At 36.4% G+C, this 144,179-nt stretch overlaps 1 protein-coding gene and 1 long non-coding RNA gene across 4 annotated transcripts; one reads left to right on the plus strand and one right to left on the minus strand.

Annotated features, from left to right (window-relative positions):
- Nucleotides 1-2,204: 2,204 nt before the first annotated feature.
- On the minus strand, nt 2,205-68,680 carry OLFM3 (olfactomedin 3). Of its 3 annotated transcripts, none has more exons than XM_074832644.1 (6): nt 68,377-68,680; nt 20,917-21,063; nt 18,313-18,468; nt 14,228-14,447; nt 5,271-5,377; nt 2,205-3,557 (listed from the first exon to the last, which is right to left on the minus strand). In XM_074832644.1, exons 1-6 carry the CDS (start codon nt 68,443-68,445, stop codon nt 2,880-2,882), a joined length of 1,377 nt encoding a protein of 458 aa, XP_074688745.1. In that variant the 5' UTR covers nt 68,446-68,680; the 3' UTR covers nt 2,205-2,879. The 3 variants fall into 3 exon arrangements, with proteins under 3 accessions (XP_074688745.1, XP_074688744.1, XP_074688746.1); XM_074832643.1 differs by lacking the exon at nt 68,377-68,680 and adding an exon at nt 25,667-25,813; XM_074832645.1 differs by lacking the exon at nt 68,377-68,680 and adding an exon at nt 22,242-22,314.
- Nucleotides 68,681-74,506: 5,826 nt separating this feature from the next.
- Nucleotides 74,507-111,445, plus strand: LOC141926594 (uncharacterized). The gene is made up of 4 exons (XR_012624158.1): nt 74,507-74,630; nt 85,300-85,409; nt 108,659-108,716; nt 111,210-111,445. It is a non-coding gene; the product is annotated as an uncharacterized LOC141926594 (long non-coding RNA).
- Nucleotides 111,446-144,179: the final 32,734 nt, after the last annotated feature.

Genomic DNA, 144,179 nt, shown 5'->3' on the forward strand with positions numbered 1-144,179 from the left:
TCTGGAAAAGACAGGTGATCAACACTGATTAACAGAAAAAATGAATGCTCCTTAGTGGGAAGCAGTGCTACTTACTTGATAATGTCTCACCAGGTTTTGTTGCATTGATGCTGTGCAAGCTGTTATTTCATGTTTAAAGGTATTTGAATCCAACCCACTGTTACTAATTTAGAAGGGCAGGATTTAGCTAGGTATGACTTCTATGCTTTAGCACGGTAGCTTCATCGGTAAGACAAATCACCTCTCTTATCCACCCATCTCTAGCACCCTGTAGTAGTGTCTCTTTCTTTCCTTTGACTAATAGGAGTCTGTTACCCTTTAAATGTCTAACTAAATGGCATTGAAATCGGGTGAGATTAATCTTACTGTAAGAACTGTTATCAGCTTGTACTAATGTATGCATGCTAATTACACAGTATGAAATTCTTATAAAGAAATATGGTAGTAACAATTTTTTTCAGGTGAAGTGATCCTCATGTAATGACTATTAGTCTAGTTTATGATGATACAGTAGAAAGAAATTTAATTTCTCAATCTAATGACTAATGTTTTTAAGAATGCTGTATTGTGAAAATATTCTGTTTTGTTGAAGTTGCTCTGTGGGGGGGAAGGTTAGGGTTTGTTTTAGGGCTTTTGATAAAAATATGAATGTACTTAATTTTCATAAAACATTTCTATATGACACAAAATACCTTTTTTAACGAGTAGTCGTATACGCTTTCACGTGTCACAAAGGTTTCATTGTCAATACAGGAAAGCTGGTTACAGGAGTGAAGTGGTTTAATTTGTCTGTTTAGCTGAACTCGGTGTCTCCAAATTCTGTGTAACTGATTGTAAGGGATAACAGCTATCATTTCAGCCAGGCAGGAGTGGGGAAATGGAAGCAGGAGAGTAACTTTTCTCTGGTCATGTTGCAGTGTAATTTGTTGTTTTTTTCCCCTTTATCAGTTCTTGAAACCTAATTAGCTAAGTTTTCTGTTTTGCAACCAGTATGAAAAATAAGGCAATTTGTTGTTCAGATTCATGTGGGCTTATATGGTAAAGCAGACTTGTAAATGTATATAGACATATATATTATAATAATGAAAACATTCATGAGACTTAAGGTGGTCTCAGCTGGTATGTTGGAAGAATCAGCAATCAAATGTCTTCAAATTAGAAATGGCAAAATATCAGTGCATTTAATTTTTTTCTTGTTCTTAAATAGAAACATTTTCATAAATGTTCTTCCTTTTCTATGAACCTAATTTCAAAGGGTATAAAGAGGAAAAACTCAGATTTTGTGAGGAACAGAGCTTGCAAACAATTTTTCAGATACCTGTCTCTTTGCTTTATGATAGCCCAGCTTAATAAAGTCTTATACTAGTTGTTAATGTTACTTTCCATTTATGCCAAAATAAATAACACCTTATTCCTTTTTCCCAATAAAATATGCCTGCCCCCCCCCCCCCCCCCCCCAATTTCTAATGAGAGAGTGTAGCAAGCTACAGATTTCAGAAATATTTGTTTCTTAAAGGCATCAGTTTTGATGATAAGTATCAATACTACTGCTAGCAAAATGCAAACCTCTTTACAAGAGGTTGGCCTCAGTGTTGTGGCTGTTTTCTAGCAAGGGCAAGCAATATGGCAGCTACCAGGTGCTACACTGATCATTTTGGCTTCGAACTTTTTCCTTTGTATTTTCTCTCTGATTACTGTCATCCCAGAGAAGAGCTTTGTCAACAGATAAATGTTCTTCTATTATGAGTAAGAAGACAGGCAGATTAAGGAAAGCAACTTGACTTCTAACATTGCTCCTCACTTCCCCAGAACAGTGCAAATATGGGATGCGCTCACATACTTGGGCTGGAGGCATGGGCAGCTGCTGCTTTCAGATTCTCCCTTGTAAAGCCCAGATCAGGGAGTGAGCATAAACAAGGGAAATAAAATGGTGGAAAGGAAGAGAGTAGGAGAAAAAGAGACTGAAAGAGAGAGAACCCAGCAACATGAGATAAAAATTGGGCAGGGCAAATGATTGTAAAGATGGGACTGGTATGAGGCTTCAAAGCTGCAGATTTGCCAGTAAGCACCAATGGTGAATAAGAAGGGGTCTACCAAGCAAAGCTGAGAATAAGGATCACGCACCTGAGAAGCTATTGTTTTTTCTCAGAAATAACCACCTTCTCTCAGATTTTTACCACTTTCAATTGACCCATAGCCAGAACTGCAATTAAGCTTCAATATATTTTATAAAAAATAGTACTCAGTTTACTTTCACATAAGTGAAGAGATACAATTGCACAATGGTGGTTACAATGGTAGAAATACATACTGTCGATAAAATGTTTGCAAGATATTTAAAAACATACTGTACAGCACCACATCTGAAATTGGGTGATGGCAAAATGAATCATATTCCATGTCCAAGTAAATTAAATTCCTAAATCTTTCTTTTGGAATAAATAAAAAATACAATGTGCGATACGTGTCTGAAACTACCAAAATGTTTCCTGAAGTTGAGCAATAGATTAAAACCAAAAATGAGGTAAAAAAAGACATTCATGCATTTAAGCCACCATTAGTCTCTGACTCTAAAATAAGGCAGATCATAATCTTCTAAAAACTGTCTTTAGCCACTTAAATCCTCTTTAGTGCTTTTCAAGACAAGGTCTTGACAGACCTTGTAGAATCATGAGTTAAGATGCTTTTATTTCCAACAGGTCATTTTTGACAGGCTCAGCCATATTTGAAATGCATTATATGGTAGAAAATGTTGCTTTTCCTTAATGAAAAAAGAAATGTAAATTAAAAGGAATTGAAAGAGATGGATGCTTTTAGAGTTTATCACAAATGACACTGCTTTGAGGGAAGGAGGTGAAGGAAAGGGAAGGGAAAGAAAATTATGTGTCATCTTCAGTTTTAATGACATGGAAAAGGGTAACGTTAAACAGGACTTGATGTCCGTTATTCCAGGCATAGAGAGCTCTATCTCTTGCATTGTAGTCAAGCATGGATATGTGAAAATACTGATTATGGAAAGGAATGTCTGTATACTCGTAAGTGGAAGTTTTTGTGGAATAAGAATAGTAGACCTTGGCTCCTGTTAAGTGAGAGTTAGTAACATACAAGGTGCCACAGATCATGAAGGATTCTCCAGCACTTCTCTTTGGGTAGCCTGTGCTCCAGCTCTTCAGCACCTCCAGTGTATCCTGGTTTAGCTGGCTGATGACAATGTTGCCTGCATTCTGGTTGGTGGCATACACAGCCCATAGCCCAATTTCATCTGCCATCAGGTCAATATCAGAAAAGCCACCCCAGGTATAAGGGTAGACATTGTGAAAGCCAGCATACTCAAGGCTACGCTGTGCAAGCACCCGCCCAGTGTCAAAGCTGTATTTGATGATGATGTTGCTCTGATACTTGTTGAAATAGAGGGAGCCATTGTAGACAACGTGGTTGGTTCCTGCCCATTTGAATGGAAGGTTGTATGTCCTTGATTCAGCCCCACTGACAAAGTCTGCAATTGATTTATATTCACGGACAATTTTATTGTTAGTGTAACTATCCATGTACCAGACCTGGAAAGAAAACAAAGATTGGGAGTAAACACTTGGAACACAATCTGTGGTACATGATCATGATATGGCATGATGGATGCATTGCAGAAGAAGAAGGAAAAAAAGTTTTAGGTATGCAGCAGGCCGTCAAAGTATTGTCCACATTCCTGTTTACAAAAGCATGAGGAACTCTTGAATTTCTGAATCAAAACTTACCAACACAGGTGAACTCTCAAGACGACTGTTGCTAACTACAGTGTCTGCATTTTCAGAGAAATTTAATTTTGGATCATTCAGTGTTTGGGTCTCTGATATATGGGGCTTGCTTAAATATATTCCCAGAGACTAATAATCAAAGAGAGAGATGAGAAATGGCATGTGAGCTAAACTTGGATTTATGCTTAGAAATAAATTTGGTTGAATTTTTTTCAGCTGAACCTCTAATCAGTGAAAAATAGTCTATTCTTAGTAAACAAACCAAATACAATAGCAATGAAACCAGTAAAGTTTAGGAACCATTTTTTTCCCTTAAAACAAAAGAAAAGAAAATCAATACTTTTTCTTTAATGTTCTGTATGCCAACTTCCCCATTTTTCTTTCATGCATTTTGCCTTTTCTCCTTTTAGTTTGTCAGAGGATAGATCAAATCCTGACTAATAAAAGAACAGAATAATTTCTGGAGATATTTTCTGTGCCTGTTTCAAAACTGGCATTAACAAAATATCTGTATAAATGCCAGTTCAGCTCCTCATCTTCCTACTGGTCGAGATGCTGTGAGGGATATGATTTGTTTTAACTTGCTGGCACACAGGTAGCATTTGTGTTGCTTTAAGAGGGTGGCAGAGGGGGAACGTGGAGGCTGGCTGGGGAGGCGGCTGCAGGGTGTGTGGGGAGAGGGCACAGTGAGGAGCAGGTGCTGGTGGAGACAAGGGCCCATGGGGATGGTTCTGGAGCAGCCACTGGTGCTCTGAGGTGGCTGAGGAAACTTCCTCAGGACAAGATGGGGCTGAGCAGAGCTTGCTGTTCTCCTAAAGATAATCAGGATTCCCAGGGTCAGTGGTAAACCTACATAGACACAGCAGGCATGGGAGAGCTGCACACAAATCTTTAGTTATTACCATTTGTATGTTGTCTTATCTATTGCATTCTTTTTTCTGTATTCAAAAATTTAACCTTGTGGATCTCACAGAAATGAAACCTAGTGTTTTTACTTCAAAAGCCCTTTGATGGAGAGAGTACCTCCTCAAAGCTGTGGCCAGTTTGAGATCCTATTGCAGATCCAAATAATTATGTAACTTGGATCTGAGGTGGCAAATGGTCTGAATACAGCTTCTATGGGGCCTAATCCTGCAAATTTTTACTGTGCTGCATTATGGGTTATGCTCTTGGGTAAAAGTGTTGATGTTTGTGTTTTATTACTTGGGTTCTTAAAGATCCAAGCTCAATTAAATATGGTAGGTAGAAAAAAATTGTGTAGTTGGTTCAGATAGGTGTATGTCATCCCTGAAACAGTTGAAGGAAGCAGCACAAAGGTGCTTAGGTAACTTCTGTCTTTGGATATTTTTGCACCAACACTGTTGCTTTATCTCTGAAGATGTTTAACAGTGAAAATGATGGAAGTAGAAGAAACATGCTTGCAAGTGTAACCTCCTAGGGGGAAAATATCTTGTTGAAGATTAAAATAAACCAAGTAAAACTCCAGAAGGGCACAAAGTATTCAGTGCCTTAACATACTCGATTATTTTTCTCTGATGCTAATGGATCTGTCATCCAGGCTCCAAATCGGGTTCCGGATATCTTGACTGTAATGGGGCCTGTAATTTTCATCAATTTGCCACATGCTGAAATTAGAAAAACAAATGCATTAATGCAAATAATTACACAACTCTCCTTGACATCAGTCAGAGTACAAGACCAATTGCTCTAAACTAAATAGTGGCTCGAGGGGATTCAGGCTTATGTTGAAGATGGATTGTCATCTTCACCATATGAACTTTTCCATATTGAGCAGTAATATAAGTATGTAAAAATATACAAATAAAAATTTATTTGTCTATATTTTTGTTTTTATATATTTTAATGCACAGTTACATTTTCTGGGCATAAAGAAAAATACAACCTAGTAAAATATCATCTGAGTTAAAGTGAGTAACAGTTAATAATAAATGAAAAGAAGACATAACCCCCCTCACTTTTGCCTTCAGAAAGTTCAGTGCAAGGCTAGGATTGATGGATGTTTCAGTTTTCCATTGACCAGGGTAACAAAGAGGTTAAGGCAGACAGGAAAAAATGAGCTTGTACACAAAACGTATAGCTGTAAACAAATGCCTGTGTCTGACTGCCCTCTGGTTACACACATGTAGCTGTTCCAGTACTAGGGGTCTGTCTGAAGTTGAGAGCAAATATGAGAATTATTCAGCAACCTTGGCTGTATCAGTTAGCTTCTAATCCATTAGGCTGTCTCATATTAGACTGTCTGGGAGGAAATAATGAGAGTCGATATGATCTTGGGTGCTGACCTTCCTAACAATTCAAAAATCTATATTTTAGGGGACATTAATAACATAGCTATTAGCAACAAGCCCCTGGTGGAATTCATATATTTACCAAGAGGCTTACTATCACACAAAGGTTTGAGGTGAGCAGGTGAAGTAGCACATTTTTGAAGAAAATATGTTCCATAAGAATGTAAAAAGAAGTAACATATTTAATTCATTTTTTTAATTTAAAAATAAGTGTTTCTCCATGATACACGGTTTTGCTGTGTTGTATAGCCCTATCTATCCAGGAAATGTGGAAAACAAACTGCATCTGGTGTTGAGCATGTATTTATTCAGTTCAAAAGAGAAGGTCACATCAAGCCGGGATTTTCTGCTTTATGTAACTGGCAAGGAATGTATTGTGCAAGCCTATTTCAGTCAATTAGAAGGGGGTTAATGTTGTGGTGACAACTCAGAGGCTGCTCGCGGGGATTTTGTTCACAGCCAGGGAAGTGGGGTGTAATGAAAAGAAGATAATTGTGTACATGCTGAGACCTCAATGAGCAGGGTAGGCTGTGTCTGTTTTCTGGGTCAATTCAAAGACATTATTATTTACATATCTCAATCTATGTATCTTACAATGTTTTGAAGATATTTTGGAATTTCCCATTTTAAAGGATATTATAGGTTTTCTACAGTTGGTTATCATAGTACATAATTTTTTATTCTGGAATTTCTTGTATATAGGCTGCTAGTATTGTGTTCTACAGCAATGAACTGCTATTAGCTTGGAAATTAGAGGACTATATCCCATCAAGGTGAAGGCTTCTATTTATAGGTGGTATGTTAGTAAATAGTCTCAAAAATGGGCACAAGGTAAACTCAAACCTTCAGAGGGGTTTAATTTGGAATAAAATTATCAGAAACCCAATAATGAGTAGAACAAAATCAGGAAAAAATTAATTACTCCTGAATTTGTAGTTTTTAATTTGGAGTTTTAGAATTAAAATACAATGAATGTATGAGTTAAAAGGTATACTAATTGGTGCCTTTAAAATACAGTATTGAAACTAGTAGGAAAACGTAAGCAAAGAATTTGGAATTCTGAAACTGTTTTTTCTATTTAAAAAAATATCTAGGAAGCTAAATGTGGAATCAAAAATGAGCTGTGAAATTTCACTTCTGAACGGACAAAACTTAAAGAAGAACCCATGGCAGAGACGTGGGGGTGCTCACAGAACCCACCTTCTGCACAGGGCTGGGTGTTGGGGCAGGCATGGGAGTGTGCACAGCATGAGTTGAATTTGCAGAACCGTCTGCTGGCACGATGGCTTCTGCCGAGGCGAGGAGAGCCGCTGCCCCACCAGGTACCCTGAGCAGGCAGCGCTCAGCCAGTGGGGTCAGAGTACGGGGCAGCGGGCCGGGTCCCACAGCCAGGGCAGGTATGTGTGAACTCACGCGCCTTCTCAGTGGTGTGTGTGGTAGCGGATTGTGGGGAGCAGCATGGGCATGCATCAAGCTCGAGGCCCCACATCTCCAGCAGAAGAGGTGTAAAAGCAGGGAGTATGCTTGTAGCCCATGCCAGCTGTTGGGGGGGTGTGCGCACTAACTCCATGGCTGTTTGTGCATGTGGTGTGCTGTGTGTGACTGGAGCTTTTTGATTCTAGCTAGAGAAAGGTGTTCAGAAATTTGTAGGTTGATGAATGTTTCTTAAGTGTGTAGTACTGTGGTTCATCTCTTGTATTACTTGTATTGATCCCAAATGTATAGTTCACTGATTGCCAGTTAATTACATGTTGTTAATAATTAATAAACCTCTTCAGTCTTGATTTGGTTTAAACTATATGAACTGAGCCACTTTCCCATGACAGGAGTCAGATGCTTTTAGAGAATGATATTTCAAAATGTATTGAGATACAATGTGAAAAAAGAGATGACATTGTACTTCAGCCACTAAATGATCAGCAGTTTGAGACAGGGTATATTTATGTGATTAGATTTTTATTCCCAGATAGCATGTAGTGATCAAGAAAAGAAGACTTGTTAGGAGAGTTGCTATATAGCTGAGGGGCAGCTGACTGGAAAAGTGACAAAGCTTCTCTTTTCAGCATAACAAAACAGAGCATCTTGCAAGAGTCATGAGGATTTTTTTTTTCTCCTGCCCTGTAGTATGTCCCATCTTTTTTTTGTCCTTGTTTATTAAACAGAGACCCATAAATCTGCCTATTTGTGATGTAATTTGATGGAACTTGTATTTAAAACTGAGGAGTAATACTCAAGTAATTTTTCCACATACAGCAAGCCATTCCCACTGTAGTGATAATTCATATCCCATCAGCAGGTTTCTCTGTGAACCTCAGCAGTACCTGAGGTCTGTTGGGCTACTTGCTGACAGTGTGGGCAGTCAGAAGGAAACAGCAGAGCTGTCAGGGACCACCTCTGTCTTGTCATCACAGCCTCCTTATAGCTGGGAGAACCTTAGGCACAGGAACTTAATATATGAAGTCTCCACTAAAATTCTAGTCATATAAGTCTAGTTACCCTCATATTGCAGACAGCCTTTTTATAAAATTATTAACATGATTTTAAAAATGGGGAAATATTGTTTGCCCTTGCCTACCCTTACCCCAACTGCAGATTGTCTCAGAATCTCACTCTTCTGTTAATTTGAAAAATGTTTATGGCCAAGTACATGGGTGTCATCTCTCTTTTCTTTTGAGTAGTCAAAACTCAAACCTTTGCTTCCAGATACATGTGGACTGGAACCCCTTATCAGTAAGTCCTCTTAGTTCAGAAAGAACTGCTTGAAAGAACGGGACAAGGCCCCAAAGCAAGTCTTGGCTAAATGGTCAACTTGATAAATCAGCTCATGCTGTTCTGAACTGTTGCACAAGTAACTTTCATAGAAGTAAATTGTCCCAAGTATTCCACAAATCAACTGGCTTGCTAACTGAACCTGTTGTTGACTGATGCAGGGAAATGTGAGACTAGGAAAAAGTAATTGAGGCCAAATTGTCCTCCCCTTCTCATGGAAATCCCTCTGAAATTCAGATCACAAACCTTCTGTCAAATCTTCAGACAGCCCTCTAATGCAGTATTGCTTCCGATATTTGTTCAGAAGTTAAAAGAATCAAGTGAATGCAATTAAGAAAACAGTAAAAGTAATTCCTCCTTCTTCAAGAGAAAGGTATCGTTGTTTTGTCTAGTTCTGTCTGTTGGAGCCCTGCCTTCAAATGTGTCTACCCATACATTACAGCTGACCTATGAAAATTGGCAGAATTGGGATCGTTTATGTTTTGTTCATTATAAAGTAGCAAGTGTGCTGTCTGTGTTGAAGTATATATTGACTTACTCATACAATTACATAATTTATTCCAGATGAATATCACAGCATTTTGATGACGTTACTACAATGTGCAGTTTATCAATCTGTTTAACACTGAAATAATTAGCAATACTGACTTGATAAAGATAAATTCCCTTATAACTTCCCCAAGCCTGATCCTGCATTTGATACAGAAGTTAAATGAATGACAACTCTTGAAAGAGTAAAGCTCAATATAACGTTTAGCAGTTCACTGACAAAGCGAGGCGAGTTTTCTGTGTGGTTGTAAGCACTTCCAACTTTGCATTCAGTGCAAGAAATTTTCCTCACTCCTCCACCAGAATTGGAAACAGCTTCTTCTTGTCTGCTTAAGTGTAAAATGTGTTGATCTGATCCCAGCCTATATTCTTAGCTGCAGAATGAACCTTATCATTGTTTGTGTGGCTATATTAAAACTGATCTCGCATGCTGAGGTTTCTTGCTAGGGAATTGTGATACTAATATACTGAAAGGCAGGATCATTTACTTAACACTGTTGTGGCATGGCAAGTCTGGGAGTCTGAAATTAAAAAAATTCCACTTAGTTTCCAGTTGAGACTTTTCTTTAGCTCGTTTTGTATGTAGAGAAATAGAACATAGACAAATGTCATGTTGAAATAGGAAACACTTCTGGGCTATGAATTTTCCATAGCAGTGAGGGGGCTGAGAATTAAAACTGGCCTGTGCATTTTTATTAACATGGCCAACAACTCCATTTTTTTTCCTTTTCTTCTTTTTTTACTGGCAGAAGGGGGGGACATATGAGGATGTGGAAATAACTCTTGTGATGGTGGAAAAGGTTTTTTTACTGACTGAAAAGTTTTGGTTTATAGTAAACCTCTGCTCTTTAATTCCCTGATGGGAGAAGGACCAGATGCTAGTGAGAAGGTAGGTGAAATACATCCCCATACTAGCAAATGTCAGGAAGTTCAGGAACACTAAGAAAAAAGAGAAAAAGTGATATTTCTAGGCATTTTTTCCACCACTAAGAGGTTCATATGGGGTTACACAGAAAGAGTGGGATTTTTAGAAGCACTCAGTCTCTTTCCCTTTTCTTTGAAAGAAGCAGGCTGCCTACATTAGAAAATCCCAACCATAACTGATTGTAGTAATTGGAAAATCAAACCTCTGTTTATCCATCCTCAGTTGAACTGTACAAGGAACATAGCATCATGCAGAATCTGGATCTTTATGGCTTGATTCATCTCTTGTAACAGTTTTGTACTGTGGACTCCAGTGAGTCTGTGGTTTCCTGTATTTATTTATATTAAGGAAGAAGCTGACCATGAAGTAAAGTAACCATTAAAAAAGAAAGTAGATGTAGTACCCCTGTAGACTGGGAAAGTCTATGGGGCAGAACGCATCTGGAAAGCTGCTCCAGAGTGAGCAAATACCAGGAGAGAAGGTTGTGATAGACCAATTGGATGGGAGCTATTTTGAAGATAGCTAGGAATACGTTATTGATAGTCCCAGTCTCTGTGATGCAGATGAATATTGGTAGCTGCTATATATACCAAGTGAGTGTATGATTTATAGAAGGATTTGCAAGGGAAATAAAATCAAAACATTCTCTTGAATTGTTCATTAGCATCATTATTCTATTTATTGTAAGTAACAAACAGGGGAAAAATAAAGTATTTTTTCAGCGGTTACACAACTGACTTCCAAGTGTTTTACTACTTGCATTTTTCTGCTTATGGTCAAATTTGTTGTAACATTGTAATGTGAGGGAATGAAGAATTAGTTCTTACTTAATGGGTGTATGTCTGTTGTGCTGCATAATACAAATCCAGGAAGCAGTACAGCAATTGAGCTTGCTGAGAGGAAGCCTCTGGATTCTTCTGCATGTGTGCAATGACTTGCTGTGTAATCTTTGGGAAAGTAATCTATCCTCCTGGGCTGCTTGTTCCTTCATCTACAAAATGGGGATAACAGTATGTGTATCTATTGCACAGTTTTGTACTAAATGATATTTGTAAAGTTCTTAAAATCCCAAAGGGAGGGATGCTTTGGAAGTGCAAGTATCACTGTAATCAATAAAGTAATCTTATGCCTGCACTAATACCTCTTCTGCCACTGATGTAATAGCATTTTTTTGGATACATAGAATATTCTGCTTTTGAATTTCTAACCAAAAATGTTACTTTAAAATATTTAGATTCTACATTATATTCAGATGTAGCTATAAGTGAATCCAATGTGTATCTAATTATTTCTTCATACTACATAAGCAACATTTGACAGAGTATTGGCTTCTATGAATGCTACCTATATAACTTTTTTCAAATTTCATAAACACCTTATGACAAGAATAGGAGGGTCCTAAGCATACTGTGCAACCTGCATTCTCTTATAAATGCACCTGCCTTACATGATTGCCAGCAAAGGACCCATATGTGCATAAGTGTCTGTGAATTTGTGGTGTGTGCAATCATACGCACTCTGTTCCTACATGTTTAATCGCATGCACCCTTTTAAAGTTCTGTGGACAAATTTCTCAGCAGCTTCAGCCTGAATTTTCTCTTATTCCACAGAGAAGGAGCAAGTTTCAGTCATCACAATTGCTGTGGTAATCATTAAACCTTGGTGAAAGTAAGACAACTGCTTACTCTATGTTAATGAGTGTTGAAAGTGTTGCCAGTGCAGATGGAAGATCCCTTTTAAGTGGCCAGGACAATATAAATAATGCATTATATTGCTGAAGAACACCTGCTAGGGAGAAGAATGGAAAATAGCTATTACACACGCTGGTTAGATAATTATATTGTGAAATGCAACAAAATCTGTGAAGATTCAAGCCAGATTCTATGGCACATTGGGGCCAGTCTGCCTTCTGCTGCCATAGGCTTCTGGCTATCAGATTGGCATGGACAGTCACAGCTGGATCATCTCCAGCGTGGTGAATGTGGCTGGGGAGAAGATGTAGGCATTGCTGATTTGAAGACACGGTACCAGCTTTCAGGAGTTACTTACAGTAAGCCTAACTGAAGCTGTTTTTACTTTAAAAGGCACACAGGGGTAGGCCAGAAATACAGCTAGTCCATTAGTAGGTGAGCATAAAAGTCAATTAAGCATGTAAGAGCAGGGAGTAATGCCAATAAGGATGAATAAATCTGTATTAGAGCTTGAGAAGGCCAAACCCCTTTTAATAATGGATGTGCTTAATAATCTATTCCATACAAAACTTTTCTCTCTATTGTTAATATACATAACTTGAATAAGTTTTTTTTTACATTAGTACATCAAGAGAAATAGAACGTGTGGCAGGAATTCAGGATAGACAGGAGGGAAAATGTGGGTGAAAAATAGGGAAATAAACCCTGTGAATACACACAGTCATTCTGATGTATAAAATGTATCTTACACAGTAGTCACTTCACTAATCAATGTTTCAAAAATATGCTGTAAAAGCAAAGAAAAACAAGATACTCATTAAAGATAAGTTGATGATCTTCTAGTGTCTAATAAACTTACTGGAACGCTATCAGAAAATACTGTCTATTTATATGAATTTTCTTGCTTGCTGTGGTTTTGTAATGCAGCCATTTTCTCCTGCCTGCCTCCTGTCAATGCAATAACGTGCTATTATGTGTGTGTACTGAGGGGAAAATAGGATCATAAGAAATTTCTGTTTGAAGAAGTCTTTCATGTATTTTAGCCCATCATCACTGTGTTATTTCTAGTGTAAACTAAAGAAATGGAAAATAAATAATTTAAGAGGCTAACCTAACCTAGATTTTTCTCATTTCATTGCCTCACAAAAATAAAGAGGCACTGCTTATCAAGTTAATAACATACTTCATGTCATGTGTAACATTTAAAAGTAAACATCTCACACTTGATAACTGAGATACCAATCACAGGAGTGAAACTTGGAATTTCTAGTTTATTCGTGTTCAGTGGTAACTTACAAAGCACTTATTTCTCATAGAGGGGCCGGATTGTTTGGTGTAGCAATCCAGATTGCAATAGTGATCCATTCAGGAGTCTTCAGAATGCATGGGTAGGCTGCGGAGGGGGGACACTGCATTGTGATTGTAAAGCAGGTAGGTACTAATTATCCCTCTTTGGGTAATGAAAGTTAAGGCTGACACTTGATAATGATACTTTAGACTTTTAGTTTTGGTAGCTGATACTGAACTAGCACTGATTTTCAGAGATGCTCAACATTTGACTTTTTCTAACTAAAGCCAGCATGTGAGCAACCAAGATGGAGGCTGCCTGATGTAAATGTAGTGCAGTGCTCACAACGGATTGTTGCTGTGCTTCCTAGGAAAATCATGCTTTGTTCACTTAAATTAGGTGTAATGCTCAATTATGTTGTATTGCAAATTTAGAGTGACACATCTCTCAACGCTAATATTAGAGGTCTAAAGACTGTACAGTCTGAGTGGCCTCTCGGATGTCATAACAAGATGACAGGGTTGTGATGCGGACATCTCAAAACTGATTGTAGTCTACTTCCCACTGAATTTTTTTTCACAGTGACATCCCAAAGATGACCCAAATAGCAATGCCTATCTCAGCTTTTTTGAAAGAATATTTGTAGCTCTCCAGCCAGTTGTAATTCTCTTAGATTTTAACGTTGCTGTCTGTTATAATTTTCCATCTTAATTCCTTCTGTATACAGTAGGGCAGATCATTATATAAGATACACTGGTGCAAACTTAAAATGATATGACTGACCTTAGGTTGAATTACTCTTGACTTTTATTAGGGTAGCACAGATCAGAATATAATGCAGTCTTTCATCAAACAACAAAAAAAGAAAACTTCATCTTTCTATAGGGACACAACTAAAAATATACAGCTGAGGGACCAAATTTGCCACAAAATTGTTAACTTACTGAGCTTTTTCATGCAGTCTCGAAGCCTGGTTTCTAAACTAAGTACACGCTGGTGTAGTTCCTCATAGTCATAAGCACCAATTTCTTCCTGAATCCCAGTGAGGACAGTAGACAGATTCCTAATTTCCTCCTTGAACTGGGTGATTAATTTGGCATCGGTTTTGTATTGTTCCAGAACTGGGATCAGTGGCAGGAGCTCATCCATCTTTTCTTTCAACTCCTGTTAAAGGCAATCAGATGTGAGTTAGAGCAGTTTAACGGAGTTCAATCCCCTAATTCCCTTTAATGTAGTATTTATGCCTGATTATTAAAATGACTTAAAAATGATTATTGATTTTAGTTACAGATCTATTATTAGTGTATTGTGAAAGTCTTGGAAACCTCAGACTTAAGGGTAGTAAGCAACAGATAAAATGCATGAAAGGATAGTTTTTCTACTGGAAGTACACAATTACCTTCAAGTGATCTGAATCAAACCTGTTGAAGGTCTGACTTTCCATCCAGAGGATATAAACCCCTTCTAAGTGTGTCTTTCTTGAGAGAAGGTGATTGGGCCTGAACACAGTGATGTTCAAGGAGGTCATGCCTGTTTTACAGTACTGTAATAGTAGGTGAGCTGTTAATTTCTATTTCACTCCTTAGAAATACTGATTTCATTTTTTCCCAATGGCTGTTGAACAGGGTTTAGTTCTGTTCCAGCCACAGTGATATATACCTCTTTCTTCTGAAGTAAAAAATCCATGGTTCTTAACTGCACTTTATATTTCTCACCTTGCTGCATCACTAGGTGCCTTTGAACTTCCTCAGTTGACCTCTCTTCTGGATTATCACAAATTGTTTTTTTGTTGTGTGCAGTTGTTGTTATGTTGCCAATCCTATTCTTAAACATTGATTAAATAAAATAAGGCTCCACTTTGGAATCTCAGATTGTCCCTTTCTCAGACTTTTGCTGGGTCTCATACTTCGAGAATTTGTCTCAGTTTGTAACCTATATTGGCTGCTCATCTTTCATTTCTTAATTATTCTTTTAAATGCACTAACCATAGGGGCTTTATTAAATTTAAACTAATTGTTTGAGGTTATTTTTTGTTTAGTTATTATTCTGTAGAAAACCTCAAAGAATCCTTGCAGTCAAAAGGTTTTGCTTTATTGAAAAGCATATAGGGTTGTCCCTGAGGTATCATCTGTATACAGAGATTTGCATATCTTTTTGTAATTTGAGGAAACAGCAAGAGTTCCACAAGCAAATGCCAGAGAGGCATGAGGAGATGCAAGCCTGGACAAAACAAGGCAAAGAATGGAAATGACGATTTGTTAGGTACCAGCATTAGGTGGTAATAGAGATTGGGAACAGATGAGGATGCACAGGGAGAGGCTATTGAAGGGACTAAAAAATCAAGTCCTGAAGAATAGCTGGAGTAGTCAGCAGGGTAAAAGGGATAGCAAAAGAGAACTAAATGGAAGCCCAAGCACAAGAAAGAGGTGCAGAAGCACATGTGGTTGGAGGTTAGCACAGGTGTGTGAAGACACACGCGTACAATTTGTTGCATCACTCGTATTAGAGGATGCAATGAACAGGGTAGAACACTTCCAAAACATGATGATGCCAAATGCATTTTTGCTAAGGAGATGTGAAAGAAGCTGATAGGTACGGTCAGCAATTGAGCTGCTTGAAGATCTACCTCTGAATTTTTGCCTCTCATACATGTTCTAAGACAGCTTGAGAGTTCTGCAGTATCTCTTCATCTCCTAGCTAGTATATCCATATTGTTTTAACAATTGCTTTAATATTGGAATTATTTACTCAAAATAAAGACTTATATGTGTTATTAGGAAGTATATTTTGCACACAGGTCATCTTAATACCTAGAAAACTTCATTTTAAATTATATGCAGATATGTCATTATAAAGGAATTTGTGAGTATTGGGAGTTCTATTGGTTCTATTCTCAAGGGGTCTTCCAATTACATTATAGTAGAAGAATTATTGAAATGGGCAGAAAAAAGTGGAGAGTCTTTTTGTCTACAGTTAAAACTATTTTTGTTTGACTGTTTTTATTAAAAACTTAACTTGAGCCCACTTTATGCCTGTTAAAATGAACAGTTATTTTTTTCCTTGATGACAAGGAGAGTAGGCTTAAGTTTTTGTTACTTCATTTCAAAATTATGAACTGAGGCTTTGGTTCTGTGGGGCAGTGAACTGCCAAAAATCATGGGTAAACCATGATGGAAAAAAATGCAAAGCTTCAAAAACTCAGGAAGATAAAACGTGTTTAAGAGAATTAGTGAAGGTAACTTATTCCTGATTTATGCCAGATGAGGTATCATTTGAGCAAACTGCTGTAACTTTTTGTGGTGATCAGGTATCGTCTGACTGGCATAAATGCTGATTTGACTGAAGTATGACCATATGCTCAAGTGTGATCTGGATCACATTTGTTCTCTTTGGTTCTCATGAACATGGAACCACAGTGTTAGAATATCTCATTTCAGTAAATGATATAAATCTGGTTTTGGTATTTTCATGATAAAATAAATTTTATTGGTTTCTGCTGACACTTCTAGCTTGTTGCTATGATGAGTAGTACAAGAACTAATTTGTATTGCAACACGGATAGGTGGTAGACATATTTTGGCACTTTGTGCCAGCTGATATGAGGGGTTATGCTATATCCAGAATGAGTTTCTTTCTTTGTCTCAGGAAAGATAAAGCACTGAAATTTTAGTAGATAAAGCCAGCAGCATATTGTATCATGTTGACCTTTTAAATTACTCTGTAACTTGATTGGATGGAAATCTGTTTTATACTCCTGGCAAACTGTCAAACTAAAGTTAAGTGACTGGCCAATACAAATATCAAATATTTAGAAGGTTAGAGTACTGCAGAAATATGCGACCTTTGACATCGTGTATCAGACATTCAGATTTTGATATTTTGTTCCCATGGAAAACTATAATGAGAATACAGAACATATAATGGCATTATACAAATGTGGTGGTGTTCTAGCAATGAATGATGAAGGCAAAAAAGGTGGAGACATTTCTTACTACCTGAAAATAAGTGGAAGTATGTGCTCAAACTCTCACCTAAACTAAGAATGATGACATAAAGAATAAAGTTTGGTAGTCAGATCATTAGTGTACTTAATTCCTGATATTATTAAGACCCACTGGATATTCAGTGTCTCTGAAAAAGAAATTAGACCCCTTAGCTATGTAATTGTTTAGATATCTAACCTTAGCACCAATTACAACATTAAGTCCATTTTATGTGAACTTTCATAAACACTTTAAAAATATATATTTGGTTAACACAATGTAATCCTCAGAATGTATTTTCTACATCTTATTTTTCTGTCTTGCAGTCCTGAAATATCAATTTATCAGACTTGATATTTAAAGAACATAAATATGCTCCTGTAACATTTTATCCTTAAGAGTACTTCAGATAGCTTTTTCAGAATACACAATGCTATTTTGTAATCTCTGCAACCCTCCTTCCTCACAAAAAGATTGGCTTGTGTTTTTTATTGTCATTAAAATTCCTTGAAGGTCTTTTTTTAATCATACAAATGTGACTGGGAATGATTGCCCTCCTCCCCATCCCAAATTCAAAATAGCAAACCTTCAGACATGAAATTGGATCTTAATTGTACTGGATAAAAATTACAATAACCTGATTTATTACAGGCTTTATTCCCTTCAACTGCAGTAAATGTCAGGCAACAGTAAAAGTGCACAACTCTCTAGTTGTTTGCTATTAATTCCATTGGATCTCCCCATTTATCACTGGAACTTGAATGAATATAAATTTCTCAGTATGACATGCACATTGATACAGAAAAAACAGGAATCTGTTTATAGTGACATTTCTCTAATGACTTAATAATTAATAGTTACTCCCTATTACAATTAAATTGAACAGAGCAAAAGATTACAATCATAAAGGAAGATTTATTTATGATTTTCTTTTTAATGTTACTCTTGTATGAGCATTTCAAGCTGAGATTTTAGCAGTCCATGCATTGCTGCTTAGTACATTGCTTCCAGCAGGCTTTCAAAGTTATGGTTGAAATAGAACCTACTTGAAAATGCTTTGTCATTAATGTCTTCCGATCATCTTCAATTTGCCGAAACTTGGCCTTGAGCCCTTTCATTTGTGTTTCCATTTTTAAAACATACTGGAAATCCCTCTGAGTCCGTAGATTTAAAACTTCAATAGACTGGGACATATTCTGAACCTGTTAAAGAAGAACAGTCTCTAAATGCACTTTTTGTTACTTTACCTTTTTTCCTGGTTAGGTAGTTAAACATCAGGCAATAAAATGTGCTTATGTCAATGCTTTAGTTGTGAGTCATTTATACCACAGTACAGTTTTAAATTCCATAACTGCATGATAGTCCAAAAATTGGGGAACGGGGACAACAGAGGACTATCTGAAGCCATAAATGATTTGGACTAGGTTCTCTGAGGTAAAGAGAGAGAGATCCTTTCAGCACCATTATCAACGGGCTCAGCGGAGTCTACTTGGACACTTGCAGTAGACGCTGACTGTTCTTCAGGATGTGCTGTATAGCATGCGGGACAGGACTGAGATTTGGAGATGTTGGTTAGTATGAAGAGCATGACTTTCACTGCTAGTAGGCATTTATATAATAGTATAAGGAATTCATGAGATTATCCAGAGATAAGATGGGGTGTGCCATGATCAAATAGGTGTTTGCTCATGATTTTGTAAGTAGATATAAAATTAGAAATTCTATGCAATTGTCTCACTGTTAGAAAACTAAATTTTTTTACAGATGAGTAGTGAATGTTCAGGTAACTTTTGTAGACCAAGTGACTTTGTAGCTATAGCGGACACTTTTACCACAATGAGGCAAGAATAACTATCATCTAGAGTAAATTACATATATTTTTTAAAAGTATCTGTTATAAAAGCAATTCTTCTGCCAGTCGCACATTTTGCAAGTGCAGTTATTCTATTTCAGTAAGTGTTTTGTTTTCACAAAACATTAAAAAAGTAGACTGCTGTAAATGTATTAGGCACCATATTGAAGCTTTGGCTCAAGAGAAAAAAAAATAAATTCTAGCTTCCTAATAAAAGACAAACCCAGCAGTATTCCTGTTGTTTGCAAGAATATGGACTGTTTGAACTGATATTCACGTTTGAAACTAATATATTGTGACCTACAGAATGATGGATTCAGGAAATACTCTTAAAATACTCTTAAAAATCGTATACATCAGTTATTGCACAGTTGCCATTGGCAGTTCTTAGAAAGTATTTTTAATGAAAAAAAAAAATGTTTCTTTTTCCTTTGATTTCTAATTGTTGAAAGCAGACAGATTAAGTCCTTCAGGTCTTGGAAGAACTTTTGAGCGTGTCCATTTGGCAGAAGATGCATTCACATAAAGGCTCTAATTAAATGACTGTGCATGGACTTAGTGAAGTAATAATAATATGGCATTACATACCCATCATTACCACAGTTCTAATCATAAGAAAATAGCTTTCAGAGACTGATGATTTAGGTTCTTCTATGTGGCAGCTCAGAAACTATGTTGAGATCTTAACACCACTCCAGCCCCCACCCCAAAAGAAAGTAAGATTTTTTTACATTAATATTTTATTGTTTGGGAAATATGCTAAAGCAAAGACTCTGGGGACTGAAATCTTCCTCTGTTAAGTAAACAGACAGCATGAGGAAAGGTAGCTCCTCCTCTGTGTGCTGCTTCATCAATGTCCTCTCCCTGCATCTCATGCTATGGGCTCTGTCACAACCCGAAGCTAAGTCCCTGCTGAAGTTCATGGAAATTTAGGAAGGGAAAATCTGCAGGGATCTAGCACTATATTAGCACTGGAGTGATTTTTCTGTCGCTAGAAAAATACTGAAAATTGTATGCTAAAAAATGTATTTTTAAGTCTACGTTTTATGTTGCTTTCTGCTGCTGTTCAACCACCCTCTCAGGCCTCAGGTTCTGTACCACCAGCTGTGATACAATAACCTTGGTTACTTATACAGGGAATGCAGAACAATAGTTTGTGTTTTCATGGTTGCTGCATTTTTTTCATTGTTGATGTAAAATAATACTTCATTTGTTTTACCATATATGCAATAGTGGATAATACTGGAAATAAGAATTGGGTTGTTTGGGGAAAATTTGGACCACCAGAGAATGAATTAATAGTACTGAGGAAAGAGTAAATGAAAGAAAATTAGAACTGTTTCTCTTCTGTACATGTTGCTTTGCAGATGCTGTCATGTCTATATCTCTTTATTTGTTGATAAGAGACAAGGAATGACCTTCAGGAGTCTCATGACTGAAGCAGAAGCTGTAGTTTAAATCCCACAGCAACTAGCTAGTTTGAGGTTGGATTTGTAACAGTTTTTACATAGAAAAATCAGTCCCGTCTGTGTGTAAGAAAGAACTTTGGGAGGAGTGAACAAGAGAAGATGCAACTTCAGTTTGCTACATAAGTGGCTTGGGTTGGGAAAGGTGTGATGTAAGGAAAATAGACAAATAATGATCAGTGGTGAGAACACAGGTAGGGGATCTAACCTGAAGAAATATTTTTATTAAATAACTCATCAAGACTCCATTAAGTATTAAACTTAGAGGGAAAGGAGTGGATTTCCTTGGGAAGTTTAGTGATCAAAAGGAGGAATTTGTTGGGAAGACTTACCTTCTCTAGCAGTTGTCTCAGTTGCCTGCTTTTGGCATCTCTTGAACATAGGTTTTGTTCCGGTGCAACAACAGTGCAAATGCAACGGCCATCAGGATCCTGGGCTGAACTATAAACTTGCCACCCTTCCTTGGGGCTAATCTGAGTCTGTAATGACAAAATAATAAAAATAAAGGGAACTGAACTGATCTTTTTGTTGTTTGAAAAACCACTACCTCAGAAAATTTTATTTTTGCAGTATACGTTTGCAATTAGGTTCCTCCTAGTCAACACTTACTACTCTCTAATTAGATTGGTGGTTTCTCACAGTTTTGTCATATCTCACATATTTGTAATAGTTCTCTAGAAGCGTCCAGCACATATTGTTCCCAGGGTGGATGAGAACAGTTTTCTGCTCGTGACTGAACACAAACTAGTTGATTTAATCATTTGTAAAGGGATGTTACAGTTTTTCATCAGCAGAGAACAAACATGTCCTTTTAGCCTGAATGACTTTTACTTTAGAGTAATGGAAACAACAAAGACAGAACAGCTATAAAACCCTGAAGAGAGAGAGCACAGAGCATGGGACTCCCCCATTGGAACCTGGCTCAGCAGCACTTTGGGATGTGGATCAACAGGTTTGCTCCTAAAGATGTAGCATAAAGAAGACTGTTCTCTGTTGACTGCTACTGCACATACACCAAAGGGAAGAGGCGCTTGCTGCAGGGTCGTACTGAAAAGCGTCTGGTTAGTTTAGATGAACGGCGGTCATGGCAAGCATGACAGTGCAGTTAAGACACTGCACATGCTTCAGTGGGACAGAAGAATTCGGGAGTAAGCAAGAGTTCTTGTTTACAGTAACCATGATTGAGAAAGAAAAGCAAAAAATCACATTTGCTTGCAGAGGAGGCTAATACTGCACTGCATTTAAAGTTTGTGTGATACCTTGTGAGACTAGGTATCTGTTTAATGAGATGTATAGAAATACACACCATAAGAATGAGAGAAAGTGATATAATTAGATGAATGAAAAGATTCAGGTGATGGAATTAAAACTAGTGGACACATGAAGTCATTTTTTAACTTTCTTTTTAAACTGTAATTTAAAGTTAATATGCAATATTCTTTCCTAATAATATAGTATTGACTACTGAATTTCATAGTACAGATGCTAATGGATGCCATTGAAGTCATTTTGGTCTGAACACATTTGGAATCGATTACTAGTTATATTATAAAATTATACCTAGTGTCAGTACAGAGAGTGATTATTTAAACTGGCAAACTTTGATATTGATGCTTTACTGGCAGCTTAATGCAGAATAAGTTGCAGAGTTCCTCACCTGAAAAGAGGTACAATATCTTTGCAGACTGAGGCTAGAAAAAGACCCTTCGGAACGATGACTCTTCTGAAGAAGTCACTGAAGACAGCAGTGACCTACTGCAGTTAATTGAAAAATCAAAATGGTATTGTTCCCCTGTTTTGCAAGGAAAAACAAAGTGTCGTAATGTAGATGACTGTAAAAAGAGAACAGCTGAACTTGCCTTATGGTTTGCTAGAAAGGTGTATCCAGAGTTTGATGCTAAATTATACTGCCTCTATATGGTGTTCTCTTCACCTTAAGTTTTAGGGCAAAGAGAATCTAGTTTAAGACATGGAGAACACTAAAAACTAAACAAATTACGTATGCAGAGACAATTTAGATTGTTTTTGAGCAGCTACTAAAATTGTGAGCTGGAACAAGTGAAGCCTATCAAGGCTGATAACCCTTGCAAAGTGTAAGCTCTGTTCACTCCGGTAGTTTCTACGATTCTCTGTAGAACTTATGCCATGTTGTCATGCAAGAGCAAGGAAACTGAATTTTTCCTGAAGTTCAGGAACATGTTCAGGAATCTAGAGTTTGTGATTATAATCCCTTAGGATAGAAATACTTAATATAAGTTTATGAAAAATTGTGATATTTGAGCCTTACACCTGCTACATTTAGATTGGTAGCAACTGGTTTTACTGCATTCACGTAACTTTTCTACAGTGGAGAGTGTATGAGATACCAGGATCATGCACAGTCTGTAGTTAAAGCCATTATAATCCAGGCTGTGTTATCAAAGGTACTTAGATATTCTAGCGATGTCATGAGTGTCTCTCCTGGCTTTATCTATGGGAAAAAAAAACACCTTTATTGATTAACTTAGCAGATATTTTCTTATGGCATCTAACATATGGCTTGATTTTAAAAAGTAACTGCTCTTTGGGAAAATATTTCTCACAGTGAGAGACTGTCAGGCCCAATACAACTGCATGGTTATTGACTGCCTGTGCATAAATAAGCATTCTCATAGTACTCCTACAACTTAGGCTACAGTTCTTTGCAGTATTCTGTGGTTCCCTGTATTTGGGCCATTAGGGTTCCCTCATTAATTAGGATGGGTAATCACTGAGAAAAACAAGCAGGTGAGTATAGGTGCACTTTGCCTTTTTTTTTTTCTTCAGGTACTTTTTTAGTTTGACATTTAATCCCTACCTCAAGCAGAAGCTGCTGTGCCATGCAGGGAAAGAGCTAGAAGGCATCAAAACCTTACAGAAGCTACTGAATCTACTTTTCAAATGCAGGCTTACTGCTGACAGGCCTTAGTAAACAAACAAGAAAAGAAATAACAAGTGGAGTACAGCAACAATAATAAATTATGCTAGTTCTTGAATATTTGGGTAAAACAGGAGTCCCTACAAAGACCAATATTAACCATTGCCTTAGAAGGCTGCTGGGCTACAGACTCACCTCCAAAAGATTTATTTTTTCACTTGCACTTTTATATATTCTGATAAAACTGTTATAGTTATCTCCATCGATACTAGTGACAGGACAAATGGCAGTATGTATACTTAATATGGTTGCTTAAATATAAACAGTATTTTTCAGTTTGTCTTGCAATTTCAATCCTGGGACTGGAACAGATCTCAAAGAGGAGGCCCTCTCTCTGACCCCATCTCCTTGTACAATTCTTCCAGCTGAAGGGAGGAAATTGGGAGTTTTTGTTCTTTTTTTCCTGGTACAATATACACAATTTATGAGCTGTGTATGTGCTAGAAGAGAACTGCTGGAGAAGTGCATGTGCTGCACTGTGCACAGGACAAGCTGCCAGTGGATAACTCTTGATGGCAGTTAAAAACCAGTCAGTGATGACCTCAGTATTACAAAGCGCCTGAGGTATAAAGTCTCTCGGCCAACATCTAAAGCTTAGAGAAAGGTAGCAGATTTGTGGTGCTTGGTTTTATGCAGAAAGAACCCCATGTGATTGAAGTTTGGTGTTTTTGTTTTTTTTTTTTTTACTTGGCAGATGTTGCCAAGCTCCGATAATCAGGTTTGTGTGATTGTTTCCCCAGCTCTGCTGGCACTCCTGCTACCCCTCTTGAAACACAAAATATGCATACAACTCCAACTCAATGAGTGCAAAGAGCATTATTGAAATAATACTTTGGAGGTATTTGTATCAGCAGCCTTCTTTTGTAGCCACAGGAAGCTTGACAGTTTACACTACTTGGAATCTGAACATGTAAATATATATAAACACATATATGTGTATAAATAGATATATGTGTGTGTGTTATAATAACTAGTGTGCATCTCGTAGTTACTCAGTTGCAACTTTAAACTTGGATTTAAATGTGATAGGGAACTTTATTATTGTAATATCATATTGTTACAAAAACTAGCAATATATACTGTAGTTCAATGAGCACAAGTTACATTTAAGGAAAATAAAAGAGCTTTTCCTTGTCCCCTCACCTTGCTGCTCTAAAACACAACAGAATTGTTTAACATCATTTAATTAATTTTAAAGCAGTAATATTTAAAGTCTAAATGCAATGATTTTCTGCAGTAGTGTTTTTCCTCCATGCATATATTCAATTAATTAAATGTTGATTAGTAAATCCATCATTTTTAGTTGCAACTAAAAACTAAATTCTGAGTATAGTGAACTACTGTACAAATAGTTAAATTTACATAACATACTATTATGTAAACATCTGATTGCAGTTACACAAAAAGATACAGAGAAGAGTGTTTCACTAAACATTTAGGAAAATGTCCAATTAAAGTATTACTTTAAGTTTTAGGCTTCTCATGAGTAGTTAATTACAGCTTTTCTGTAGGTCTTCATTAACAGAGGCTGCTATATATGAGCATCAACGATACAGAGTGGTATTTGTGTCATTTGTATTATTCCCGTATCAGCCTTTCTAAAATTCGGGTACCCAACCTCTTAGTACCAATTTTATTTTGTTTCTAACAGCTATTTATTTCCTTAACTGTACTCCAGTAAAGGAAAATGGGAGAGAATCAGACCCCTTACATATTGTAGTAAATAGCTAATATGTAACATTATTCAGACAAAAAGAAACCCACTGCCAGATTTTTTTTTTTCTTAATAATGCAATACATTTTTCTGGAACAGTAAACATAGGAAAAAAGTCTAGACAAACGAAATTACATTGCTCTACTATTTTTAGCATTTCACACTCAAGATGAAGGCATTTGTTCTAATATTTAAGGATGCTATTTTAAAATCTTTCCTTTCATAATAAGACCGCAACATGCTCACCAATGTGCAGTTTTATGATGCCCAAAGAGAAGCATGCATTAAGTGATGACAGGAAGATCAGTAGCTTAAAAAGAGATTTACAAAGAGGCAGCAAACTAAAGCTTTTGCTGGCACTTAAACACTACTTCAGCATTAAGATGGCTTGCAACACATCACAGCTACTTACTAGAGTATCTGAAGTGGTTATTCTGGTGGTATTTAGTCCTACCAGAGATGGGAGAGTTTGGGACATCCAGTTAGAGATCATTGCCATGGTACTAAGAACAGCACCAAGCTTCAGCAGTGGAGGACTCATTGCTGTGGAGCTAATGAGTTTTCATAGTGACTGATTATCATCCCAGTGCAGGCTGGCAGTGAGAGGCGTGACTGCAGCACACAACATCCACAGCATGAAAGGAGATCAAGACACCCAGATTTAATCATCCATTAGAAACACTCATATCCTTATTTGCCCTCTGTCTTTCTGCTCTAACAAATACTTATGACTATCTTATGCTGACCACTAAATAAACAGTCCTTTCTATGCTAATAATTATTGCAGTTTCCAGTGGGAGATGGCATGGGTGAATTACCTCTTTATAGGTGCTAGAGACTCAATTAGCACTTAATTAGTTCAGCCCTTGCAGAGTAGTATGTGTTCCTGTCTGAAATGCAAAAGCCCAATCACAAACCCGGACACAAATAACCCCCCACTCCCCATCACTGCTTTGGTAGAAATATGCTGAGGTTTATTTCTAAATATGATCCTATACTTGTCCAAGTGGATGGGGAAGGGGGAGAACTGTCAGCCTGCTCGTGAAAACACCAGAAACCTCTCTGAACTTTCCTTGGTTTGTTGATCTCACATAAATTACAAACATCAATGACTTTATAATTTCCCCAGCCTGTTATTAAGATATTTGGTGTTCATAAAAGAACATTGAAGCAGTAAAGATTCACATTTCTCAGTGTTCTTGTTAGTTTACAAGTTTTTATACTGAGAGTTATTGCATTACATCTAGGCCTGGCAAACTAAGTGTGTCTTCATTGCCGTTTGGATGGGAACAGAAGACAAATTGTGGGTTGCTCATGTAGCATTTTGAGGCTTCTTTCGGCTCTAATCTGCTGTTAAATCTACTGTTCTCTAGTGCTGTAGAATGATCTCCAGGTTCAGTAGCAATTTATCTTTTTCATAAATTTAGCAAGTATAGGGAAAAAAAACCCCACCAGAAAAAAAGAGTATAGCAATCATTGTGCTGTTGAGGTAGTTTTACTTTTTGATTTTAAAAAGAAAAAATGCTGAGCAAGGATTTCTAACAGCAATTATTTTAGAGAGTACTTGCTTAAAAGTTTTCAGGGATAGACTACTATATTTTTCCCAGAGGCAGTTATGGACTTTGTTTCTGAATTTGCTTCCAAAAGACTGTATTTTTCTTAAGGAATTTTAGCTGTTTGCATGAAGGAAACCTGTAGTGAAACTGAAGGGATGTATTTATAGGACGGTGTGATCATGAATGCATTCAATAAAGTGACTAAACCCCTGAAAACAGTTTTTCAGATTCTCAGAGCTTGTACTCCAAGTTCAGGCTAGGCTTTTCTCTTCCAACATTCATTCAGAATTATTTCAATAAATCTCTTCAGTTTAATGAAAATAGAAAATTATTTTTTTTAAAAGAAATTGAAAAACACATTGAGAGCTATTATAATCTTATAAGGAGTCTTCCAGCAATAGAATACAGAGAAAAATTCTGTGTATCCAAGTATTAAATGTTTTCTGGGAGTTGCACAGTAAGATGAGCTGTGAAATGTTTCAAATACTCAAAAAAACCTAACTGACTGAAGACATGCATCTGGAAACAGTGAAAGAATATGAGTTTGCTTATATACAGCTTCTGCACAGAAAAATGAGCTTTTTGCTAGTTTCTCTGTTTGTATAGACATTGTAGTAAAAGACCTAAATATGAAAATAATAATCAATTAAATACTAAACATCTTGTAGTTTTATTTACCTGTAGCATGTTGAATGCACACATTTGTTTGCATGCGTTTTGACTTATTTCACATACTTTATCAAATTGATACCAAAACTCCTGGAACAAAATAACACGCAAGGGCTGTTTTCTCCAGAGAACTTGGATTGCTTTCAAAATATGAACTGGTAGTTGATGATACTGATGTCTGAATAAGAAAACATGATACTTTTTTTTGGGACTGAGAAAAAAAAAAATCCCAGTAAAAAAATGCTGCACTGGATCAGTCTCCTTGATCCATTTAGCTCCTTCCTCTAGCAATGGCCAGCAGTGGATGCTTAAAAAGATGAGTGTAAAAAGAGAACAAAAATATAACAATACTTTTCTTGGTGTAACCTTCCAGCAAACTGTGGTACTTATTAGACCTGAGGTTGTAACTTTGTGTTCAAGAGTCTTGCACAATGCTTGCTTCCATGAATTTCTCAAGTAATTTTTTAACTCATCTGTACTTTTAGGAGGCACAACATCCACTGGCATGGAGTTCCACAGTTTAATTATGTATTGTGTGAAAAACATACTTACTAGAAGTCATGATTAGATTGCAAATTTGAGAAATGCTGTGTTCAATCCAAATCTGCAATTTTCTGTTAAAAACCTTTTTTTTTGAAAATTATAACCTTAATCTGTTTCTAATGACCAGAATTGCTTTCAGCTACTTAATAGAAAAAAAACCTTCATCGATGCATTTGGATGCTGCAAATATAGTAATCAAGCCCATGAAACAACTCAGTTTTGTTAAATCTCGTAACACTGTTGGTACCTTTTGAGAGCCAGTGGTGACTCTACTTTCTTTTGTTCTATTGACTCCTTTAGAGTCAATAGCAGCATTAGGTTTCATAAATCAACTTTTGTAGTAGTGTCTGTGCTTACTCTCTGGGGTGTGTTCTAGGATCCTGACCTCCTGCTTGTCTGGAGTCAGCAACTACACTGGCTCCAGCCAGGCATCTGTGTTTCCTTACTTTCGCAAACCAGAGTGCAAAGATGGCTGGTATGTGCCACATTTCAGTCCGGTATGGGGATGTGCTGCTCGATCCAGAGCTTCACAAGCACTCCTGCATTTCACAGTTCTGTAATGGCAGCTGTTCTACTCAGCATATTTTCTGTATTTCAGAAGATAAATTTTATAAAAGCTTGGATTGTGTGATGGTGGCCATTAAGTGTATTGCCCTGTAGTGTCTTGAGACTGAGAGGTCAGTCGGGCATTACCTCAACATGATGAAGGGCATAGTGAGTGGAGGTGTTTGAGTCTTTGAAAGAGTTCGTGTTTCTGTGGAGATAGGCTTAAAGTTGTCTGCTAAGAGATGTGCATATTTGAACCATCCAGAATGACATCAAGAGTCAGGTTTTTGCTGAACTGTTGCACTTTATTGGCAATTTAACAATTCCCTGAGTAACTCCACTGATTACTTCCAGTATGGATTAGGTAACATTTAGCAATGTTGCATAATTTTCTACTTTTATTGGGTTCTTCTGAAGTACCTCAGCATCCTCTCTAGACCTAACACAAAAAAGATTGTCATTCACCAGTTTTATCACCTTTTTTGTTCCTGTCTTCTTTCAGAAGTTTAATAAGCACATTAATTCCCCCGGTTCCAAGACATTTCCTTAAAGTAATGATAGATTTTTTTTTTTTTTAAACCACATTGAGCTGCAGCTGTTAGTATTTTTGATTTTCTTGTATTAAACATTTTCTGTTCCACAAAAGAACATAATTGGTCCCCTCCTGATTGTTTTAACCTTGGACAAAGTACATTCAAAAGATAATAAAAGGCTTTTCTGAAGTCCAGATGAAAAATTACTGCTGATTATCCTTAATCCAGTGTATTGTTATCTCCTGCAAAGAACACTCTTTGGTTATTATGATTATTCCGAACAGATGACATGCTGCTTGGTTCTCGTGATAAGAGTATTCATTAACGTAGTTTAGAACTTTATTTTCTTCCAACTAGTTTACCTGCTGAAGAGAAAACCTGCTAATGTGTGATTCACAGTATTGCTGTTAGATACACCTTTAAAGAGCATAGCAGGAGATAATCATCTAGTACTCTTGGCTGGTTATATAATTTTAAATTACCATATAATGGGTATCTGTTTGGTATCCCCATGGTGCTTAGGTTAGATCCCCTGTAACTACACAAGGGCTTTAAAGCACATTTGCACTGCAGTCCAGTGATGGTGGCAGGTTGTAGAGGTATATGGAAATCTCCTAAGGCAGCCCTAGCCCAGGGACTAACAGTAATGTAGCTTACACTGGAAAGCTGCAAAACTGTTCTTCTAGGACTGTAAGTCAGTATGTGGCAGCTGTGTCCTGTATGTGTAATGCTAAACATGGGATTGTTTACATAGGCTACACCTTTCACCTAGACAGGGACATTACTTGTTCGGTGTAATAGTCAATATTCTGTGTATCTAATATTCCTCATTTCATGCAGCCATTTGTCAAATAGTTGCTTCAGAGTAGTACTGCTAGAGAAGACATATGTGGGAACGGAGACTGTCTCTGAAAAGGTTTCTTTCCTGAACAGTGGAAACACTCACTGGAACTATATTTTGTTTGTGTTCTCATCAGAACTGTAGAAATGTCCAAAAACCTCTTCTGTTAAGGAGTTAAAACTTTAAAATAATTTTAGCTGTATTTTGCCATAAATATTTGGGTAAATTAAAAAATGGCAAGCAAATAATAGAATTTTTTTGTGAGAAACACATCTGAAACCACATATACAAAGATCTTACCAGAAACCAGAGAATAACTGAAGAGTTATTCTCATCTCGTTAGGAAGTAGAAACAAAACCTTATGATCTGTATTTCATTTAAGCTCTGTGGTTTGCTTTTGTTTTTTTAGAAAGGTGCAATTTCAGATTTCTAGTCTACGATAACCTGTTATGAAGTAGTTTTCTGAACAAGAGCAACAGTAATTCTAGAATATGAACATTATTATTTATTACCCTGAAATTTCTACTGGTATGATAACTTCCTCTTTTTGTATCTAACTTCTCCTAACGTCAGTAAAAGCTAAAACATTTATACCGAATAACTACAGCTGCTGTAATTTGATTTTACGTAGAAGTATGCAAATCTGGAACAATTTCAGTGTTGCTAGCAGAGTTACTGTATACCAGTTCTGTAATATTCAATTATTATATTATAAATTATTAGAGGTATTAAAGTATTATTAAGGTATTGTATGAATGCCTTTACTGTTATTATATAAGTTGGAGGCTCTTCTAGTCTCTGATATTTACTTTCACTTTGAGATCCTGTTACATTTTGATATGGGTTAAGTAAAGTCTAATCTAAATGAGAATACAGCCCAATGTTACGTTATCACAACTGAGGTATGATAATCTCTGTACTATAAAAAGTAATTAACATCAGTATTAGGAATATCAACATAGCAAATGTCCTGAGATTCAGCAATATGTGAACACACACGTATAAATGCATGAAAAATGTCTAGTTAACTCCTGGCTTGAGGAAAAGAAACAGTGATTGTAAGAAAGAGGAAACGGTGAAGTTCAGCAGTCACTTACTTAACCCTGATGTCAGCTTATTTAATGTTTGTAAAAATATTTCTTACAATACAAAATCATGTTCATAGGTAAATGCTATAAAGGCTTTGCCTAAAACCTGGCATTTTATGAAGATAGAGATCCAAGTGATTGCATACTCATGGCTCAGCTGTCTTAAATAGCTTCCTTTGAAGCAGAGCAAAGTCAGGAATCTTAAATCTCAGTAAGTTTGTACTTTGACAGGTTAGGTTTAGAAAGTAAGCTCATGCATAAAAGTGAATCTTCCCTTGTTACAGTGTTCTATAGTGTAGAGTTCTTTTTCTTCATGTGATATACTCTAGGAGTGACTCAGTAGTACATTGGGTTAAAAAATGTGTGTCAGTACTTCAGTCATGTTCCTGAGCGTTGTTAGTTATTCACATAAGATTAATGCATGTATAAAGCAAAGTTCTTAGAATTTGAATAGCAGTTAACATTCACAGAGCTGCAGGTGGTCTGAGAAAGTACATCTTTGCCCTTTCAGTTCAATTCCAATTCTTTAAATATAGACACCCCAAGAAAAGTTGAGCTTCTTCATCTAACTCTATGTTTTTGTTAAACAAAAAACTCTGGCTTTGAAGTGTTACTTGTGAATAGTAATATCCAGGTTCTTTGTAAGAGCAGATTGAGAGGTTTGTGCCCTTTCTAGAGAATATCCTTTCACCAGCTCATCTGTGCATACACGGTGACATTCTTCAGTCAGGCATCTCCACTCATAGTAAAAGTATCGAGCAAGGAATTTTCAAAGTCTGTTGTCCATTACATGCTTCTCTACCATTGCTGTTGAGGTGACATTCTTTCTGAAGTGGTCTTAGCTATCTGCTTGTCCATTTTTCAGGCTTCAGGGAGCTTCTTTTGTATGAAGGAAGACATTGTTCTTAGCACTTTCACGGTTTTTTCCCACCTATTCTCTTCTGTTCTGCTGTTAGCAATTCCCAATTGTACAGAGTAACAAAGTAGTGTGTCTACAGTAGGCTTAGTTCACTATGAGAGTTGCCTGAAACTAGAAGCAGGCTGGGCAGTGTGCCTCAGGAAAGTCTGCAGTTACTTGAAACAGCTGGGAAAAAAAATGGGCAGAGAAGGACTAACTGAAATGAAAACAAAAACTTCTTCAGTTGATTTCCTGCCATTTTAATTTTCAGTAACATTTATATCGGATACTCAGTAAAACCTCATAGGCTTTTCCCTCAAAGGTGTGATATGATGATGGATCTAATGGGAGAAAAAGAGTTTAGTGAAATCAGCCTTTTCTGTTCTGTCCTTGTTATTTCTCTGGCTGATCAAGGTTATTCATGCTTACTCAAAAACTTATTTTCTAAAATATAAAGAGATATCTATTCAGTAGAGAACGACTAAAGATTGTGCAGAGTCCTTTTCCCTTCAACAGAGGTTGGGAATCTGCATGCTTTTGGAGCATCCTGGGATCCCTCCTCCTGCTATGAACATCCACAGAATGGCAGTGTGCAATGTTGGACGGTCCTGGCTCTGAAATTGGTTGGGCATCTGACAGTAGTGCGGTTTTAATGTTCTTTTGAAAACTGTAGGGATTGGATATAAGGATTTATGCATAATTCCTCCTGGAGTAATCCTCATGCTTAAGGTTTTTAACCATGTGCAATTTTGTCTTTTTTCCATCCTCAAAATCATATTATTCTGTTGAGGGTGGGTGAGGCAGGTGAGCTGGCTTTCATTGAGGATAAACTTAAAAAGAAACTTGTTCTTCTAAGATGTCCAGAAGCTGAAATTCACTATGAAGTTATATATAATCCTGGAGTAGAGCTTGAGCCATGAATATCAGTGAATTCTGTTTTAATTTAATACATTAAGTGGTTTCAGCTGGCTCTGACTGCAACTGGATGTCAGAAAACAGAAACCTAAGATACTTAGAACAGAAGTCCATTTAGACTCTGTGAAAATGGCCAGTATAACTGAAACTTTTTCTGGTTAATGTATACTTACAGCTTTTGGCAGTCAGTGGTTACAGACCCCTAAACTGGAGGTTGCCTGTGGACTGTCCCATATAATAGCTACAGGTAAATTTGTTCAGTCCCTTTTCAAAATATTCTTGGATCTTTGTGACTGAGAAAAAGACAGAAATGAAGAAAATAGGAAGGGTTTGTAAAATATAATTCCCTGTAAAGGGGCAATTTTGGCTTTGGGAAAAGACTAACGTGCTATGTCTGTACTTATAAATACAACAGGGTTGGGGCATGGGGTTGGACACTGGCCCACAGCAAACCATACTGTTTGTTGTTAAAACAGACCCTGATTACCTTTTCCTTTTATGCCTGGGTATGATTCAGTTAGATGGTTTGGACATGGATGCAGCATTTCAGGGGGGAAAAAGAATAGTTTTGGTGTGTGGAAAGGAGCCGTGCCTAGTGGTCCACAGAGCAGCTCATCTCCTTTTTATTTAGTAGCATGGCTGTATTCACATTTGGCTAAGTCCTGTCTTTGGAACTGAGAGCAAAGGAACCATCTACTCTTGTTTGATTTCTGCTGTATTCTGACAAACAGGTCTTTCTATGTTCTTTGTAAATGAACAGATTTGCATTACAGAAACATTTGGCTTTATCCTCCTTTTATTTCCTGATGCAGATAGTTGTCAAGACTTTATAAACTGACTAATAAAAAAGTGAAATAGGGAGGGTTGTCCTAATGGCTTACCCTGCATCCCACCATGTTTCATACATTCTTTTGGCAAGTCTCTTCTCACACTGTCATGTCATACTGATTCCCTCTGCTAACATATCCCTGTCATATCCTCTGTATGGATGAAATAGAGAAAATTCTTCAGAAGTCTAAATTAGTGCTTACTTGCAGTGGTCTGGCACCCCACAGGCTACAGTACATGTAGATACTAACCAAAAATTTATAGGTTCAACCAGCATGGCACTGATAATGGCATTTAAAGGCTGTCACATCTTTCTGTTAGGATCTTCTAACAACAGTGGCATTAACAACATCTCTCTTCTGAGATACAAAGATCTGTTTCAGGAGGCAGAAAGACTGAGAAAGAAAATTATGTGGCCTTTCAGAAAGCACTGCATGTGCTTCCTGCAAAATCCTCAAAAAGTGAGATTTTGTGAACATTTATCATTGCAAGCGAATCAATTTTTAATGTATACTGTTTCTTGAAGCCATTCTGGAAGGTCTGGTTTACTTTTAAATTGGGATGAAAGCATACAAGGAGTATATGTGAATATTGAGAAAATTCCACGGGTTGCTTTTGCTGCAAGACAGAGGTGTTAATCTGAATGCTATGGCCAAATTCCAGTCCAGTTAGCTATGTTCTGTCTAGCAAAATGCTTCCTGCAGTTTCAGTTGGATACTGTAATCTGTTCTAAATGCTGTATAGTGCTTTGAATACAATTAAATAGGTGACGTGTTTCACCTCAGAGATGGCTGCATTTCAGTAGTGGGCAAAATAGTCCATCTATATGGCACAAAGCATGATCTGAGATCAAAGACACTATAAAATACTTTAATGTTTAAATAAGGGTATAGAAAGCAAACACTTGTTATTTTGTAAGGCTGTAACAATCCTCAAAGTTTCTGATTTGAATAATGCTGAGAAGAACTAAAGATTTTTATCTGGGAATGAATCAAAATTATATTACTTGCAGAAAAATAATACAGAGTATGTCATAGACCTCATTGAAATTATGAAGTACTATTTTTCTAGCTGCCTTTTTTATTTCCTATTTTACAGAACAGAAATAAAAGTTTTAAAACATATTTCACTTTAAAGGATTCATTTGCTCATTTTTATGGATCTTGACCTTGCCCTTTACCCTGGTTTTTGTTTTGTTTTTTCCTTACTGAGATTATCAAAATAGGCGGGTGGCTGTGTGAGGTCCATCCTCGCCAGGGATGGGTGCTGCCCTCTGCAGAGCTGCTGAGGGCTGAAGGCTAATAGCAACTGAAGCTCTTAATGGATGAGGAATTTGGGTGTCAAATTTGAAGGTCCAAGGTTCTGTTCCCAGCCCCTAGTGAGCAAAAATAAAAATTTATTAAATTGGTGCTGTTGTCTGAATATAGTACTGTGAGAAATGCAGTTCTGTAATGCATAGCAGAGAGCAAAAGCAAATGTAAATATGAAAAAAACCACAAATGTGTCCCAGAGGTTGTGAAGATCAGTGCTCTTACCTCTCATGTGGTAACACTGGCTTGTACAAATAGATAAAAAAATAAATAAAATGTGGTTTAATCTTGGCTACCATTTTCCTGAAATGACAAAATGCCAGTTTTGTAAGCTTTGATATGGATGATTGAGATTTCTGCATATTGGTGAAAAGCAACATTGTAAAAGCTAGTTTGAATGTGAAAAGTTTACAATAACTTTGTAAAACTAGTAGGAGAAAGAAAAAGAAAGCTGCAGAGAGGAAGAGAGAGGGGAAAAAATGGAGCTGTAAGTACTCAGACATACTTAGTGCTGAGGTATTAGGGACTGCTGCCTCTTTGCTCCTAACTTGTTACTTGAATATAAAAGAAAGATACCTAGAAGACAGACAGTCCAAAGCACCTTTTTATATATTCAGTATTTATGCATGGGACAATGGCAGTCATGCTAGTGTGCCCATCCTCAGCATGGTTGTTCTGTCACCTCAGTATACTGCTTGCTGTGTGAGGGTTGATATCCTTCCCTGAGAATTAACAAAATCCTGAACTGGTTAATATTCTTACTATTGGAAGTTGCCTCCTTTTTGGGACAAATGAGGCTACTGTAGTTCATACAGCTTATGATTTTCCAGGATCCCAGGCTCAGCAAGTCTGTTGGACGCCCACAGCTATCCACATTGTTTTGAAAGAAGTAATTTGCATTCTGATTTTCCTTCCTCCATTTCTACTAGCAGTTTGACTTAGATGTGATTGACGTACCACTTTGCAGAGGTTTACTATTAGCACAATGCTCAGAAAAATCCATATATGCAATAGTTAGCAACTATTAGGAGAGGGCATGTTCTTTTGATTAGAAGAGAGTGGTGTACATTGACAGTTCCGCAAAACTAGGCACAGAAAAATGTGAGCCAATGCAAACACTGAGATAAATGTAGAATATTTCTTCAAACTTGCGCAAAATAAAAGATGAAGAGATAGTCTGAACAACTATGTTCATATTATACAACTATGTGGCTTGCATGGTGATACTTAAAGGTTAATCATTTCAATGTTTGTGATTCTTCACCCTGTAATGTGTTATCCTTTACGCCATTTTTCATGTGTCTCTAAAACAGGCGTTGAATCCTATTCTCTGAGTTAGAAAGCTGTGGTCTCGGACTAATAACGAGTGGCTTTTCAGTTATTACAGAACATGATTACAGCAGTTGAGGAGACGGTTGAAAATGGTTGGGCTTTGTGTTGCTTTGCAGTCATGCAGTGGAATGTCTGATACTACAGGCTATGGCAGTGAAAGAGAACAAAGCTTTTACAGCACAGTAAGCAGTTCTGACATCAAACTGATCAATGACTTATCCCACACAAAAGGCTCACATTTCAGCTTCCAAATGCAAAGTGTTCTAAAAAAATAATGGTACACATTACACTCATTCTTTTATAGTTGCATTTTATGACCAAAAGGAAACAAGGTCATACCCAATTTACAAGATGACTGGAATTTTGCCGTTTTGTGGGGTTTATTGAACTGACAACAGAGGAATATAAATGATGAAGACTCAGGCAATACCACATCAGAAGCCTTCTGTTTACTGATGCTCTCCATACAGCCTGTAACCTATATTTTTAAAATGTCTTTTCAGCAGTTTCACTCTAAGGCTATTTTTAATCATCTCCAGCACTTAATCACTGTTTGCAGTCATAATCCTCTGTTTACAATATTAAAATTAAAAACTATAGAGATGACTGTTATCTCACTGGAAAAAAAAATGAAATATGTGAGGAGCAGGCATCAATGAATAGCTTAGAAGCAAAGAATTCACTCCCAGAGAAAAAGGTTTCTGTCCACAAGAAGTTCAATGCAGGCATTTTTCTTTCTAGCTTGAAATAGGAGGAATTCACTAATTAAGAATCACAGTCAGTGAGTCTTTAAAGGACTGCTTAGCAATGTGATTGTGAAGAGTAGAATTCATTGGCAAAGCTGGTGAAGCTTTACATAAGCTTTTAGATCTCATTAATAAAAAAGGACTAAGATTTTGGTTAATGAAGGCATTTACATAACTTTTGAGATTTGATATTACTTTTACAGGGAGATTTAACTAACTCATTTGCAAATGACAGAGAAATTTAATAAAAGATTTTTACTAAATCTTGTAATTCGTTTCTGCAGCTTGGCTAACAGATGCAGAAAGTGAAGGAACTATTGGCACAAGGGCAAAAAATAACTTTGGACACAACTTGTGCTGGAGCTCCTGAAAAGTGTTTTCAGTCCAAAATGATCGTTTAAAAAATATGTACAAACTCATCAAGGATCACAAAACAAGAAAAGCAAATTCAATCCAAACTACTGTAAAGGTCATGAGGGTAAGACACAGCGCCCCCCCCCCCATCAAACAATACACAGCATTTTGAAAGCAAAGTCCTTATATTCTTCAGGTCTGTTGAAACCTGAATGTCTGCAGAGGAAAAGTTTTAATTCACTTCTGTGATATCACCATATCTTAAAACTAAGATGACTAAACTACAGCCAATTACACAGTTCACCTGAGATACTTATTCGGATTACATGAAATCTTAAATTCCAGACTATGTGGTATGCGCTTTTCAGTAATTCAACAGGAAAACCCCCCATTGATCATGTAACATAGTATAGAATATAGCGTTCAAGATCCAGATACATATATTCCTCTTCCACTCAAACCATTCATAGATCAGTCCTTTATACACTGAAAGTAACTGAGAATATTAATACCTTGGTTGTCAACAGAGAAAAGCTGTTGAAATTGTGTCGTCATTATTGCTGAAGCTAAAGGTGAAGTTCTGTAATCATGGGAAAGTATTTTGCTGTATGATTTCCGTGAACCATCGTTTAGTATTATGAGTCATAATAATGTCTTTCATAAACAAACAAAGCATTGTAATTTTGGTCTTCATAGTAAGCAGAAACACTAATTTTCACCTGGAAACCCAATATGCCCTTCTTAATAAAAACATCAGAGATGTGATGTGTGCTCTAGGTGACATATTGTTTAGAGGGGTGAAACTCTTTTTCAGCATCTTGATAGTAGGAGAGAGATAGGAAATGCTGTAAATAAGTAGAATTTACATTCTCAAATGTAGCTTAGGAGGAGAAAATTATCAACTATTTAATATTTCCAGGAAAATCCATGTGAAAAAAATCTGTCTGCTTTTCTCTCCTCTCAAAACATTAATCCATCTTGAGAACAATGGAGATAATGCCTCAGAACTGAACTATCTTTTTCAAAGATCTGGCTATACCATAACTGGAATTTTATTTCCTACCTTTTATCCTGAGCTGAGTAAAGCATATTAGAGTTGTATTTTTTGAATCATATTTGAGTCACTCAGTACTTCCAAAATATCCCATAAAGAAATGATTCAAGAACACAATTAATACATATCCCTTTCAGGCACTTCTAAATATAAGGAGGTTGATGATTGCTGGCGGGCTTAAAATATTTACTATTTGAAATATAATAAAATTATCATGGCTTTTCTTTCATTATTTGAAGCCTAATAAAGTTACCTGCAAGTTGCAGGCAAGGTGCTCTTCCTGTTAAGGGGTGTGACTTGCCATTCTGCTGCTTAAGAAGTGTAAGGCAGAAATAATTATGACTATATCATTCTTTACTGTATTTTACAGCCATCTGTCCCAAGCAAGCGAAAATTCTGTTCTGAGTTTTTGTCTTGCATTAGTGTGTTCCTAGCTAAGATTTAGATCTCCTGCTTTTAAAAAGCACCAAGTCATTAAACCATAAAAGCAAAAACTATTAACATGAAACTGGAAAAAAATGGATACAACTTAGGCAATGTGTCAAAGCTGGTGATGTTAAGGCAATTAAATAGCGATAAGTAAGCACTAAGGTCCATCACTGTTAGCCTTGGAAATCAGTTTTAAATTTATAAGTAGAATAAAATTATTTAAAATCTATGTAAAAAGAGACAGTTTGACAGAAATAGGAAGATGCTGAAGAAAATATTGCAGAGGTTGAAAGTGGGAAGCTGAGGAAACTGCATTTCACATACACTTCTTTTTAATTGATTTTTTGCATTTGATGGACTAGCAAATTATTGTTTATTTGTTTTCTTTTTAATATAACACATAGTCAATCTATCACAAATAAGGAGAAAAGTTATTCCAGATGGAACCCACCTCAGCCAGTGCTTAGGGAAAATATTTGTCTTTTTTTGGGCCAGATGGGATGCCATAGGGCTATTCGCAAGAATTAGATGTGGTTTTTTTCTTTAATGTAACATATAATGCAGAAAAAAAAAGGTGAAAATACATTCTCTAGCTTGAAAATATGGTTGCTGCAGGGAAAAGCCTGCTGTCTGTGTTCTTATTTCTCATAAGCTTTCTTGCAGTCAAAGGGGGTAAGTAAAGGGTCAAAGGAGCAAGGAAAGTAGAAATATTAATGCATGATTTCAGCAGTGCACAGTCAGTAATAACAAGAAAACCTGCCTAATGGATAGACAGTAACAGATAATTTTAAAGACATTGGCTTTGTCAATAGAAAGAAAACCCCCCAATAAACCAATAATTAGCTAGTTGCAGCTTCCCGCCTATGTTAGACTGTTTAGGAAACAGACTTCTGCAGATCTCTTAAATCTGATGCAAAGGATGACCACTTGAGGCTGAAGACTGTTAATAATACTTTTCTAAATTATCTCCATTGGGAGCTCTTTTTCTTTTACTACCACATGCACGTTTTAGAGATAATACAAGCTATTTCCTGAAGGGCACTTCAGCAAAACCCAGCTTGAATTTATACCAAGTTTTCCTGGAAGAATTTAAGTGGAGTTTTAAAACAAAGTGCTAAATTTTAGCTCTGGAGTAACTTAATTAAATGACAGTGAATTTGCAAATGGTTTTTGCTCATTATAGTCAAATAATCAAAATCAGTTTAAAGGCAAATCATAACTTGCACAAGAGGTATATCACAATTCTTTTGGTTTGGATAGATTACCTTTGCTCACATTGTTAAGCTCTGCTCTGGACTGTGAGATTTTTGATTCATCATTCAGTGAACTAAGGACGCAGAGGAGTTATTTAATGAGTTAAAGGGAAACTCAGTAGATAAAGTTAGTGACATGCACATTCTTTCATCTGCAGTATGATGAATTGAAAATATTCGGATGAATTTAAAATCTTAAACTTATCACTGGAGATTTTGTTAAATGACTTTGATACAAAAGGAAACATTTTGGAATGCTTCCTTTTAATAAATTGTTAATGTGTGAAAGAGACAAGTCCCTCAGTTGCAAATGACTTTTTGATCCACAAAAAGCTCGTCAGTCAAGTCACTTTACATAAATTCAATGGTTTATTATAACATGAATGGATATTTTGGGCTGAACAACAAATTCTTATTTCAAAGGGTTTAGAATAAATACAAACATAGACACTTTAATTCTTTTGAAAAATTGATAGAGACTTGAAATATACTTACTGTGTTGTTTAACAGGGTACTGGATATAGCCATACTCTAATAAAAGCAAAACAGCCTATGGGAATGATCTAGAGCCTGGGAAAGCAGACTACAAAAACACTTAACTGGGGACATTCAAGCAATCTTGTTTTATCCTGAAATCTAACTGAATGTTTTGCTGCTGGCAGTGTTTCATGTTTATTTATTGTTAAGATACAGGTCTGAGCTGTACAGAGGAAGCTGTTTGCAGTTCTTGTGCTTTTGATTCTTCATAACTCATGGTTATGGTTTCTTAATCAATATAAATTGCAAATTTTTCCCTTAGCAAACCATTTTCTCTAACTCTGTCAGTAGGTTTAATAAATTATATGACCTCTTCCTAAAAATTTTACACGGCTTATGTACATACATGGATGTAGAACACTCCTTTAACAAGTATTAGTTTTCTGTGCTCAAGTTTGCTTTCTGGGTTTAGAACAATTGATTTCAGAATCAGATTCCCAGATCTGGAACTCTTTTCAGAAGAACTCTGTAATCTCGCTCCAGATTTTCCATCTTTCCTTGCAGAGTCAAATACTTTCCTAGGAGTTGTAGCTTGAGGGTACCTGTATTAAGAGACTGACTGTAGACTTAGATTGTAGACCTAGTATGGACTTTCCTAGTAGTTCCTTGAGGGTGTGATTAATTGCCTATAAATAAATTTTGGACTGTGCAGTATGTTTAAAACAGCAAAACACAAACCAGTATCCTAAGCAGTGTTCCTTGATGACTTTAATTCCTGCTATGAATTCCCAGAGATATGGGAAATGTCATGGCTATCCTTTGAGCTGATTGGCAGTCCCAGAAACAAACAGAATATACTGGATTTGTAAATTTTTTTTTTCAAAATGTAACAAGATATCATATATAAATGAGCTCATTTGTGTGATGGTATCCTTTCTCAAGGCAGATTGTTAACTTGAAACATACAGGAAATTAAATGAAGGTAAAGGTAAGGCCCAGGCAAACTGCTTCAAGTGGTTTAAAATGACAATGGCTTGATCATGAGTACAGAAGAATGCGTGTCTGACTCCTGCAACCTTGAATGGAGTACTTCTCTCAGGCCTGAAATGTGGGATCATAGACAGTTCTACCCCGAACACATCAGAGCAAGGAGGCAGAGTGGAGGAGATAGGAAAAGACTGGTTTACATAGAAGATGAGAAACCAGCTTTTATCTCAGTTGCATTGTGCTCTAGTTATAAAGGTGGAAAGCTAAGGTTGAATGTAGAAAGGTTACAAATACTATCTAGATATAAACGCCATTTATTGTTTTCCTCTTTGCCCTTTGGGCCTTGGAGGAATTAGTGTTTAATTCAGAAGATACTGTTCCTGCGTTGCTGCAAATTTACATTGTCCTGGACTTGGCAAGGGTGCTAGAACCTAATGAAACCAGTATGGGAATGAAGGTTGGGAATCAGCAGGTGCAAGAGATTCACAACAGGAATGGTAAAATCTCTTGCTTTGACTCAAAAATGAGGTATTAGAAGTCAGATGCATTAAGGAGGGACCAAATGGAGTCTCTAGTGCAGCTTGTTTGGCAGTCTAACGAATGTGATTATGATAGCTTTTTAGTGGGGTGGAAATATCCAATTTCCCCAAAGACCAATCTGGCTTAGCAAATGCAGACTTCTTGACTTCATATTCTAATGCTTACTTCACAAGATGCCTCATTTCTCCTTATGTAATGAATTGGAAACAACATTGTTTCAGAGCACAAAATGCTAGTACTGCTCCATTAGACAAAACAATTCTCCAGGAACTTATCAAATAGAAAAAGAGAGAAAACTGGCTCTACAGTCTAGATGTGAAAATTTTCAAATTTTAAATATTCAGTATCTGTTGAGAAGATAATCAAACATATCACCCATCATTGAGACAATCTGGAGAAAATAGTGTTGCTGAGATGACCATACAGACCCTTTAAAAATGAAATAGAAACTGAAAGGGCTGAGAGTTGGGAATATCAGTACCTTGAAAAGAAAAGCACCCCTGAAGAAGAGTGTGGTTTATCAGATGTTGAAGGACACACGATAAATTCTATATTACTTAAAACCGTTACCAAAGGCATATGAACTGCAGTGTAGCTATAATACAGTATACTGTTTTATGCATTATGAATGTAACCATTAGGATAAAAGCCTTCCACCATTTTATACAGTTGTGTTACTGCACAAAGTCAGTCTTTAGTAATTACAAAGAATCTAAGGCAATTCACAATCTGTATTCATACTGTAATTTAAGCCTTCCGGATTGGGAAACAGTTGTCTGCAATCTGTTGTAAAAGAGGAAAAAAGCAAAAATACTACATAGGCTAATACAAGATTAAATGAGGAAGTAGGGAAGAAGAATTATACAAATAGAAATAACAGATAAAAGCAGAAGGACATGTATGCAGTAACAGAATTACTTGAAATTTAATGGATAATTCTGTCTCTCCTAGACTAGCGGCAATCAAAGCAAAGAAACAAGAGAGGCAGTGGGTGTTTGGGCTTGCAACAATCAGTCTGGAACATTATTATGGAAAGCTGAATGAAGTAACGTTATTTATTTGTTATTCTGTAGTGACCCTTTTTAATAAGATTTTCCTCAGCCTAGTATGTTGTTCCTACTAGGTAATATGATAACAATCTACCAAAAGAAAACTGCTTTAGCTGAAAATTGAGCTCTTTCACAGAGACAATGAAACAAGAGTAAGAACTAAGGCTGACATAATTCAAGAAACAGATGCTTTCTGGTTTCTGTTAGGATGCTTTGGGACTCTGTAGCTGCCCTGCACTGGCTGGGGAATCTCTGGGTTATATGACTCTCTTGCTCACTGTCTTCCTGAACCTCTGAGACAATCGTTGGCAACATAGGCTTCAGTCAGCTCTGATTTATGTTATGATGAGCAGGTTCTCCTGGCAAGACTGCAGTACTGCCAGTGGTTTATGATCATCTTAGTTCTTCTCCTCTGGTCTTTTACTGGATACATGTCAGCAGTTCCTGAAAAGCAAACCTGTAATCTTTAGGAAATTGCATCAGAAATGCCGGGCTCTGGTACTGAGACACAGTTTTAAAGGAAAAGGACTGGTATGTTACTGTTTCTTCTGAGTTTCTTATCAATAGTAAAGGAGTATGCACATATCACTAAAAAAATCTTGTATACAGTGGTGATTTTTGATGGTTTTTATTCCATGCATGAACAAATAGCATGACCCAAGTATGATTTAGTTTTACTGAAACACAAAGGAATGTACATATGAATAAAAATTCCTATGACTAGTACCCACTGAAACGTCTTTCATTCCAATCAACAACTGGAGAAAATTTCCTGCTACAAGTTGACTATTTAATCAATGAAATTATGAAAGGAAACATCTTATTTCAGCTTATGGAATCACTGATGCTATTTCAGCACTTATTTTTTCCTGCTCATGACACAGATTCATGGATATCCTGTAACTAAAGGAATAGGCGCAAGAATGTGAATATGGGTTCTGCCTCTGCTCTTGAAGTAATATATAAATTACTAGTTACTCATAGGAATTGAAAAAAACCACCTAGAATTGAGGAAACTGTACTGCAACTTTTTAAAGTTTTGTAAATATATTAATTTCTAAAAATGTGTCATCATTTCCACCAATTAGTACATTGGTACTTGCAATGTTAGATCAAATATCATTGACTTCAAAGATACTTAACTGTGTTTTAATGGGTTTCTTGAAATAGGAGCACTAAGGTAAACCTTTCCAGGCAAACGTGTCCTTTTCTGTGAAACAGAGGAAAGTCACTGCTTTGTACTATGTTTTTTAAAAAAATACAGTATAAGCTATCATCTTTTGTAATTGAGGCAACACTAACAAAGAAATGAATGAAGTGGAAGTGACTTAAAGTCTAAAGGGAACAAAAGTCATGCCTGTTATGTTCAGAATGACATTACTATGCATTACTATTGCCACACAATTTGCAACACTTTTCACAGCACTGACTGGATCACTTTGTTTCCTTTCTTTTCCATAGCACAGTATTTTAGATCTGCTCAATCCCATCTGCATATTCCATCAAACAGCCCAATGCACAGTTACGAGTGACGACAAATTCAGTAAGTGATTTTGAAGACTTTACAGCAAAAGGGAAGAGCTGTATGGCCTGAACTCTGTTAGTTTGAGACAAATTTGTTCATTTCCCATTTAAGAGTCTCATGACATCCTCTGTCAGCATAAAGCACTCAAAGGAAATTAATTTCAACTGTATTTCTAGGATGATGCAGGGCTGAGTGTTTATGATGCAAGTATGTTAAATCATTCAGTTTTGGAGGAATAGATTAAATTCTTTTTGAGCTTCTGTCTGTAGTTTATTTTCTATGATTCTGATAGTTCTGATGAAGGTAGGGAATGCAAGATTTGTTTCTGGGTGGAGGTACTTACTGGGAAGTACCAGAGAGACTTTTCCTCTTTTCAGATGAGATTGAAAGGGGGAAAAATCCCTCAAAATACTATTAAAGTGAGCTATGTTCTTAGAGGGCAGCAGAGTGACAGAAAGCAAGCTCTTCAGATACAGCTGACAAGAAACTAAGACACAAAAGTCAGAAACTATTGATTAGGCTGTGGTCCACTAAAACCGGTCAAACGGAACTGTGGTATCTTACTATAGATAAGCTAGCTGTGCCTCTTAGTTTCTCTTTAAATCGGTAGCTCATTTGATAAATTTTGAATCTTTTTGAAGACACTCGTTCATGTATATCTTTTCTTTGTGTTTGTATGTGAGCTCAGACTATGAACTGTGGAGATGGCATAATGAAGGTTAATGGAGCACTCAGGTTCATGTAACTCATATGAATTAGAAATAACTTACTAAAAGAGAGGAGACTCAACAAAATCAAATCTAAAAATCCTTCATGCAGAGTTCATAATAGACTAAATAACACTTTCAGACAGCTGCAATGTAATTTTGCCAAACTGAGATAAAATAAATGCCAAGGAAGTGTCAGAGTGAACAAAGGAAGGGTCCCTCCTGTGTCCCTTTACAATTATTTTTTCTACATTATTCCTTTAGTAAACAGTGATGGAATAAGAATAGAAAGAGCAAGAAACATTAAAAACCAAACTGAGCTCTGGACCACTCCCTCCCTCCTTCAGTTGATATATTCCTGAAATCTCTCATAATTTGAAGTCAAACACACAAACAGCATTCTCTCCCTTATTTTGGTAAACCTGGAAGCATCATGAACTCAGCATTATTTTGTGAAATCAGCTGTGTGACTGCTGAGGAAAACAAGGAAGAATGAGTCCTGTTCTTTTGTTCTTTCCAGAGAGAGCTATACAGAATTTCAGGGCAGGGAGGAATACAAAAATGGATATAGGCTTGCCTCTTCCCAAGATAATCTGCCACTGCAAAAAAGCCAGTGTGACAAGAATAGTAAATACTTTCTTATATTAATACCAATAACTAACATCTTTGGGAGGAAAGGGGGAAACAGTTCTTTCTTTGTGCTGTTCATGTAATAGTAAAACAATCTAATGCTCATTAAGAATTGTATCCCCAGGGCATAATTTGGAGGTAGATGACCTAAATAGTTTCCAAAGGCTTAATCTTATAAAGAGAGGAAGAATGGCCTTAGATCATCTGGAAATGAGCTGTACTTTACACACTATAGAAAAGCTTGAAGGGTTTGGAACACAATTTTCATTAAGGACAAGGGATCAATTTGTGTCACTTGGCAAATAATTCTACTGCACTTTCATCTTTTCAGGTTCAGTCAGTAGAGCAGACTAATTTTGCAGGGAGGGTTTCCTGATAGGCACTCTGTGGAAATCCCATGGAGGTGGAAACTGTCCCAGAATCAGCTGTCTCCCAAGTGCCATAGGAGCTCCTCAGAGGGACTCCACAAAACTACTTCATATGGATTACTTGAAGGTTATCCAAGCTCAGGTTCTTTGTTCAACCAAATTTTAATTCACAGAAAAACATTAAGTATTTAAGTCCAGAACAAATCTGACTGAATTCTTTTCCCTTTCATTGTCTTTCAAATTGCTCCTTAATTTCTCTTTGTTAATAATAATGATTTTAATTTAGACAGAGACTTCAAGCTAAGGATGTCATAGTATTTTAACATGGTCAGTCCAGCCCAGCAAAAAAGAGGAGTTCTGTACAGTTAAGTTCCTAAAACCCTGGAGTGACTGCAATAGAGGTAGAACTGAATGTAACGTCTATTGATTGTAGTTGAATGCGTCTGTGATGAAATCCAGCCCCTAAGCTACAGATTTGGTATAAAAAGTATATCCTATATATGATTTAAATATGCCTTCTGTATGACTCAGTAGCATGTCTATATGCTACTTCACAATTTATGGAGAATATATGTGCATGTGTGAGACAACATCACATAAATGCACTTTGTTTCTAGATTATGTACAATAAATACTAAACACTAGGTGACATTATCTCACCATTAAACATGGTAAAAGTAATCATATATTAATAATGTGAAGCAATTGTTATGTATAGTTAAATCCCTAAATTCTCATTCAGTTAGACAGGTTAAGGATTAAGGATTTTGCTCCATATTGTCTGTTCACCAAACATAATTACTTGGTTGCAAGTTGCGTGCTGTTACCTGTCACTGTACAGAAATAAAAGATACCATTCTGTTTTTCACACTCCGCTATTGCACTGTTCTCAAAATAGTCTCTGAAAATTGAGATGAAAAAAACCCAGACATGAATTCAAAACTACCGTATCTGTGTTTTGTAGATTTCCAGTCCTGGTGTTAACAAATAATGAAACAGCACCTGCGTGATAACTAATAGAAAAATGATGAGCAAGATCCTTACCAAGTATAAATGATGTTTAGCTCTATAGGCCTTTCTGTGTATGAAATGCAACTCTGAGCTTACCTTAAGGTGGTTGTGAGTAGGGACTCTGAGTATTAAATGTCAGCGTATTATGCATGTTTAGCTGTCTCCTTGAAAAGTACTGAGTACTGACTGTCTTGTTTATACCAGTTTAAGGGATGTCAGAATTCTGTTCTCTGGACATTGCTTTTGCTTATTGGTTCACCAGATAAATAGAATGAAAACACTCAGGGTGATCTATCCTTTCCAAAGCATAATTCTTCTATTTATTGTCTGGGAGAAAAAAAGTCTTTATATGTGCCTGGTCAACTCAGAGCAACCTGTAATAATGGACATACTTGTTGGAGTATGTTGATTTAGTTGAATATTAAGGTCTTACCAGAATACAATATTTATGCAGCAGTTTTGTTTAGCTAATGATGAATAGGGAGTAAATAGCAGCATGACTGACTTCGTTAAAAACCTTTCAAGCAGAGGAGAAAAGGCAGTTGAGAATTCCACTGCACATAAAGCAGTTAGATTTCTCTTTAGCACTAGAATGAGTCCAGCTCCTGACACAGCCTGACCTCTCAGAGAACCTCTGGTGACAGAAATTACTCTAAAAAATGTCTTGTTATTTCAGTTTAGGATTCCTTTTATGAGGAGGAGGTGGAAGGAGGAAAATGGGGGCAAGGGTGTTAAATAATGGTGGACAGATTCTGTCTCATCTCCCTAGCTTTTTAGTGCTGTGTGGGTGTCAGTCCCAGGCATAGCGAGTAATTACTGGTTTGGGGATGGCAGGATCACTCTAGCACTCAGTGACACCACAAAATTACAACAAACAATTTAGGGTCAGATCCTCAACTAGTAAAACTGCCTGTCTGACTTCTGACTGCTCAGGGGCTGCAGCATCTTTCAGTTAGAAGTAGAGACCAGACATAAGGTAATTTTATGCTATCCTCATGCACCATACACAACCTGAACGGCCAAAGCAAAAGGGCTTATCAGAAGGTTTAAAAGTTCTGGCATACTCAGTATAATTCTGTTTTGTTCTTTCATCTTGAGTCCATAGAATCATCCAAGCGATATGTTGCCTGCATTGATCTGCTATGGATGGCTCTTCCCCTTAAAATACAATCATTTTGTCTGGTATTAATGAAGAAATTCACTTTAATTCCCATTCTTGCTCTCCTGCAGCTCATATATGGGCTTTTACAGGTCTCAGCTTCAGAAGTTTTTTCCCCTTTCATGAATCTTTGGAAATGGCAGAGCAAAAATATCTAAGAAATCTAAACTTGGAGATACTTACAAAAAGGTTTTATTTTTTCTTTTGCAGGCAGTAAAAGAAAAAGAATACTGAAATAGGAAAATAAAATCATTATTTTCTCCAAGGACTTGATTTGGAGTGTGATTGTATTTTTCTGATAAAATGTCTTTATAACTCTGCAGACTGAATAAATAAAAACTGTAAGACAGACCTTTTAGGATCAGATGCCTCTCTGATGTTCTTTGGTCATAAGTCAATCCTTAGTCTTTGCCTCTGTTTCCCTGCTGTAGATACTGTTAGCAACTACATTGAGCAGAAACATTGGCCCAGGTGTCCTCATGCTTTTTAATTGTACCTCAGACTAAACTCCAACACATTCCTTTTCTAGCTATAGAGTAAGGAAATTTATTGCCTTGAGATTGTGCTATACAAATCCCTTGTGAACCCCATAATAACAGTCATCTTGTTTACTCTGTTTACTCTTTCTCATATGGAAGTTATCTGTTGTTTCTTCTGCCTACTGTATGATTTCCTCAAAAGAAAAAAATCTGGCCAGAAACAGAAAAGGATGGCTTAGCAGTTCCCAGGAACACAATGAAAGATTTACTTGAATAGTAGAGTTCAAAGCAAATCCATACACTAGATCCATTCATAATTATATATTCATAGTAGGCCTACAGAACAACATTTGTTTCCTGGATAGACAACAAAACATGGACATTACCTTGAGAAGTTTTACTAACATTTTTTATGTTACTAAAAGACTATTAGGTCTCATGAAGTTCTGGAAAGCAGCTTCTGGACTCATTGTAGCCTGTATCTGTTACCTATCAGAAAGACAACTGTTTTTGCTGGGTGGACTGTTTGCAGAAAATATCCCATGGTCTCGTTGTCTAACCACATGACTTCTATTCATGTGCATCCACCTATCTATCTATCTAGAGCCATCTTGCAAAGATCTATGTTTATAGTAGGAAACATAAGCAAATAAAACTGAAAAATTATTTTAGAATCCAAGCATGTAATTTCCCCCTTACCCTTTAAAATGCATTTATGTAATTGTGCTTATTATTTAAAGATATGAATATATGACTTTAAAATGTAGTAAATGATGTTGCATAAACTATAAAACTAGTAGGAAAGAGATTTTTTCTTTGTTGCAAACTACTTGAGACTTATGGCTAGCTAAAGAGTGATAAAACCTGGGAACAGCTGTATATCTCATTCTGTAGGATTCTGTTTCAAATATATAGTAGCTTATTCCTTGCTTTTTTGCTTTCTGACACATTTCTCAGATGTATGTTGAAGGAAAATCAATCATCTCTTCATCTTTTACTCTTCCCTGCCATTGAATAGTACTTAATATTCTTCTATAAGGCTTCAGTGACTGATCCCTTTCTTCTTTTTATCCTTGGGTCTGTACAATGACTCAGAGATCCTTTGCCTATTTTCTCTAATTTTTCATAATTATATGGAATTACTTTTTAGAAAGTACAACAGGAACATATATTTCTCCTCCCCAGTGATGAGTAAAACAGATACTGCTTTGTAAGCATTACTTAACTGTGGGTGGTTTTGTTATAAACAACAGTAGGGCTGAATCTGAGTATGAAGAACTGGGAAAAAAAATTGCAGCAGTGGAATGTGTTAGGCTGTATGATACTCTTCCGAGAAGTGCTGAGAGCCTCATTGCATAGTTAAAAATAGACTGCACTGTATACTCAATAATAAGGCTAAGCAGATAATTTGATCTAAACAATTTAACAAAATTAGCTTCCTATTTTACTAGAATCAGTCTACAGACAGTTTACTATTTTCAGCAACATTTATATAAATAGTCCCTGGTGTGTAGCTATTTTATGAATAATACACAAATCTGAATGCTAAAATTTGAGTTACTTTGGATTGATAAGCCATAAAATATATTGGTATTTCTTAAATAGGTAGGCAAAATTTGTTATCTGGTACAAATTATAAATTCATATTCAAAAAATTATTATAATATTCACCTAAAATTCTGCTCTGTTATCAATTTTGCTTGCTAGAAAAATAATACAAAAAATTTTTAACCTACATTTCTTTAAAAATTAGAATGACTATTCGTGGAACATTTTATTTCTGTTTCCTTTCTTATTTACCAAGGACAGTGCATTAGGACAGAAAAATACTGAATCATTTGATCTTTTTCATCCTCATTTTCTTCATAGGCATCTTGCACTGATGTGCTTCTCCAGTAGGAGATAATCTTTGATGGGCATAGGCCTGCTGACCTAGTCACAGGTATGGTAACATTCTAACTCACAGCTGACTGATGTTGCAAGTGAGAAATGAACCTAGCTTTGCTGATGTGGCCACTATTTGTTCTTTGGAGATATCTTGGTTTTGTCCTTGGTGGAAGGCAGAGGGAGGTATAGCTATAGGGCTTTCTTTAGGCAAACAGCAGTGTTATTTTTTAATGAAATATATCCCAGTCTCAATCTACTTTGGTACTGCTATCTTATTTTTAATATGCTCTTTTATTAATAGGTCAGTACCTTTATGAAAGATAAAATAGTCCTCAAGATATTATAATGTGGATTTTTTCTCAAATATTTCCATTTTCAGTGTTTCCAGGGTGTTCCCAGTAGAATTGCTTATTTTAATCTCACCTCATATCATTTGGGTTTCTTGTTATCTTCCCTTCCTAAGCCTATTTCTTCCACTTCTCAGAATACCTAGTACATTTTTCACAATGTGCCCGCTATTTAGCACATTCTGCTAAGTCCTTGTTACTGCCATCCTTCTTCCCATCACAAGCTATCACTGTATCACAGTCTGTTCATTTGAGATTGATTTTGTATTTTATCCTGTAAGGACAACATCTCATGCATTCAGCATTTATAATGTAGGCATTGTTTCAAACAGCACAATTCAAAAGAAACAATTTTTGTGCTATGTGACAACTTAAGTAGCAAAAAAAGTATTTGGATACATTTATCTGCTCAACTCTGATTTTCTAAGTTTGGGCTCTTGAGAGTGCTTGCAAGCTATTAGCTCTGGGTACAGGCTTAGGCTATAAGCCCACATAAGTCTAGTTATGAGCACCTAAACTCAGGGTCCCCTGTACCTTGGTTTCAGTGGGAGACAAACCCAAGGAGAGCTGCGAAGAAGTCCCAGTCCCCACTGACCCATACTGGACAATGAACAAGTCAAGCCCCCAGATGTACCCTAGCGTGTATCTACTGCTTAGTGTGGAGGCAGTCTTTGCCATCAAGAGATGTTTCACTTTTAGAAAACGGATTTTGTAAGGGAAATGTACCAAAAACTATACCTATCATGCTGGTTCTCCCTTCAGAATCAGTGGTGCAAAAAATTAATGAAAAGAAAGGCCCAGTGAAAATTATGTGCTTGCCTCTCAACAACAACAACAACAAAGAGTACAGGGCAGCAATACATTTATATATATGCAGTTCTTAACCCTGTATGGTTCCCTCTGTGCTACACCTAAGCTGCCTAGTTATGGGAATGTCCATATTGCAACTGTGTACATGACTACAATGGTTTGCTGGAAAGTTTTCCTGTGGCATGCCTCAAAGTAAACAGTGCAGGTGGTCTAGCGTGCAGCTTTGAATTAGATTTATAGGTCACTTTTAAAAGTCAGCAGTTGGCATAGCCTGTATCCACAGTTAGGCATTTAAGGGTTTACTCTGAAATTCCCATTACTTCCAGTGTTATCTCTGATCTTTCAGCCAGTTACTCTTCAAGGAAATTAATCTTCAAGTAGAGTCTTGTAATGAATAGACACCATGGCACTCACTTATGCTGTGGAATCAGCCTTGTCATTTTGTCAGGTAAGAATGTCCCCAGCATCAATGACTGTAGGTCAGAGCACACTGGTCCTAATGAAAACAGAAGTGCAAAGCCTTATTGACTGGAAATGGGGAGAATGTGCTCTGTTTGGCGTAAAGATGTCTCTAAGAGGATGTTGCCAATTTTAAAATGCTCTGAATTCAAAGAAGAGCTCAGCACAAAAAGCAGAGACTCTGAAGTAATACGCCTGATCTCCAAATGTGAATTGTCTGACTGAATAATTTTTCTTTTTTAAAAATTTAAAATAACTGAGTAGATTATTTAAGATATTTCTTCAGCTTGTGTTTAAATTGATGGTGGTAGGTTTGCTGATCAGTCAATGCTTTGTTCGAGCAGACTTGTATTAAAAAATGGCCTCCCCAAAACAACCAATATATAAAAAGGGGTACCTTTAGGCAGTGGTGTTCCTGCCCCCCCCCCCCCCCCCCCCCCCAATGCCTGTCATGAAGCATTTTAGTTAAACTGATACTAATTGGAGTAACTGTTCCAGAATTTGGATATATGCCTTTGGAAGAATAGCTGAAAGTCTTTTCACTCCAGTGAACAAGTTACTAGATCTGTCTGTTATGGACTTTTAAGTAAAATCAAACATATATGGTGCATGAACCACAATCATGTGAATTCTTGTAATCTTGGGATGTTTTCCTTAAGTTAACAGTGTATTTGGCTTGAAATGCACTTGTTTGTAGCTCACAGGAATTAGTTTCAATTGTTAGTAAGAATAATAATAGGAATAACAAAATTCAGCATATGAAGTGATGTGGAGTGGACTGGAGGAATCTGTCAAAACTTAGCAAAACTCTTCAGAATCTCTCAAAACGGAAAAATTTCAAAAAGGTTCCTGGAAAAAGAAGCCATCCTTTACAAAGACAACTGAATATACCAGAAGCAAATGCCTAGCAGTTAAGGGGATCTGTAAGGACCATGGCTAGTCAGAAAGCATTCCAAGACTGCAAACAAGAAGTGTGCAGGTACAGAATAACAATTAGCATTTTGGAGAGAAAAGAAAGGAGAAGCCTAAGGACTTTGGTATGAAATTAGCTAATAATTGTGTATTTTCCACAGAGAAAGCAAAAATATTAGAAAGATACCACATTTACTAGTTTCTTAAAAACTGCAAATGTTTAGGAAACTAATGATGACACGATACAGTAAGTCTTTAGAACTGTAATTGAAATTTATGACAATGGATAAGAAAAGATACTTTAACATGAAAAACATTGCCTAAGAGATTAGGTTCTGGAGGTAGGGGTCCAGAATAATTAGAAAGTGAAACAATAACATCACTCCTTCTTAAGCGTTAGAAGCTGTTAAACCAGGAAAATCACAAAATACAAATAGCATATGTCCAAGAGTACTAATGAGAAGAGGAAAGCAAGTGTTAGACAGTATCTAATTGCACCTGGTTCAGGAAAACTCCAAAGGAGAAAAAATTGCAACCTCGTTTCTATCTAACAGAAGAACTAGGTGGTTAGGGCTTATCAGGAATTTTTTTTTAATAGCTACCATCGCTATTACCATCTGTTTAGAAAGTGATTTGTGGAACCACATGAGAAAACACAAACTGGTCATGTCCCTTGTATGGAGACAGACTCAATGACTTAACCAGTCTTAACCTTATTTAATTTCTGTGGCATTTCTAAATGGGAGAGAGCTATAAGCAAGAGCAATTTATTCTATTCCTGACAGACACCAGTGAATGTAACATGAATGCCAGTAGCATCTGGGTAAACTTTTATTCTGTATGAACAGCAGCGGTGAACCTTAGCCATTAGTGTAGCTTTCTCATTTGACAGATCTAGAACTGGGCAAATTTGAGTACTAAAGCTACTGCCAGTATTGGATCAAAAGGCCTTTTCTTTCATTTTCTGAAAAAATTTGTAATTCAAGGCTCTCAGTATCACCTGGTGGCTTGTGCAGTGGCCTTATCAGAGACATCAGGGAAGCCATGTCAGTCTGTCTTAGGTGAGTGTTTTGAAATCTCCAGAGGAAAAAGAGTGTCTCTTCTCATTCAAGCCAGAGGAAACACAAATTAAGCCAACACACACCTTCCCTCTCCTTGTGCATCATATCCATCAGGGATAATTTCACTGTCTAGTCCAACAAGTAGAGGAATAGATCTGCCTTTACATCCCTCCACACACAGCCGATACTGAAGGAGTTGGAAGAGCAGATGAGTAACATTTGTATTCTTCCTCAGGTGCTGCCCTCTGGAGCTGGTAGCTCAGAGCGGGAGGAGGAAGAGTGGGAAAGCTACCGCTGACTGCAGTATAAATACAGGCATTTTGGGAAGAGAAATTGTTCTTCTCTGCCCACTCCAAAATTCCACAATCTAGTCCCTGGTGGCACTCACGAAAGCAAAGTTATCGCTTCGTGAAATACTTTCTAATGATGATTGTGCATTCAGCCAATACAGTTTTTCATTCTTGAGTCCTTGAGGTGGGAAAGAACACCTTAGAGAACAGAGTACTTAGTATTTAAAAAAGATAACCACCATGCTCTAAATAAATGGGACATTCTGAGAACACTGATTCAGTTAATACTTCCATTCAAAATTTTCTTCAAATGCATCCTCTTTTTCATTGAGAAAGAGAAGGAGAACAAGCATATACGTCCTCAGGCTAAAGTTGTATTTTGCTGCTTGTAACAAAGGACAGAAAATTGCTGCTATTGTGAGTATGATTTATTGTCCAGCAGTGTTTTACACCAAAGCAAACACAGTGGACATAATGGACGATGCTGCACTTCTGAAATAAATGTTTCCCATAGTGGACTTCTGACTGAAAGGCCCGATACAAATGCTCACCGTTTAATTTATAGAAAGGTTATAAACCCAAAATAAACCATCCACTTCTGTCCTTAGCCCTTAATCCTTCACACCCTCCAACAGCAATAATTTTGTAAGAAATTGTATTTAAAATAGAAGCTATATCTTTAAATCAATAAAAATAGATGTAGTGAATTAAACATGTTTCATAAATGAGCAGGAAATAAACATTAGAAATAATAAAGATAACTTGTCCCTGGAAATGAGAGATTATGAAAAAGATTGATTGGTGGCATAGACTGGATAATGTAAAACAAGATAGAGATCTTATTTTCCTTAAGTAAACATTTTAGCTTTTTCCAGAGAAAGGGTCAGCATTTTTGTCATTGCATTTTTTGATAATAAAATCACAAGCTTACAAAGAACCATAATCCATAGGCTAATAGTTAGCTTTTCTAAACAGCATTTGTGATGTTATTATTTCATGAGCATTTCTCTGTAAAAAGCCTCTTGTCTCTCCAAAACAACAATTTTATGTCTCAGATCATCACAATTAATAATAAATTTGTAACATTTCAGCAAAAATTTGATCTATGAAAATAATCATGGGGAGCAGGAACATAAACTACACTATTTTTAATTTTTTTTCTGGATGCTGAAATTTGCTTTAAAAGTAGATTTTCTAAAACTCTGAAGAACTTATGATAAAAAGATGCAGTAGGGATCTTTGCTTTTTGTAATTTCTAGTATTTCTGATTCAAATGCATTGGACCAGCACTAACCAAAATTACTTGCATATAAAATTATTTTGTAAGAGACACCAGAATGAATGTTCCAGCTGTGGTGCCAAGAAATATTGAAAAGCTCTTTAAATTGAAAGAAACTCTAAAGATCTCAGAGAATTCTGATAGCAACTTTCACTCTAGATAAGGACAACAGCAATCATTTAAGGCCACTAGGGTACAATATGTAAATCTGAGGCAAGTAATGGAAACTTTGGATACACTGATTTTACTCTACTGCTGCAGTGAAGATATAGTCACATTCACGGACTCGAACTTAATACGTACATGGTTGTATAAGAAAGCAAGTCCAGAGGACAAAAAAAGATCAGCAAAAGATGATGACTAGAGCACAGAAATTTGAACCCGTTGAATTGTGCTGCAGATTGCTGATCACAGCAAGTATGGAAGGGAAACAAGGTAGACATGTATTGCTATAGTATCTGCTAATACAGAAGTATTCCTTTTAGCAGTGTCTGCAGGACTAGTATAGCAGAAGGGCATTAAAAACTATTTTTATAAACTTATTAAAAAGGATTAGAATGCAAATCAGCTATTTAACTTTGTGACAGCTACCACTGATGGATTTTTTGATGTGGTAAGTGAACCTCTAATGTCACAGAATGTAGAAATATGTGGTGCATATGTAACTCCAGAAGTTTTATGTTCAAATTCAGTAGAGGGGTAAAGATACTGCCAATCTCACTATTTCTACACCTTCCTACCTTAGAGGAACTTCTCTTATTCGTTGCTTCTGGTTTCAGTATAGTTTTCTGGGCCAGGAGGGACTTCTGTGAGACTGGAAACTTTGTGTGACATAGTATGGAATATAGCTTCCAGTTTAGTCATGTGCGTTTCATCTGCATTTTTGCGTATCTAGTTTAATTGCATGTGTTACTAAAATATGTATTGTTGGGCCTGTTACATGGTAGTGTCCATATCATTTTCATATCAACATATTAATCACAATGAGAAAGAAAAGCAAGAACACTTGCAAAATTTTTGTTGGGGACCAAGGAGGTGTCTGGGAGTCAGTAAATTCCTGCCTGCTATGTGGTAGACAGAGGTGGAAGTAGGATTAGCCTTTAGGTTAAAGAGTCAGAGGGGAACTTGAGGCTTTGAAAACACAAAAATGCAGGAGACCATACTCTTTGCTTATGGCTAAAGCTGATCCTCATGGGAGATGGTTAAGACGTAATGTTTTTAATGTTTTGATAATTGTGCATGTATTCAGAGACAGGGTGGAAAACAGGCCAGAAGCAATCTTTGTATCTTGAGCTGCTTTTAGGATAACATTCAAACAGGACTGACTATTGCTGCAAGTCAGGGAACAAGCCTCTCCGTGAACCAGATGTCCTCCATGTGGACCAGGAATACACACAGGACAAAGATATGACTAATTCTCCCTATGTGATGTAATGTGTATCAAAAAATCCAATGTGTTTCTTTCAGGATACCTCAAAAAGGAGTAAGCAGAATAAGCAGTGGACACTAAAGAGTTGCTGAAAAATGTATTAGAGCACTGGGAGAGTAGTAGTACTAGAACAAATTTATTTAGAAAGGGGACAGACTGAGAAGTATAAGAATAATAAATTATTTACAGAAAATAAATTTGCTTATTCTACTGAATTTACTTGTAGTGCAAATGGGCAAGGATATTATATCCTATGTCTAAAAAAGGAGAGCTTTATACCAATAAATAATTATTTCTCAAATATAAAAAATAATACAAAACTACTGTCATTGCGTAGAATTCAGTTTAACTAAGAGTCATGGCTGTCAGTTAACCAAGAGTTGTTGTGGACAAAGTAGTAAGAAAGATGGGTCACAGTATATTGCACAACCTACATCTCCCATAGGAAAAAAATGCCCCGGAGATACACCAGTATCTCACTAACAAAAGAATTAAATTTTCCAATAATTCTAAATTAACCAATTCAAGAACTTCACTAAAGTCTATGCTTGTGGCCCTTAGTTGCTGTTGAAACATTTGAGAAATGTAAATTCAGTCTTAATGGCTTTAGGAAAACTGTGATGTGGAAAAATCAGTATCTCCTTTTCCAATAAAAAAAGATAAGAAAACAAATAATACGATTATGTTATCACAATCTCTCAATTGAAAACTATTATTCATGATAACATTGCCCTGGGAAGATAAGTAGAAAATTACTTGGACGTAAATCATCATTGTACAAATATACCAGTGTTTCTTTTTGCCATAGAGTTTTATAAAGTTCAGTATTTACTGAAATTTTCTTTAGGACCTGATGAAAACAAACTCCAAAACAAAATTGTATGAGCTCACAATTACTCTTTGTATACACTGGGTAAATCTATTTCTCCTCTGCGAATGGACTTTAATCATACCCAACTGAGCCTGATTGAAAAACAGGAACAGAAACAAAGAAACCACTAGATATCTCAGATTACCTGAGCTATAAAGCAGAGGATGTCACATACTGAGCCTTTTGACATGGTATCCTACAGCATCCTTGTTGGATGTTGCTGGAGAGTTATGAACTGCATGGATGGATTACAAGGCAGGCAGAAAAAGTGTTTGGACTGGTCAAGGGTAGTGGTTTGAAGTCCAACTTGCATCTGGTAGTGAGAGGCATTGCTGTTTAACATCTTCAGGATGATGGAGCAGAATGACATGACGCCAAATTAGTGGAAATTGCCAAAGGTCAGAGCTGCTGTTCAGAGGGGCTCTGAAATGCTGGAGGTGTGGACTAAAAGACCTCCAAAGGGCTCTGATTGCACTGATGATAAAGTTTCATGACCTGTTTTGTATAAAACAGCTTCAGACTATTAAGGAGTTCATGAAAAGGTTTTTGTCATCTATTTAAGGATGCATTAGCCATAAATGAGCAACTACCAAGTATTATTTTAATTTGGTATTGACTGACTGAAAGGTTAATATCATTCCCTGTGGTTTGTCCTCAGGAAAACAAGTTTTATTAAATTACATTTCACTACGATTTTTTTTTTTTTTGTTGTACTTATTTTTAAAAAATTTAATCTTTATATATGCATGCCTTGAAATAATCACCTGGAGGGGTAACTCCAAAAGAGTTATTCAAGGTTCGAATTTTGGCAGATTTTACTGTACTGTTGTCATGAAGACATCCTGACTGGGGAGTCAGAGCCATAGAATAGATCCTGGGAACGCACTGAGACAGATAGTGGGGGAAGTTTGCACAGCCCTTTACTCCTCTTAGTGAATTAATTCCTGAAAATATATTAAGTAACTGCTGTTCAAGATAAATCAGTTCTCAGAATAGAAATTATGTCCAGGCTGAATAAAGTGAATATTATGTAACTGAGACTTTGAACAAGGCTTTTTGTGTACCTGAAAAATAGCTACTGATTTAAAAATCACTGTGTATTAGAAAGGCTAACTCAAAAGAAAATAATCTGTTGAATGATGCTGATCCCATAGGAAATGTAATTTTACCTTGAAGCAAACAATGACAATTTTGAACATTCTTTGAAGCATATATTTTAAAATAATTCCTTGGCTAAGTTGAGGTGTTAGAAGTAACTTTCAGGCTTAAATTTGCTTTTCAGAAACCTTTTCTCTGAATAAGATATTTCCAAAAAGCTTTCAATTCATTGTCAGTCTGAGAAAAATATGTGCAGGGCACATTATAAATAATTTAGGAGGTCACAGCTCTCCAGGAAAACTCAAGAACTTAGCAATTCTGATTTTGTTAACCAGTATTTTCTCATTCATTTCTACAGTAATTTTATTGATGGAATAATTTGAATATTACTTAATATCTGTGGTTTTTCTTATTCAGTATAGTTGTGGACTTTTGTGATGTCTGAGCTTATCTGACTTTTTTGTAATAAAATACCAGACATAATCGGTGGTTGATTTCTGCAAATATTAATTGGTTACTAAATATTCAAAGTTCCCTACTTTATGCTTAGAAAAAGTGTATTTGTTGTAACATGGTCATTTGCTACTCTGCCTGACATGTAACTCTATTCTTTAAGCAAGTGCCCAGAAATACATGTGATGACAGCAAATAATATTGATCTGAGATCTCATTATAAATTCAAACCTGTCACACACTTGCTTTGAGTACTGAGAGTGCACCTATCTACAGCTGTACCTAAATGTTTCATACCATCATCTATTCTATGTACTGTTCGTACAGTGCAGTAGCTCAATGCTACGACTACACTGTTTTCTATGCATTTTCTTGGAAAAGTCTCAACACCGTGTATTGAAAATGCTCAGAATCTTATTATAAGGTAAAATTGTTGGAATAATATATAAGAGATTATACAAAATAAATAGAAAAAAATTGCAGTAGGGAGGCTGAGACTGAACAATCCTGTTTAATATGAGCAAGTGTGTGACAGGTTTGTGTTTATAATGAGATCTCAGATCAATAATATTTGCTGTCTCCACAGGTATTACTATATTCTAAATGTACTGAAGTTCATATTTCTGTGAATCCAGTTTTAAAACTGAAGTCCAAACTCAAATAACATCTACAATTTCATATATGGAAAATTGTTTAAGTGCTTAGTTACCTCTTTGAAAGCGATACACTGAAACACATTTTAAAGTATTTTCCTAAAGGAGTGGCTCTAAAAAAGGAGATCCATGAAAATCTCTATAAAACTCTGGTTTTTAGTAACATGCACCAATAATTTAAGAATACTATTATTCACAGTGTTGTGATTGGCACTTAATAAGAGAGTTTTGTGAAGCTGCAGTCCTCTGAACTGAGTCTTTTCCAACTGTTCCGACTCCCCCCTTATAGGTAACTTTACGGTTTCAGGAGGATGTAAACACTATTTCCCAAAACCACAGGAGTGAAGAGGCTGCTTGCTTTCAGAATTTGCTGAAGCAGCTGTTATACTGACTGATGCATGCTTTTCAGTGAAGTAAGTAAATAGAAATATTAAATCTGCATTCACAGTTACAAGGATTTGTTTGGTTAGAAGGCAGTGCAGCAGACATGACTTTTTGAGGGGAATGCAGGATGAAAAAATCACATTTGTGTTATCTGGGGCTGCTGTAGGTTAGTTATTCAAGTGATTTAAAAGTCTGTGGAAGGCTCAGAAGGGGTCAGAATATTAAAATTAATTTTTCTTGAGGAAAAAAGTTTTAAATAAATAGGAGTGCATATTTTGTGAATAATTATATAATATGTTTTTCTTTCTTGTGAAGAGGCATAGATACAGAAGCAGCTGGGTAAGACTTTACAAAATTCCATATCTATAGGCTTGGTATTTCCTACTCAACCTACTTTTGCCTATAACTCAAGTTCCACTTCATGATTGTTTACTGACTTATGAAAAATATGTCTTGGTGTCTCTTTCAGATAGAAATATGAATTCTCCAATTCCAAACAAAAACAAGTCTAGGCTTTAAATCCTTTAATAACAGGAATATAACAACGACAATAGTAATGTTTTTGAAATAGTTTCAAGTGTTCTGATAAATTATGTTGCTGATAGAAGTTCAGTTACCTTTAAGACTGAAGCTACTAACAGAAAAATTTGAAGCTGCAGTCCATGCTTACAGTGAGGTCAGTCACTGATTCTTGAAGTAATGCTGTGACATAGGAGTTATGTCCAAGATCTGTCTCCTTTTTTTTCAGATACATTTCTTGACACTGTGCTGTGCACATTAAGAACTAATCTCAGAATTGTCTTTGCTTGAGTTTCACTATCACCCACACATTGTAATATGAATCTTAAATTCATGAACAGAGACAAATTCTCCCCTAACTGAACTACTCATGTTTGATTCCTGCATCTTGAAAAGAGGGTAGCTCCAGCGAAAGGCATCAAGTGGCCATCAGTGGTGGATGGGTGTCCTTCAGATAGCTAGATAATAATGTGCCATAATCAGAATTGTTAAAGTTGCAACTTTTTGTCCATTTCTAAATTAGAGTTCTATGCAGCCTTCACTACAAAACAGCCACTTTTACACTTCTGTTTCACTTATATTCTTACTTCTTGGATAACATGCACTGTCCTTTCCAGTTAATATGAAATGTGTTCCAGTGCAAATATGATAAACAAAAGAATTGGTGGTAAAGATAACTTAGTAATGAAGTAAGAGGAATTGTGTCCTCTAGAAAATGAATTTCTTTCTAGCATTAGGAAAATGTCCCAGCTGACTGAATAAAGGAATGGTTAAGATCTTTATCACCTGCTTTTTCTTTTTTGCAAACTCAACAAAAACATCATTAATGCCAGCACAAAGTACACGAAGATTGATGTTGTGTACTTTGAGAGTTCTTAAGAGATCTCCCTGTGAATGCATTAAGATAATTTCCTCTTAGGAAAAGTGAGTAAAAATACTGAAGGGGGACAGATTTGGAGCTGGGTCTTTTTTGGTGTGTGTATGTGAAAGAACTCCTTTTTGAAAAATGAGGTCAGATCAGGTGAATAGTAAATTGTTCTGTTCTGCAGGTACACCAGGTGCACACTTATTAGCTGACCACACAGGAAGTTGTGCACACTGTATCCTTATATTAAATGAGTACAATTTAAGCTCTTAGATCTTCTTTCAGAATTCTTGAAATACATAAAAATGTTTAACTTCTGAATGTTTTTCTGTAGACTGTTCAAAGTATTTTTAAGAGTGATATGTACTGCCACTGCATTTCTGTTTTTTACCGGCTTGGAGGACTAAGAATTCTGCTGGCTAAGTTTTTAGGTGGAATGATTAACATGTATAGAAACGTGCTTGTGTCATGCATCTTGGTCTAAAAACATGTGAATAGTAGATCTGGTCTGGAATTCTGAGGTATGCTCTTCCTCTCTGGTTTTATCCCACTTAGGCTTAAATGCAAGAATTTCTGAATTTTTCAGTTCATTCTATAAGAGAAGTTTTCCACTTGTTCCTGAATGCTCCCTCATGAAAAGAATTCTGTATTCAAAGCCCAGCACACAAAATCCTCACTTTCTCTAGGTTTCATCTCAGACAAGAAATCCACTATCTTGTGGAGTGAAGCAGGAGGATAGATTGCTGTCCTTGTGAAAGATAGTATTTGAGAGGGCTCCTCCCAGACTGCTGCTGCAGAGATTTACACCAGGCTTTTGAATTTTACCTGGCTTTCAGTGAAGATCCACTAAGAATGCCTAAGTGATGCCCTGAAGCATTTTTGTCATACCACAGTATTGAAAAAGGGGATTTCAGTGCCTAAAATAGACTGGACCCTCTCTGAGGACTACCTTTTCATTTCTTAATAGGCCCCTTATGAACTTCATGGATTTGAACTGAAAATTTATAATTGTGTTAAATCTGTAGCTAACTAGAAACACTGTTTTTAGAGCTTCAGCTGGATGTTGTTTTAATAGCTGTTATACTGCATTTCCTGTTCCTGAGAGTCACCTTCTCTGCTTCAGCTTTGCCTTCTTTGCATGTTTTGTGAATTGTTCCTTCTTTATTGGCTTATGACTTGACCAAATATAGAAGAAAGGTGGAAGCCTGGTTACCTGAAGGGAATATGCATCTAATGGGAAAATAATTTCCTGTGAGAAAAGAATTACTTAACATATGTAAACACATGTCTGTCTATACATATACTTAAATTGTTTTTGAGATTATATATAATGTATATAATCAGCATATGATTGCATTCAAAGAAGTAGCAGTCATATTAATAGTGAACAACAGAGGAATTTGTTTTTAGCTAGAGGAAGCTCTTCACATATCATCAACAGTTTTAAAAAGCCCTTAAAGACCATGTGATGTCTGATAGCACCAGAAGAGTTAAGTCACACAAATGTCACTCATGTGCATGTTTTTTAATAGTCTCTTCTAAGATCTTAATATGATGTAGTGAATACCTTTCTGTGATTTTATATGACATGGTGGATGTGTGTCATTAAGTGTGGATGAATAGGAAATGTATGAAGCATCTTTTTTTCCAGGGATGAAAGTTTAGAAAGCATTGTATTGACCATTGCAGGAAGAACCCATAGTGTTAACAACAGTCTTTAGTCTTTACCCGTTGACTGAAGTTACTAGAGTGAGAGTAGCATAACTGGAATGACACCTGGGAGAGGGCCCAGGATATATTGATAGCAATAGGATGTTCTTCAGTGGCTATTGAATCATGTTATTCAGAAATGGGAGAGCAGACACCAAGCGACAGTTGACCACATTCAGCAATTAGTGATTTAGAGCATTCTTAAATCACGTAGGGTAAATAATTATATACAATTTTCATATTGACTAACTACTAACACTGTATGAAACAGGGTAAATTAATTTCCAAGTAGCTAATGAGATTTCCATTTAATTTTGCAGTCCACTGTAATACTATGAGTCATATTTCCAACAAAAATAGTGTATTGTGGTAACCCTTGTTTGTACATAGTATTCTTGTTATAAAATCTCACAGTAGGGATGAATTAATTTGTACTGCAAAACAACATTAAAGCAGTGCATTCTTCCTACTGACAAGTTCTTGAACTCTGTGAAAAAGAAAGATTTTAGTGGCTAGTTGTGTAGTGTGATTATGTGTAAAAATTGTAGATTTTTAAAACCTAGAAACACAGCCATTCCAAAGATGCAAAGTTTAATTAAGCATTCAAAATAGATGACTAGTTTCCAATTTGCTTTTATTTTTTAATGTTAATATTCCCAAACATCCTGATATCCCAAGCAATGAATACAGGTAACAGTTGCTTTCTGTAACTGTCCTTAATGGTATTATACTTAGCTTCTGTTTGGGATTGTACTTGGCAGCCATCTTCTGAAACATTTTTCTGTGAAATTCAAATAATTGAAACCCAACAGATGTAGGACATACTGCCATTATAAAAGTTAAAGTCATAAAGTTCATTCAATGCATTGAAAAATGAACATCTTTTTCAGATCTACTTAAATTTTCAAAATTAAACTTAAAAAATGCCATCTAGACTTTGAAACCTGCTGAGCTTGATTTCTATGTGGAGCAGTATTGCATCACTATAAAATGCTTCCTTGGTTGTACTACTGTGGTTATCAAATGATGGCCAGCAAAAGCAACCCATATAAAAGAAGTCCACTTTACATACTATGAAGGTCATTACAGAAAACTCCAGGCTTGTAGAAAAGCAGCACAGAGATGCCATCTAGCAGTAACTCTTAGAAATTTCCTAATATTTAATAGTTGCTTCTTTCAAGATACTGCACTTAAGCATAAGAGAAAGGAAAGCTTTTATATTCCAAGTCCTTTCCCTCAGCTTCCTGCTGAGTATCTAGCCACCCTGCTGGAAATAAAACTTTACTGAAATATTTATTGTATTTTCCTATGTAAATACAGAGAAAATTAGAATCAAATTAAATGATATAACATTTAATAAGTCTGTTAAAATTGATATTCTGTAATTAGCACTGAAAGTGTTTAAAATTAGTCAATACTGAGCTGTCTTCCATTTGTTAAAGAAGAATTTCCAGAGCTGGTCAATAGTCTATATCATGTTTAACAGAAAAAAAACCCAAACAAGACAACAAAACAAAAACATGGGCAATAATTTACCATGGTTGAAATAAAATCTTAATGTTCCAGAGATTCAAGAATAAACTATATGTATTTTTTTGTTATATATTTTACCATAAGATGGCGATACTTAAACACTTTACTCTCAATAAATAACCTAGTAAGTTTAGCATAAAAGCCCTGTCATAATAAGAATGCCTGTGGACAGCAGTCTTGAGTCAGTGATGGCCTGGTACTAAATCAAAGCTTTTTTTCCCAGGCATTATTTAAAAGTAGCTGATCAGTAAAATAAGTTATTAAATATTACTTATGTAGGACATGAACAGGAATGTATGATGTATACGTTGAAATGTCTGATGTGATTTATTTTCATAAGCTGAATAGTTTGTGAGTGCCAAGGCCACAGAAAAAGTTGTCTGTCTAGTCATGAGCATATTGCACAATTCTTTTTGTAAAAGGAAGAATTTAACATCCCCTTGTTTCCTACATTTAATTTCACATGATGTATTTGCTTCCTAATCTGCAGGGCAGAAAATTATTATTCCATTTCAATTTAACATAAAGCAAGATAAATAAGTGAGCACTACTTCAATTTCTAAAGTGGGATTTCAGTTACAACTTGTACTTATTTGCTAAAAAAACCTGTAAACATTTTTACATATATAATTTTTCACAGAAATATGAAATCTGTTGTTCATAGTCAACAACACTAAATGATTATCTTTCATGTGGCATCTTTTTTATGCTTAATGTGGTGTAGCATCTTAACCAAGGATCTGACTAACCATTTGATCTCATGCTTTTATTTCTGAAAACCCAATTTGGCTCTGATAAACACCAGACTTTGATTAAGGGCTCTTATTTTCACATAATCTTTTGAGCTTTCTGGCTCATGACCCCTTCACAAAGTTAAAAGAGCCTGTAATGAACATTTTAATATCCCTGAAAATGTCACACAGAGTGATGAATAAAAGGGCATTTTTATGCCCTCTGCACAGTATGCCACAGCAAAAAGGGCTAGAAGCAAAGTTTGAAAAGTTAATTTATGCCATTTCATTCCAGTGGCTTATGCTGCTTTTCAGTGGTGGATGGTGACAGACATGTAAGATGGAGCACTTCTTCCCACTGTTATTTTGGGGCATATCTCTGACAACTGAACTAAAAGAATAATTCTGACAGCTGAAGCTCGTTTGCCTCATTAAGTGGTTTTACTCTTCTGTGGCTAGACAGTGATACAAATTTTGCTTTTCCTGCTCTCAGTCTCTTTAAGTGTCTTAACTTTAATAGATCTCGCAAAGTGTAACAGAAGATAGAAAAAAAAAAAGAAAAATGAGTGTGTGGAAACCTGTATTATAATGTGACCATGTGTTGCTGTTCACACAGATGTGGGACTCCTGTGTGTTGCCTGATGAGTCTCTTTACAGACTAGCAATAGCTGATACTTTCAAATAGCTCCTATTTAATAACATTGATATAATTAATTATTTGGCTAATTTCTTAATTCTATATCACCTCCTGCTTTTTTGTCACTGTATCTTACTTATTAAAATGTGGTCAGAATACTGCAGCCATAAATCACATTTCCACTGAATTGCTTTTTAAGTTCCATCTATATTTTTTAAAGAGGAACATCCCTTCCATATTGTTGGAAATTCTGTACGTATTTGTATACGATTAATTTATGTGACTTATGCCTTTATTTTAAAGGGAAAAACCTGCCAGAAGACATGTGCATTGCCTCATATACTTGACTGGTACCTACACGGTATCATTAAAATGACATTCACCAACATGCAACATGAACTGTGGCAACACACTATGGACTACTGCCGGCAGTAGACTGCAATGCCATAAGAACGTTTTCTCTCTCATTACTTTTTTGTAATGCTCACAGTTACAAGATTGCATGTCAGAAGAAGACAAATGAGACAAGTTCTATGTCTGTAAGATGCAGCGCTACAGACATCTGCAGGCCTAGAGGGTTTCAGTCATTATTGCTGAAGTGCAATTCTGATTTTTTTAATGATTTAATTTAAAATCACATTCACAAGCCAGGTTGCGTGGCTAAAACATATTGTTTGCTTTTATCATTATTGCAATCTCAGATGTGATCTTTCGGTGACCTGAACGCATCTGAAGATAACGAAACTCTGCAGCAGCCTGGAGTGTGGCTCCAGTACTAAAATCAGCGTCTTCACGTGACGCCTCCGGTTCCACTCTAAACAAATTTATTTCCCGTCGGAGGCTGTCGATGCCCGCTCCCAGCTGCCTCCCCTGAACTGGTGCAGCCACCGAGCGCTGGTATAAATCCCTCCGTGCCCCGAGCCGGGTAAGCCGCCGTTGCCGCCGGCCGGCCCGAGCCGCGGGGGAGCCCCGCTGCCCTGCCCTGCCCCAGGCTGCCCCCCCTCCCCACCTCTTCTCCGCGCAGCTGACGGAACTTCTGCGTTGGGTGGTGGCGGGGAGATACGCGTGGTGCCCGGGCCCCGCAGCCCCTCTCTCGCACCGTGGCACCCGCGCTCCCCCGCGGCGCGCCCCGGGGCCGGGCGCAGCCGCTCCCAACACCAACTCTCCCGCCTGGCCCACCGGACGCCCAAGGACGCGCGGCCGCCCCCCCTGCGGAGCCAGACGCGGGCAGAGCCGCACCGCCCGCCACCGCGGCCGCCGTGTGCGGGCCGGCACCGCCTGCCTCCCCGTGCTCCGCCGCGGCGGGGCCGGCGGAACCCGCCCGTCCGCGGGGGCTCCCGGGGCGCGGCGCCCGGCCGGCTCCTACCTTGGACGGATCGAGGCCGGCCAGCAAGGACAGCAGCAGGAGGTTGAGGATGTTGGCGGGCGCCCTCATCCTGATGCCGGGGCTGCCTCTCCGCGCCGCCCCCCCCCGGTCATTCACTCCGCTCCCGCTGCAGCGACCGCGCCGGCAGCCGCGCTGTCTGCCCGCCCGCCGGAGCCCGAGTGGAGGAGGCGGCAGCGGCAGCCGCCCGGGGGACGCTCATTCCGCGGGCAGCCTCGGCGCGGGGAGGGCAGGCGAGGACGGCGCTGCCCGTGCTGCCGGAGCGGCTCCGCGGCCCCGTCCCACCCCCGCCCCTCCCCTCCGCCCCCGGCCAGCCCACCGCAAAAGTTTGGGCTCGGGGGACGGCGGCGCGAGCGCGGCTGGACGGGCGCGGGGAGCGGGCGGCGGATGTGACATCACCGCCGCCGGGAGGGAGCCGCGGGCCGCTAGCGCGGGGCGGGCGGGGAGGCGGTGGCGGCCAAGCCGAGCTGCGTCCGAATTTTGCGTTCTTCCCCCCCGGCGGCGGCTGGCGGGGGCTCGTCCCTGCGGGGCGGGGGGCGCTGCTCCCCCGCGGGCTGCAGGCGGCTGGGCGCGCCTCTGCTGGGGCAGCCCCTGGCCCCACGGCACTGGGGAAGGGGCAAGGGCGGGCGGCTGTGGGAGCCGCGCGTGCCAGGGCGGGGAGAGCGGTTTCGTCTGGGGAATCCCGCCCTTTCGCTCCCCCACCTGGAAGGTTAAATCAGGGCTTGGCTGAGCCCTGATGAGGGGAAAGTCACCTCTGCTCTCCAGCTGGGCCACGGGCCAGTAAGGAACGGTCCGCGTCTCCTTCCTTGGCCGGTGAGCTGTGGTGGGAGCGCCTGTGTAGGTGAAGGTTGGTGGAGGTGACTGGTTGAAGAGTCCTTTGGGATCCCTCCCAGGGACGTGTTGTACCACGCAATCCGGAGTTTCCTTTTCTCTGCTTCAACCGGTTTATTTGTAGTGAGACGACGCTGGTTTGCCAGCCATGGCTCTGGGTGGGCCCCTCCCTGCCTGTGTGGCAGCTCCTGGTCACTTCCACAGCTACATGTGAGGAAGGACAGGCAGGGCTGTCACAGGATCATCTAGGTTGGAAAAGACTTTGAAGATCACCTAGTCCAACAATGGCATGTGGCTTCCTCAGGGTTGCATGTTCAGCACAGCTGAACATGGCCCAAATGTAAATCACACTTATAACAGCACCATCCTGTTAGTGAGGGCGAAGTGTGTTAAAGTTTCAATTATTTTCCCTTACAAGATTCAAGGTCATGATCTATGGTCAGGGTAACCTTAGTTATGAGATTGTAACAAAGATTATTATAAATTAGTTTTTCAGCTTTACATGGCAAAAATATATTAGTTTTACAGTTCACATTATTTTGGGTCTTGATTAAATTCTCTGGGGTCTACATCATGGACTTTTTCAGCAGCTAGAACAGAAAGATCAGTGCTGTTGTGGATTTTTAGGTGCTATGTAATCTTAACAAAGGAAAAAATAGGATAAAAATATCCTTAAAGAAGCAAAACTTCAGTATAAAAAAAATATAGTCCAAGCTTGGGAGGGTGTTTTGCTTGAGTGTCTATTAAGATGAGTATGGACAGGACATGGATTTCCAACTCACTTTCTTCAAGCCTATGAGACTGTTGTCTTTTATCTTCAAGAGTTAAGACCACCACTGAAAGACAAATGAAGCAGAAACTGCTCTGTCCGTACATTATTCAAAAAGATTGCATATCCTAGGCATAATGTTCCCAGATCAAAAATGCCCATTTTTCCTATGGTGATTTATTATATTTTTGAGTTCTGATGTTCTTCGAGGATTAAAATAACCAGATTTTCTTTTGTGAATGAATCAAAATTTATGTTTTATGGTAAGATGACCGCCAGAACCCCCTTTTTGGTCAGTAGTACCTTTTGCAAAGATGCAGTCTTTCATTTCCATGGAAGGTAGATCTACAAAGTGTAGTTCCTTATGACAAGAAGAGGAAATTACAGAATTTGTGAATGATCTTCCATTGACATTCCAGGGTCTACAATGGAAAGAGAATCCCCTCTGATACTGACTCTATTGAATTTCCTTCTACAAAGAAAATATTAAAAGATACAGAAAGGAGACTAGGTAGAAAAGATGTAAAAGGTCTATTTTGTATGAAATAATGATAAAGAATATAAAAAGGGACAGCTGCATATATTAATATAGATTCAATAATAAGTACCAAAGTACTGAAAATCCAAGCTTCTCCAAAGGACAGAGTTAATGGTGTTTTCAAAAGAAACAATTTCTTATGATAAAAGAACATAGATTCTAAAGTCTCAAAGGCAGGTATGAAGGTATTTAGATCTTTTTCTAGAGTACCTCAGTGACTAGTTCTCTTATTTTCCCTATCTTTATTTTCCCCACACTTTTCTCCCCTTCCCCCTTTTTCAGTCTATCAGATAAAATTGGCAAAATGTATGAACTATTAAATTAATCATAAAATGCAAACTTTTTGAAGAGCTTCAGTGACGCAGTATGTTTGTCCACTTCCTGATGCTGCTTGGAATATATGTCTTTGAAATCAGTGAAATGCTGGAGTACAAGTTAAAAATAAAACAAATGGTTCCCTAGGCCCCTGAAAAATGTGAGACTTTAGATCTGAACTCCTCAGATAATTTTACATGTTACAAACTAACAATTTGATACATGAGAAGGAACTAAAATGTGTTTCAAAAGGACAGCATAAGGTAACCTGGTTCTATTCCACTTGATTTTAGCAATCCATTAAGAAGAAAAAGAAAATATGTAGTAGATTGCTTCTCTACCCTCTAGCAACCTGACAAGTCATTTTTTTTGGTCAGAATAGACTGTCTAGAGAGTGGTGAGAATCACTAGCAATTAGTATCTGAAATAATCGAGTTTGTTAAAATGTATCTGAAAAATTAAACAAAATTCAAGTCCGTATGAGAAGTTTTTACTTCTGCTGTATGCTCCAAAGTGGGAAGGGAATAACTGATTCTGAAGATTTCTCTCCAACAAGTCTTTTAATCATCCTTAAAACCTACGAAATTCTATGTTAATTAAATTTCTTCTTGAACTCTTTGTATGGAGATGGCTGCAGTCAGGGTAAAATACTCAGTTGTGAGATAGAGGAAAAGAGATATCAAAAGCTTTCCTGCAGGCATCAATGACAGTGTATTAGCAAAATGGAGGCACGCTGGATACAGCTTGTCTAGATACTGAAGAACATTCTCAGTGTGTGGCTAAAGTTATAACAACTTCTTTTTCTCACCATATTGCAAAGTGTAGTGCTAGCAGTTGGAATAAGACAGATACTTGTTCACTTGGGTACGCTGGAAACTGAAGTTGATAAATTGGGTGTAGGTACTGAATTACATATAAATAAGTTCCAAGTTCTGCAGTCTGAGTTTGACAGCTTGAAAATACTGACGGGAGTTATGATAAAAGGCAACATACATAGGCATTTGTAGAAAGACACTCTCTATTTATTGCGGGTCGCATCTGAATACTGTATTAATTGCAGTGCTATCAAATATTTTTTCTAGACAAGAATTTTTTTTTCATGAAATCGGTCTTACATTGAATATTTCATGGGTGTTGAATTTTTCACCCAGTTGGGAAGGTGGTCTAGATTTGGAATTTTAGGCATTTTCCATATTTATTATAAGAATAAGAAGTTCAGGGAATTGGGAAGAGGGGTTGAATACTGACCCTTGTTGACTTTAATGGAGCTGAAATGTCCTTGGAGAGCATAAATGTGTCTTTCATTATAGAAGAGATTTTGGTACTTCACTGAGACTAAAGAGAGAAAAAGATAAAACCAAAATTAAGCTATCAATGATACAGAAGCTAAACTTTTATGATAGATGTTATATTTGATTACATTTGTAAGGAATGTGAGAGAAACAGATTGCTTGAAACGTTGTTAAATCAAGTGAATAGAAGAATCAGTAAAATACTAATTCATTTAATTTGGCCAGTGAAGAATATGTTGATGTTAAATAAAATACAGAGATATGCAGATATGGGACAAAATTCAGGACTACTGTAAATAATTAAATTTGCTTATATTTGGATAGATTTTGCCATCTGATTGAAATATACTTTATAGTTATCAGTCACGTAAGGAGAGTTGTCTTTTTTGGAATCTGCCAATACTACAACCTCACTTCCTAATCCACGTTGCTATATTAGTTAGTTACAATATTGAAATGAGGTTTTAGAAACATGTTTTATCAGTGTAACTGTCCTAGTGATGATTAATTTACTAAAGAGAATGCTACAATTAGGTCAACACAGTAGTTTTTGAAATCCTACTAATACCTGAAAAATGTATTTTGCTTTTCTGTACATTATGAAAATTGAAAGGTGACTAAGGAACTGTTGAAAATAAATCCAGCAGTTTATGTTTTTCTTGCCCCCTGCTCTCTTAAAGTGAATCTTCTAAAAGAATTTTTGTTACTCGGTGTTTTTTTAGGAACTTTTCTGTGAAAATTACATTCCTTTGTATATATTTCTGTAAAGAGTGCACTGAAAATAGTTAAAATTTAAGTTTTTGAAGAACTGTAATACTAATGTTATTCCCAGTGAGCTTACTGTCAACGCCAGTGTGAAGTGTACTGTAGGTGAAGGCAGCTGTGCATCAGTATAATGGTTACTGGCTTCTGCGAAGTATACAAAGTTGCAAGTGACAGATATACAGAAATATTTAGGTACTGGATGAGGTGGACAGGTTGAATAGGGAACCAATGAGTTAAGCACCTCTCTCAGATCTCCAATTCTTTCTCTAAAATTGATCCATATTTAGATTTTACTTTTGTTGAACTTTAATTGGTAAAGAAACACCATATGGCTATAGTCTTTTCAGATTTACAAATCAGTTATACTTAAGTTACTGTATAAATAGAAATGAAAGCATGTAATTAAAGATTTCATCAGTTTGAAATGTAGGAATGGCATTCTCCGTGAAAGTGACAGCGTATATGAAGAATGCTTATCTACCAAAATTACTTTTCTTAGAAGGTTATGGAACTCTGCTCACAAGCTTTCTGGTATTTCCCCCTTATAATATGGACAAGTACAATACAACATACCCCATCAGAGTGGCCTTTAAGTGTGTTATTGGTTATGTGTGACTTTTGTAGTTTTGAATATTGGAAAGTTTAAGGATTAAGATCCTCTCTTAAAAGATCACAAGGACAGTAAGTGTATTCTTGTTCTCAAAATTGCACGATCACATAGAATAAGTGAAACTTGCAGAACTAACTTTGAAATATGTTTTATTTCACAATTCTAGTGCAGATAGTAAAATCTAGTCAGTTTAATAGAAATTTGGTTTGGCTGACAGATTTTGAAAACAAGGTACAATTACTCAATGTGAATAGGAATAATATAACTTTTAAACAGTAAAATATTCATTTGGCATAATTTAAAATTTGATATTGCCTCTTAAAATAGATAATTTGCAGCCTGTCAAGTCACAGTTAAAATTAAAAAAACTTTAAATTTTAAGTTAAAAAGTTAAAAAAAAAACCCTAAAAGATCAGAAAATTATTTCCCCAGCTAAGTCTTAGGAATTTGTAGAATGTTTTAATATTAAATATTTCTTCTAATTTAGAACATAATGTACTTTGCCAATACACACTGCAAAAGTAACAAAGACAGAGCAGTATGCTCTATGATGACACATTTATGAATTTATTTTGATAGTAATTTTACTTCTCTAAAAGTTTATATGCAAGCAAAAATAGTTTGTCCTATATAGCATATATATGGATATTTATTGACCAGAGTGTCACGGTAAAGAGGCTGCTTGCAATAATCCTGTGTAACAACATGTTTGTGGGAATTGAAAGGACCCAAGTATCCTCAGCTGTTGATCATTAGAGAGTTCACCGGGGCTCAGCATCCTGCAGGTCTGGCTCTCAAAATAGTAAAAGTATTAACAAGGAATCACTACTAAAAGTTCAATTGCAATACTAGTCTTTGTCATAATCACTTAAGGGTGCAAGTACTTAGAAGAAAGATTAGATCATGATTCTAAATTATGGTGCAAACATTCTGATGGATTCTATGTTCTGTTCTATTTTAAGATTGTGAATGTTACCTCCATACCTGATATTTTCCCCAAATGAAGAATCAGTGTATTTAGTATCTCACATCTGTCTTCTGTGCAGAAATTTCTGCTGGAATGGAGAAAGAAAAGTTTGCGTAAGAACTTGCCATAAAGACGAGTGAGCTTAAGAGGTGGGTGTTTTCTGTAATACAGTAGTTCATTGCTTTGATTTTTAATCAGTTTCAGTTTTTAAAAGAACCTAGTTGTATGGTGCTATTTGTGGTACTATTGCAATATTTGTGGTTATGTCCCGTGTAGTCAAGAAGAACGCTTGTTATGGCTGATGACATAAACTGTTATGATAATTTTTTGTTAGTTGACATGTCTGATATTTTAATTCCAGCTGGATGCTAGAATATAACTGATCTGAAAAAAAGAAATCATCTAAACTGATGTTTACTGGCATTCCCCTGGTGCTTCTGTAGGATTAGATTTTGAATACTGATGTAGGATCATGGCTGTGAAAAGTATGTGTCAGTATTCTCTCTGAGATCAGTTTAAGTAGGGAGACAGCTTTCTAAAAGACAAATGTTAGTAAGAGAAATATTTTAAAAAGGTATTTCAGTTTACTTCACACATTTGTTAGGTTCTAAAGTAAGTCTTTCTAAAAAGTAAGTTGGTGTGTCTCCTGGCAGTTATCAAATAGTATCTGCTCTTGTTAATCTGTGGAGGAGGTTATCCAGGTTATACACTAGTTGTCACGAGTGAAGAAACTTCCAAACTAGCTCCGTCCCAAGTCTCGAAGCAGTATAGGTGTGCTCACTAAGGGTTGCACTGGGTAGACTTAACAGGTCAGCAAATTTTGAATTCCACAATGTAGTGTCATTTGTCTTCTATTTTCTCATTACAGTATTAAATTTAGGAGACTGTAATTTGCATGTGGGACATATTATCCCTTTTTTATCATATTCCATTTGTCCAGTGTTACCCCAAATGCTTGAGAGTTGGCTTCTGTTTTGAATTTACTCCTATCCTGTTGCACAGCAGCAACAGGACAGATGAAATTATTCCATTCATTCCAATTCCACTCATTCATAGCTTTGGCTATGATACTTGGTCAAAGTAAACACGGTATTTTTTCTTTAAAGAAAATTTTAAAATATTTTCTTTAGTTTTTTGTAGGATATCAGCCCATTTGTAAATTCTAGAGGGAATAACTGGATTAAATAATCCATAATAAATAACCATGATAAAACTCCACTTGGAAGCAAAAGATCTTGTTTTCCCTCATACTGTGGTTTACATCCCAGTAATTTTGTTGGTCTTTTGGACAGCTATCCTTCATTTACAACTAGTGTATCTGAAAAGTGAATCATACCTACCATATCTGATATTCAGGAGGTGTAAAAGCTGTAAATACCACGTTTCAAGACATAAGGAACCCCCTCTTCACCATTAGGACAGTCAAACAGTGAAACAGATTGCCCAGAAAGGTAGTACAGTCTGTATCCTTGGAGGTTTTCTAGACCAGATTTAATAAAACTCTGAGTATTCAACTCTGACTTCACAGCTGATCCTGCTTTGAGCAGCCATTTGGACTGGAGACCTCCTGAGGTCTTTTCCAGCCTGAATGATCCTGTGATCCTGTATCAGTGTGAACAGTGGTGATCTGCACAACTGGCTTGCCTCTTCTGCTGTGTGCTGGACTTCGAGCCACCTCTCTTATCACTCAACATATCAGAAAAAATAGGTGCTGTATTTCCCGTTTGTATATATCTTCGGACCAATATGATGTATATTATATAGTTTTGTGTGTATATATACATACATTTTTTATGTATATATATCATTTTAGACCATTTTGATGTATATTTTTATTTACAGGAACAGTAGTGTCCCAATAATCAATTTTCTAATTTGACGTGGTTTTATTGAAAAATCAAAAATAAAAAAAAATATATGGAGCTTTGGTATGTCTTTGCTTTCTTTCAGAAGATAGCTGTAGTCTTTGTAAGAATGGTATCAAGCTTTCTCATAATTTTTTTTTTTTTTTTAAATTGACTCTTCTGTGCTGGCCCCTGACCATTGTTTTGCAAGAACTTCAGCTTATACTTTATTGCCACTTTTTTTTTTATCTCAAGTCAGAGGAGAGCTCTTTAAATCAGGGTAACACTGGGTCTTGACAGTGGGGTACATAAACTATGAACTCCCTTGCTCACATCTGCACTGCATGAGTGTTCACAGGAATCTCATGATCTTTTGGAATATACCCTAGCTCCAGCTGTTAGGCAGTGGACTCAAAACCAAAGCTTTAATGAATTCTCTGAGATGGTCTTTTTCATTTTAAACCTGTGGATCAAGGAAACGTAGGATACTACCAGTTCTCTTACAGAACAGTCTCTATTTGACTTGTGAAATAAGCTATGAATGAGGGGTTTGGTAACATATTTCTTGGAAGGCTCTACACAGCTTTTCTTTCAGAGAGAGTAGTACAAATCCCTTGCTGTCATATTCAGCAGATGACAACATGCATGTTAACTGGCTGGGTATCTGCTCAAATCTTTAAGCTGCTATGCCATATTGACTAGCAAAGTAATTAATTTGTCAGTGTCTTTAAGGTCAATCACAGTGGAAGCTTTCAGTGTGTTAATGTAAAAAATCATCATTACCCTGAGGGGGCACTGTCACAGCAGGTAGGAATTAGTTGTGGAATTATATCGCTTTCCTCCTAGAATACAACTGTGTTGGAAGAAGGAAAAAGTATAAAACCAGTAGAGTGCAGTTCAGCACCCTGGTGTTTAAAACATTAAAGCACAGATTTAACATTTCCACACATGCACATCTGAGTGGTACCAGGATCAGGGCCTGGGAATTAGGTCATGACAGATCATGCAAAAAAATATAAAGTGCCATGACCAAGCAAATGTTTACGTGTGACTTTTCAATAGCAATACTCATGTCTTCTGAATTTGACTGATTTTTTGTATAAGACCAGATCAAGTGTGGTGTAGATGCCATGTTATCAAACCCCTGAATATGAGCAATGAAGGCATATAATAACTGTCTAAGACAATGTCAGGTAGAAAAATCCCCCGATTTTCCAATCTACACAGGAGATTGCAAGGATGGTGTTTTCTGTTGTTAGTGTTCTTATCAGACTTGCAGAAGCAGGAATAATGGGGTACGGAAAACAAAATCTAGAATGTTATTTAGAATGTTTCAATTATCTTTTTTTCCCCCATTTTTAAGTGATTTTCTGGTCTCAGAGAAAAAGGTATTTGTTTACATCTTGATTTATATTAGTTCTAGACTTTTCTACACTTGTATAAAGTCATGTCTGTCTCATACTAAGTTCCTACTTAGGTTTAGCTTGCCTTGTCTTTCTATTGACAACTGGCTTTCTCCAGAAGATTAAGGAGTTTGATGGTAAATACAAGCCTACTACTGTAGGGGTCTCTCAGAATGTAGGAGGAACTGTGTAAGGTAATAGGCTGTAAGATCCCCATTCTAAACATTAAATATCTGTGAAGAGTACGATGTTCCTTAAGCCCAATTTAACATGTTAGACAAGAAAGGTGTCAGGTGAGTGACTGATTTACTGAAGAGCTTCATTTTACTGAGATTAAATTTTGAATTATGCACCCACTTTGTGTTCGCTTGCTCTTCATCCCTAAACTTTTTTTCGGTAGGATGGAAATAGAAGATTGATGTTTCAGGAGAAAATATGACCCCAAAATTACTCTTATTCTTGTTTTGAGGCATGGTTGCTTCTTGCAATATTCATGAAGAAGTATGTAGACAATGATGGTGAAGTCCTGATGAACAGAATATAAACTGATTTTGTAAGTTTGTGGCTGTGTATGTGTGTATAACTTTAATATTCTCTCCTTTGTAAATCATACTGTATCCTACTTCCATATTTGCAATTGGTACTGAAAATGCAACTTTAAAATGGAAGACATAATGATATTTTTGTAATCCATGAATTTTGATCTGCCAGTGACCTCATAAGTGAAGAAAAGGCAGTTGAGAGCACTATGAAAATACCTGGTGTACTGGATTGCTGCTATCACTATGTGATAAATATTGACATTTGCAAGAGAACAAATGGAAACTTTTTGAATTTCTGTTTCATGGAGAATTGAGATTTTTGACATTTGTTTCATTCTGAATTGGTCAAAATTTATGCAAGACATATTTCTGAGAATTTTTGAAGATCTTTAATGAATAGCTTTTGTGGAATTTGTATTATTAGGCACCTCCTTTTAATTCCTTAATTTTCCAGTGAAGCCTGTCATTTTAATAATGCTTCTCAGATAAAGTTCTGTGTGAAAAGATGAAGAATAGCTGAAATATTTTTTCTCTGTAATGATTAAAAACCCAGCTATTATATCATGCTATGTTTTTAAATAGTGACCTGGGAAGGAATATTATATAAAAAAAATAATTTGAGGCTAATTTGGCAGTATGAGTACAAGTAACAGTGTGCACTGTATTTTAAAATTATGTATAAATGGTTTGAGAAATATGTATGTTGAACTTGAAGCAGCTACTATTGATTGAAATTTGTCAGAATTACTCTTTTTTTCTAGAGTTAGGATTATTTTAAAAAAATATTTCCATCTTAAAAGATTTTAATGAAAGTTTTCAGTGGATTAATTACTTTGTGTGTCAGCAGAATATTTTTAAATTTTTATGTTGTTAATCTGGCTTGTTAGGTTGTGGTACATTTTGATTCTTGTATAAATAATTTTGATTGCTCATTTCAGTCAGGTTGTGACATAATTTAAAAATTTTATTTAAAAGTTCTGTTGTGACATTTTTAACTCTCAATACAAAATCAAAAAGTACCCTCCAAACTCTAAGTAAAACTTGTTTATAAAATGGAAATTATTACTGTAAAAAAAAAAAGTTAACTAATTTGTTTCAGTATGCATTTTAAAATGCATGTGATTTTTCCCTAATTTTCAACCAACTCTAAAAGATAAGCACACCGAGTTTGGAATTCACTGGATCAAAAAGTGGGATAACACTGTAGTACCTTATACCACTTAGAACCACAGCAGGATTGTAAGAACTACTGCATTTCAAATAATGATACAATTTTGTTTTGGAATTTTCTCTCAGTATTACAAAAAAGAAATAGGGTTTGGTTTTGCTTTTTTTTTTTTTTTTTTTTAGTAGAGACAACCATTTTTGTCATGAACTGCCTACATCTTCGTGTTGGCAGTCACCTGCATCTTGCAGATTTTTATGTTAGGTGTGTATGCAGAAGATATTTGCAACTATAATGTACTTTCCCACTTGGTCACTCTTGATTCCAATTTGGCAGTGCAGTGGCTCAAGTAATTTGCTCATTGATTCACATCTCTCCTTATCTAGCAGACAATCTAATGCTTAGGTTGGCTCTAGCAGATGTACGGGCCATTTAAATAAACAGCAGGAGAATTTTTTCAGCCATATATTTGTGAATACTGCTATCGAGCAATACATATATTGTTAGTTTTTATTTTATTATTATTTTTTATTCTGAAGCTTTATTTGTTGTCTTACTGAAATATTTGATAGTTTAACAGAGTCAGTATAACATGGGACTGTTTTACATCATACATTTTTGTAATGGAGAAAAAACTAGAACTTTTCAAAGGGCTGTGCATAACCTTCAGCTAGGTTTTGAAATCAACAATGATGCTTTGTGAGTGTATCTTATTACACTAAGGCTCTTGGGATGTTGTACTGGTGATATGTATCTGTGCACACATTGAATAGACATGCATTAAATACTATTTTTTACTGGTTAATATCTAGAGTTAAGCCCAGAATTAGATATTGCTCTTGGCTAGTGCTTTTAGTGTGATCGTTTGTTTGGCTCCAAACCTGTTGGAAATTACTTATATTTTAATTTCCTGGAGAAGACACCCAAGCCAGAGTGTATGGTATTTCTAAAGTTATGTCAAACAGCTGAAATCTAACCAAAATTTTTCAAAGTGAGTATTTAAAGATCAAGAATTAATAACATAGATAATGACAAATTTTCAGTGATGGATTTTAAACAAGAGGAATGTAGGAATGGAAGGGTCATCGAATCCTGGCCCCAGTATTGCATGTGACTCTTTTGCAAGACAGTTAAGCTGCATCCTGAAACTGGCTGGAGAATTTATAAAGGTAGATGTCCTAGAGCTTCATAGCTGATCTGTGAAGCCGATCTTTGATATGACCTGAGTGGATATTTGAAACATTCCAGGCAAATGACCAGGAGGGTGCATGTGGAGGTGGAAAGCATTTTTCACAGCAGAAAAAGAACTGTAAGTCACAGTGGAGGTGGAAAGCATTTCTTACAGCAGAAAGAGTACTGTAAGTCACAGTGGCTAAGTAGATCAGATCGAATGGTGTAAAAAATGAGCACTGCAAATTTTCAAAGGGCTAACTCTGCTTCTGGTGTTTGTTTTGCAGCCCTACAATGTCATTTCTGATGACTTCATATTCCCCACACTGTTAGGGAAGCATTGCTAATCATTTATTAAATGATTTGAATATAGATATGCAGAATTTCAAATCTGTTAGTCCCAAGAGGAGAGAAAAACAAACCGACCCACATGTGATGAACCATACATCAGGGATGAGAGCATTCTACAATTCACGTTTTAAGCCCAGGTGATAGACACATTCAAAAGCTCAGTGTCAAGGCGTCTGGCATCCTCTTTTTTGATACCTTCTGGATATACTAGTTATAATTGAAGTCTTCAACCTGAATCCACAGAGAGCCTGATGTTACTGCGAGACTCTTATGATAGGGCCTCTACTCTCTTGCCATCCTCCAGCAAAACCACCACAGTCAGAAAGGGATCACACTGTGTTTCCATTCTGTGTCTCATATGGTAGAGGCTTCCCTTCTACACCTATCCTTTGAGAACATAACTCCTGTAGTATAGGATGTATTTTCCCAACTAATTGATTTCTGCTGTTAATATGGAGTGTGAGTTCAGGTGGATCTTCTGTAAAAGTCAAGAGCAAACTATTATGATATATTTGACAGGATTTAGGTAATACAATGCACAAATCGGTGTTCCTGTTCTTTCTACAAGTATATTAGTTTCTTAATTGATTAAAGAAGACTGGAGAGAAAGGAAAGCTTTATTCACATAATAACTTGTATTTTTCTTTTATTTGTGTTTAAAGGCAAACATTTGCTTTCTCACGTTTGGATTTGTTACAAAATAAATGCCAGTGTAAAACCACAGCTCAGAATATTAATGTAACATTAGCAGAATAATGTGAAGGAAGAAAAACAATTACCTGTAGACCAGGAAGTCTAAAAATCTTTTCACAGGCAGACTTTAAACTGAATTAGTTTTGGCTAATTCATTCAGCCAAGAAAACCAACAGTTTGGACCACTGTAAGTTTTCAATATGATTCCATTATAGCTGTCACTCAGCTGTGCTGAGATGCTTACAGTCAAATTATAGGTTATTGGCACTGTCTAGGGCCATAGTACTGAATATTTTGCATATAAATCCATTGCAGTGGAAATTGTTTACCTTATAGAAATGGCCAAAACTGTTCAAATTATTATAGTCAGTTTTTGTGCATAGACATTTCATACTTTAATGCAGTTAGACATAGTATGAAAAAGAAGGAAAATTTCTGATTTGGCAGAACTGAGAGATTAACCAGAAAGAGAATGATAAAAGCTTATAAATCTATAATGGCTTACAAATTCTGTATGTGAATTAGTTATCTGGAAAGTTACTGAAGTCCTTACTGTGTTAACAAAATATTTGCTGTGGGCATCTATTTGTTTAATTTAATAACTGGATGCTAGAAATCACAGAAAAGACATACAATGGCTCCAGACAAACTTCTGACAGGGGCTGGGACAAAGCCCTGAATCGTTAGTTGAGAAGATGCTGTTTCCATCTGCCAAGGAACATGCATAGGACTTCTGTTGGCAAGATATGAGGCTTAAGATCAACAAAATGGTAAATACTTGAAAATAATGGTCCAAAAAAAAAAAAAAAAGATGCTTTTTAGAGAACTGCTTTGACAGTAACCGACTGACAAGAGATGAACTATGTTGGAAAGTCTTTGAGTTGACTAGCTTGTTTTGTTTGGTCTTGTTTCCTACAGGGTGAAAAAAAGCAGTCACGTTGTTTATTCCTTCCTTCATCTTTCCATTATTTTTTTGAAATTAGATGTTGGCAAATTTCAACCAATTTAAGAGAGGGATAGATGTGTCAAAGAAATTAATTTCATACTGGCTTTGGGGAAGAAAGTATTAGTGGTGGTACAGAGGACAGACCTACATTAACACTGTCCTCAGAGAAAGGATGTTATGTTTTACTGTTCTGTTTGACTAGCTAGCTAGGTGATCAGCATACGTTTACTTCTGAACCAGTCATGGCCAAAGGAATCTCTTACACATCTGATACTGAGAAGTCCTTGGACAAGATGAGCGTACTTTGAAAGAGAAGGGTTCTTAATCTCTTATTATGCTGTCTGCAGATACGAAAATCTTTAGTTGGAGTTGATGACATCAGTTTGATGGTTCCTTGTTAAATAGTCCAATTTCTGTGTACAAATGCTTGGGAAAAGTGTATTTGGAATTTATCAGTTTTCAAATAGGTAGATGCCTATATGTATACTATGTAGGTCTGTGACAAAATATATTAGAATATAGTACTAATCTGAATTACCTTATAGGCCTGTAGCTATCATTTGTGTTCAAATGCTTTTGAGTTATGCTTCAAATAGAAGAGTAACATTACCTTTGAAACAGCAGCCTGACCGGGCTAGCAGATGGATATTGTTCCCTTACTCTGTTAGATTCTATAGGAATGTGGTTAGCTATGTTCAAAATGTAATTCTACAATGAATTGTCTTCACCTAAATGAAATTAACACATTTTGCAAATTTTGATTGTTTGAAAACAGTGAACTAGAAGCTCTTGATTTTATTATTCATCCTTCTAAACTGAGAGAATGTTTTGCCTAAATAGATTTAGAAAATTAATTCTTCAAAATACATTTACATTACACTAAATATTAAAAACTACCTCTTTTAATTAATGCTCTACAGAAATATTGCTAAGTGTTTTAACAGTTTCCCTTTTTCCAAAGTATTAAATGGTAGCTTTTAAAAACATGGATTTTAACATGACTTGCGTCTCCCATTCTGTGAGACTGACTGAAACAAGAACATCAAAGCAGGATCAAAGGCACTCATATAAGATAAAAATCAGATATAAGCAGTAGGTGCTTTCTTAAGAACCTTTTCATAAGACAACAAAGATTTGTAAAGATGGCACAGCTATCCAAGCTAGTAAAAGAAGATATTACAAGCACTTATGTAAAATTTTGCTATTTGTATTTCAGAGCTTCAGACTGTAGTCTTCAGAATAATATACAGTTGCATTGAAAAGTTGCATATGAAACTGTTTATATGATTTTGGTTTTGTATGTATAGAACTTATGTACACACAGGGAAGACTAAATGGAACATTTTTCATGTTTTTGCTAAACAGTTTTCAGTCTTCATGAGGAAAAATGGTGTTTGTTTGATAAGTAAGAAAACATCACTTAGAAGGAAATCTTTCCTATTGGTCCTGATATTTTCTGACCTGGTCAGTTACAGATTATTTTAAAAGTTTGGAGTGGTAGCTTAGAAAATGTTTACACAGCAGATATTTATTAATAATACACATAGCAGTGGAAGGGGAATGAAGGTAAGAGAAGAGGACGGACTGTGAACAGAGGTATAAAAAGAGGGAAAGTGACTAAAACAAAAATGTTGAGTGACAAAACAATACAGAAAACAAAACAAATCAAAACAAAATGAATTTTCTTAACTTCTCATTACATGCTTAGGCTAAAAAGCCCCAACCTTAAGCACATCCTAAAAACACATGCCTTACTAAATTTGTATTATTTTGAATTATGTTATACATTTTGAGTTTCAACCAACCAAAGCTGAAAATGCAAGAGTACTCCCATAGCATTGTGTTTATAATATTTCCAGTCAACCCTTAATCAGCAAGGACTTGCTGTATTGTCATATAACCCTGTTGCACAGCCTTTTTTAGTTCTTTTTTACAGTTCTTTTTTTTACAGATAAGGCATTTAATAATTACAGATGGTGAGCTGACTTGAAATTTAGAAATCTTTTGATAGTTACCCGTCATTAATTTTCAGTATGCTGTTCCCAAGAGTCTTGTTTTGCTTGTATGCAGACACCTATTGCTGACATTTAATTCACTGTCATTCAGTGTAAATGACATATATAACGTATAAATGGCTGCAAGCTCTATCTAAGTAACACAGCCTTAGAAAAGTGCAATGTCACTTTCAGGCAGAAGAAACAACCTCTTAGGATATGATTGTTGCTCTTTTCTTTTCCTCTTTTCTCTGCATAATCTATGATGATCTTAAAAGTTAGTTTAATTGTTCAGATGATGATTAAGTATCCCTTATACTGGAAAATATTCCAGTGTTGATGTTTTTGTTGCCTTTGTTATATCTCAGCATCTGAGTCATAGTGAGAATTGAACAAAGACCATCTCTTAGGGTACAAATGCTGTTTGAGAAGATTTCTCAAAGAAGCAGTTATTCTGCACAAAAGTTTACCTGCTGTATTGCTATCATGAAGTAGCATCAGAAAATATGTATGAGCTAAACTTGATGGAACCTCAGGTGGCGCAAAGAATGAGTACAACTAGCTGGAATTTACCCATGTATACTTTGGCAATGCAGAATTTACTCAAGTCTTACTTTTTACCTGTTGTGCCAAGCTGATGATTTTACCTCTCCATTTTTAATTGTGTGTATAAGACCCAGTGCAGTTTTGTCTTCTGGTTTCTCTCTTAGGCTCAGACTAACAGCTATCAAGCCAGTATTTTGGGAACATTGAGACTGAGTCTGTTTATAAGAACCTGGGGATAGTTTTTGCCGGTTAAAAGCAGTGGAGTGCACAGATCGTGAGTATCATTTTGTTTCTTCTATTCATTTCAGAGAAGTAATTGCTGGAAAAATGTTTATTTTCTATGAGCCCTGTGATAAGCTGCCCATATCATGTCCAGTCACAATTTATATCTGAGTGAAGTCAGGTGCAATCTAGTTGATGTAGCAGGTGTGCTCTCTCCAGCCTTCTTCTGATTTTATATGTTGTTGTTGGTATGGTACTCCTTCAGATCACAGTGGTCTAGATCATTGCAAATTAAAGAAGAGATTAGATGAAAGCTCCTTATTTGTATTTGCTCTGCTCTCTAAGCGTGGCATATGGTCTTGTGCAGTCTAGGGGTAATTTCTGTGCCAGATTAAATACCCTAAATACAGAAAGCATACGAAAACTAAGCAAAAAGAAGCATCACAAGCAAAATGGAGAGTTAAGCACAAAAGGTATCCATAAGCTTAAGCATATAGCATTAGGGTCTTTGTGTTAGCAGATGTGTGAAAATCCATATAATTTTTCACTGTCTTGCAGATGTTTATTGGCCCTACGGGAGCCAGGCTTTAGCTCATGAATCACTTGCAACTCTGAAACAGTTCATATTTTTTACCTGTTCCAACTGTGTTGTATATGAATCACTTCAGGGCTATGGTAGTATGGGATCTGCTAAGTAATATGAATTCCTATGGGGAAAAAATGGGTCAGAAGAAGTGGTGAATCCAATGTCACTTGGTTGTATTAGACACAGCTGTAGATCCTGCCTATTCTTGCCCTGTGTATTCTTGTGGGAGGATGTCAGGGTTCTTTGGAAGTTGTCATATCTTGCTTGGGAACCAGTCCCAGGGGCTCTTATACTTTCAGACATAGGAATATTTTTGCATGCACCTGTAGGAAGAATAATATAACAGTCATTGATGTAAGGGGTAGATAAGGACATTTCTCTGCCTTATTTTTTTCTGAGTTTGCAGGATTTGGCAGTGTGGGGAAGCAGAATAACATTGATGTCATAGGCAGTAAGTTTTTGCACAGAAGATGGAGACTGTACAAAACCACTCTAGTTTGAGATCTATCCCACACTAAGATTGTAGCTTCCACCCTTCCTCCTTTTGATTTAGTATATGTCTGGGTTTTTTGTCAGCTTCAAATGTGTTATCCTCTCTGGGGAATGGGAAGCTTTTCCCCTCATGTCCAGTTAAGTGCAGGTTGGCAACTTCCAAGCACTATCTTGTCTGGTGAGAAGATACTTCAGAATGCTACAGTACATCAGGTAACAGATGGCTGACAGTTTGGTCAGAAAGGATCTCGAGCCTTAATAAGCCACTACAGCACAATGGCATTAAAGAACATGATAAGTACAGTCAGTATGCTGAGGAAGGAATTGGGTAGAAAGTTGCAAGGGGAGGGGCTGTGCAGTCTCAGCAGTGGGTAAAGGGACGGATGAGAATTCTCTAACCAAGGGAAACAATCAAGTAGTAAACCATGATCTGTGCTGTATGAGGCAGTGCTGGGTAGTTCTCTGATGAATTAATAATGTTTCTGCTTAGCTAAATCATATCCCTTGCATGTTGTCCTTTTTTCCTCATGTCTGGTTAACAATTTAACCCCAACTACCCTTTTTTTAAATTAGTGCTCACTGAAGATAGAAATAGCTCAGGTATGTAAATAGCCATTGAATTAATTTTGATATTTGAGGTTTGGAAGAATAATTCAGAAGCTCCATCAAACATTTCAGACACAGAAGTACCACAGTGAAGACATATACCAAAATGCAATAGACATTGTGTCTTTATAATTTAACAAGAACACAGTTTTATCTTTATTGTTATTTTGTCTAGTCTTGAGTGTATATGAAAGCAGGAGTACGGGAATATCCAGGAATTTATTTCTCCTAAACTTAAATATTGCAAACAATTATTTAGTACTCTAAGTGGACATGGTAGTATAGTTAAGTCAATACATAGACCTTCAGGTCTGAAGACATGCGCTGAAGTACATACAGTTCAGTTCACCACTAGAGTATGTTGGATAAGCTAGGACTTTATACACATTCAATTATTTAGCTGAGAGATCCATGTTTTAGTATTATGTATGACAGTACCTGATAAACCTGATCCTGCACTATGCACATTAGCTTTTTAAGATTAAGCAGAAAATGATCATTTAAATTGTAGTGTCATTCTGATGCTTAATGGAACAAATATTTCCACCATTTTTTGTAAGCATGTGCAATACACTAAATCTCAGTCTTGCAGCTAAGAAAAAGTGAGAACAATGATTAAAGGACTGTGCATGTATTTCACTGAAAGCATTTACATGTGTAAATCTGATGAGGGATGTTTTATTACAATGAAAAAAAAATCTATAATCTAGTTAAAGATTAAAGCAGAAAAACACTAAAATGGGATGTAAAAGTGTTTCCTGTCTGAAAACAGGAAAAGTGGGTGCTAACTAAGAAAATTCAATATCTTTCATCAATAATTTCATTATTGGTGTTCTTTAGTTTCATTCACATTTGTAAAACTTCATTGAAAATCTTACAAATCAACTCAGAATCAAAATCTCATTGTTTGGATGAACCTGAAAATGCTTATCTAGTATTCTCATTAGTTTGACAGTAACCCTCCAGAAGTACAAGCAGACTAGGAATCCTGTCCAATGTCTAATTGCTATGCATTCAGAATGATGGTGGGGGTTTGGAGAGAGTGAGAAAGAAAACAACTTATTATTATGTGAAAACAATAACCTGAAAATAAGATATGCCTGGTTTTGTATTTGTTGACTGCTCATCTTAACAGCTCCATAACCACAAAGGAAATAGCTTTCATTTAAGGCACTATAGAGAGAGTACTATCTGAAGAAGGCTTATTGCTTACTATCCTTCATGAAAAGATGCAGCTTTTAATGAAATATGCATAAAAGTCATTTTAGATATGTGACCTACATAATCATACCCATCCTGAGAAGCTAGGGTAGAAAATTATTCTATTCAGAATAATTAAACTCCCCCTTTGTATTATTTCTCATTAATTCAATATTCTTCTAAAAAATAAAGCTCCCACAACAGTTTTAGTAATCAGCCTTTCAGTGTTATAAGCTATTTTTATGCTAGTATTGTTCTGTAAGACAAGGCTCCTTGATCAATTGCCAGGTAACTGTTTCAGTCTTTTCCCAACACCCTGCTAATCCAGCACATTAACTTATTTTTAATCGAGTAACTTCATTATTCAGAAAATCCCCTTTGTCATACTTCTGTAAACATTAACAGTATTTTATACAAACAGCTACGTAAATATAATCATGTTGCTCCCTTCATCCCCATCTCTCTTCTTGTGCAGAAAAAAAAAGTTCCCAAGCAAAGAAGGAACATACTGGAAAAATTAAAGAAAATTAAATTAAAAAATTAAATTATTATCATTAAAATTATTCCCCAAAGTTAATTGGAAGTCCAGATATAAGAGAGCTCTAAGATAAATTTTTGAGAAGCTTAAAAATTATTTCAGTATACTTTTATGAAAAAAATTACACAGTTGTTCTGCTTGTCTGCAAGGAAATGTTACATCTGAAGCATATCATAAGTACACATACAATGAGAATGTAAAAATAATGACTAAACAGAAGTGATTCAGGTAGTAAAGTTTTCAAGTTGAAATAAGGAAGAGATTACAGTTACAGTTTGCTTTAAAGCAATATGTTTTATGTTACCCAAAATTATGGAATCATCAAAATTAACGTTCATGCATTCTTAGTTACCTAGTTACCGTGTACCAACTGCTTCCTTTTCAACTGAAAGAATGGCTTTTGAGTTCAGGTGCTCTTCCCTCAACACTTAATTATTCCAGCAACAGTCACAACAATGCCTCTCCTAAAAGAAAAAAAAAAAAAAGTAATTAAATGGTATCTCTGAAAGGATCAAAAGGCACTGAGGGTGGGAGGTGGTGTGATTAACACCCTAGCTGCCTTTTCTACAGGATATTGTTGGTTCTCATAATGAATCTGAAATGTTTGACATTCATGACAGACTGAAGAAAGAAACCACAAAGAAATCTTTGATTGCCCTCTGTAGTGAAAACTTTATATTTTATGAGTCCTTGTAAGAATCCTCTCACAATAACAATATTCTTCCTTTTGCCAAGGGTCAGAAAAAGGCACTCACATCATCTGACATATATCTTCAAAGTGCGTTCCCTTGGTCAAAACTTAGACATCAGTAACTTGCAGCACATTCAATGATCTAGGTGTAAAAGATAGCCAAGCTGCCACTATAGTTGATTTTTAGCTATACATGCCCATGTTCATTTTCTACCGAACAGTAGCTCACATAGTAGACCTCATAGCACTGTTTTTGGCTTTCTGTTCATGACTTCAAGCAGACCAGCTATACAGCAGCGGATCATTCAGAAAAAACCCTACTGATGGGAAGAGGAGCCTGCACAGGACTTTAGCAAACAATATGGTGTAACATGACTTTAAGGAATCCAGACATCTTCATGGTTGATCTAGAGCCTCTAATAGTGGGTAATCAGAAGTTGGCCTGTATTAAAGGCAAACTTGTGGAGATCAGCATAAGGAATAACAATCTGTGCTGATCTGATTTTTTTTTTTTTTTGTGTAGTCCTCTATGGGAGCCTTTTTGATTGGATAAATATCTGCATGAACTTTGGAGGCTAGCCTGTTAAACTGTGTACCTAATTTAAGTATGTAAAATTAGGCAGTGCAGCTGTCCCCCCTTCCCTAAGTATCCATTGACCAAATACACCATTAAATGCTGAGATCTCATATGAATTAATGTCTATTTTTTCTAGTAGTGTTAAGTACCTTTTTACTTTTGATTCATGAACTTTTATTTAATTCCTGTGAAAATTTACCTGGTATACAGTGTGAGTAATTCCTGACTAAAGTCTTGATCGTCTCTAGTCAAATATTCATTTATTTTGAATCATTCTTGCAGAAGAAACTCAGTTCCCAATATATGGTTGCTACACTGAATGCAGTTACAAAAAGGATTTAAATAATGAAGCTGTGTTATTTCTGTTTTTTTTTTTTTTTTTTTAATCATTTAGTATTCCTTTTTTAATTTAAAACTGATTCATCATTTCTGTGTTTCAACATTAGGGTTTTGTTCCCACAGGACCACGCTGTGTGCTTGCTAGCTAAGCTCTCTGCCTAATGTCCGCAAGCGCATATTAAGGTGTTGAAAGTGCTTTTTATGTTTGTTGGTTAGAGTGATCACAATTATGCCTCAGAGGTCAACTGAAGGGTGCCAAGAAGCAAATAGCAGCCTGCACATTGATTTAAGTAGATGGAAGTGTTGAAAACCATTTACTCTATAAATATTATGTTGCAGAATCTGAGTGCAATACAGTTCTTCAGCTTGGTTGCCATGTGATAGTTCAAGTTGAAATTCACCCATGATGAAAATACTACTGATCTGTCTGAGACTGTCTGCTACTATATACCAATACTGTGCTGCTGATACCACTGCTGCTACTACTATATACTAATAGTTCTGATACTGACTACTGGCCAGGCAGGCATTTCTAAAATTCTACCTGCTAACAAAAATTACCGTGCTTCCATTTACTTCTGTCATTGGTAGTATTTGACATTTCTGATGCACTGTGTTGTAGAGTCTTTAACACTTCTTTAAAGCTGTGCTAATTCAGTCTTACATGGAAGAACCCATACCATATCAAAATATATATATATATATGTCTGTTGCACATTTTTTGCTTCCCAATTCTTCTTTTGTGCAGACTTATAACACTTTCTTCATAAGGGATGTTTGCATAGAGTTGTGTGTAGGGGTAGATGGAGGTAGAAAATTTCTCCTTTGGGAAATTGCCTTAATATCTTCCTGTGATAAATGTGTGGTGGGTTGGGTTTTTTTCAGTTTGTTTTGTTTAGGGCGGCTTGTAAAATGAAATACATAGTCCTTTGTATATTTTTTTCTCTGCAGGCAGTTAATTGATGCAAAACAGGTTCTATCTCTCTAACTGCATATCTAACCCCACTAATTCATAACAATTAAAGACATGAAAAGCAACAAAGCATTTGATTCATTACCTGTTATGACCCATACAGAAATGCATAATTCGTTAGATTTTTATTTCTACAGTTTAATAGATTACAAAAAGATTCCCAGTCCCTCCAGAAGTATGGTATCATGCATATTAGTGTGCCTGATTTTCTCTTCCAGGAAAGTTTTGTGTTTCTTGTTATTCAGTGTCCTGAATCATCGTTTCTGTTGGCAGTGTCTCTTTGAATATATTATTTTTTAAAAATTTTAATGTATCATGGGAAATGATGGCGTTTAGAAGTGCTTTGGAGAGGTATATCTTTGTGTATCAGAGATGGATCTGAAGAAATCCTTTTATGGAGTGGCTGGTAGTGTTTATCATGAGGAAGAAGCACTGTGTAATATGAATGATTTGTGCAGACATACCCCAGAAATGACATTAAAAGAAGACTAAGACTGCAACTGTTCAGTATTCAGAAGTTGGGAAATGTCAGTATTGCTACCTGACCAACGAAAGTGGCATAACCTGAACTATACGATTGTATAATATACCTGCCCATTATGCTCCTTTACCCAGCTGCAGATCGCGTTCCTTGTTCAAGGTACAAGATGGACAGTACTCACTGAGCATCTATGTAATATTTTCTCTAATATTTCTGGAATCTCTTTCCCCCCAAATACATACATGCACACTACTTAAATGTGGCATTTTTTAATTAGTAATTTATTTATGAGCTTCTAAATGATGTTCATAACTAAAAAATGAGTGCTTTAAGAAGTACGTATATTTCCACAATTTGCTTACAGAGTAGGGTAGCACTGTTAACTTCATTTTTGTAGAAATACAAAGAGAGAATACAGAAATTTGAAAGTAAAAAATTTGCTACTCACTGTAGGTGCCTAATTTGAATGTCTAGAGTCTTATTTTTCAGACTTATTATATGATTGCTTAGTATTGCTTAAAGCATAACTCCCATTAATTTCAGTTGCAGCTGTGGGAATTCGGCACTTCTGCAGATCTCAAGACAGGACATTTAGATATCCAGAATATACAAAGTATGCAATTATTAGCCACGTGACAGTCTGTTTTAAGTGACTTGCACATTCTCAGGTATGAGCTCTATCCACAGGTGTAATTCATTGTTCCAGAATGACAGTCATCCCCTAGATTTATTCTCCTTCTTTGACTGCTGCCAAAGTTGTGTCCGTTCCTGATCTCAGACTTCTTGGCTAACCACATTTCTTCCACTTGCTAGTGCCTGAGTTCTAGTTTTATTTCAGCTCCAGGTTCCCCATCTGCTCTGGTTTCCTATCCCACCATCTCCCTGGATCCTTGTCAAGTCATTTACAATGGCAGCTTGTATAGCTGCAAAGCCAGGCCTAAGGCCAGGGCTGTTTGCTTGAGGAGCGTTTTCTGTACTAGCTCTGGAGCAACTCAGCTGTTAGAGAAAAGAAGGTCCATTCCCAGCTTACACAAGACTGAGGCACTATGTGCTTTACAGTGACCTCCACAAGATGCAGACCACCATGCAGCTTATTTGCCTGGAGGAACAATGTTGTGGGGTTCAGGAATACCTGAAGTCACCCTAGGCAATTCCTATATATACTGTAGTGTATAAAGTCTGTTGGTCATCCCTGCATTTCTCAGACCATGCCCCTGCTCTATCTCTTTGCCTTATTTGGCTTGTCCAAGTATTTCCAAGTTTCTGTCGCTGGCAGTTCCCAGTCACAGCAACTGACTGTTGTGTCCATGCTTCAGTGTCTTCCTTCTCATTTGGCCTCTGATATACCAGACTTCTGAACTACAATATACAGAGAACAGTTGTCTCTGAACTTGAAAAATTATTAGGTAAGTGCTAAGAATGTTCTTTTTATTAAATGCTGTTCTGTTCCTCTTGTTTTGATTTTTTTTACTTCTGTGTTTCTCATGATTTCATTGTGAACTTAATTCTGTGTTGATTTTTTAATTAGTTTGTGTATGCAATACATCTATAATTTAAATATTGACTACTGGTCATCTCAACTGGGAAAGCTTTCTGGGGTGCAGATTGTTTCAAATTCCTGCTTTTCTCCCATCATCATTTACAATTATTAAAATAATTTTTGAACTTTGAAAGGAAGAAATAAAATAGATGTAACATGGATAAAACTGTAGAAGATGGATGGAATAAAACCATGCATCACTTTTTTTATTGTATTCAGTTGTTTCTTTGTACTTAATAGGAACATGGAACTAGAAGTCAACATGTTTGAAGGGAGTGCTCAAAATTATAGACATAGGCACGGTTTGAGGATGAGTTTAAAAAGACTTGAAGGATACTTATGCTGTGTGCTCTGAACCAACTCCCTGTAACAACCCCAGTACTGTAGTAAAGATCAAAGATTGTCACTGTAGTGTGCTACAGGAAGAGAATGTGGATACTAAATGAGCCTTGTAGGTGTCTCAAAATAAAGTCAATTAATTAAAAAGCTGCTAGATATACTCACACTTCACTGTGTGTAGGATGGTGAGGAAAAATTGCTAAGCTGATGTGGAGAGGAAACCCAAATACCTTTGACTCTGAAGTTGGCAACTAGTGTGCAAATGATGCTCCTGAAGGATGTTAATGAAAGCAGGAACAGGGCACCCTGTTTGCCTCCCTAGAAGAACTAGTTTTGTCTCCCTAGAGGACTAGTGCCAACATTCCATGGCTCCTTGTTATAATTTATAAATTTTCTGCTTTTCTAGCAAATTGAGGTGTTGTACTGACATTAATCCAGAGCTTTCAAGTTTTATGTGTTACTAAAGGAGGGTTGGAATTCATAGAAAGTAAAGTTTATGAAGAAGGTGAAAGGCTAAATTTGGAGTTGTCCTTGTATTTGAAAATCCAGGAGTGATTGCCATTAGCTAGTTGTTAAGATTTTGAATCCTTCTGCTTGATGAAGCAATTATTCCTTCCCTCGTGTGCCTTTTTGAAGAACATACAGTAGAGTTTTACATATAGCAAGACTATAGTTTGCTTTATTGTTAATTGGACTAGAGCCAACTCTGAATACAGATTTTTCTACATACACTCTTGCTACCATCTATAAAATAGAAGAAAATTAGATTATGGGAAAGTGCACTTTTGGACTGGCCCTTTTTAGAGACAGAAGCCATGTGATAAATTCTCATCTCCATACCTCTTTTCTCTCACATACACTTCTTTTGATGTACACACATGCTCCTGCTGCTTTTAACAGAGGAATCAGACTTGCCTAGTCCTACATGAGACTGTCTTTTTTGCAGACACTAGAACTGTGTTAGTCCCTTTGGTACAGGGCATGGTGGTTTATACAGCTGATTATTCATCATGAACCCCAAATTATTTCAAAGTCATTGCTTTCCAGAACAAGTAGTTACTCTCATCACCTGGCATTTATTCTGTGATTTCTAGATGTAGGACCTTTTGTTTGTGATGCAGATGATTTCATATTGATTATCCTGTGTCTTTGTTATTTACAGTATTCCTAATGATTGTGTCATCATCCAACTTTCCCAGTGATGATTTTTGCATTTCATTTTGGATCTGAGATATATATTTTAAAGTGTGCTGCTCCAAATATGGCATAATATGCCAGTTCAGACCCAGGGTGAACAGATGCTTGGCACGCCCCTTCATTTTGATAGTTCTGACTGTGGTTTCCTGAGAGCTTTTGCCCAGATTTGAAAGTTCTATATTGCCACCATTTCCCAGCCTTTATTATAAGGATGTCATTTTAACCACTCAATATTTGAAGGCCCCATGGTATTTTGAAGATGTACTTTCTTCCACTCTTATCCTTCAACTTTGTTGAGGAATGAAGGAGTTGAATGAGCTTGGGATGAATAGTACAGCATTGAAAGTTGTGCTGGAATAGAATAGATACATTTAACCACTCTTAGTTTCTCATATGATTCCAAAGAAATTATTTCTGGAAGCTAATATTACTACTCATTGAATGGTTATTAGTTAGGATGTTCAGGCAGAATCAGAGATTTTACTTACGTTAGTGACTTTTCATTATTCATAGAAGAGAAAAGTCTCCTACAACTTATGTCCTGTAGTTGTGTGAGCAGTTGAGAGCATAGTCAATCTTTTTCCCTTTCCATTGCCTACCATTTTTCTTTCTGGTTCAGCTCCTCTGACATTGCTGAACAAGCACTGCAGCTGTGGTAAATTTGAGAGAAGGGAATACCTGGTAAAGACAAGGTCATTTGCTCTAAAATCTGTTTGGAAGAAACAGTCTTCAGTCTGATAAGAGATAAAACTGCTTTATTAGAGTTGTTTAATCTTCCACAACCTAGTTCAAATCTAATTAGGGGACTGTTGAAATTTACTTTTCATGTGGTATCATCAGGAGGAAAGGACAAGTGAAAAAGCTTCTTAGCACCCTTCCAATAACATAAAATATGGCTCACAAATTAAATATTTTTGTAGCTATGAAAACAGAAAAGGAACAGCTTGGTTACAAATTTCAAGACTAGACTAAAAGTACGAGCTTTGAGATAGTTACATTTTGTAGCTGTATTCTGTGTACTGAAATGTTAATTTTTGTTATCCAGCAATGTAAGAAATATTATTCTATTCTTTCTAGGTCTTTTAAAGAAAGTTTTTGAAGTAATAGGTCTGTCTTTATAGGGGAATTGTTTTTTCTCTCTTCAAACATTGTTTTTGATATCTACTTCACCCTAGCATTCTACCATATCATTTGGAAGCTGATCACAGGGCTCCAAGCAATGTGTCTGCATATATTTAAATTCAACAGCTATCAGCTTAAATTATTGTGTGTAAAAGTTTTATTTATTATAACATAAAACCATTCTTTACCTCTTCTCTTCCCTGTCTCTTCTTCTCGTCTCCTGCCTTCTTTCGTCTTTCGTTAGCAAAGACTGAAAATCTTTGGTACTCAAAGGTTCTTTTACATTTCCTCTATTTCCATTCTAAATGCATTCCATTTGCTTATGAAATTGATTTTAGATAAAAAAAGAAAAAAGAGAAAAATTCCCTTCCAATTATGTTTAGATGTTTATAGTAGTGCAGTAGTGGTTTTCTTCATCAGTCACAGAAGCTTTATAAAGCTTTAGTATTGTAATTCCTTATGTATTTATGAATGTAATAATGTTAATTTGAAGCTGTCTCTTCCATTTGCAAAACAGTTTTTCACTGTAAACATTTGTTTCATTTTCTTCTGTGCACAGGTTTTAAAAAGCTTGTAAAGTATCATTTATAGATGAAGTTCACTCTCTTGCATTGGAGCTATATATCCCCTAAATAAGCAGGCCTAAATTTAGCAGGACAAAAATAGTTTCACACCAAAGGGGCTAAACCTATACTAAAAGAACAGGGGAGCTGATAATCAGCTGTTGAAGCTGCGTGATGAGTGTTTTGAGGTTTTAGGTTACGATTCTATGTCTGGTGGATATACTTACCCTAGTCACTAGTTTGGTCCTTGACTCTCCTCTTTGTTTTCTGAGTCTAGAATGATATGAGTATTTGACAGCAAGCTCAGTGAGGAAGGAGGAAAAGTCTCCAGACCGCAGTTTTCTGCTGTTGACATTGGAGTGAAGGCTGGGGAAACCATTAGGCTCAGAGTATGATAGTGGCCAGATTATGCTCACTAGACTCCCCGTTTTGCTTAAACGCCTGTGTGCTTCTGAGGACACTGACTTCTGGCTTCCTGAAGCTCTTCACTTTCTTGACAGTCTGGCAGTTATGCAGTTTTCATGCTAGGTATAAAGCCATTTGCTAATTTACTAAACCAATTAAAGATGCTTCAGAATCCAAAATGTTATGCCTTAGAAGGAGGTAATTTACTAAGTGACCACGAAACTACATGTGTATATATATATGTCTTTGAAATAATTTGTACTACCTCCACCTTCTACTATTAGCTATAGGGAGTATTGAAAATAGCTACTTGGTAAGGATTTTAATAAAAACCTTATGTAACTCCATATTTTGCATAACAAAAGATCATAACAGCTGAGAATAGAAATATGGGCTGTTATCATAAGTAAATACTCCATGATGAATATTTAATATATCTCTTCAATCTAAATGTAAGTACATTTTGTTGTTTATTTCATTTATTCTTCCTTTGTCTGATTTTCACCTGGATGGCTCTATTTTAAACAGGTACAATAAAGAAATTAGTAATAACTGAATGTTACCTTGGCTCAGCTATAAAACAGTGCCAAAAGGTAATCAAATGTTAATGTAGGTCAACATCATCCCACTAGTCAGCACTGACATACAGCACTGGATATTTTTATGTGTTCAAGGTCATCATCAACTTCTTCCTATTAACATTGTTCACAGGAATCAGCGAGGCACTGACTTTGCTCCTTGTATTTGTAGCAAGATTTTTCTTTTGATACCACACACAGACCAAGAGCTTTCTGAGCTGGAGTATCATTTCAGTTAAATATGTGTTTTACCATTTGCAATCTCAATAAAACCACTTCATAATATAGCTCCTCCTCAGAGGTATTTTTTTTTTTTTAAAGCATCTTGATAATTATTATTTTCTCAGAGAGTGTTTGGGAAATAGAAGGTAGCAAAGTGTCACACAAAATAGCAAAGTTGTCCAGGAGTGCATGCATTTATTGATAAAATCTGTCTCACCATAAGTGATGATTCCCTTATGGTATTCAATACACAAAATAATTTTAACACTCCACTGTACTAAGGAATTATCTAATTCTACATTTTTAAGGAACACCTTGAACAAATTTTAGTTTATAATTAATAAAACAAAAAATGCAGACCAGTTAAATGAATCAAAAGTCTTGCATTCTTACCCCTGAACTTTGAATTAAACCACAAGCACTGAAAATATCTGTAACATCAAACATAAAGGATCACACTGAATTACTTCTGAAGAGTCAGTTTCCTGTGATTTCTTTGTGAAGAAAAAAAGTGCCATTTGGTATTTTTAGATTCTTGTGTTTGAACATTCTGATTGATCCTAAATGTGCCACTAAATAGCATATGGCAAAGTAAACAAATCCTAGATTGCTAGAAGAGATATTAAAAAAAAAAAAAAGTGGTTAAAACATCATCATTTTATTGTATTTATTATTGAAATATGAAATGCAGAGCACATGCACATAAAACCACTTGAAAAGACAGCTTGTCATCTTTCTGGATATATTTGAGAAAATAGCACATTTCAATGAAATGCCATGGAAGATTAACAAATTAATTATTTATAAACTGACCTCCTACATCCTTGGGCTCTCAGTGCTATCTCACTCTCTCTCAATGCCACTCTGATACAATTTTAATTGGAACCACAGCTCCTTATGCCTGTTTGGGTTTTTTTGTTTTACTGCTGCTGTCTTGCATGGGGAGAACTACCTTTAAAAGTAGGAAACATGCGTTCTCTTTAACAGTTTTTCCTCTGCTTCAAATAGGAAACCTAATTCTAAAGGAATATAGAATGCAGAAACTGCTGAACTCCGTATTGACATTGGGATTAAACAGAGTACCTTTGCAGATTTATCAAAAATAAAACAACAGCATTCTGTAAACAACATTGATTGAGTACATTGCATGCAAGAGACATTTTAGAGAAGAGCAGGTACAAGAAATAAATACCATCCGTTCAACTAGTCCGCTAGCAATATAAAGCTTTTTTGCATTTTTTTCTTCAGTGTTTTGGGGGCCATTTAAAAATGAATCAAGTGATGTAGCAACTCCCTACACCTAGAAGAGAAAAGCATCAGTAAGCAAAGCTCTACTTTTTCTCTACTGAAGTTCTCTCTTGCCTTTGTTTTTTCATTAATTTATTTTATTAATTTATTCTCTCTGCTTCTGATGACTCAGTATCCATAACATTGTCATTAAAATATCATTTGCACAGAAGGGTAAACTGTATCATGATCAAATACAGACTGCACAGGAAATGGATAAGCAATAGTGCAAACTTTTTAAAGCCATATGTCCTTAAACTCTTTGCTAATTTGTATGTTCTTCCTTCACTATACTGGAGGTATCCAGAGGCCATGCTTGTCAGAACACTGTGTTGAGCCATAGATAGCCATACCATGTAGCCTAAGACAGGACTATTAAGTCATCTTGCCCTTTCTCTTTTTTGCTACCACTGTAGCAAATTGAGTGATTGCTGTAGAAAGGATTATGCCTGTTGTACACTGAAGGAATGTGCTCATGAAATGCAGAGGCAGGTGTCACAGTGGGGAGGGACAATACTTGCTATTATTTCCAGAGTTCTACAGCAAATGTGTACTGGTGGTGTAGCACAGAACAGGTCTGGGCTCTAACTTGTTTCTCCAAGGAAACTCCTCTATGTTGCCACAGTTGCACATACATTCTCCTTTTCCCTCGTGGTAAATGCTTTATTAGAAGATCAGCAGCAAAGTAAGCTGGTGTAGGGCAGCAGATATCCTATATCCTGCAGGCTTAGCCTGACCTTTAGAGATTAAATTAACACACTTATATCAGTAATAATCTTTTTCCTCTTTTTAAATTCCTTGGAACTGCCTGGTAAAAAAAATCTGTTCCCACAATGTTATCGATACTTTTCTGAAACAAGACAGACTACCATGTAAAATTCCTACTTTATGCCAAGCTATAAGGCAATACCTGTGGGGAATAACAGCACAAATGCTTGAATGTTGTGAGTCCAGTGCTTTAAACTCTACATTTTAGGGAGGAGGTTTGAAGGGAGATAGAGGTGCCCTGGACTGTGATAGAGAAATGCCTGAGGAAGGAGATAAGGTTGTTTAATGGGAAAGGGGTGTGCTTTCCAGAAAAACCCCTCTGGGCACAGACCCTGATGGGATGCACCATACTGTGACTTTGGGCTGTGTGTAGAGTCCCAAAGCAGAAGAGACACTGCTGCACTCTATTATAGATTCAGTTGATGCCAATATTGCAGGTAGAAGATCAGAACTCAGTAAAGGTGTCTTACTGACAGCTTGAGACCTGACAGAACTGATAAAAAACATCAGTATTTTCCTTCTAAATTCTAGAAATGCAGACTTGTAAACTTTGATGAGATAAAAATTTATTTCAAAGCCTGCAACTTCAATATTTTCACAGTTTATTTTGCAGCAATGTTTTTCTCATCTGCTCAGCTGCAAGTGAATGTAAGTATATGCAAGTTAGAGAATAAGAGAGTGAGAGCTTCAAAACAGAACTAGACAAGACTGATGTTTAGTAAGGAGACATATTGCCAGTGGTTAGTTCTTAAACATTATTAATCATTATCACCACTTCAAAGCAGTCAATTCTTATTAACAAGCTTATCCTAAATTAATGGTAGTACCACAGAACTGTGTAGTTAGTGCTGATCGATATGGTCCTTGTTCTTAGTCGCTGTGGTTGAGATGATCAGGCTATAGAGCTCTTTGCTGAGGGAAGATGGAACCACTGTGGGTAAAGCCATTCTTCCCTATTTTTCCTCTCATACTGTTGGTGTTTCTATATGCCTTGCCCGTTTTGTTGTTATGTATTACACTAAGCTGTGTTACAAGATGCTTATACACAATGACAGTGTATGTTAATTTAGAATACCTGTGCCTGAATTCAAGAAAAACAAATATTGTATCCTGTTTAATATTATTTCTACTTTATGGGTGCAACAGGCTTCTGCTCTTGCTATTATTTTCATAGCTAGCAAATGTAGTCCATGAGAAAATTTTTATTTTCCCACAGTCTAAGCTTTTCTAATGTAAAAATTTTAGGTACTTGCTCTTTAAAAAATGGTACATACTCAGCTCATGTCATGCTCTTCTGGGAAGAGCAGAGATTGCCAAAGGATTCCCTGTAACAGTTAGGGGGACACCTCATGGGAGGTCTACATGGATTCCCTGGGTTCAAGCAAAGGAAGAGCTTCACTCTTGAAGGAAAAAAACATTTCCCCTTCTTTCTACCCACTGTCAAGCAGAGGCTGTTTAGGTGAGCTGACTGGGAAGGGCAAAAGAGAAAACTCAGGCCTTGAGAATCACTGAGTGCTGCTGACTTGTAATTTGAATTCTGGACCTTCTTGTTCATTAGGTCACGAGAAAAGTATGGTCACGAGAAAAGAATGGCCAGTTTTTTTCTTCTCTTCCTGCATATTCCTACCTTTCATGATCTTAGTAAAGTATGAAGTGTTTCATTTTTACTTTCTGTGGGCTTGTACTATGTTGTGCCTTACGCTACTGAAGTTTTGAACTATATGGGAGGTTTAACTTGCTGGCCTATGGCTTTCTGATCATCTAAGGCACTATGATTTCACCATGGGCTGGTCTGTTGGCATCTGAATCAGCCTCCTATTTCCTTACAGAACAAACAGCCATTTTACACCCCAGATGAATGCTAATAGAAACTGCTCTAGTATATGTTTCATAGCTAGCAAAAGCCCTGCCTGGATCCATACAAAAAGGGCTTCCCCTGAAACAAGTATATATTTATGGATACAAAGATAAAATTCAGAACCAGGCGGTTGTTTGACCTCTATATGTTTCTAATACAGATGTCTCAAAACATCACCTCTAATGGAATATTTTAATACTCTGAAACAATATTCTATTGTTTCTCTTGCTGCTTGTTTCATTTTATTTCCCATGCAGTGCTTTTATTTAATAAATACAAATTATTAGCCTTATGCTCATCACTTATTTTACTTAATTGTGTTGTACACTGGCAAGATTGTAACTATTTTGACTCTGCTTGGTTTGTTTTAATTACAACTCTCCTAAAGCACATTGTAAAGATATTTACATAGAAAGATATGGTAAATACATGGGGCAGGGGCTGTTCCATAAAGGAGTAGGAGTATTTTTTGACTGCTTACACTTGTTCATCTGTATCCAACTGAAAGCTTCTTCAAACCATGAAGTGTCCTGAACTCTCATGTTTTAAAATGAGATAATTTTATATTCCTTTTGCTTGACAATGGCTAAATGAGATCTAGAGCAAACACAGCTTTGATATCACCTTCAGACACAAATTTTGTGTCTAAGCTCAGCAAATACATTTTTAACTCTTCACCTCAGTACTTCCTATGATTAATACTTGTAGCATTATTTTTTCCTCACAGTTTTTAGTTTTCTTACCAGCCCTCATAATTATTAGTAATTTTTCCATTTCTCAGGTGGGCTATCTCATGCTGTGGTTTATATCACTGTCCTTTGAATAGCAGCTTTCCTGAATGTCTTGGTTCTTTTTTGTTATTGTTGTTTTTTTAAAATAATGCTTATTTTAGCCTAAAAAAAAAGGAATGAATACCTCAATATTACTAACCAAAAGCTAAAAAAGACAAAACTGTAAAGAGCCAACAAATTCCCTGTTGCTTTACCTAGCTCACAAATTCTTCAATCCTACAAATACCCTGAAATCACAAAGGAAAATTTTCCTTTATGTGCTCTCAGTTTATTTTTTTTAGAAAAAAACCCAGAACGGTTGGTAGCCACCTGCCAGTTAAAATCAGTCAGTTTTTAGTCACCCCTGGTTACAGTCATATGCAGTGTGTGCATGTAGATGTTTAGAACTTTATGCTTGTCCAATTGGCGTGACCTCAGATAATCCTGCAGGAAGACATTGAGGGAACACACGTCCCTGTGAGCTCACTGCTTACCTGACAGTGAGCTTTATTGAAGGCAAATCTGACAATCAGGCTGAATACTATTCTCTCTTTTCTGAAGCTAATATGTCAAGGTATGGAACTAACTCGTTTTGTTGCAAACACAAACAGGTATTGTTGTTATGTTCTGATTGTGAACTTCCATATTTTAGTCTGATTATAAATTTCCCCAAATTTGCATGGTCTCCAAGAGAAGGAACATTTTAGCAAAAAGTGAAATATGTCAAAATATGAAAGATACTTACCTTATTTTTCCTGCTTCCTGAGGACTCACTCATGTTACTGCAGTCAGTGACTGTCTGCTCACTTGAAGCACCTTTTACAGTCACACCTTTATTGCTTTTAGAAGAATGATGGTGTCAATAAGGAATATGAATTGTTAAATGCCTTGAAATAGTAAGTAATTTAGGGTGATAACCAACATAGTGATAAGGCCAAAGGTGTCAGCTTATGATACAATATTTCTGACAAGTCCATTTCCCACTATATTATGTTGTGTTATGTCTAGCCATTTGTTTATGTATGTGTGTGTTGTTTTTTGTTTATTTTTAGAATATTGTGACACTGTTAATGGAGTTAGTGATGCATTTTAAAATAATTTTTGTAAATAAGCCTCTTTCAAATATTCAAATTCTATGAATCAAGGAGAGCCAGTCATAGTAAACTCTGCTGGATTTTGTTATGTTTTATGTAAGTGAAGTGCTTATTTAGACTTATGGTTGGACTGAAGTTAGAGTCTCAGAAAAGCAAAGCTGATTTTGTTATTCTGACTAGAAATGTACTTAAAAGTGAAATGGAAATTCTAGGGAAATGGGGTATTACTGTTTGGATCAGATGACTGTGTGACATAATAGTACATTATGATCAGTGCTGTTCTCAGAAATTGATGTTAGAATGCAAAGTTGATGTCTTCACCACCTCTCGGGTGATTCTGATGCATGAGAGAGCCAGTGAGCCTGCTTGCTAGGCATTTATCTTGGACCTCTTCGCTCCCTGTGTAATTGACAGGAAAGGCTACTGTGGAGAACTCTCAATTAAAAATCATGAAAGAAAATTCTGTTTAGTAAATCTCCTGCCCCACCTCAATTCTTGATTAGGTCCATACTAAGCTAATAACCTTTCACCTATCCTTTCTAATTTATTTTTTTTTTCTTCTTCAGTAACAAACATAATTGTTATTGACAATTTTTTCTCACATTATCTGTCATTCAGGAGTGTCCTGTCTGGAAAAGTAGCATGCTGCCGTAGGTAAGGTTCATGATTTCATGTATATAGCATTTATTTGTTTAGTTGTGGAGATTTCCTGAAGATATTTCCCCAAGTTAGTAAAATATCTGCAGCACTGATGGAAGAACTAAATGTAGAAATCACTTTTGCAGACATTAGAATTTTTAACCTGCAGTTATTTACATTTACATCTTCTCCTTCTCCTGTCTTTTCTAAAGAAATCATGGGCTTACTGCTTGAAGACAATCCCTTTAGTTCACCAAAAGACATTTATCTAATCCACCAAACTTTTGGAGACCTGATCTGTATTTGGGATAAAGAATTAAAAGAAACACTGCGCTCTCTGCACCCTCTCCAACTTCATCTAGGCAGAGTAAGCACATCACAAAAGTACACAAGGAATTTAAAAAATATTTTTTTTAATTGGGTAGAATACAAAAGACTGAAACAGCCATTATGTTTGTGTTCTGTATGTCGTTCAGGACACAAGACAGCGGTGAGCAACTGTCACTTTACTGCTTCAGCATTTGTTCATTAAGGAAATTATAAGATCAACATAATTCATTGTATATAGTAGAAATAAAATGATAAAGAGAGAATATAATCGCAACATCAGTGTCCCCTGCTTTGAAAATAAACCTGTTTATTTATATTATATATCAGCCGGAGATGATCATGCAGTGACAGCTCAGTATTCTTTTGACATTATCAACCAAATTATATAAAATAAAACATTTGTCTTTTAGTGTCACTATTCATTTTCATGAAATAAATTCTATTCTCAATTATAAAAGCAGCATACTAGTGCTGGGGATGTTTTTAAATTTTTAAAATATGTTCTTATCCAGTGTTTAGGAGTCTTTGTAGGAAGCCCTTTTAAAATAGGTGATAAAAGATATACTGATCCATTAGGATGCATATAGTGATACTTTGACTGTTGTCCTGTAGGTAGTATTTCATTGTCTACATATAGAACACAAATTAAGTAAAACAAGCAAGCAGAAATTAAGGGAAATATTTGAAAAAAACTTTGATTTTTATTTCAGATGTTAAATGCTTCCTCTTTGTTTTACTATTACTTCAAAATTGCAGTGGAATTGCCAGTAAAATGTAAACATATAATGCAGTGGAACTGCAGGATGTGCTGTGAAATTATTTTTTTATCCTCCTTTTATAAGTAGTTTTTCCTGTGTTCTTTTAAAAGGCAAAATAAAATGTGCCAAAGAATCTGTTCTCTAATTTCCATAAAGCAAGCTACCCTTTATGTGTTGCAGAAAGGTATTATTTTTATTTTCTCCTGTTGCTCAATACTTATCTTATTTGGAACTGCACTGGCATTTATTTGCCTGATCTAATTTCAGCACATGATTTGGATCTGCAAAAATGTTATTTCCAATTTCTTGTATTGTTTGGACTTTTTTTCCTCCTTCTTGTTTTTTATTGCAGTGGGTCTAATTTTGAATATATTATAAATAATGTGTAGGTTTTACCATGGATCTTTGAACACAGGTGGATCTTATCCTCTGAGAATAGAAAGAGAAAATAGAATGGACTGTTGAGTTTGTGTATATATATATATATGTATAAAATATCAGTTCTACTCGCACATGCACCTTGAATACAAGCTCTATAGTTTCAAAGAAATGCACTTGTGATAAAACTAGGAAAATATAAATGTTTATATAAAAATGAAGAATTAAATTGTGGAAACAAATAGGAGGGAAATCCCTGAACATCACTGCTATATCAAGAGATGTTTTAGTGGAAATTGTATCTTTTGAAGTCTTTTAAGAATTAACATCAGTGCAGAATTAATTAGCAGGTCTGTAAAAAACACTAGAAAACAATCTAATGGAAAATGTAGTGGTGGTAGTATGCCTGCAATCAAAATTTTTTTTTTGTTTTAAAACTTAAAATATGCAACTAGCATATTTCCTGTGAAAAAATTAGTTCAGAATAATAGCCAGTGTTAGGTCACACAAAAAACTTAATGCTCCAAAGTCTAAAGTATCTCAGTTTTTTTGTACTTTTCCTACAAATTACAAAGCATTAATATACCATCTCTAAATCAGTTCTGGGAGAATTCATATAGTACAAAGTTCTGTAAAATTACATTTACCAGGAGTTCACCCTGAAGAAAAAGACATGAGGCACCTTAAGTGGAGGTTTATTTTTCCTGCTTGTCTCTATTGTCATGCTAACTCTTCAGTAAACTTATTCTCTCATTTATTTTAAAAGTTTCCGTATCAGTTAAGAGATGGCTCGTGATAATCCCAGCAACCTCTGAATAAAAATACTTTCTGGTATAGTCTGCAGAATGCTTTTGTAGTACTTCTGGCTCACTTCAACCTTCCATTGAAACCTCAAATAAGCTCAAATGGCTTGTTATTAAATGGTGACACACAGTCTGTGCTAAACGTGCCTCTTAAGCCATATAAAAGTCTCTGTCCTCTTTTATGCTTTGTCATTTCTTAAAGAAGTACTGAAAAGATACTTTAACAAAATGTATTAATGTCAGAAGTGAGAGAATACGAACATTTCATGTTCCATCTGTGTTATGTAATTGGTTGTTAATGTAACAGCTATCTTTCTCTTGTTATTTCTCATCACAGTGAAACTATACTAGAAAATTATGATAAGTGGTTCCTTTGGTAGCAGAATCCTCACTCTGAAACTGCCAGTGAGATCAGGTTATCCTTTCACCCTAAGGATTTTCCATCGAAGTCAAAGTTGAGATTTGGTGGCAGGTAAAGAAAATTGTATTTCTGCTAGCTGTGGCAGAAAGTGAGACTTGGAAGAAACTGCAGGAGGCAGATTGGAATTCTCTGGAGCTTGGGAAGATAATAGATAATGCTTTGGTGATCCCAAAGAAGAGTATGCATAAATCTAAACTGATAGGAGAAAAATGAAAGGTTGCTTGAGGTTAGAATGAGCCCTGCGAAGACATTGGAGAGGGAAATCAGATAAAAGTGGATTAAAGTCTAAATAAACATATAGCATGTTTTGAAGTTATAGCCTGGTATGTAAGTGGATCTTGATTTATAACTGGGGTATATTTGGTTATTCCTGTTATTAACTGCCTGGAGCTGGTTGGGGATACAAAGAGTAACCCAATCAATCAAATCAACCCACTAAATCCACCTGCCATTTATGGGTTGTTATTGAGTAACTGTTCTAACTAAACACAGAACCAGGCTTCAAAAGCACCTTGAGGCTTTGAAATTGATGCAGAAAACAGCTCACATTTTTGTGTTGTCTTACTCCCTAAATATATGTAATCTTTTTCCATTACTGTATGATAGGGCATGTACTGATCTTGCTGAATGATTGCAGCAAGTTGTGAATAATGTATGAAATACAAAGGTCCTGCCCAGTGCACAAATATATAGATACTGTTGGGCAATCAGGGCTGTTCTGAACTGTGTTCTCATGCTTGCAGTGTTCAGTACTATTCTAAAAGCTGTTCGTGTATCAGAGCAAGGCCAGAATACATTAGGAAGTCAAAATATTTTGAAATTGAACTATTTGTATTTTATTTCCATTTTTCCTCTAATTTTGCAACTTGATGATATTGGTTTCTAATGCTTCTAGAACTGGTAGCTACTACAATTTTGCCTTCTCTTGACATATAGGGATGCTTTTGAAATACTGATACCTCACAGGCATAGCTAGATAGAGTTTTCATCTGGCAAGACTGTAAACAATCTTTTACTAAAGATTAATATAGCAGGTACTGATGGATATCATATTTAAAATGACTGCAAACAAATTTCTTAATCAAATCACTTAGCTGTGATAAATGAACTTCTTCCTGCAGACGGGTAGTACTGAGATTTAAACTCTTTTCTAACCCCATTTAACATTTATGTTAAGAATGCACTTCATATACATCTGCCAAGGTAACAGTGAGTGTGGCTCATTATTAGCTCTTCTTGACTCTTGATGGTTGGGGTGACTTATACTGTATTTGTTGACTTCTCTGTCCGTTCCCAAAGACTACATTCAACTTAGATGTAAATGAGGAAAAAATGTCCTGGGTGCTTGATAAAGTACAGGCAATTTTAGTCTTTTGTTTTCAATAGCACATAGTAAAATGAAACAAACCAGCAATATGTAATACGCTCTGGCAGAAATTTGGAGATAGATCAAGGAATGAGATAAACATCTCTGGATAGGTATGAAATTGAGAGAGATAGTGTTTGAAACTGGAAGACACTGCATTAAGTTTCATAAACACTTTTAACTTCAGTAATTTGTTTTTCTTCTTGTACTCAGACTTCATTATTGTATGTACTGAAAGATGGGTTAATTAGATGAATCTTAGTAACTTCCTAGTTTGAGCAAGGCCTTGAAACAAAACACTGTCTGAGGAGAGTCTTTCCTCAGTCTTTCCTCACAATATTTTCTCTTTTTCTCACATTCTGACTGCTTCATGTCTACAGCATTTGGGATCGCTTCCATAAGTCACTGATGAAATAACAGAATGAAGACCTGCCACAGGTAGTTTATTTTCTCACTATTTTACGGGGGAGCAAAGCTTCTGTAATACAAAGGGTTTTGCTTTTTGGCTCATTTTTTGAGAGCAAGGGATTTTTTGTGGGTATGCATACTGTTTTGTGTTAGATAAGAGGATTGGTGAGGGTAGTTTTCTAATCATCCATAGCATATATGGCTTTGTAGCAGCTGGTACCACAGCTTTAATGTGGCTCCTGAGAAAGTTCGATCTCCTGCGTTGTTTATGATGGCTGAGGGTTAGATAGGTCTATCACAGCCTTCAGCCACAAGCAGCTGATTCATTGATGCATTTTGTCCAGGCTGTTGAATAATCTGAAGACATGATTAGGCTTTGAAGTTTAATCTGTGTAGAGTATATGAAAAGATTTGGGATGTGTCTGGTGTGATTGTGCAGTCTGCCCAACAGAGGAGGAGGACAACAGTTTTCCCAGATAGAATTTTCTAAGGGTTATTTGTGCCTTATTTTGATTTGCTGAATTTCTGTAATCCAGAAGAAAAATAACAGAGGTATGAGTAAACAAGGATTGTCAGTCACTAGGATAGGGCTATCTCCAAACCAACAGGAATATTAGAAGGGATAACTTAATAGTAATTAATTGTAACTGTGCAAAACATTATGTCAGTATGGAATCCAGCAGCATTCCTAAATTGTAGGTACAGTTAACAAGATCTACTAGAACATATTGCAAGGGCTACGTATGCATATGCATATGTTTCAAAATCCTAACAACATTATCTTCTGGGTTCTTAGTTTCAACTTCAATTCCCTTTTGCATTCCAAAGTTAAGCTTTATTGAGCTTCAGGACATTTTTGGGAGTAATATTCAAAATAAATTAAATGATGACTTTATGTTTAAATTAGATTTTTTCAGTTTCTAAAGCATAATATATATTTGTGCTATATTTCAATACTAAAAATTTGCTTAGGCCTGTGAGTACAGCTACACAACTGATTAAATCCCTCTTGTATGAAGAAAAGACTTTCATGTCTTGCAGTAAGTGTGTTTCTGTTTGGAATGATCAGCCATTTTTTGGAAAGTTTAACAGCAACTGCTGATCTAAGAATTAATGGGTATTAAGATGAAGAATTTAGACAATCAAAACTGATTTCATCTGTTTTAATCTTAATCTGAGAGCAGGAACAAATGACAGAAAACAGTCCAGCAATGACTTTGACATCAAGGTGTGTAAAATTTTATGTAGTGAAAGTGCAAGGAAAGACAGATAAATCTTGTTGTGTGATGATACATAGTTCACTTCTACAGTTCTATAAAGTCATATTCCTATATTTATTCCTGGTACAAACAAATGTGTTTCTATCCATCTATCAAAGGGTATGAATCAAGTACAGTTTCTTTGGAAGCCCTGTATGTATTTAAGCATTGTATACATTTCTGATATATTTGGTATCTCTGAATTACAAGTTGTAAACTTTCCAAAGCAGAAAGAAGTGTCAAAAGCTGAATGGATTTAGATAAATGTAGTATATTGTTATTAATTGTACCTTTCACAGGTAAATGAAGCTTGTTAGAATACTAGAAACCACTCAAAGAGAATCATTGACTGATTTTGTTTTTCTTTTTTCCTGCTTGAACAAATAGAATAAAGTTTAACAGTAGTTTATGGACATCATAGGTTGAGATAGAAAAACCTTTTGTGTTCATAGCCAAAAAAAAAAAAAAAGAAAAGTGAATGACCTTTTAACTTTATTTTCGTACTATTTTAACTCTCATTTCTGTTTTGTTTCTGAGAGACCAGACTTAGGGCACACTTTTAGCCTCTTCAAGCCCATGGAAGTCAGGTGTTTCACCTAGAGCAAAGCAATAGGAAAAAAAAGTGCTGTCTTTGCATAGATTCTCTTCTGTATTTGTTTCTGGTTTTGTTCCACTGCAGATGCAGCTTAAGAGGGCTGTTTACTATGTGCCCTGCAGATATTGTTTGACCTCTTTGAATTGTTACTCAGGAAGGTCTGAAGGGAGGTCTGGATATCTCATCTTGATTTAGTTTCCCTATTCAATGTATAAATTGTTGCAACCGCTTGCAGATCATGTTCATTATGATGAAAGAGAAAGTTATTTTCTGAGCTTCTTTATCAGGCACATTAGGTAAAGTCTGTGTTTCCCCTCCATCAAAACTTGTGCATGCCATCTTTAGAACTCCTGACTATGGTTATGCTGTAACTTGAACAACCTTCACCATTTACCAGGCAGATGCTGACAAACAAGGTGCTGGATAGAACATTAATGACAGAAGATACTCCAGCAGCACTCTGCGGATCAGAGATATTTTGTGGAGTATCGTATTTTACTGAAACTCCAATTAAGTCCCAAATGTCTACTTCTATGAATTTCCTTTTGATTCCTGGTTGTCTAGATATTCACAGGTGAATGTAATCACTTTCTCGTAATCAGTATCATCTTTTTTCTATACTTCTATACTATCAATCCATTTGTCCTTCCTATCCTGTCTTTATTTCAGGAATTTGCTTTCTGCTGCCCTGCTTTCTGCAGAAATTTGTGTTCAACGAAGATCAGCCTTTATTTTACTCTCTCTGGAGCAATGCTAGAAATTATGGTCTTTCATTGATTAGAAGTTGTACAAGAAGAATAAATGTTGACTTCAGCAAGAAGAAAAAATCTGTAATCATATGGTGCATGTTCTACAGAGTATCAGAATAAAAGCGGAGCCTGTTACAGTGCATTACTGTCTGTGAAGCGTAGAGGTGTGATTTTCCTGGCTATTATAATTATGTAATTATGAAGTTTTATTTACTTAGTGGTTATTAATATTTAAGCATATTTTCTTTACAGAACATGATGAAAAATGCTTTGATGATTTTGACAGCAGGGATTTCGACTAATAGACTGATACTTGTTTCATTCTACTTTTAAAACACTAAGATTTAAAATAAGGAATTTGACAGACAGTCATTAAGCTAGAGTGGGGTTTTTTTTGAAGTAATTTATACTATTAGCATTTTAAAAGAGTTTGTTGCCTCTGCAGCTTGAATTCCACTAGAACTCTTGAGACAAAATGACTCCATTGATGCAAATTGGCTACAGTGATTCACATCTATTGTATCAAATGCATTCGAAGTTTTATTTCCATGGAATAAATGAAAAGAAGTTATATTTTGTGGGAACCATACAACTCTGTCTCACGAAAATTTCACAGTGAAGGTTTTTTCTTTGTTCGTTTGTTGTGTTTGGGGTTTTTTTTTGTAAATCTTTTATCTCTTTAGGCTAAAATTTGCAATGAAAACTAACAGTATTCAGCCACCTTCACATTTCAATATCATTTGAATGCTAAAGTTTTGTAGGTCTTTCATATAAAGCTGGTTCTCCAGAAATAGTCCTTCCTGAGCTTAAATCTAGAATGAAGCCTTATCAGGCTAGCAGCTAGTTCACAAGGGAAGAGTTGCAAGTTACAAATGCAGACTTCCTGATAACCTCAGCCTAAAGCAGCTTGTTCTCCAACTGATTTTTTTTTTAATATCTTGGAGGTGAAGCATCCTGTTCAAGTGTGCCTCTGTGCACAGATTGGGATAGTTACTCATTTAGAGGCCTCTTTCCTGCCAATGTATGGTCTCAACGCTTAATTACAAATCTCTTCAAGATACAGCTTCTGGTCTTTTAAACCAAACTTCTCACACCTCGTAGACTTATTAAATGCTGCAGACCTTGCAAAAAATAAATCATGATAGAAGAGAGTTTCCGTAAACTTGGCATCCTTGCACATGCTTTTCCTTACCACATCAGTAGTATAACTCTTCTTACACAACAACAGGGAGTGTTATTCTTTTACAAACCCAGCATAATCCACAGAGAAGATTTTACTTGTAGAAGTTTATGATGAAAGAGTCTATTAATGTTATGATTTAGGTAGTGAATAATATTTAGAGTGATGAAGTAGCATCTGAAAAATTTGTGGGTATACCAGATCTTGTCCTGCAGAGTCCTGCTTTCCTCTCCTTCATTTCTGAATTTGGTCAGAGAGTTGAGAGTTCCTCAGAATGAGATCCTTGTCAGATCCTTGAATCCTTGTCTGTGCAGAGAAAATGAAAAATCATGTAATAACTTGAATTACAAAAAATGCATAATATATGTATATGTATTGTGAACCTCTGTTGTGCGTCCAGCAGAAGCATTCGCAAGGAACGTGAAAATAGAAGCATTTTAATAGCTTTTACTTATGGCCGTATGTTTCTAATATATATTAGAAAGGCTACTACAAATTTAATGTTATCAAAATTCAAAAGTCTATGGCACATGTTTAGCATCATGCAGCAGAAATAGACTGTTCCCTAGAGAACTGGCAGTGACAACCTACAAATCATTTGTGCTTGTTCAGACAATGTGTTATGAAGACAAGATTGTGGGAGATCATGTGAATCATAGTTCATAACCTCACCATAAAAAGAATTGCAATTATATTGAGAAAATATTGAGTCAGATACATGTTGTTGAGAGGTGTTCTGTTTTTACACTCTGCAGCCAGAGCCATTGGCTGCAACAAATCACTGACCAGTTTAAAGATCTACAAATCAATGTCAGAGCCTATAATTAATCTCAGTGTCCTAAAAGTGAGCTGACACTTTGTTCTGAAAGGAGTTTTATCCTCCAAGGTAGGCTGGTGCTAATGCTGATGCAGGGAATTACTGAGTCAGACTGACAGTCACGCCTGGAAGGGTCACCCAGGTTTCTAATGACTAAATGCCTTATTCATAAGAAAGTGTTTATCTTATTTTCATGCATTTAGGAAATATAGGCCAAAAACGTAATTCCTGGTGTAACTCCAGGGACTTTGACTGGGTTTATACTGAGGATGAGTTTGGTACCCAGGATTGTAACTGTTTTATTTAAATGACTCATACTTCATACATGTTCAGTAATAATTGTAGGAGTGCATCATAATGGATTCCAACTTATGTATTAATTTTAAGAAAAATTGTCTGTCTAATATTTAATCTTTCTCAGAAGGCATTTTCACATTTTCTGTATATGTGGTACTAAGGAGAAGGCTGTTTCAATTGGAATACTGCAGTCAAAATGTTCTTAACACAAATGTAGTAAATTAAAAAGAAAAAGATGGATTTATGACAGTGATGTTGGTTAGTGGCACCACTCTGCAGAAAAGGGGCACATCTGTGGCTGAAAGAGTAAAAGAATTTAAAATCAGGTTAATGGTCTGTATAATATAATGCAAATCCCAGAGGTCTGATGCTGCTGCTTTTAGCTCAAGTAGCTACTATGTTTTTGACAAAGATATCATAAATAAGGAACTTAAGAAAGTGTTAGGTAACTGAGAGTTAGCTTGTCATAGTATTCTGGGTTATCATTAAAGTAAGTTCTAATGTTGGTAAATGAGCTTTAGACACAAAATATCAAAATTCCTGTGTTTTTCAATAACCTTATTGGATCTTTTCTGTTAAGGTGTCAGTTTATAAATAACATTGTGCTTAGTTTTTATACTGCACTTCTCATTAGTAGGTGAGAAAGGAGGTAAGTATTGTCATTTTCTCACTTTGTAGGTGGGAAAAACGATAGTTTTATGTGACTCATCAGCAGAATGAATTCAAGAACCCAAGTCAGTTAAGTCACCTCTAGTACATAATCCAATAGGCCACTTGTTCAATTAAGTTCTTTAGGTTATTAACATGGTTCAATTCAATTATGAAATTTTCTTTAATATTCAGGAAGAAACCTGCAGGCTGTCCTTCAGAAGTGCTTATGCAACAGCTGTTAGAACACATAAGCACCTTTTATACTGCTTGATATAAAAGCTCAGCACTCTTCATGATCTCCTCTCATATTCCATGCTGTGGGATATTGAGTAAGCTGCTCTGTGATTTGCAGATGATTTTTTTAACTACTTCAATACTATCTTAAAAGTTTCTCTCTTGCTTCATACAGGCTTAATTTGTTTTGAATTGGTGGTTGCAATATAAATCCCACTGAAAAATCCAACCAGATAAATAAAAATGGTCTAAGTGTAATGGAGTCTGCTTTAAACCAGACAAAAATTATATCAGAAAAACTATCTGTTCATAATTTGATTAATTAATTATTAGGTTAAATTCACTGAGGCAGTTTCTGATCTCAGTTGTGCTTATTTTAGGCTACTCTAGCCTTTACTGTGTATCTCAGACTTCTCCTCAGTGTGTTGCTCATGCAGTGACATGGTTTGCATTTATCTTCATACTATTACTTGTATTTCTGTGTCCAGTGAATACAAACTGTACTTTTCCATTTAATATGTTGGAGTGAAGTCTGAGTTTTGTAATAGGGGCTTTTTTTTTTGATGGTAGCAATTCAGCACTGTTATTAACAACCAATCAAACAGAAAGCCTTCCTGCAAGCTTAGGAAGTTAATAAATGAAACCAAATGTAAGCCTTTTGAGATGTTCTTCAGTGCCAGTGTACAAGGAGATTGATGACTGATGGTTTGCCATCTAATCAATCAATCACATGTGCAGAAGTTATACCAGTGGCATTATTTTTTTGTGTGTTCAAAAGAAATGTTTTACTGACTTTTTCAAGTATACAAATAAGGAATGGAAATAAAACTTATGGGCCAGTGAGGTCACAGTCTCTTTCTGTATAGCACAGCAAAACTGAATGTGGAATAATACCTTCTGTTTTGGGCAGCAGTGAAGCAAGAATATGAAGATTAATTGGAAATAATTGATAGGAAAGCAGAAATAAGTTAAGTTGCATTTAATATATACTTGAAAAGTGCATAAGAGCTATGTACGTAGCCAAGATATGACTTACTGAGAGATAATACAAGAAATTACAACCAACGTTTTAGGAAAGAGAAAAATTATTGAGAATGGTACTGGCAGCAGGAGGCACTGGTACAAATCAGCAGCAACACTGATGTAAAAGGCAACATGATGTTATAAGAGGTATGCAAACTTTGTCATAAAGGGAAAGTAGTTAGCTGCAAGTTGCTGTGGCTGTCTTCTGTTGCAGAAAGTGACTGTACAATGCATATTGACTGAAAATAGTCATCAGGGGAGAATAGTGACTATTAATCAGTCATACCCAGACTCCTGAGTTGTCACTGATGTTCTGGACAGGATGGAGAAACTGCTTGGAGCTGAAAGTCTAGTTTCTCCTGGCAAGCTGTTGGACTGATCATTCCATGTTGTACCTGAGAAGGATGTCCATCTGTCATATATCTGTGTTCTTCTTGAGGAATCAAGCCAAATAACATGGTCAGGACAGTCAGGGAATGAAAAAAAGAGATACAACAAAATACGGGGAAAATACTAAATTTTACCAGATTACATAGTATTTACCTAATGAAGGAGTTAAAGCCATTGTAATGTAGTTGGCTGGGAGTGCTATACGACCAAGTCATTGGAGGGTGGAGTAGAAGCTGCTTGCATAAATGAAGCTTCAAAAGGATTGAAGAGGCATTTAGCTCTCTGCTATGTAGCTGCTCCCAGTTACAGGTTCATGGACAGTTCATTTGCTTGAGAGCATGGCTGCAAAGTTTTCAAGTTTACATGCCTTTGCCTGTCTGTGGGCTGTGACTAGTGCAGTAGGGCTGTGTAGTATTTAAAAAAAAAAAAAAAAAAGCTAATAAACTCACTTGTTAGTGTAACTGAGAACAGGATAAATAGTGTCCAAATTAGGAATAAATTTATGCATCTCTACATTATTTACATGCAATTTTTGTTGACTATAGCACTGCCTTTGTTTCTCTGTTACTTTTCCATCCATCTGCTTGCTTATTGTGTCGGGTGTTTGTTTGTTTGTGATGCTTCCCTGTTATAAGTACTGGGTTTTGTAGTTCACCCAAGATTTTGCTGAACACTTAGGGTGTAAGAGAGTATTTCTCAAGACAGATATTATTATGAGTGACATTTTTGCATTTCCTAGGGCATACTAGATGTTCAGTAAGGGAGAGTTTTGAACTGAGATGCTAGTTACAGGAATCTAGAAGGGTCCAGAGATGATACTTTGGGCATATTTTTAACAATGACACAAACTCCTAACAGCAATATTTCACATTGTTATCTTAAGCCAATAGAACTTACCTTTTGTAGAGAGGGTGCAAAGGAATCGGTACGTTTTCCCAACTTAACCTCTAGAGAATAATAATTTTCCATCTTCAGTTTCTCAGTTTTTATTTCCTACATGTTAACAAAAGGTTCTTTGATGTAAGTTAGGCTCATCATATGATTTAGGATTGTTAAAGAAAATATTTCTCTGTAGGAACAATGACAAATGGACACAGACTTGAGCATATTAATCATGAGATTGTCTTGTGTTATGTGTCTTTGGCAGTTGAGTAGATATTCTTTCCAGAGCTGCCAAATCACTTTATGTATGCAAGAAGAAAGATGTCTTTGTAGAATTAGCTTTTTGGCTATCATCACACCCCTCAGCAGCCATCTTTCATCACCACAGTTACCACTGAGAGTTTTCTTAGGACAAATAGATCTGGGTTATATAGAAAGCTAAATCCTAATGCTAAGTAGATTACTTCAATTTTCTCTTCCCAGAAATGCTGTCTTGTCAGATCTCAGAACAGATCGTTGCCATCATATAACGTCTCCAAGATATGTTGTATATTAAATGTCAGTGTTTTCCTAACTACATGTGTTCAGTTGTATTTGATGAGATCAAAACTGTGTACGTGGTGAAACAGGTGCTTTTGTAACCAGTGAGTCCTTTCATGTCTCTCTGTATGCATTTGTCTCTGCCTAAGAATGAAACATGGTTGAAGAAGGAAATAGAAAAGGCAGGTAGGGAAGGCGACTACACAATTTTCTATCCTGTTTGTACGTTTAAATTAAAAAGTTGCAATCTAGCCCAAACTGGCACTGAAATCAAATATACACCTGGTGTCAAATTCACGGACTCCAAATTGGCCAAAACACTCAGATTTCAAAAATCAGTTTTAAAAAATCAGACAGAATTGTGTGGGGTGTTTTTATTTTTGTTTTAAATGTGTGAGGGTAAACTGTTTTTCTCCTAGATCCAGGAATTTTGTCCATATGTAATCCAATTTAACACTGGACTGTTACATGAAAACTTATGTTCACCATATTACTCAGGGCAATTAATGAAGGATTTGCTGGTATTCTTTGATTATTAATTGCATATACCTCTACCATTGCTGACCATGAAATGGAGCTAACATACTAACCTGAAGTGATAGAGTCAATTATGAATGATTGCATTCCTTCCTTTTTGATATCAGATCACAGTGCAGTGTGGTAAGAAGTGATGTCAGAAGCTGTCAGCTGCATTTCCTCCAAGAAAGTTTATCTTGCCCAGTGTAATTCTGAACTAAGAATATGATTTCCACTAGTATACTAAGTATATTTCCACTAGTACCACTTCCACTTTCTTCAGTCATGGGAGCAGTAGCCATGACAGTCTATGTGTAAGGTAAAAGTTGTATGCAGTGAAATACAAAAAGAAAAATGCCTTTTCAGCCCTAGTAATAGTGCTGAAAAAACAGACCAACTTTTGAGTGCTTAAGGTCTTGTTCAGGTCACTGAAAATAGAGAGCTAGTGACTAGAAGTTAATAGGCTACAGTTCCACTTCGAATAAGGTAGTACCAAGTTCTAGGAAAACATGCTTTTAGATATCTTGCTCTTGAATTACTTTGATTAAGGGAATCTCTTAGCCATCACTACTAAATTATCTTTGATCTTAGGGTTTTATGGGATTAAAGATTGCATGCAGAGGCCAAAGGATGACTACTGACCTCTCAGTTCTTTCAGTTATGACTAGCAATTAGACAGTTCCTCTTTTGCTCTCTATAGTAGCATAGGTTGATTGCTCACACATGATTCAGTCATCAAATGGAGTTTTGTTATGACTTTTTAGCTAATATTTGTATAGGAGGGTAAGTATGTTATGTCTGTGGTAAGTGTTCCATGAATAGCATCTTGTCATTGATATCTGCTTTTTTAGCTGGGTCAGTCACTACAGCGCACAGACAAAAATAGCCTGTACAGTTGAATTACTCTGTGTATTTTTCCTTGAGACAGCAGCTGTGGTGCATATAGCAAGTGTCATACCCAGTTTTAGCACTTGGCTGTGGTATGAGATGAATAGGTACACTGCAGTTATAAACAGAGGAAGGAAAGACTTGTCAACTAAGGAGAATATCTATAAAGTATCTATGCCCCTGATATTATTATCGGTTGTTTACAAGGCACTAAAGCACCCACCAGCCATTACTAGCTTGATACACAAGAATCTTTCCAGGGACTTGAAAGTGACAGGCTCTCTGAATTAAGTTTAAAAAAGAGTCTGAACTTTCTTTTGTTTCTCATGAAACCAATGGCTGCTTCATAGTTTATACTAAAGCATGTGCTTAGGTGCTTTTCTCTCTGAGAGCTGGTGTGTATTAAAGCAGAATTTTAAATTTCAGGAATTGCTTATGCAAGAACATTAGGCATCTCACTTCTTGAGTATATGATGTTTCTTTACACAGAAATATTCAAATAGTTGGAAGAAATAAGGAACATTTGATTATAACAATGTATGTTACCTAGGACATGTTAAATTACATTGCTACATGGATGTTACCTGCCATTCTAGGGTGACTGTGGAGCAAGAGTGACAAGCCAGCCAAGTTCTCCTCATGCAGAATATAGCTCCTAGATGACTAGGAACAACCATAACTCAGATTCTTCAGTACCACACAGAATTCAGAATCTTTATTGCCCACATTTAGATAAAGTACCTTTTGTATACTATTTATTTGTGCAGTCACTGAGTGTAATATCTTAAATTCCAGGTGATATGAGCTGGTTTCTAAGCAATTTGGTTTATAAATCACTTGGCTGATTAGGATGACAAGGATGTTGTCAAAGTAACCCTGGTTTTAGCATCTCCATTTCTTTTGTAAAAAAATAAATGGAGATTCTATATACTGCCCTTTTTATTGGGAATATTCCCTAGGGATATAAAAATATGCTTTTCTAGCTACCCAAAATAGAATAATAATTAAAAAACCACACTGGAAGCAGAGAGGAGGTGTGGATGCAAAAAAAATTGAAAAGATTCCCAAGCATTGCCTGGACATAGCCAGTATTTTTAGTTCATTAACAGTTTCAACTTTGAAGACCTGAGCTCTGAAAGTCTTGTTTTGTTTGAAGAATCAGCACATTCTCTGGCATGATTGGTATACTCTTCAAGAGAGAAAGATCCAGACATGGAAAGCAGCTCATGTGCAAACTAAGATGATGTACATTTGAAGATTTGCGTAGAAGTTGGTACTGCATTCATGCTGTATGCTTTAGGCAAATGCAATGATTTTGTCTCCTTAGCTTACTTTTAGACACTACTTTTATAAAGTTTAACAATGCATTGTATAATTTAGTGAAACTATATGATTACAAGTATTGCATTCACATATCTGCAATATTTTCTGATTCAAGCATCTAAGAGTTTAGTTCTCTCTGAACAAATTATTTAGTGGACCTCATCAGTGTAGTTTTGGCTATATTTTATATTGACAATCATTAAGCGTTTTGAAAAGAAACCAGAATTGTAGCCCAATATCATTGAAACATTAAAAATACTGGGCAATCTTTACTGTATTGCCTTTATATATAACACGCTATGAATTTAGCACAAAATATATAGACTGGTGTTAACTCAGGTTAATTGCTTACAGAGGCACATGTCAAGATTTTGTATTCCAGTATTAAAGTTTTATAAGGGATAAATGGAGCAGGTTAGTAGAAAAATAGTAGATCTATAAATAATTTACATTCTTATTTATTTTCGTAAATTAATCTGGGACAAACAGATTCATGGTAGAATATTTAGAAAGCAAGCTGGATAAAAAATACCAGTTTCAGAACACTACCAGTACAACTGAGAATACTGTGCAGAATACAGAACATTATTAACAGACCAGAATGATTGCAGAAACAGTAAATTGTGGTTTTGTGTGTGAGAGTCATTACATGTTAATCTTCCAACTTTTTAAAATGTAGTTTTAATGTTATGCCAACTAATACCTCACTTTGCTTTTCTACCAGTAGAGCTGAAGTGGATATTGTCCTTGCTTCCAGGTTGGTGGACATACCAGCTGTGGTGATGTCAGATTATGCTACCAGAAGTTTTGCTTTCACTGGACAGTTGGACACTGTTTATATACCCAGGTTGCTTTGAGATGGTTAACTGGTGTACTGATTAATTAGAAAATGTGCTGATGAAAGCCAACACAATGACTGGTGCAAATATTAGTCATGGATAGACAAGCAGTGATTGAATCATAGAGAAATAAAGTCAGGGATAAATATTGATTGCTTTTATTCAGAGATACAAAGTAGTATTTTGCTGATATTTTTATACTGCATTTGTAAACTTTGTTTAAGGGGAGATTAGAAGTACACCATATGTGTGTTAACTTTTACAGTGTTTGTTTTTCATAGGCATGGAAAAAGTCAGATGTAGATGAAATATTTAGAGTGGTAAATCCAAGCAAAGCATTTGATATAGCAAATGCAAACACACATGGCTGGGAAGGGGAAGCAGAACTCTTGATCTAGGAAAAAGTGGCCAAATTTGGACTACTGAGACAGGGAAGAAGCAAAAATCAGGAAGAAGTTGAAGAGTATAGGCAAGAAAATTTGATTTAAGAAAACATTTTTCATGTAAACTTCTGGTTTTGCAGGCTGATTCAGACAACCAACAGAGAGAGCAGAATGTACTATTTGCAGAGTACCATATTTCTGCCTAACTGTGGAGATGGTAGTACACAAAGTAACCTAGGTCTTACTAGGTATATCATGGGGATTTGGGACTCAGCAGTAAATAATAGCAGCCAATCTGCCTTGGGATTTTTCACTTTAGTGGTACCTAGACTTTGGCTAGATAGCTGCTATATTTTTACCAAAATCTTTCCAGATAATCATTAGGTTTTTATAAAATTTGTGTTCCAAAGGGTTGTTTTAAAAAGTTCAGTATGTGGCACTTTTAATTTTTTGCTGTAATGCCAAGTTCTTGCAAAAGCATTGATTTTAGTAGGACTAATTATCAGTTTAAGCTGATATATATGATCCAAGGTGGTGCTGGAGAACAGCCAAATTTATGCAAAGAGCATTTTCAGGTAAAGGAAGTTTGGTTTTGTTTATATGGGATCTATTGCCTACAGAATATGAAACTTCCTTCCTTTCTGTTATAAGGTATGTATCCCACTGATAAATATCAAATTATCAGTAGTCTTGGATCATCTTTATTCGGAGTGATGGCCCATTTTGCATCCTAGTATTACCTAGTAATTGTTTCTATCGTGTGTGCCTCGTATGCATAATTCTAAACAGTTATTAGTAACACAGAGGTGTAATTGGACAAATGGTTCAAAATACCTCTGTGGAGACTCTCCAGAATGTTACCGTGTTAGCCATTCATGTCTAGAAATTTGGGTTCATAGTAGTGGAGTATGGTTTGTGAGTGAAGATCACTTCTTTGGCAGGAAATGTATGTGTTGGTCTTAGCCTGTCTTCTGAAGCAAATCTCCCCTTCTCTTGAGCCAGCGGTATGAACAAATGCGGTCAGTGTCATCCAAACTGGCTTCAGGGAGTTCTGAAACAGACAGTCATCTGTGAGGGGGGGATGAGTTGGCTGTGAGAAGTTCTGAGCTGGGACTAAATAGAAATATACCTTTTAACTGGGATCACCTTAGCAAGTCCTGATGTTAGTTCAAAACTCCCATTTCTCTCTTCTCACACAGACGATGATTACCTAATTTTTGTTAAGAAAGTTAACTAATGACCAGCTATTTTTCACATATCGGATATTATTTTACTGTAAGAACACTGAAAGGAAAAATCTATGTTGTGGTTTGGGTCCAAACGAAAGGGTGGAGACTACATGAGCTTGGTTACCAAAACACTTCTAGTCATACATATATTTGCTAAAAAGTGACACATCTGGGTGGAGCCTCCCCACCCCACCCCGGGGGCTCTGAGCCCTCAGGCACTGCCCCACTGGCCCCACCTGTCCCAGTGGACGGGGAACACTCAATTCTGATTGGCTGAAATTCCTGTGGTGCCTTAGGATCACCTGCTGCCACCTCCAGCTGTCCTGGAAGGTTCTCCACACCCTGGCAATGGCATAGAGATTCACAGGTTAGTTATAGGGGAATTATTTGAAGGTAAACAAAATTTAACCAGTTCTAACCTTATGCTGAACAACTGCAACATGTAAAAAAACTATAAACAGTTTCTGTATGTGTTAGGTTCCCAGGCACTGCTCATCAGTTGTGCCTGTGGTTGGCAGGAGGTGATCAATTCCTTGTCTGTGTCTTTGGCTGAGATTTGTCTCAGTTTAGTTGTCTGAAGGTTAGGTGTTAGACCTGAGCTGCTTGCTCAAGCTTCTTCTGTAGTCGATAGACAAGGTTATATATTTAGGTCTTTCAATCACAAAATAAGCTCAATTGTAGCATGAAGGTGACTGGTAGTCTCTCTGCTTATTTTAGAAGCATCCTAGAAAAAGCTATCTTAAATTGAATTCCTGATTTTTGCATGCTGAAGTTATTGAAGAATAAATCCAAGCCTTTGACTGTAAGGCTGCTGTTTAAAAACTTTCACCCTTTCCTGAAATGAGCAAAGCAGTGGATGAGATTTTCACCAGAGCAACCAGTTTTAACAAATTATTTCTCAGTATTCCTAATCTCCTGTAAAATAATTCCAGTGGACATAGTGACTCCTTTCCCTTTGTTAGTTTAAGTTAGAATTCCAGGAATAAAAGCATGGTATATAGTTTGTTTGCTTTTTAAAGAAATGAATTTTATATTTTTCTATGTAAATAGCAACTTTAAAACAAATGGTAGACATTTAATTCATTTAGATGTGCTTTTGAATACAATAATAGACACAGTTTATTAGTGTAATATGAATTGATATTAATTTGTATCTGCTAGGTAGTCACTATTTTCCATGCATATATTAAATATGGGACATTTAGAAGTTGAACAATACTGAATTTCAGTATTTAAATGATGGCATTCTACTATGGGAATTAAAGGGTAGACCTAACAATTGTGACCTAACAATTGTGACCTAACAATTGTGATCTTCGTCCTGTAAGCTATACAGAAGCAATTTGTGGTAGTGATATTGTATTGCTAATGATTTCTAGAGTTCCCTTATTCAGTTAAACAATAAAGTCTATCAAAGGTAGTTCTGATGATGGGATATGAGTCATTCTGAATTTAAGAAGTTATTGTTTCTCTGCTTTCTGAATTTCTTTGCTTTGTGGAGCTGGTGTTGTGGGTTGTTTTTTTCCCCACTTCTCAGCTCCTGTGAGATGTCAGTGTTAAAACTTAATGAAAGTTCTAGCACTTCCTCACACTTGCTTCAACAACACTGATATGAAAAATTCTCACTTCAGGGTTCTCTGAAGTATTATCAAAGTGGAAAAAGAGACACTGTATTATTCAGTTAAAAGTCTGAAAAATGTTCTGTTCCTTAAGTCTGCCTTTCAAGAGCAGAAATTCATCCTAGTCAAACAGTTGTTTTATATCAAATAAACAATGATGAATAGTTATTTTTGCTGGGAAGCACCTGCTGTGAGGTGTATCAGAAATGAAAAAAAACCCCACAGTAAGATTGGAAGAAGCAATTATGAGGCTAACAGGATTGATTAAGTTGAAATAGTGCTTGCAGGTGCTCAAACTCTTTCAGGATTTGACTACACATACTCATAATTCAATAAATGCCTGAACCTAAATAATTTCTTAGGTCCAGCTGTGTCATGATCATAAGGAAACTGATCAATTATACTTGAGGTTTGTTGGACTCCAATATAACTGCACCAAAGTGGGTTGCAATTGATTGTAGACTGGAAGGCTGTAGGGACAAGGATCTATTCATATATGTATTTTTTTGAGGCTGCAGTGTAAAATCTTCCTAAAGAAAAAGAAACAAGTGCTGTTTACGGCATATTTCACTCTGCTAAGATTCATGGTCATATTGCTTCCTACAGACAGACATATCTCACATAGTGTACTTTTGATTTTTTGATTAGTGCAGCTTACAGACTTTAGGAAAAATAGTCAGATGCATTGTTATAATCCCATCTTGTGCCATGACAAAGCAATGTGAAAGTATTTATTTCTTCTGGTTTACAGCTGAAAATATAAAGTATTCTAGTTTCTTTGGAAATAGTCCATGGATCACTCAGGAGTGGCCTGCTGGTCATTAAAGGTTTGACAGTATTTTAAAGTGAAAATTCTCTAAGTTTATATATAGTAACCTTTGATATTAATTATCAATGTTTATCAGACCTTTAGTTATAAACATACTTGGTTACTGATCCAAAACATTTTGCATTTTGGATCAAGAACTTTGCTTTTGGTGTTGTGCTTCTCAGCCACTAAAAGAACCACATAACTTTATGAAGTCTACGGAGTTTTACTGCTTCATGCCATTTGAAGATCTAGCCATAAATCACTAATATATTAAAAAAAATCACTTAAAAGCTTAGCTCTCCCTGACTTTCAGTTCAAGATGGGCTTGTCCATGTCAAAATCACTTTGAAAGAAGTGACTTGGATTCCTAAGTCACTTGGAAGAGTCTTAAAATTCAAACTTCCCTGCTGTAATACACTGGACAGTTACAGAAAACTGTGTTTTCTGAGAATCATTACATCTCCAGTTGTTTTATTTCATTGCTGGAAAAAGTGGTATTATCCAACCATTTGTTCAATACCATAACACCTTTTAAAGCCATTAGCATAGATTATGTTTATTCAGTAATGCAAAGGATTTTGTATCTTTTGATGCACTTCCTGTGGATTATATACACCATAACTTATAACTACCATGGGTATTTAAAACTTGTGTGATTTTTTAAAGTTATTATTTACTCTCCTCTGGCTGTAGACATTATTTTAGATTCTGGTTTATTTTTTCCTTCTTCAGCAACTTAGCATAGGTGTTAACTGATGCATGTCATTACGAGTAGATAACTGCACTCCACAGCCTTCAGTATAAACTGAAAGCTTTAGCATGTATGCAGCACTCTCACAACTGGTGTCCAATAAGGGGAGCAGCTCCCTTCCCCTTTTAAATTAAGGAAGAATAGAATAGATCCAGTAGTCTCAAGCTGTTTAACTGAAGTTTCACAATTTGGTGTGAGCTATTCCCAAAGCATATAATGCAATACAAAGTTCAGATGGTGTCTGCAGGATCTTTCTTAGCTGCATCTCATATGGATTCAAATTTGCTGTGCTATGATGCATGAATTTATGCCATCCATACTCTGTAGAGACAGAACTGGAGTTCAGGATGGTCCCTGTATATGTTCAACTTTCACTGCCAGGCCCTAGTGAGGGTGCGTAAACCACTAGGCAGTATGGGCAACTGCGGAACTTGGGTTATGTGTGAGCTATTGTGACAGTAGAGATGTACCCATAGATTCTATACCCAGCAGTCAGTTGCTTTTTTTTTTTTTTCCTGCTTCACTGAAGGATAGTGCAGTAGAAAACAGATACCAGTTAGATAGGAGACAAAGGCAAGACTGGGAGGAAAAAAGCAGATAGAAAACCATTGTAGAAAAAAAGAAAATAGGTTCAGGTAAGTATGGCTGTACTTGGGTGACAGAACAAGTGTTAGAGGATCAGAAAATGTATTTAAAAATGTGTTGAGAGCTAACAGCATGAAGAAAAGGGTAAAGACCTCAGGACCTTTGGACACGTTTCTAGTGTACATGGGAATATTTTTGGAGCTTAAACATGGTACTTTAATAAGCCACCTAAACTACATATTTTTGTAAGTTGTGGAGCAATTGAAGAAAAGGAGCATGTAAACCAAAAACTTATTTATGTAAAAGGGGGAGGGAGGGGAATATAGTCCATGTGTGGGTCTATGTATAACCGTTGGATTACAATATATGCAAGAAAGCTAAATGTAACTTTATGGCATTGATTGTTTTGGCTTTTTGGGCTGTATTGGCTATTTATTAGCTTACTGGTAATCGTCACATGAGAGATTTTTACTCTTACTTAGCATGAGTAATGCTTGAAAGTTAGAGTAGAAGTTGAATATAAGAACTGAAAAATTAAAATGAAATTTTAATATACAAAACAGTTGAGAAGCATCAACACCAGCACAAAACATAGATCCCAATTGGAAAAATACTTGAAACTTTGTGGGTATTTTCCATGTTTCATCACCCTAAAAGAAAAAAAGTTTTTTACTCTTAAGTGTAGTCCCATGTATGTAAAATGCCATAGAGCTGTTTCCTGAGATCTTCGTAAGATTAATTAGTATAAGGTGAAAGCTGAAGACACTTCTGACTACCTGAACTATGAAAGAGGCAATATGAAGACAGTGTCTTTACAAATGTACTGTAAATCTTAGTGGGTCACATGTTGCAGAAAAGAAGAGGAAGTCTGATTCTGAGAAGTAATTTTGACAGAACAGTTAACCTTTATTAAGTGCATATAAAAGTAAATAATTGAATTTAATAAGAACCCATGGAAAATATCTTCTAATTTTCCTTTCTTCTTCAGCTGTTTGCTACTCAGAGTTGTTCATACTACAAATTGATTAATGATAAGTTATCATATGTAATTTTACTCTGCCTTATACCTGTATAAATCAGATGTTACTAACTTCAACTTGCCTTCCTGTTCCTTTTTTTCTACATGTGTGCCTGACAGTATCCAGACCAAATTTTCTAAGCAAAGTTTAGCCTCATCAGTTCCTAAGAGTAGTGCTTTGTATTGATCTTTGGGGATACACAAATAAATTCCTGTGTTTGTGCTACCAGGTAAAGTATAGATAAAATTACTGCAGGTTGGGCCTTCAGATGAGATGTCAGAAAGTGATATGATGCTCAGGATTTTGGTGGGGGAAAATGGCAGAAGGGGAAAAACAGTGAACCATCTTTTATCAATTTATCTTTCATTTTAACTGCCAAAGTCTGGAATTCAGTAAAACAGCACTGAATAATTTCATGGGCACCAGACACAATGGTAATTTTATTTTTACTTTCTAAAATGCAGTGAACCTATTGAGCGCAGCACATAGTAATGGAAAACTTTGCATGAGGATAATAATTATAATGTTCAGGCAGCAAGCAGAATACATGCCATTATCTGAACTGTTCATATTTTGCATAAATTCATGATCAGCTTCAGAAAAAAAGTACCAGTTCACAAGAGGCAACTGTGAAATGGTTCATCAGATAGGTGAGGAAGGTACACTGAACCTTCCCACTGTGAAAGCTCAGTAAAAGATGTGTATATACTTTGACAGGAAAAGGGTGAGACATGGACAGGACGCAGTGAGCATTCAGTCAGCGTAGTCTGGCACAAATACAGAACTACTGCCAGCCAGGCATCAGACCAAACTAGGAGGACAGGCATTTTGTCATCTTTATGTCATTATTTACCCAACTTCTTTCCTACTTCTGAAAGGCAGAGGAATAGCAAAGGAGATGACATACTGAGTCCTGTGCATGAATTAGAGGTGGGAGATGCTCAGCATATTGTGAACCATTGTCTAGACCGTCTAGTAAGTCAAGGAAAGTAATTTCATTTTTGTCCTACATAAACCCACCCTTTGCCCTTTTCATATTAGCCATTGGGTATTTCAAAAGGTAACAGGAGTATCAGATGAGTCAACCTTCGTTGCCAAGATGATATACTCAATTTCAGAAGCAAAGAATCAGCCTCTTTTCTGCTCCATTAACTTCACTGGTAGCACAAGGACAGTGTAATTATTTACACAGCTCAGTGAGAAGATTAGCTGTACTCAGTTTTGCACTGTCTCTGTTTCATATATGTGAGGAACAGGAATTTATCATTAGGAAATACTTTCACGTTGCAAATGTACTAGACAGGCATGAGACCACCCAGAGACTAACAATCTAGTATCTAGTAATTTATCCTGGAGTCAAATTTTTGTTTCCTCTCCAAACTGAGATTGGCTCCTTGGAAAGCACGTGCTATTGGAGGTTACAGAGCATTTCATTGCAATGAAATGGTCTGTAAACCTTTTCTTAATTTCTATTGTATTACTAAGTTAGTGCTATAATATGTAGAGCTTTAAGTACTAATTGTTGTATCTAATCTTCAAGCTTAATTATGAAAGAGGTGGGAAGGCTTGTTTTCAAACCTCTTTTCTCCCCTCAACTATACAGCACCCCCTGTCTGGTTAGTTATTAAAAGGACATTTATGGTCTTCATAATAAGCTTCAGATGCTGCTTACATGGCAGGGAAGATGCTGTAAAATATTTGTATGTATATGTGGAATAGATATTTGATTCAATACATGATAAACAGTTTGATGGGAGAGTGGAAGTACAGTTGGGTTTTTTGGGTTTATTTTTTTCTTTGTTAAGAAGAAAGCTTTCAGACTTTATGCTTGTTTATATTCCATATGTTCAATATCACAATGGAACTTTAAAACCTGAATGACATCTGACTGTTATGATAGAAACAATACAAAATGGTGCTCTGCTCTCACTGCCAGGTCATGTATGGTCCCATGTGTCTTTTTACTGAATGTGCAATGCAGATGTGGTATTGTGATTCCAAAATGTGGAATCCATAAGGTTATTTTCATTTGAAGAAGCTATTTTTGAAACTGTAAATTAGTCTGCTTAAAAGACTTTGCACTGAGCATCTTTGGAATAAATCAGTACGCCTTCTTCTGTAAAATTTTAAAGTATTTCATTTACTTATTCCTCATATTCCCACAGACCACATCCTCCTGAGGCCATTCACATCCTATCTTTTGAATGTTGTTTTCTCTTAAACTGGAATGTGGCAGCACTCTGATTTTGCCCAGTTTTGTCTTTTGAATTTTGTATTTAATTCTGCATTTTCTGCTCTTTGGGTAATGGAAGCTATAGTCCACTCTTAGCTTTCTTAATGGAATTTTCATATTTTGTAGTGAAAACTTCTCCTGTGTAAGAAATTTTACTGCAGTTGCATAAAAATATAATGAACTGGAATATGATATTTCTGTTCTAAGAAAATGGTAAGGGTACTGGATGATACTAGGAAAAATCAAATGGGGGAAGCATGGAAGTGTAAGGAGATACTGAAATGTCTGTTAAAATTCTGAACCTGTACTATACATTGGAAGAGAAAATATTAAATCTTTATCATGAAAAGTTTGGTAGTAGGTTCCCAAATAGCATTGTGTAGAGATGTTAAAGCATGAACATGACAGAGTTTTCTTCAAAACTCATCTCAAAGAATTTCTTTATATTGTGTTTGAAAGAAGCACAAGCTCTGTTTGCTTTGAGAGGAAGAAAGAAAGAGGGTGGGTCAGCCTTCTCACATTAAAGGAGGATGAGAATTCTGTCAGTGGAAAGGTAACGTGTAGCAGTAGAGCTAGGAGGAAAAACCAGGAATATAAGATGACTTTAGACAATTGAAAGGCAGGATTGTATTTACAAAGAGTGTCTGCATTTTAAAGTGCCTGAATGGTTAACTCTGGAAACTAATGACTTCAGGTCTAGCTACTTAGTATGCAAAACAGGTTTATTTTTACCTCTATCTTATATCTATCTTATCTTGGCACCTCCCTAATTAACCAGCTGTTTCTTTCACATGGTTTTAATCTGTAAGCTCCTGATAGTTACTCAGCTTTTCCTACTTTCCTTGGCCAACATTTAGGTTTGGCATTTCCTTCTACTATAAGCTATCAGCCAGAAAAAAATAAACCTAGCCAGCAGCCTGGGTAGTGCCAGACCACTAACTCCCACCTGGTGAATAGCTCAAGCCAATTATTTTAACTACTTTGAAGCTGTCTACTGTAAATACCTTATTTCTTTCATTGTGCTCTTTGCTATTGATTCTCACCTTAGCAGCCTTGCTTGATTTAACTCCTGGCAGTGAGATGAACTGGTATCAAACTCATAACCCAAGCATCATATGCCATTTATAAAAGCGATGCATAACTACCTAATTCTACATGGAAGGCTTCTGTGATACTCTTGTGTAAGAAGAAGTTTAGAAAGATGAGATGTAAGCCTGTTTTTATATGAGTGGTGTTCAGTAATATAAAACAATCATAATTCTGTAACTGTACTGTTTTTGCATTGAGTTCTTATGACATGCTGTTATTAAACTAAGGACATTCTCAACAGTATTTTAATACTGTAGTCTAATTAGTACTTCTAGAAGGTGCTTTTTATAAGTTAAAAGTATTTAAATGCAAATGCAGTTCTTCAGACAGGTGTCCTTTCTTGTGTTTGGACAATGAAACAAAGGAGTGCTTATTACTGATTCACTGCAAGGATGTCATTTTGCACAGTTCAGTCTGCATGACATAAATGTAAAGAACAAAAGCAAATAAGTGATTTAATAATTATGGAAGGGAACCAAGCTTAGCAGTACAACCTACAGTGTCTGTAATGCATAATGGAGTATAGCTGTGTCACATGCGTTGTTAAACTCACTAGGAAAAGAAGCACTAGAAGGCCATATAATGACACAGATCAATCTGACTCAAATACATTGACCCATTTCCACTTATGTTGTTGTTCACTGGATATCTCTTTTCCTTAACTGATCCTTATTCTGTTACTGCATCTTAGTATCTGTTCATACATAGCCTTCATTGCTGGGGTATGGGCTTGATTAAAAATATAAATTCCTGTGTATTTCAGTGAACTGTAGTGCAATTTTTGTGGATGTCATATTTCTTTATCTTCCAGTGCTTCTCTGGTGCTTTTAGAGAGTCACTCTGATAATTTAGGTTTCATGCTTAGTCCTCTGTTAGATGTAAACTATTAATGGAATCTTTTAGTGTTTATAAAATTTATCTGGAGCTTAATCATGCATTACTTCTTCAGTGGGGAGCATTTGCTTGAGTAAGATCTGCAACCTGAGGCATTCATAACACTTTCAATCTTCACTGCTTTTAGCAGTTCTTGTTCTTCATTTGCTCTCTGCTCAAAATTCTGTTCAGAGTAAAATGGAAGTTTCAGTGCCATCCGCCAAGCAGATCTTTCAGTTTTATCTTCCTGTCCCTGGTAGATGGCAGAAATAGAGCTCTTAAAGGCACACATATATGTGCATATACTCTAGAGAGGCTTATCTGTACCCCAGAAGAGTGAGGAAGGGAAAACACAGAACACAGATTTTGGGTTTCTTCATGATAACCAGTAGTTAGGACCAAATTCAAATCCTTTTGAAAGCAACAAGACTTGATAGGTTTCAGTGAACATTGGTCAGATATCTCCAATGTCAAATTAATGGACCATTAAAACACGTTAGGTAGAATATAACTGTGAAGTAAAATTAGCATATAACTATATAACTTCCCTTTTTTTTTTTTTTTCCTGCTGAAAATTTTTATGGTACGAGACTTGGGCATCTTCACAGCCAGGAGGCTGAACATGAACTGGCAGTTTGCCCTAATAGCAAAGAAGGTTGATAGCATCCTGGGCTGTATTAACAGGACTGTACCAGTATACCTAGGGAAGTGATTATCCCCCTCTATTCAGCACTCATTATTAGACCAAATCTAAAATACTACATCCAGTTTTGGTCCTCCCAATACAGAAGAACATCAGTCAGTAGGAGTGAGTTCAGCAGAGGACCAGCAAGATGATTGGAAGCTGCAGTGTGTGCCTGTAGGAGAGACTGAGGGAACTGGAGCCTGTTCGGCCTGGAGAAGGGAAAGCTTCAGGGGAACATAATAGTTGCATTCCAACATGTATGATGAAGTGATCAAGAAGGTGGAGCAGGGCTTTTCACAGGGATGTATGGTGGGATGACAAGAGACAATGGGGATAAGTTAAAGCAACATAAAATTAGAGTGGATTTAGAGAAATCCGAGAGGACAGTCAAGCAGTTTGCCCAGAGAAGTTGGACAGTCTTCATGAAGGTTTTCAGAACCAGACAGGATAAAGCCCTGAGCAACCTGGTTTGGTCTAACAGCTGGATATACTTTGGTACTATATTTGGTTTCTAGCATTAATCTGTGCAAATTAACTAAGCATTAATAAATTAATATTCTCTAAATTACTGGTTGATCACAGCACTAGAAAATTCCAAAGACCTTAACTTTAGGAACAACTTAGTCCATTAGCTATCCCAGCTGTGCTGTATTGATATCTATCGACTGTAATAGCACATAATTTCTTGTGACTGCAATAACATTTTAAAGTGGTTGGATAGCCCATGATTACAAAATGACTTAAGTCATCTGACTGCACAGAGATGTGCAGTGAGTGAAAAATCACCACAAAGTGATTGAAAAATGCTGTTGCCACTTCGTCATGTCATAGTTGTGATCCCACAGTAAAGTAACTCATGCCCAATAATGGTAATTTGACTACAGACTATGACAATGATTCACATGTCTAGACAAGAGAGCAACTGCTTCAGTTGAATGACAAGCATATGTGAATAAACTATATACATGGATATCTGTGAGGTATGATTATGGATAATTTGCCTGAAAAGCACAACATATGCTTGTATCACAGTACTCATGATCAAGCCATATAATATTGCAAGCTGTATCTGGTGTTCCACAGCCAGTGGGCCTCCTCTCTGCCAGTGTGTGTTCCAACTGCTGTGACATCTCGCAGCCTAGATCTCTGTAATCATTTTCATTTGCCATAGGCTGGAAGGACCTTAACCCTCAGCAATCTTTTGTATCTGTCAAGACAAATCATTAGTTGCTATTCCAGAAATAAAACCAGCAAATGATTTTTATTTTTTTTTTTTTTTTTGCATAAGAAGAATAAGGCCTGCCATTTTGAAAAAGAGCAGAGTAGGACAGATTTATTCTTAAATCTCCAGGATTTTTGTTTTGTGCGAAGCTGTGCCTCTAAGTTGTATGGAACACAGGTAACAAAGATTAAAGAACGTCAGCCATTGTCATGTCAGTACTTTTGATTTGGTTCTTTTTCTCTCCCAGGGGGCTCATGTCAGACTGCACTGAGAAGAAAAGTTCTTTCTTTCAGGAAGCTGATGCCCCTTCTCTTATCAAGCATTGCCTTTGATATGAAAGATCCTTTGTACTTTTCCTTCTTCCATGTAACAATGCTTTTCTGCTGACACATAGTTTTAAAGCATGTTTTTTGTGCATGTTGGAATTCATTCTCTTACCTTGGTATGTCTACCTATGTAGAAAACTTGTTCCTTCTGAAAATGGCCTTAAATCAGATTTAACTAGAATATTAAAATGTAGATCATAATAATCTATTTCTCTCTGATTTGTATCTAGTTTTAGCAGCTAGATTTCTATCCAATTGGGAAAGAAAACATATTTCTAAGGGATTCTCTTTATTTCTCTTTCTGCCTTTCCCCATCTTTTACAATTCCGTCTTCCTGAGGAAATGTAATATTACAGTTTTAGTGTTCGGCATTTGCTTTGTCCTTTGTTAATCATATGCTCTTCAGTTTCAATAGCACAAGTGCACAAGTATGGTCAGTCTGAGAGGGGAAAACTGTATTTAAATTTGACTGAATGATGAAAAATAATATGGCTGGACAGGACATGGTTTCAGTTTTTTAAAGACTAACCAAGGAAATCTATCTCCCTGGGATCAGATTTTCAGAAAAATTGACAGTTTATAGCCACAGATTGCTTATTTCTTCATTCTTTCTGTAGTTTGACTGAGGTCAAAATTTCCACATACAATTTGAATGTGGTTACAGATCAGACTGCATCTGTGCTGAAATAATAACAAATTGTCATATACATGTGTTGAAAATCCTTTCTTTTGCACCTTTTGCAACCATAGTTGAATTTTTGCTAATACAGTATGCAGGCTTGAATTTTAGGACTATGCAGTCTGTTTTCATATTTACTTGAAGATCAACCTTGTGGGAAACTGAATCTTTGAGAAGCTTCCTCAGCATACATGAGAAGTGTGACCCTAGCCTCTCCAGAGAAAAGGTCTTAGCTATCAGTGCCACTTTACTACTTTTCTGAAATAAGCATGTTCTGTTCAGTGTTGTAGTAAATATCAAGTATATTTGTCAAGTTACATATGCGTTTAAGTATGTAATTGATGACTTGGTTTTTCCCCTTTTATGAACACTTAGACCAGCAGGTCTACTTGCATGAATAAGAAGCTTATATTGGTCACTGAGTTGAAAAAACTTTCACCTTGAAAAACTGTCTTTCAGAATGACAAAAACGAAGCCTTTGAATTCTCTTACTAAGTGACAGGATATAGGGGACCATATGCCAATTCACTGTGAGTTCTATGATAGATTAATGGTAATATTATACTTCTTCCAGTCCAGTTTAACCTATCTTCTGTACTAAGTCACTCAAAATCTAGGATTTACCCTAATGTGATAATTAGCATGGGCCAGAGTGAATTAATCTCTCAGTTGCCATGACAGTTCATTTTTGTTTTCTCTCTTCCCTCCTTTTATTCCCCCTTTCTTTTTAAACCATCACTCTTTATTCTTCAGTAGGAGCTTTTCACTAGTTAAGCTGGATTGGAGCAAAAGATTGAAAGGCCATCTGCTTTCCTCTGTCACCTGTAATGAAATAGTGGCAAGGGCTTATATATATATTATCCAAATCCAGCAAGCTGAAACTTTTAAATGTTAAGTGGGTTGATTTCAAAGCTTTCTAGTGACAGAATAGAAGGCTAATGCTTCTGACTGAATCTGCTTCACTCTTATCAGTGAACAGAGTGCAACAGATTTTCATCAGTTTCATCAAAACCATTTCCAAAAAATCTCTTTTATATTATTTTCAAGAGTCAGAAGGAATAATACACATTCAGAAAGTTGGAATGCCAAAGTATACCTGGTTTGCACACACACAACCATGTTGTTCCTTATAAAATAGATATGTAATGTGAACCCTTAGATAGATAAACCCCTTTGGAGATATTTCTGAATGTAAAAAGCCAATCTGTATGGATGTATGTGGCTTTCAGATGTGTTCATTTCTGATTAAAGGGAATCTTTAAGGTTTGATCAAGTGCTTGCCAGAGAACCAGAGAGTAATGAACAAATATTGCTTGTATGTCTTATAATTGATATATACCTCCATCTGTAGATCCATAGTTTCTAGTATTCTGTTCCTGCACCTAAACTCATGTTCATTTTATGCAGGGTTTTGTGTTTGGGAAAAAAAATGTTGAAATATTTCTTGAAACAAAAATACTTAGCAGAATCAGCAAAGTTGAAAAGTATGCATTCCTAAGTTTGAGAGAAATGTCCGTAGAATTTATTTTTTGCACTCACCATCCAAGTCACTTCATTCAGTTCCAGTACTTGTTTTACAAATGTTCTAAAAACCAGTGTTTGATACTCTCAGGGGAAAGACAGGCTATTTATTTAATTTGTCAGCCCTGGCATAAATCATAGCCCTGTTGCACTTGATATTGTACAAACAGAGTTAATAAATGATCCTTGCCCCAGGTGCTTAGGAATTAAGTCTAAGACATAAGATGGTGGATAGGTATGACAAATAGAAGAGTAAAGAAACCCAATAAATAGTACTGGTTAGAAAGATAGATTACTTCCTGGCATATCAGCATCAAGGGTTTTGTAGACTTCCCAGAAAGGCAGGGTTTTCATAAAGGATTTGAAGGGGGACAGAAAGTATTTTTACAGTATTTATAGGGAAATCCTTGCAAACATGAGGGAGAATATAGAATAAAAGCCAGAGTTGCTTGTATGTAAGGTAAACAGACAAATTAGTTTGTTAAACAATTTCAGGGCATAACATTTCACTTGTGACTGAGGATGAAATGTAGGCTGCTTTATTAGTATTTTGATCTAGGTTTAGGATGTAAGGTTAGTAGATGTAAGTGTTAATTTAGATGCTCTGGAATTACTGAGGAAGATCCCAAAGACTGTTATTGTTATTCCCTTTTTATTTTGACTGACAGCACTAAAGGCTCAGTGTTAGAACACTCTTGATTTCACTTCAAATGTTTCACTTCAAATTGCATGAACAAAGAATGGTGTATTGGGAGTTTCCTAGTTTTGATATCAAGATGATTTTTGTTAATTACTTTAATGAGTAAACAGATATATATGTATATAGAGAGAGGGACATGTATAAGAGAAGAAACCAACTATCCCATAACAATGCAATAAATGACTTCCTCGTACCAATAACAAAAAGGAAGCTAGTGGAGCATATAAAAATATAGAAGTAAAAATAGCTCTAGTTGATCATTTAGAGGAAATTATCCATTGAGAAGTCTGGTAGACTGCCAGTGCCTCAGCCTTCATACCCAAATGCATAGGAAGAATAAGAGAGACAATTAATGAAAGGATTTTTTTTTGGTCAGATACAAAGATTTTTCAGTGGTTCTATTACAACCATAATTATTTAAGAACAGCACTAACTCCAAACAGAAATTTGAATATATGGGTAGTTCATGCAAAACCCTCACATTTGTACTGTAGAACAAACAGAAAAAGATAATAAAACCACATTTATTTACCAAATAACCAAAAATAACATAAGCTTTTAGCTCTGAGGAAGGAAGATTATGAAAACAATGTAAGGCAACAAGATTAAAAGAGCTAACTAAAATCATCCTGATTCAGCAAAACTAACTGAAGTACTTATATGCTCTATGTTAAGCAATTTTTCTATCATAATGTGACCAGACTGAACTAGGTAGACATAATCTTTCAGCAACTTGTAGTCACCATAAACTGAAAGGAAGGGAAGAACACAAATGCTGAGGAGTGTCAGTTGCAAAGAGCAGAAATATCATCAGTAGACAGATGGCTTGACTGTCCGACAGGTCAAGGTAGACTGAGATGTCTTGGGTAGGAGGAAAGGTTCAGTATGATGTTTAAGATAAAGTGGTGAGAATGGTACGATCAGCTGGGGCAGGGCAGTTTCTGCTTGAGCTGAATTGATCTTGTACAAACAATTTGTAGCAGAAATCAACTGAATAGACAAGTTACAGAACGACAGAATCGTCTAGGTTGGAAAAGACCTTGAAGATCATCTAGTCCAACCATTAACCTAACACTGACAGTTCCCAACTACACCATATCCCTCAGCGCTATGTCGACCCGACTCTTAAACACCTCCAGGGATGGGGACTCCACCACCTCCCTGGGCAGCCCATTCCAATGCCTGACTACCCGTTCTGTAAAGAAATACTTCCTAATATCTAGTCTAAACCTTCCCTGGTGCAACTTGAGGCCATTACCTCTTGTCCTATTGCTTGTTACTTGGTTAAAGAGACTCATCCCCAGCTCTCTGCAACCTCCTTTCAGGTAGTTGTAGAGGGCGATGAGGTCTCCCCTCAGCCTCCTCTTCTCCAGACCAAACAACCCCTGTTCCCTCAGCCGCTCCTCGTACGACATGTGCTCCAGACCCTTCACCAGCTTCGTTGCCCTTCTCTGGACACGCTCGAGTAATTCAATGTCCTTTTTGTAGTGAGGGGCCCAAACCTGAACACAGTAATCGAGGTGTGGCCTCACCAGTGCCGTGTACAGGGGCAAGATCACTTCCCTGTCCCTGCTGGCCACGCTATTTCTGATGCAAGCCAGGATGCCATTGGCCTTCTTGGCCACCTGGGCACACTGCTGTCTTGTGTTCAGCCGGCTGTCAGTCAACACCCCCAGGTCTCTCTCCGATTGGCAGCTTTCCAGTCGTTACCAGTGTTTTCCTTTGTCTGAATGTATTGATGATTCAGCAACACTATGCTCAAACAAATAAAGTCCAAATGTTAGGGTACTTATTAAATACGTGACTTTACTATTGGTTCGATCAATTTATTTAAGTTATCAGGGCCAAAACTCTGATAATATGTTTTGAAAATGCTGCGTTCTGGTGTCATTGAAGTCAGTGAAAAACACCTGTTGATTTCAATTAATGCCACCTACTGTGTATTCTCTAATTATTTTAAAGACACTGGCACCTCTGTCCTGTAGCATATACTTGATGCTGAAAGATTAACCTAATGCTTTCCTGTCTTCTTCTTCCAATATTATATATGACAGTGAACATTTTCTTTTTTAATGGTAGGCAATAGTCATAGCAATAAGTATCATCTTGAGTAGAGTCAATATCTTTCATGTATAAAGTCTGATTCTCTTTCTCATTAAAATTGAATTTATTTGAACAGAGTGCCTGATTCAGGTTGCTGCATATAAAATTTCTTTTTGGTAACTCAGCTAGCTTGTTACTATGAGGACATGGCTGCATGAGTCATCACTTCTTCTAACAGAAGTAGTTACTATTTATATGAAATATTGTGGGGATAGGCAGGGGACTAATTTCACAATAACATTCTTATTTTTACTTCTTATTTTTACTACCAAATAATCATAATAATAATATACAGCTGAGTAACTTATAGTAACATAACCTACTTTCTCCCTCTTGTTCCCTCTCATATACACATCAAAAGCCACACTGGCTTTTTAAGCCTCAAGACAATATAGCTTTAATTAATTTGAAAACTGTAGTTATAGCTTGTTATAACAAACAGGTTAAGATAAAGATTTGTGTTGGAACAGAATAGAAATGATGAACCATTTAAACAAGTGAAAAAACAAGCTTTAAGTTTCTCTGGAAGAATCAACAGTAAAAAACGTGTAAGTTTATTTCCTTTCTCATAAAATAGTTTTTTTCAGTATTGTCTTTGATGTATATTCTTCTTAGCTATGTATCTTCTCTGGCTCCATTTCTGTCTTAGAAAACAACTTTCTGATGAAGTATTAATGCAATACATTATGAGAAGGCCATTGGTGATATTTTGAAGAAGTATTATAGTGATATTAATTACATCACTGTTACTCTGATGATATGTTTTTCATAACCTTGAACTCATGGGTTGAAGTGAGTATTTCATTTGCACCAAAGCTCAGAAAAGCCTCAGGGAGAGAAGATGAGGGAGAAGTTAGAATTTGGGAAAACCGCAATGGGGAAATGATGTAATAAGGAAGGGATGGTCTGGAGGAATGTGGAAAAGAGGAAAAGAAGGACTTGAAGTCTGGTGAGAAAGGAAAAGAAAGAGATGATAAAGTTAAAGCAATTTGAAGTCATAAACCAGCAAAGTTCACTCCTGAAAGTGAAGAGGGTGTAAGTTCAGTATTGTCAACATCACAGAGAAATAGACAGACATTATATAAGGATTGGATTTTTCTCCCTTCAGCATAAACCAACATCTATGTGATTAAATGTGTGAAACCAGATATTTTTGTGTGCTATTGGTAATGTTAATCACTTTGGTGACATTAAAAGAGTTAACACAGTGTTTGTGTTTCAGTGCAAATGAACTTCCAGAGATAGACTACCCAGTTTTAGAAAAGACAGATCCATTTTAACCAACAAAATCCCAATTCTGAATTTAAAATAAAAACGTGAATACAGTGTCTCTGGAGTTTCGAGAGAATGGAAGATCAATGACTAGAAGATACTAGCTTATTCTTTCTTCAGGTTGTCTTTGCTGAAACAGTACAAGACTCTGCAATTATTTTGAGTGTAGGGAAATGATACAATGCAGTTTTATGGAAAGATACCTGAGTCAGTGTTTTTGTGCTCCAGTGGTTTGCCTTTGAAACAGGGCTCAAATACTGTCATTTATATAAGAAGGTGGAGTAGATACACTACCAAGTTATCACAAGTTGGTCCCACAGGTTCTGTCCCACAGGTTGCACATTCTTTGCATATTAGTGCATATAAAATGGCTTTTTCAGAATCATAACATCTGAGTAATGACAATGAATAACATAGAATTATTAATACTTAACTATGGATATATATCTTAGATGCATAATCCAAACCTAAAAATGATGACACTTGTTTGTTTTCTCAGCAGACTAGGAAACAGCAAGTAATATGGCAAGAGAAGAAAAACCACATTCAGTCAGTTATTTGCAATGATTTCTATGAATGAATCTAAGATTCATTAAGTTCTTACGCTAACCAGCTGTTTGTGGAATGACCCCAAAAGGCAAATAAGAAAAAGCCATATTGATGCCAAAACTTTTCCTCAGGCTGCTCTAAAGCTCAGAAATGCTACTGCTTAATATATATTTTTTTTCATTAAATTTTATTATCCCTAGATTTAAAATTTGTCAGAAGATTATAGCACATTTCTTAAATGGGAAAATCTGTCCTGTATGATCAACATTTCTCTTCCTCAATGTCTGTATCTCTTCTTCCTATTCTGAAAATTTTAGAAAGTACTGGCAAAAATACTGCCAAGGTTAGGTCAGATAAATCCTTGCTCTCCTTCACCCTCTGCCGGTTTATAACATGATATCTTTCAGTCATGCATTTCTTCATAAGTTAACTCCACCAAACTGGAGAATCTAGAGGCTGTGGCCTCAGTTGACCAGAAGAAGAGAAATATGTCTTGCATCAGGTCTTCCCTGAAGACTCTGCTATCAGAGATTCTGAAAAAGTCAGACTTTTCAGGGATCACATCATTAAATATGAACTTTTTGAGCTGGAAAAAAATGCTGCCAGTTAATCACTTAGCAAAATTTGTATGAAGGGACTTCAGCTGTGAGTCAAATCAGAATCAAAGAATAGTATGTTCTTCCTGACAACAGCCGTAAGGTTCTGCACGATCATTTCACCTAGAACAATAGGACTTGGACTAAATCCCAGACAAAAATTGCAAGTTTTTATTAGAAAGTCTGAATATGTGACATGATGGATGATGGACTAGATGCATTTGCAACAATCTTTTTGATAGGCATCACTAGCATAACCTGTTACTCTAGAAGCTTTGGGTCTGGTTGTTTCACACATCTTAGCTGGGTTTTTTTGGTTTGACTCAGAATTTCACAGAATCATCTAGGTTGGAAAGGACCTTGAAGATCATCTAGTCCAACCATTAACCTAGCACTGACAGATCCCAACTACGCCATATCCCCAAGCGCCATGTCAACCCGCCTCTTAAACACCTCCAGGGATGGGGACTCCACCACCTCCCTGGGCAGCCCATTCCAACACCTGACTACCCGTTCTGTAAAGAAATGCTTCCTAATATCCAGTCTAAACCTTCCCTGGCGCAACTTGAGGCCATTCCCTCTTGTCCTATCACTTATTACTTGGTTAAAGAGACTCATCCCCAGCTCTCTGCAACCTCCTTTCAGGTAGTTGTAGAGGGCGATGAGGTCTCCTGTCAGCCTCCTATTCTCCAGACTAAACAACCCCAGTTCCCTCAGCTGCTCTTCGTATGACGTGTGCTCCAGACTCAAGTGGCAGTGGTGCTCACAGCTCTGCAAAATTAGTTAAAGGAGAGTCAAATCCAAAGCAGTCATTAAGCACTACTTCAGTATTGCTTGGAAGCTCAGGTGTCCAAGGACTCTTGAATATAGTTCTGCAGAGATCTATGTGGTATTATTTCACATTATATAAAACTGTCTCTTGATTTCAGTACAAAGCGAGTTCATTTATTTGAGAGAAATAAGCACACAATATTTTCCCTTCTTACTTAAGAAAGTGAGTTTTGAGTTGCTGTCACTTTGAAGTAAGCATACTTGTGGATCAGATGTTCTAAGAGGTGTGTTCTACAGTCCTGGTACTTCAATTGTCCAAACTGTGGAACTTGCCAAGTATGTATCATGTCTTCCAGCCTGTAAACCAAGATTTCCTTCCCATGGAAACCAAGGTATGGGAGGGGAGAGGCTCTTGTAAGTATTCAGGTCTTACCATGAATTTAAATGCCCCTAATTCCTGCAATGTAGACATAGCCTAAGTGACTATAATGAAGATTTATAGTTAGGTATAATTTAAAGAGGATGATTAATAATTCATATATGAAATCTGTCTTTTTATCCTGTACAAAGAGGCTTGATTCTGTGGGAGGGATGACTGGTATTCTTCATGTTTCTGGTTACCTACGTTTTGAACTGAGGATTTAATGTATGCACTTGAAAAATCTAAAAATAGAAACTTTATGCAAATAAAGCAATTTTTTCAAATTTACTTCCTCTGCTGGAATACTGTTAAAAAAATTATCATAATTTTTTTTTAATTAACCCCAAATATTTGACTTAATGATACACACATTTATATGCAAGAAATGAAATCCTGAGGGCATTTTTAGAATGATGCTTCATGTTAGAATTTTATACACTGGAAGTATGGTATTTGAACCTGAGAATTGCTCTGACCACTGAACTGCCCATTTCTAAAAGCTTCTTCCTTGATTAGATTAATTTTTGTAGTGAAAGTTTGACTGGAATGTTGCTGGCAACAGGCACGATTCCAGGATCTTTGAATGCATGTGAACAAACACTGGAACAAGTTGCCTGGAGAGGTATAGAGTCTCCATCCTTGGAGTTACTCCATAGACATCTAGACGTGGTCCTGGGCAACTGGCTCTGGGTGGCCCTGCTTGAACAGGAAGGATGGATCAGGTGACCTCCAGATGTCCCTTCCAACCTCAATCATGCTGTGATTCTGTGCATTCATTCAGTCATTTCATTGGGTCCTAGCTGCTGGGATCATTGGTCTGTTGCTTATTTTAGTATCTAGCCTAGATGTGGTCTTGTATCTAGGTATTTGAGGGTCATTTGAATAAAAGCAGAGCACAGTGGACTAGACAAAGCAGCTGTGAATTACCATTTATACCAATTATCAAATTTATAGTTTGCTTGTGTTTGTTTAGTCAGTAAAATTAATTAGATAACAAATTAGCCACCATTACAAAATTATAAATTTACCTTTTATTATATTTATGTTGAATTCCTGGGATGTAATATAACAAGGTCTGAGCCCAAAACATGGAAACCAAGGAAATTTAGAAGAGTTACCTTTAAAAGAACATGCTTTCTCATAGAGGAGGTTTATTACTCCTACAGTTCACAGACTGTAAAGTGGTTGTGGTTTTTATTATTATGATTATTTTTAGAGTTCATACTATTGGAACTCAACTCACCTTAAGTTTTAGGCAGTGAAAGAGATCAAAAATCAAATGCTGGTTACCTACTGTGTATTAAATTATCAAATACCCACACTCAGAACCCATAATTAACAGAAACAGTTTTAACTGTTTAACATTGTATAATGCTGACCTCACATTCTGCCAACAATTTTCATAAGCCATTACCTTTTCAATAACAGTAGTAATTAAAAGTATCCAATGATACTAATGACAACCAATCATTTATAATGTATTTGATTATCTTTTTTTTTTTTTTAGCAATTACCAGAGAATATTTAGTAATGCTAGATTATCTCAAGGAGGAGCATGACAAAAAAATTCTTGATTAAAATTACAAACATCAGTGATTACTTACAGTTATACATATAACAACTACATATATACATACACCTCACACTGCTCTGAAGAGGCTGCATGTGAGACTGCACATGTATGTCTGAACAGATATTGTTGTTTTCTGTTACTTAAGATATATCTGATGCAACTGTTGTTTTCAGTGACAGCATGAATGCCATTCTTCATAGACACTGATGAATTAGAAACCACTGTTTTTCCTGTCCTGCAGAAGAGGGTAATTTTCTTCTGATAGTTAGCCCTGAGTGGGTGATTTGTTTTTTATTTTTT

The sequence above is a fragment of the Strix aluco genome, chromosome 8 (genome assembly GCF_031877795.1).
Source record: "Strix aluco isolate bStrAlu1 chromosome 8, bStrAlu1.hap1, whole genome shotgun sequence".
Taxonomy (NCBI): Eukaryota; Metazoa; Chordata; class Aves; order Strigiformes; family Strigidae; genus Strix; species Strix aluco.

Bases quoted from the DNA above. Each gene is read 5' to 3' on its own strand.
- OLFM3 (XM_074832643.1), bottom strand. From the start codon at position 25,795: ATGAGTCCTCCACTGCTGAAGCTTGGTGCTGTTCTTAGTACCATGGCA. The intron at 14,448-18,312 runs GTAGGTTCTATT...TGCCTTTAACAG, and splicing joins TAATGACAAAGCATTTTCAA to GAGTTGAAAGAAAAGATGGA. The intron at 3,558-5,270 runs GTATGTTAAGGC...TTTTCTTTCCAG, and splicing joins CATCAGAGAAAAATAATCGA to GTCTGGTACATGGATAGTTA.